This window comes from Marmota flaviventris, chromosome 9 (assembly GCF_047511675.1).
Source record: "Marmota flaviventris isolate mMarFla1 chromosome 9, mMarFla1.hap1, whole genome shotgun sequence".
NCBI lineage: Eukaryota > Metazoa > Chordata > Mammalia > Rodentia > Sciuridae > Marmota > Marmota flaviventris.
Genome location: NC_092506.1, coordinates 102620081 through 102761733, shown reverse-complemented (window position 1 = coordinate 102761733; position 141653 = coordinate 102620081). Strand labels below are relative to the sequence as shown.

At 47.5% G+C, this 141653-nt stretch overlaps 4 protein-coding genes and 1 pseudogene across 4 annotated transcripts in view; 3 read left to right on the top strand and 2 right to left on the bottom strand.

Moving 5' to 3' along the window:
* Scn2b (sodium voltage-gated channel beta subunit 2) overlaps window positions 1–608 on the top strand; it is a 12317-nt gene extending 11709 nt beyond the window's left edge. Inside the window, exon 4 of the mRNA XM_027930459.3 lies at window positions 1–608. This exon is cut by the window's left edge and continues 3089 nt beyond it. The gene's annotated coding sequence lies outside the window, so the exon portion shown is untranslated.
* Window positions 609–10250: 9642 nt separating this feature from the next.
* On the top strand, window positions 10251–23167 carry Scn4b (sodium voltage-gated channel beta subunit 4). The gene is made up of 5 exons (XM_027930474.2): window positions 10251–10433; window positions 17467–17639; window positions 18592–18820; window positions 20754–20883; window positions 22682–23167. The coding sequence occupies exons 1-5, from the start codon at window positions 10373–10375 to the stop codon at window positions 22773–22775; spliced, it is 687 nt and encodes a 228-aa protein (XP_027786275.1). The 5' UTR covers window positions 10251–10372; the 3' UTR covers window positions 22776–23167.
* A 15767-nt stretch (window positions 23168–38934) lies between these two features.
* Window positions 38935–44548, bottom strand: LOC114088999 (cytoskeleton-associated protein 2-like; annotated as a pseudogene).
* Window positions 44549–46399: 1851 nt separating this feature from the next.
* Tmprss4 (transmembrane serine protease 4) lies at window positions 46400–126787 on the bottom strand. Its single transcript, XM_071616994.1, has 13 exons — window positions 126725–126787; window positions 64973–65006; window positions 60970–61083; window positions 58032–58184; window positions 56489–56618; window positions 53496–53597; window positions 52544–52584; window positions 50922–51081; window positions 49770–49936; window positions 48999–49097; window positions 48634–48776; window positions 47382–47531; window positions 46400–46939 (listed from the first exon to the last, which is right to left on the bottom strand). Exons 1-13 carry the CDS (start codon window positions 126785–126787, stop codon window positions 46928–46930), a joined length of 1368 nt encoding a protein of 455 aa, XP_071473095.1. The 3' UTR covers window positions 46400–46927.
* A 1766-nt stretch (window positions 126788–128553) lies between these two features.
* Window positions 128554–134389, top strand: Smim35 (small integral membrane protein 35). Its single transcript, XM_027930761.2, has 5 exons — window positions 128554–128602; window positions 129204–129350; window positions 130280–130313; window positions 130858–130992; window positions 131204–134389. The coding sequence occupies exons 1-4, from the start codon at window positions 128554–128556 to the stop codon at window positions 130955–130957; spliced, it is 330 nt and encodes a 109-aa protein (XP_027786562.1). The 3' UTR covers window positions 130958–130992; window positions 131204–134389.
* The last annotated feature ends 7264 nt before the right edge of the window (window positions 134390–141653 follow it).

The following is a 141653-nucleotide window of genomic DNA, read 5'->3' as shown; positions in this document are numbered from 1 at the left end:
AGGAGTTGGGCTGGTAAATATTGACAAGGTTAGATTAAGCAGATTCATAATTGGAAATACTGGTCAGGTCCAAAAAGATAGTCCCAGGTCATAGGAAATTGGAACGGGTGATGAATCAAGAAATCTTCCTTCCTACTTGTGTCTTAAGGAAAGATAGCCTGTGTCCCTTGTTGTGCCTCTTGCTGATGTCTTCCTTTACTGAAGCTTGCTGATGCATTTGTACATAGCCTCTCTGTATAGGTATAGATATATTATATATACTAATATAAAACATCTCATGACACCCACCCCCAAACTTACATTGCGGGGAGAGGGTGGAATCACTTCTCAATGTTTTGAGTTGATTCACCAAAGGCAAATTATGGAATGTTCTTATTGCTTTTTGTGCACTTGGAGGGGGAAACCTGGCTGCATAAGTAGTACTTTTGCACCTCTAGGGTTTACGTGCTGTGTGCTGCGTGGTGGTTGGGAGGGGAGAGAAGTCTAAACAGTCCTCTGGGACCCAACTGCAGGGATGTTTCTGCTTCTGGGAGCAGACTGAGTTTCTTTGGCAGTTTGACTGATTGCTTGGATCTGTTGGCTACAATAAACACACTGTCTCCCCTGAACATCTCTTGAGTATAGCTTTTTTTCAGGGGTGCAGAGTGGGGTAGGTTGAGCCTTTGCCAGGCGCCTGGCGGGGAACCTGATGGGGAGCCTGGTGTACTTTCCCTGGCCATCTCATTGATGCTGCCAGATCTGCATCTGCGGAACTCAAAGCTTTTGCTTCACAAGGATGTCCATCTATTCCCCAGTTGTCTACAGATGTTTCAGCCCTTTGACTTTCCAGAATCCTGCAGGACTCTGCCCACTCTGCGAACTACCCTGGGATAGGGTGGCTGAGCTGCTACTTCTGGGAGGGCTCTTGATTATTTCTGAGTCAATCCTTCAACGCACAAGGCTAACTGTTCCATGGATGTTGCCTGTTCTTTCCATGGACATTTGGGCCATCCTTTCTGCTCCCTCTTTCTCAACAGTGTCTGACCAGGCAGATGGCTCTTGTGCCTGCTCTGGATTCTGGAAAAATAGATGACAGCTGGTCAGAGTGTGCCCTCATGCAACTTCACCAGGAGGGTGGCTGATGGGAAGTGTCAGGTTGCTCCTGTTCCATCTCCATATGCACAGCTCTACCCTATTTACATAGTGCTGAGTCAGCCTTAAGAAGTTCAGGACCTTTCTCTCTCCTTTACACACACACACACACACACACACACCTTGATAGATAAGAAAAGCTTCAACTTACTAAACAGCAAGGAAATACCTACTTTTCTCTTGTCTTCCATTTCTGTCTGCTCCCTAGTGACCCAGAGACCATGGTAACCCAGTGGTTAGTGGTGAGGAATAACTCCAGTAGGCTCTCAGCACTGGTAGCTGTAACACCTGAAATCACTACAGCTGCTCCCTCAGCAAGATGACGGAAAGGAGGTGGCAGCATCAAACAAAAGTGGCTGGTGCCCAACAGAACCAAAGCACCAGGCTGTGGGAGGATTCTGTTCTCTGGAACCTCAAGTCCTTCCAAGGGTGGGAGGTCAGGGAGGGTGCTTCTCTACCTAACAGATAGGGAAATGGAATCAAGAGACATAAACATAGCAGAGGAGGTGCCAGGGAGGGAGTCTCTGGTTCCTTCTTGGGTAGACACAGGTCCCCAACATTCAGCCAGTCCAACAGCAATTTACACATTGGGCTTTTCTCCAAGAACACTTGGAGAACCTGGGCTGAGCCTGGCTTCTGTGAGTTGGATTTGGCTCAGACACCTCTCCTAAAATTATGTTCTTTGGTCTGCTTGGGGCTGGGTGAGGTGGTTTTGTTTTGGATTTTGTTTTTGTGCAGTGCTAGGGTTCAAACCTAGGGACTCATGAATGCTGGACAAGTGCTCCACCACTGAGCTCCATAATTTTCCTTTTCTTTTTGATACCAGGGACTGAACCATTTAACCATTGAGCACATTCCCAGCTCAATGGTTATTTTTTATTTTTTGAGTCAGGGTCTTATGAAGTTGCGTAGGGCCTCACTTAGTTCTGAGGCTGGCTTTGAACTTGTGATCCTCCTGCCTCAGCTTCCTGAGCCACTGGGATAACTACATAGTTTTCATTGCAGTGTGAGCTGCCTTGTTGGGGAAGGACTAGCTCCCACCCAGGTGCTCAGAGTTGGTCACCTGCTTCCGGTGTCCCTGACTTAAGAAGGAGGTCTAATCCCCACTCCTTCATCATCCCAATGGATAGCCAGAGTGGGATAGGAATCTGGAAGGAAAATAATGCAGAAAGAAAATAGATATTTACAACATCAGAGATGAGAGGACCTCAGGAAATACCCCAGGCACCCCTTGCAATCCTGAAGGGAAAACTGAGAGCCATATTTGTTTAAGGCCACATGCTGCATTCAGCACAAAATTGGGATCTTGCAGCAGGCTCCCAATCTGCTGTTCTTCCACAGCCTACACTTAGGGCTGAGCCTAGCACTTGGCACAACACAGCCACATGAAGTCCAGGGTCCTGCCCAGCTCCTCCCCTGCTGGCCTGATCTAGAAGATGCACTCACTCATGCTTCTCAGAGACACCAGGTGGCTTGTCCTCCACCCTTCCTATAGGCTCTCTCCCTGAAGCCCTGCTGATGTGTAGAGTGCCAATTACCTCTCAGGAGAGGCTCTGGCTACCTAGTGGATTAGAGCCCTGGAAGGTTAGGGGTAAGGACTCCCAGTTGAGACCCATATCCTGGTATCCTAACATGGTCCATAGATCTGGTGGGGAAGTCAATGGGGTCTGGCTTAGGACTCCAATCTCCTTCAGGACTGAGGGGACCTCTGGTTAGAAAATGGGGGGAACTGTTGGGGTGGAGGTGGTGGAGATGAATAGGGAGTGGGAGGATAAATGAACTGGAGGTGAGAGGGTGGGCTGCCTGAGGATGCAGCTTTTCCTTTTCTTTCTTTCTTTTTGGTACCAGAGGTTGAGCCCAGGGGTGCTTTACCACTGAGCCACATCCCCAGTCCTTTTAAAAATTTTATTTAGATACAGAGCCTTGCTAATTTGCTGAAGCTGGCTTTGAACTCATGATCCTCTTGTCTCAGCCTCCCAAGCTGCTGGGATTACCATGCCTGGCCAGCTTTTCCCTTTCTCTGGCAGTAATGACCTTGTAAGTCCAGGAGGCGCTGGCAAAGGGGAGCAAGTGGACACTGGACACTTAGCCTGGCTACTTGGGATTCCATGGGAGGGGCTTTCCCTTAGAGTTCCGGCAAAGTCACCTTTACTCCAACCACAGCTGCCTCTGCTTCTCCACTGGGACGAATTCCCCATTAACAGGTGGCGAAGGGATGAGGAATGTTTGCCACAATAGACTGAGAGCCCTTCCTGTGGGGAAGTGGGTGGAAGGGGGAGGTGGTGTTGGCCAGGAGGGGAGGGTGTAGCAGACAGAGCTGCCAGTGCAGTGGCCTGACTGTGGCCACACATAGGGGATTAGACTTGTCCCATTCTGCCCCAGGGCAAAACACTAGGACTGGCTGCAGAGGCAGGTATTGATCGAATGTAAATCGGAGCTGTGCGGAGTGTTGACTGTCCAAGGTAATGAGATCCCCATCCCGGAAGATATTTAAACATAACTCGGGGGTGTCATTGAGAAGATTCATATATCAGAACATACTTTTAGATGGCCTTCAAAATTACTGACAATGGCCCTCAGCAGCCCTTATTTTAGGACATAGAAGCAAGATTAACTCTTGCTTGTCTGAAAACAAATATGCTTCATGCCTGTCCCTTTACCATCTTACTCAGTCCTGGTCTCCCCCAGGCTACCTCAGTATCCTTGGACTCCTTTACCTAATTCTTCTTTACCCAATCTATCAATGGTGGGGGTGGGACGTGTTGGCAAACCCTTATATATAGTAAGAAATGGACTGGGAGAGGGTAGGAAATTTGAAGCCAGTGCCCTTGGGGAGCCTCTTTCTAAAGATCAGGCCCAGTTTATCTGCCTTCCTTGGCCACCAGTCATGGAAAAGATTCCCCTTGTCTTTCCAGGCAAGACTGGATACAAAAGATAAAAGTCCTTTCTGCCACCTCCTCCCTGAATCCTCTCAGCTGTGCCAGTCTGCCACCGCCCCCCACAGCATGCTCACAGTAGCATGTGTGCCCCGGAACTGACTCTTTTGGAAGAGCCAGAGAGCTGGTACCCCGGCCAGCACAGAGCTGGGTGTTGTATGTCTATTAGCTTACTGAATCCTCGGGGCGACCTCCCAAACACACATTCCTTTCTCAGTTTTGCAGTTGAGGAATCTGAAGTTCTGTTCTTCTGGATTAAGCGTAAGTATAACCAAAGTGACATGGCTAGGCAACTGAACAGCAGGAGTCAAACACAGGGCCATGTGAGGCCAAAGCCCCACAGCACACCATGAGAAAGGTCAGTGGCCTGGCTTCCTGTCCTTCCAGAGACTTGGGGGTGGGTGGGGGAAGGGTGATTGAACCAACCTCAAAATGACCAAGGACTGCGACAAAAGGGTAAGAGAGTCTGGGAGCAGAAGCAAAGCTTTCCCAGTGGGCCTCGGATCGCTCACCCCCACGCAGCCTGGCCCTTCGACCCCGTGGCTCTGTGCAAGCAACAGTGGCCTCTGCTGGTCACCTTCTCTTCTCATGGCTTCTGACTCCTCTCCCTTCTTACTAAAAGCCTGTGAATCCTCTTCTTCACCTCTGGCCAGTTCTTTCCCTGTCCCTACCCCTCCTCCTCAGCCTGAGTCACATTCCAACTTCCTGAAGTTGCCTTTTACCCCAGGAAGACTCCCCACTGCTCTTACATTCCCCCTCCCTCCTTCTCAGGTTCTCCTCTCTCCCTATTCTCCTCCTCCACCTCTCGAAGAACCCCCCAACTTTGTAAGACCCCTTGCTCCCACACTAAAATGTTCACAAGGGACAAATGGACCAGGCAGTCCTGCCTAGTACTCCACACCATTTTGTGCTTCTGTCTCAGGTGCCCATTTCAGGGGCAGGACCAGGTCTAGGGTTCTAGGAGGACAACTGGCTATTCAGCTGACATGGCAGTTCCATGGGCAGCAGGCTGCAATGAATGACAAACATTTCCAATGCTTTCATCCTCCAACCCCCCTGAGCCCCCTCCTCCATTGACAGGGCAGGGGGACATAGTGACCCACACAGCAGAGAGGTAAACACAGCTCTAGGCTGCTGGGTAGAGTGACGGACTGAGACTATGTACCAGGGGCTTCATACCCCACCCCAATGTGGCCCAGAATAAAGAGATGCCCAGGACTCACCCTATGTCTGAGCTGCAGCCAGGGAAGCAGATGCCTGCTCCTGGAAGTGGGCACACACCCCTCTCCAGCTTGGGACTGTCCGGTGAGCATCTCTGTGGTTGGGATAGTTCAGCTCCCTCCTCCCTCTGCTCTCTTCTTTCCAATGAGCTCATCTGTCTGGGGCTCCCCATCCCCCTTTGAAAGGATGCTTGGGCAGAACCTGGCAGAAAACAGAAGAGGAAGGGAGAACGGAGGAGGTGGCTGCCTACCTGTCTGTGCCCAGAGCCCCTAGAAAGTTACTCTAAGTGAGAGGAAAGGAAGGAGCCTCCCTGGGAGGAGGGTTCAGAAAGAGTCTATGTTTACACCAACTTCCTGATGCCAGGGGGGCTCTGGGGAGCCAGGGCGAGGCTGAAGTGGCCATGCAGTGTTCCTTACTAGACTGCTAAGCCACATGCCTGCCGCTTGGTTTGGTGCATGCTCTCCTGTTAACCCCCTCAGCACCTGCCCAACTTCACTAAAACGGAGACTGTGGCTGGGGGTCAGTGGGCCCTCTGAGCTGGAACAGGGGATGGTGAGTAGAGAGGGACAGAGAACAGACCTAGGTGTGCTAGAAGGAGGATCCCCAACATTGGTCCAGGTAGTGTCCGTCCAATCCCGACCTGAGTAGCAGAGGATTTGCAGGCAGTTAATTCAATGCAGAGAATCTGGAGCCTGCGGTTTCACTGTTCTGAGACTGGGGCTCTGTTTACAAGAGGAGGGTAGGTGAGGTGCAGGGGTGACTCTTGGTGTTGATCGGAGGCTGGAGACGAGGTGGGGGTGTGGAAGAGTACTCTGCAGAGCCATTTCCTCTGGCTCCAGGAGCCTAGTCAGCGCCACCAAGCTGCCTGGTTACCTGCAATGCCCTGACAGGAGCGCGAGGGTTTCTGGGGGAGGAGGCGGGAGAGGGAGGCAGCGGGCAAGGGCAAGGGGGGAGTCAGAGGGGGAGGAGGTTCCCTGCCAGGTTCCTGCTACTTAGGAGGAACTCCTCTCAAAATAGCTCTGGAGACCTCATCCAGCTCTCTGCTTCCCTTCCCCCCTGCATGGGGTCTTGGTGGCTTGCTGAGAGCTGACAGGGGAAGGGGCCTTCCATCTTCCTGCCCTGGTCACCTGTAGAAAGTCAGTGCCTTCTGGTGTAACAGCAACTCTGGCAGCTGGAGCTCTGCCCCCATGAAAACCCACCCGACCTCTGACCCTACACTGACTCCCCTCTAAGCTGCCTCCCACTTAGAAAACAGCAATGCCATCTCCTTCGCCTCCCTCCCTCAGCCCTGCCCTCATCTAGCCCCCAAGAGGACAGGGGAGGAAGCAACCAGCTGCTTCTGTTGCCTGGTCTCAGAGAAGACTGTTGTGCTAACTGTGCCCTACCTGAATCCCCAAGGAAACCACCTCCTCCCTCTTAAATCTAGGCTCTGTCTCCACCAGCCTGAGACAGTTCTCTGGTAGATTGTTGGCAAGGGCCCAATCCACCTCTGCATTCCTGAAAACTTGCTCTTTAAGGTATTTCTGAGCCAGGCCACCCAGACTTGAGTGCATTACCCCACCCCCAGGAGTCAGGCCCCAGGAATAGGGGCTACAGCCACAGGACCTGTCCCCACACATCACTCCTGCAAAGTCTAGAAGACTTTTCAGCAGGAGCCAAGGTGCGTCACCCTCTGCCCTATCCAATGACTAGGGGCTCTTGAGCTGGGTGAAGAGAGGCTCAATTCAGGAGTACTCATCAAGGGTTTTCCAAAGGACGAAAGAGGGACTTCTGACCTTTGTCACCCTCTCCCTTGGCATCCTTAGGAGTAGCCTCTTAGCTAGATCAACGAACTAGATTTCTGCTTTTTTGGTACTGGGGATTGAACCTAGGGGAGCTTAACCACAGAGCCACATCCCAGCCCTTATTTATTTATTTGTTTATTTATTTGAGACAGCGGCTCACTAAGTTGCTTAGGGAATCGCTAAATTGCTGAGCTGTCTTTGAACTCACAATCCTCCTATCTCAGCCTCCTGACCGTTGGGATTACAGGCATGTGCCACCGTGCCTGGCTAATGGACTAGGTTTCTGAGAATTTTTGAGGAAAGTGCTCTATAAATTAAGAATCCTCTAGCCGCTAATGCATCTCCCAATCACTTTTCTTTGCCCAGCTGCAGAGCTTTTCTGGTGTTCTTTAGAAGAAAGTTGGGGGTGTGGAGTGGGGAAACCGAATGAATAATGGTGGAGGCGCCAATCCTGGGTTTATCAGGAATTTCCTAGGTGCCCTTAGGCCACATATTCCACCTCTCTGGGCCTATCTCTTCATCTGTGAGGTTTGGGGGTTTCCTAAGTACTCTTCCAGCCCTAAGAACCAGAGAAGGGAGACAGGAGGGAAGGTGGGGAAGAGGGCACTGCAGGAAACTGGCAACTGTTTTCAGCCACCAGGATCTAAAGATATCTCTGGAGCTCTGTTTCTCTACCCCCCTTCTCCGGGCAGGGTCACTTTCCTTCCCCTTGGCTCACCTCTTCTCTTACCTCAGCCTACTGCTCTGAGAAACACGACGCTGTTGTAAAAATAAAGCCAGCAGCGTGGATGCCTGCCGGTCAATGTAGTTTGGGGACCTCCGGGGGAAGCAGAGGGCAGGCCTGCTGACCTGGACATGGCTTCCCCTTTTGGGGCCACAGACCTCTTTGAGTTCAAATGTGCTGTGCACTGTGCCTAACATTCTGCTAAGCTCTTCTCCGACGAGCAGTGACATCACATTAAGTCTTCACAGCCAGGTCCACTTCTGAGGTTTTGGAGGCTTGGGGCAAGAGTTGCAAATGGAAATGTAAATTAGGATAATAAAGTGTTAAAATTTATCTTTTCTTCTTTGTCTTTTCGTTCATGATAGCCTGGAAGATCAGTACTAAAATGAGATTTTCAGACAATTTTGCTCACTCGTTCTTAGGGCTGGAAGAGTCCTTAGGAAACCCTCAAACCTCACAGATGAAGAGATGCGCCTAGAGATGTGGCCCAAGGTTACCTAGAAAGTTCCTAGTAAATTTACCTAGTAAATCCAGGGTTGGAGCTCCCTTCCCCATTGTTTGGTTTCCTATTCCACACACCCCTCTTCCCCAGGTCCTGAAACAACAGGATGTTGTGCATGCTTGGGAAGGCTCCACTTGCAAGCCAGAGTCCTTCCATTCCCCATGACTTGCAAACAGTTGTCCCTTGACCACTTCCTGGGTGTCTGGGTGCATGTATGCCTGGTAGAGTCAGCTTTCAGAGGACAGATGGACCTGGGAAAGAGATCTGCTCAGGGTATTTAAAGAGCAAATTCCAGAGTCCTGGATCCTTGAAACAATCTAGAAGGGGAGGAGCTACATGTCCACCACCCTGTGTTCTCAAGGATTTATTGTTCAATGAGGAGGGGCATAGCCAGAGGAGAGTCAGCATGAGGTCCTCCAAAATCTGGAGTCCAGGGCTGAGGGTCAGATTTCTCTTGACAATCCTACCAGATAAGTATCTTGTGTTCACCACCTTGCAGGTGTGGAGCAAAGTCTTCTCCAGAAGATTGGATGAGTGTACTTCGTAACTGTGAGGCTGTCAGAGTCACTGTACCACCATACTACCGCAACAGTGATGCTGAAGAAGGAAGCAAAACCGCAAAATTCACACAGATATTTATCATTTTGCATACAACCCATGGGTTCCTGATGTCTCTGAAAATTACCAAGGACCCCCCAGGTTGAAAAGGTGGGTGGTCGGTTGAGGATGCTGTGGTGTGCTTGCAGCAAGGGCCAGAACCCGAAAGGTGTGGAGGCTCCAGGTTTTTAAGTCTGCACCTGTCTCCAGATAGCAAAGAGGATACATACTGGAGGTTTGGATGGCTGGGCAGGGGTGCTGAGGAAGACACCCACCACAGAGAGCACTGCTTAATTTTAACTCAGAACTGTACCGGGGAAAATCCCCGCTGGTTCCAAGTGTCACCTTAGCCCTCTGACCTAGTAGTGACCCTGGGGTCCTCCACTCCCACCTCAAGAAGAAGGCAAAATAGACTCTCTGTGGATTGGGTTCAGAAGGAAACTAGGAAGCTTTTGGAGGAAGGTGACTAATGGGGTAGGGATGCTGTGGGTGGGTAAAGGGGTGTGCTGGCCACAGATCAGACGGGGATGGATGGGTAGCATCTGGCCACCTCTATCACCAGGATCTCTCTCACGGTGATTTCCAAGGAGTCTATGAAGAAATGAGGGAGTTGGTGGGCAGTGGGCAGGGGCCCTTTTCCATGGGAAGAAATGGATTTTTGGCGGTCCAAAGCAACTCGAGGAGCGGATGAGCAGCGTGGTTGAAGACAGTGGGCGCGGGTCCTAGGGTTGCACGCGCGCCGCGTCCGTCCAGCAGCCACGGAGGCGCGGCTGCAGTGGGCAAGCCGGCACACGCCCACCGGCTGCTGCAGCGCCCGCTGCGGACAATCTAGTGGTCCCTCGGCAGTCCCGGGAGAGAGAATCTACCATACCTGGACTCCCCAAGCAGAACAAAACAGCCTTCCAACAAACGAAAAGCTCCACCACTACTCCCCCTAAACTATGCTCCTAATTGGCAGATCTACTCATGGGATGATGCGGGAGGCTGCGGACCGGCCCTGCAGTGCCAAGCTGCACAGCCTAGCCCGACTGGAGAGGAAACTGGGTGCTCAGCCTGGTCCTGGGGCTCCAGGACCACGAAACGGGGAGCGCGGGGCAGGGTACGCGGCAGGCGGGGGTGCCCTGGGCTCCGCCGCGGCCACCGCCCCTCCTGCGGCTGGAGCGCTTCCAGAGCAGAGGCGCAGCCTCCCTCGCCGCGGCTCTCGCTCAGTCGTCCTCCCCCTCCTGCTCCGGCTCCTCCTCCTCCTTCGCTTCAGCCCCGGCTCCCGCAGCCCGCTCCAGGAGGCGGGCGAGCGCGCCTCCCTCTTCTTTTCCTTTCCCCTCCTCCGCTCTCTGCCAGCTAACTTTTCCCGAGCCCCGACCCGCGGCGCAGAGCTCCCAGGCAGCTGCGGGGCCGACTGCCGACCTCGGGCAGAGAGCGCGGTGGTGCCCAGTATCCCATCCCTGCGCCCTCGGCGCGCTCCGGAGAGAACAGGACCATGTCCCGGGCTGGAGACCGAGGCAAAGCCCTGGCGAGATGGCTGGGCACTGGGCTTTTGGGTAAGGCAGCCCCAGCTTGGTCTCTTCTCTCGTTTCTTCCTTCCCCCACCCCACCCAGAGGAGGGGACACTGGAGAAGAGGGGTGCCTTGGATAGGGTGGGTGTTGGAGCGCTGCACAGAATGAGTACGGTGGCCACCCTTTTCCCGCCGGTCGCCTGGATTTGAGGCTGTGCTCTCTGGGGACCGTACGTCTCCCCCCACCCCCCGCAACAGCCCATCAGCCCGTCAGCCTCGCGATGAGTTTTTTTTTTTTTTTTTTTTTTTCCTTCCCTGTCTCTGGCGCTTTCAGCTCCAGGCTTTTGGAGCTGAGTATTGAGACTGCAGCGGGGCTCTCCGGAGTTCAGAGGCTCAGGCATGCTACGGGAGGGGGTCTGTGCCTTGGGTGTAGGGGATGCCAGGTGGGTTGTGGGTGTGATTGTTGGGATGGTGCTTTCCACTCCTGCTCAGAGCGGTTTGCGTGTTTCCCAGGCATCAGGCATGCTACGGGGGCCAGGGGGATCTCCTTCCTCCCAGGCCTTTTTTTTTTTTTTCCTCCCCTCAGGTTCCCCCGCTCTGTTCCTGAGCTACTGCTTTCCCCACAGCTCCACACCAGGTGCTGGAAGAGCTTGGAAGGATTTGGAGGACCGTTCAAAAGCCACCTTTTAGGGAGGGCCTTGTCTCTTTTCCTGTTAAGAGATTCTGTAGTGAGGACCTGTTTATCCTGCTCCTGGATCTTCATTTTTGGGTGACTATGAAGATTAAGGGGACATGCCAGAGGACACAGAGGGAATGGAGTATTATAAATATCTATTAATATGCACATGATAGTTTTGAGGGTCAAACTCCAGGAGATTGGGGGATGATATTTATTAGCCGAGTGTAATCTCCTCATAAATCATAGTTGGACTTCAATGTAAGCTGACTCCATCTCTGGCACCTGTACCCCTTCCTGTTTATATTTCTCAGATTTGGCTTTGGGCAGCTCTCCCCTCCCCATTGGGTCAGGCACATGATAGAGGTATTTGTGCTGAAAACTGGGGACAGAAACCTCCAAGGGAAGCTGCTACTGTTTCTGCATCTGTAAACTGCATCCAGCTGTTATGTCAGTACCTCGAGGTGGAGGGAGCCAGAGGATATCTTTACTCAGGAGCCACTGGATAATTGACATCCCTGAAGCTGGATGGAAGCCACTATGGCTTATTTACATCCCTGCAGTTGGACAGAAGACCTTTGGTACAGATGTCATGTGGGTTTCAGAGGGACCCTAATGAAGTGAGCTTCTGGCACCTGAGGCTTCTCTTCATGGGGTGGGCAGAGTGCCACTTCACACAAATTCCTCCTCATCCCCTCTCAGATCAGCCCAGGTTCCCACTGTGGCTATGGCAGGGGTAATGAGACATTGGTCACTGAGACATTGGAACTCTTCCAGTCGCCAAATTACCCCCACATTATGTTGTGAGCTTCTATGCCTCCTGTGCTTGGTTGGTGGTGGGATGCCAGGCCTAGGACTATTAGAATGTTCATAAAACTAGGCTTCGGTGGGCAATCAGGAGACCTGGGAACTGTGTGTTTGCACATGTGTGAGCGAGCGCGTGCGTGGCTGGGAATGGGGGAAATGAGGCTGAATCTTGTATACTTCTCCAGGTGGAAGCCCCACTTCCTCCAAGGACTGTGGAGGCCAGCAGGCCCCACCAACTGTGCCCCCTGCCTCTCTGCTTTGCAGAGGGACTTCAAACAGGGTCTCCCTTTGAGCTTTCCCAAGCAGTTACTGATTGAACCCTCACAGACACATTGCTCTGAGTTTGAGACTGTGGACATCCATGCTGTGGGTCCTGTGGGGGAGATGCTGAGAGGACTGGATAGCCGAGCTGTAGCAATTGCCTGGGTGCATCAGAGCAGGCAGGACCTTTGGAAACCATAGCATGGAACTCTTCTGGGGATGAGGAAGCCGTGGTTCAGAAAGGGTTGGTGATTTGCTCAAGGCTGCATGACCAGTCAATGAATGGTCCAATGGGACAGAATCCAGCCTCTTGGGCTTTGGCCCACCAAGCTGCCTCCCTTTATCAGAATTATGGTGAGGGGGAAGGTCAGTAGGCTTTGGGCTTTGGGCTGAGGAAAAGCGAGGCTCTGGAGCATGGCATAGAAGGATGAAGGTTTGGGGGACCCAGAACTGCTGTTTTCACAGCAGGGGACATTGGGTCCAGAGCGGTCAATTCCTGGGAGTCCTCTTCCCCTTTCCCCATACCAAACTCAGTGCCATAGGCTGAGACTACAGTGAATTTGGACAACCCAGCAAGATGCCCTTTGTTAAAGTAGAAGCAGTTTCCAAGGCCATATCATTGTGGTTGAGGTTTATGTGGGTTCCAGACGTTTCCTAAGCATATAACTGGTAATATATCTGTCCTGCTCACCCCTTCCTTGTTCCCTGATTTGCTTAATTGCTGTGATCTGTGTTTAATTATCACTTGTGAGGGTGCTGTGTTGCACAACCCTCTTTCCCTTGGTATGTATTTATTAAGGGCTTGTTTAATGAGAATGCAATTAAGAAGAGGGTGTTCATTCCCACTCAGAGGAAGAAAATGGCAAGGGGAAGCCAGGGTTCCTGGAGAAGAGGAGAGGCAAGGGGAGCAGTGGAGGAAGAAGATGGGTTTGGATCTGGAAAGGATGGTTGATTCTCTTTCTAAATCTTCTGGAGGCACAGACCTGTGGGGACAAGAGAAGCCTTTCTGATTGGCCACTGCCTGGTGGGATCAGCATCTGGGTAGATTCTGGGCTCAGAGAACCACCTTGCTCTGTGGCTGGTCATTGAGGGGAGGTAGGAGATATCTGCATAAGCCATGGATGGTCTGGGCCAACACACTGGTCTATAAGAGGTGGGACAGGCACACTGTCTGGACTTGTTTGCAAAGCTGGTTTCCGCGGAGCATCCACTGTCGTCTCAGGGGCATGCTTCTATCCTGGCAAAGCTCTTGGGGGTGGGCAGGAAGCAGGCAGGTTGCCTAGGGCAAGGGAGCTGTAATTTTTCCTATGTCTCTGGGCCCAAGGGCTTTGCCTGGCCCAGCCTTGCCTCCACAGCCCCCAGGGCCTCCCCCTCAGGAGGGGTCCTGTCCTGCTGTCCTCGGCCCATTTTCTGCCTCCCAGCTCTCACTCTGAGCCTCTCTGACTCCCCTAGGTTTAGAGTGTCTCAGCTGAATTTCCGCCCGCCATGCCAGCTAAGCCTCAGAGCTAAACTTAGAGTGGGCACCATGTTGTCCTCTTTCTTCCCCCTGACCCGAGAAGGGGGGTGTTACTGATCCCTGGATGTGGGGAAAGGGGGCAGAATATTTCCTGCCTGCCATTTGCTTTGGTCTGTAAGGTTGTTGCCATGAGAGTCCCGCTGGTGTGAATATTTAGTATGCTGAATACTTTTTTACTTTAATAAAACTTGAAAATCCAGACAAAGCAGCTCAGGATCAGAAAGAGGCTCCCACTCCCAAACACACATGTGCACCTTGACATTCTAAAGTATCACATTTAGGATGAAGCAAAGAAAGTCCTTTACTTCAGGGAAACAGCCGCATGGAAATAATCCAAGCTGTGGTACGTGGTGAAGGTGTAGATCAATGTGTGAGTAGCCTGGAGACATTCTTGGCTGACACTGGTCATTAAGGGAAGCTAGGAGTGCCCTGGTTATACCCAAGTCTAAGATGGGGACAACCGTGCCCCCTCTCCACATTCAAACACCGTTCTCTTCTCTCTGTGGGGTGCCTACTCACTCAAACCCTTCTTGTGTTTTAAAATCTCTGTTTTGGCTTCACACCAAGTTCAGGAGGTAGGAAAGTTTATAGGCATCCTTTGCGGTGGAGTTTAGGGATGGGCATGCTGGATGTGGTACTTCTGATTTTCTCAAGGTCAAGAGGGAGAGTGGGCCTGCGTGGTGTCTGCTGACCAGTCCTCCCCTGGCCTGGTCAATCTGCTGGAGCAGCCCTCTGAGAGGCCTCAGGGGAATCATGCACCCTTCTTCTCTCTTATCCCTGCAGCACAGCCTCACAGGTGACACCCTGCTGGGAGAGCTGGATGGTGGATGCCTTAACCTGGGTGGGGCCCTGGACTCAGTGGAAGCCATCTCTGCTTCTTTCCCTCACCCCCACCCCCAGACTAAGGAGGAATGGCAGTGTTTTCCTCCTAGAGTTCTGAGTGTGTTAGACTTAAGTCATCCATATCAGGCAGAAATGCTCACTGTGTTGTGAGCCAGACCTTAAAGCAATAGTGTCTTCTATATTGAACCTTTCTTTTGCTCCATTTTGCTTCCATTTAGAGCAGCCCAAAGCATTTCCCTTTTGATTGCGTCTTTTGTGCTCTTGAATACCTGGCCAGGATTGGGGAGGGGTTTGAGTTCTCACATCTTTTCCATTACCCAGGTTTTCGGGCCTGAGTGCCAATGAACATTGGAGTGGGACCTGCGGCCCCCTTGGAGTCCCAAGGAAACCCTGTAGCTAGCAGGAATCTAGCTGTTTTTCTCCTGAGCCTTGTGGAGGCTGTTGGAGGGGTGAGGAGCAGAGGGGTGTGTGTGTGTGTGTGGGGGGGGGTCTCCGGCTAGAAAGCCATCCTCTGGTGTTGGCCCCAGACAAGAGGGTGGAATCTTGTGTCTGGTTCCTGCCCCGCCCCCACTCACTTCTGGAGGTGGGGGAGTGGGAATAGGGGAGGGTAAAAGGGAGGGAAACCCAGGAGCTCCAAGGAACTCTAAGCCCTGACAACTGCTCTTTTCGAGATGTGAAAAGCAGACATATTTCTGAAAGTTGTTTGTCTACTTCCTGGGTGTGTGGTTTTGGCAAGTTAATCTTTTTGAACCCATTCTTCATTTGTTTATTAGGAATAAAAATAATGACTACCTTATAGTATTATCTTTTTTTTTTTTTTCCTGGTGCTGGGGATTTGAACCCAGGGCCTTGTGCATGTGAGGCAAGCACTCTTATCAATTGAATTATATCTCCAGCCCATGAATACCTTATAGGATTATTAAAGGATTAAATGGGACACTATATAAAAACATCTATCCTGTAGTACAGTAAGTGTTCAGTTCCAGGTTGGCCACTTACCATTTGGCCCCTGGGCAAGTCACTACTCTCTGAGCCTCAATTTTAATTATCTGTAAAATGAGAAAAAAATTATACCTACCTTTTGACATCCTAATAAAAGTTGTGGTTAATACAGTATAAGTCCTCTAGCACAGTGCTTCTCAAAGTGTGGTCCACACCCATGGCATTAGCTGGGATGCTCTGAAGAGATGCCAACTGTGTGGCACCACAGAAGACCTACAGAATCAGTAGCTCCAGGGCCCTGCTGACTTTCTGCCCTCCAGGTGATTCTGATTCCTTTCAATTTGCAAACTACTGTTCTGAAACAATTCCTGGCACACAGGAGCTGACCAAAAAAATGACAGTTAATTGAAATAACATCCCAGCACTAATTGGAGTCCTGGTGGGCAAACCTGGCTATTTTAGGATGCAAGGAGGAATTTTCCTGCTTTGGAACTATGGGATGGTGGCAGTGTCTCTCTCCTTGACCTTAGATAAGTTACCCAACTTTTGGAGTCTCTATTGTTTCATTTTGAATATGGATCTATAATAGTATATACCATTCAAAGGAGAGGAGTGAGGGTGGAAAGTGCCAGGCGCATAATAAATGCTCAATAAATATTAGCTATTACTGCTATTATTGACAGTGGCAGGGGTCGTGATTGGGTTACTGGGCCATGGGTGTAATTTCTGAACTGGTGGGGTACAAGGACTCCACTGTGTTGCCAGAAGCAAAAGGGACACGAAAATGAGTGGACCTTTTGAGATCAGGAGCAGGGCTGCCAGCTCTCCTTGGAGCCCCTTCGCCGTCATTTAGAAAGCATTGTTCAAAAATACCAAGAACATCATACTCTCCTGTGGGCAAAACAAGAGGAAACTGAAGTATGATGCGGCAGGAGTTGTCTAACTTAATTCCTAAAGTCCTCCTGAGAGGGTGGGAGAAAACACTCGTTTCGCCCCTAGGGGCAGGAAGAGTTATGCGTCCAGCTGCGGATCCCCTTTCCCCAACGACCTTGAGAGCGGGGTTTCCTAGAGAAATGTGCAGGGCGGGAGGGGGGCCAGGTGCCCTTACAAGGATTCAGGAGGAGGGATCCCGGCCGCTAGTGGAGTCGCCTCTCAGGGGCGTTTGGACGCACTGCGACTGCGGAGGGATTGTGCAGAACTTTGGGGTCATCGCGGCTGTTCCGGGATGAGGGGCCGAGCGTGGCTGCAGGGTGTGGCGGGGAGGGAGGCCCCGCTTCTCTGGAGGGGGAGGGAACAGCAGGTCACCCGAGGCTACCCCGCTTGCAGGCGTGCATTTCAGTGCCTCGGGAATCTGCCTCCACAGCGTCTCTACCCTCTTACTTTTCTCTCCATCTTTGCTCTACTCGCTCCGCCCTCGCTGCTGCCCATTTCCAAGCTGTGCGCGCCCCGCCATCCCGCTCGGTCCATCATCCTTCTGTTAGGATCTCGTTCGATGGACAGAAAGCGCTGGCCTCAGATGATCAAGCAAGGTCCGGCCCAAAGATGTCTCTCTTAGATCCAGGGCTGGGTGATGAGAGGCTGCAGGACAGTTGCGGGGACAACGGCGACTGCTTTTTCCTTCTTCTCGTTATCCTATCCCGCTCTCCCCCACCCCCAGATTCCGCAAACACAACGAGGTGCACCGTCCTAGGGCAATTCCCAGGCATGCAGTAGGGCGCACCGCCCGCGGTCCCTGGGCACTTTCGGGGACTGCGTCTCTAAGTGAGGGGGCGGGGCGGGGGCGAGGATTCCCCGGCAAAACGGCCGACCCTCCTTTTCTTGGGTTGGGGTGACCCCTGGTGGTCAATTAGAGTGTCACACGAGGTACTAAGGGCCCAGAATTCAGTCCCATCTACGTGAGCCATTTCAATTGGAGTAAAAAGAATCATTCTAGTGAAGCTGACACTGAGGGTGACAGAGGCCTCCCTTCCTGGCTAAGCCACTCTGCCCAGCCTGAGGATCCGCTTCCAATGCAGAGTGTACTCCTTACACAGGTCTCCTCCTGCTCCCCATGTCCCTGTCACTGGAGGTGTCTGTGGGAAAGGCCACTACCATCTATGCTGTCAATGGCACGGAGATCCTGCTGCCCTGCACCTTCTCCAGCTGCTTTGGCTTCGAGAACCTCCGCTTCTGGTGGACCTACAATAGCACTGATATATTCAAGCTTGTAAGTGGTGTAGGGACAGTCAGGACAGTCCAGTCTCTCCTTCCCTTCTCTATCGCTCACTTCCCATCCCAGACTATGGTCGTTCTGGGCTGAGCCCCACTATGATGGTCCCCAGAGCCCAACTTTTGTTACCCCTTTTTCCAGATTTCTTCCAGACAGACTCTGGGCGGGAGGGACGTTTAGATGGTGGGACCAGAATTTTGGGTCTGTTAGAATTCTTGGCTAGAGTTGTCCGTCTGGTTTTATGAAATATCCATAATATGAATTGCTTGTGTAAAAATTGATAGTTTAATTTAAACAATAGGAGACTAAAAGACCATTGGAAGCCTTGGAGAGAGGGAATGAGACGAGAACGAACAAGGAAGGAGGTGGCTGGACTTGGAAGGGAAGGAGCGAGGAAACTGGGGTGGAGCAGGGGCTCTGGAGGAACAGTAATGGTGTGGGGTGAGGGGTGAATCAGCCGGCTGAGTTCTGTGCAGCCTGGCAGGGGACCTGGCCTCAGGCTGACCCAGGGAAGTGACATGTCTTCCTCTGGATGGAATTAAACACTGACCTTAGAGGGTGCTGAAGAACAGAGCTGTGGCCTTGACTTGGGTCTTGATGGAGGAGCAGAATTAAGTGAAGCAAGGGACTCAGTGTCAGAAAGACAGGGTGGGAAGTGCAGAGGGAAATGCATGCGGTATCTGCAGAGTCATTATGTAAAAGCTTTTATGAAGAGAGCAGTAAGAATGTGCTGCATTCCAAGGAGACCTTAATAAAAGGAACTGGGTTTGGCCCGAAACAGGCAGAATTCAGGTTTGACAGGCAGAGCTGTTGACTCTGGCAGAGGAAATTGGGAAGGTGAAACACCTCTCATGGGAGGCTCTTTCTGGACCTGGACAGGGAAGGCCCCCAAGGATGGGGCTGGAGTGATGTCATGACCCTTGATCACTCTGAATTTTTTGTGACCCAGCTCATAGATGGAACTGTGAAGAATGAGAAGTCCGACCCTAGGGTGAAGTTGAAAGGTGATGACCGCATCACTCTGGAGGGCACCACTAAGGAGAAGATGAACAACATTTCCATTCTGCTGAGGAGCCTGGAGTTCAGCGACACGGGCAAATATACCTGTCATGTGAAAAACCCCAAGGAGAATGACCTGCAGCACCAGGCCACCATCTTCCTCCAAGTTGTTGATAAATGTATGTAGTGGGGTTGGGATGAGGGCAGTGGAGTGGGAAGGGCTGGGGGTATCTCAGTGGTACAGTGAAATGGCACGGTGGCCTGCACTGGTGCTTTCTGTGACCTTACACTTTCAGGAGTTACTGGAGCCGCCTGGTGTGGTGGTGCACAGGGACTTGGGGGGCTGAGGCAAGAGCATTGGAAGTTGTAGGTCAGTTTCACTACCTTATTGAGACCCTCAGAAACCCAATGAGACCCTGTCTCAAATAAAAAATAGAAAAAACTGGGGATGTAGCTAAGCGGTAAAGTGACCCTGGATTCAATCCCCAGTACAGGGGGAAAAAAAAAGTTACTGGAATTGTATCTGAGTTACATCCGGGAGTGTAAACACTTCTGCTACTGAGTGGCTTGTGAAATCACTTAGCCTCTTTGAACCTTTTTTTTTCTGGTCTGTAAAATGGGAATATGGCTGCATTCTGCTAGGGTTGTTGTGATGGCTGGAGGAACTATCTAGGAATGGCTAGTTAAGCTCTCTGTGTAAATGCTGATGACTGTTACTATTGTGTATTCTGTTAGCAAATATTGGTTGAATGTCAGGTATTGTATTAAAACATGTTATGGATGATACACAGTATACTTGAGGCATGTACAGTTCAGGGTAGGTCAGAGGACAAGAAAATGAATAACTGGAATGTGGCAGATGACTTATATACATCCATGGCAGCACCTATAATGGAGACAGAAGACATGGTCCCTGCCCTCTGGGAGCTTATCTCCTAGTAGGGAATTGCAGTCTGATGGTGGGTGGGCCAATTAGACAGTAAGGATGGATGTGATAAGGAGCCAGGTGGTCACAGGACCCTAAGGCTGGAGGTGTTTAGAGAATCAGGGAGTGATAAGCAGCAGGGGAGAAGCGAGGCTGGGCCTCACCCTGCGGAAGAGCCCGCAAAACTAGGGAGCCTCAGGAGCTGAGCACAGGGGAAGAGCAGCTACTCCAGGGCTCCAATTCTACTGCCTTTTGTGTGTCCCTGGGGGTCCCCTGCTCTCCTGGAGGACATGGAGTGCCTGGAGAGGGGGGACACCATGGGTTCAATATTGGCGTACCAAGGACACAGCCAGAGGCGATCTGGGGAGCCTTTTCGGAGCCTGGAGTCATCTGAGTGAGGTCTGGTATAGTGTCACCTCTTCCTCTCTGTCTGGGTTTCTGTCACTCTGCTTTGTGCTCAGCCTTTTTGGAGAGAGGAGAGGAGAAGGGGACCAACATTTATGGGGGCTTTCTGGGTGCCAGGCATTGAGTGAGAGCTCTCACTTACCTTCTCTTCTTTGCTCCTCACAAAGTCCCTTAAGGTCTCCCTTTTGAGTCATTCATCCACTCACAGGTGTGTACTGAGCACCCTCCATGTGGCAAATGATGTTGTAGATGCTCAAGGCCCAGCGGGAGAAGATGGGCACGTTCCTGCTCCTTGGGAAATTCCCTTCCCCTCCTGCCAGCGGAGGAGTGACTTAAAAAGAGAGATCCGTGGTGTTGGTGCTGCAGAGAAAGATAAAGCAGCAGGGCGGGTGGGGGGTTTGCAGGGTGGCCGAGGAAGGCCTCGCTGGCCAAAGTCTGAAGGAGGCAAGAGAGGACACCGTGAGGTTATCTTTGCCTAGAAAGAGGCAAGGAAATTCTCACATGACAATTTGGGGGTCAAGTTGTGGCTCAAACCTCAAATTCTGATTCATCCCAAACGTGTGTGTGAGTTTTGGGGAGGGTGTGCATGAGGAGGGTGAGGGGACAGGGTCCTATTGTTCCTTAGTCGGATGGATGTTCCAGCTTCTCCTCTGTCCTGCTGTAGGCCTGGAGAGGGTTGGTGGCCTGTGGGGGGTGGTGCTGGCCCTGGCCCTCCATGGTGCTGGCTCCAGGTGACTCCTCCTCCCCCTCCCCGCCCTCCCCTCTCTGCTCTGGCCACATAGTGGAAGAAGTGGACAACACAGTGACACTCATCATCCTGGCCGTGGTGGGTGGAGTCATTGGACTCCTCATCTTCATCTTGCTGCTAAAGAAGTTCATCACTTTTGTCCTCAAGAAGACCCGGGAGAAAAAGTGAGTTGACCTCCCTGGCAGGCTCTGGGTCCCCAACTCACCCCCCTCCCATCTCCTGCTCCTTTGATTTCGCCTTCATCTGCCCCTGGTAGCCGCAGCCTTCCTTCCGTCTCTTCATTCCACCCTCCCTTCCGAGTCCTACCACCACCTTTGCTAACCCTGCAACTGTCATCCCCCTCTCGGGGCTCTTCCCCATCCTCCCAGTCTGTATTAATGGAACACACTGGATCGTTATGTACATAAATACATGCTAAGTGTTTTCTTGCTAGGACACTGGTACACCAGGAGATTGCTACAGATTATAATTATAATTATAATTCATTCTATCATTCATCAAATGTCTACCACACTTTAAGTGCTCCACCAGGTATTTTATAGAGTACCTATCACTTATTTTTTATAGATGAACAAAAGTGAGGTTCAGAGTAGTTAAGTGACATGACTAAGGCCACACAGCTAGTAAGTGAAAGAGATTTGAACTCTGACACATTTGGCCTCAACCCTAAAATTGTTGCCACCATGTCCTTCTTGCTCATTGAGTATCTCTAGAGTTGATTCATTCATTCTTTCACTTGGTGGCTATTTTTGAGGTACTGTGTGCAAGGCACTGTGCCAGGTGCTGTAAGACATTCTGGAAGGAATGATTCTGTCCTTTGGTGAAAGAGACAAGACGCATGCACAAGTAAATGTAATACCAGGCACAGAGGGGATGGATCCCAGCAAAAATAGGTGTGATAAGGTGTTGTTGCAGAGTTTGGAAGAGGGTGATATTTGGGTATTGTTGTTGGTATAATTTCATCCCTGGGACAGTGAGGGGAAGGTGGCCCAGGTGGAGGAAGCATTGAGAGCAAAGGCAGAGCCGGGCAGTGGGCGTGTGTCTGGGGAGCAAGGCCTTTTCTGTCATAGTGGGGTTTTGGGTAAAGGAAAGGAGAAGAGTCTGTGAAGGGATTGAGGTCAGATCTTGGGGGCCTGGGAGCCCAGCTGCAAGTGGCTTCCCTCTGACGCCACTGGAGAACTGGTGAGGGCTTACAGGCCCCCAAGCCCCACTCCTCAAGATCAAAGGGTCTGGCCATGGGACAGAGGGACTGGGTGGGAGAGGCTGGAGGCCCTGAGTATAGGCCTCAGGGAAGCCTGAGAGGGTCCCTTGAACAGCAAGGAAAGGGACATTACAGTAAAAGTCCAGGAGAAACTTTGCATGAGTTCTTTCCATCCTCCAGGACTCTGCTGTGGACAAGGGGTAAACTGATATCAGAACCCGTCCAGCTCAGGGTGGCCAGGGGTGAGGGTCCGGCCCTCGAGGTGTCTTCCTAGCTGACCACGTCTCCTTTCTCTGCCTTCTATCCTGTCCCACCACCCTCTGCCCGACCTGCCATCCTTGAGGCCACACCCACGGCTGCTATGCCCCTGCCTTTGTTCACAGAGCTCAGGGAGAAGGGCCTGGTGGGACTGAGGGAAAGAGCTCTACGTCCTCAGAATATTCCTTGCTGGCCTGGACCCTCCCCCTGGGGTGGTACAGCCTGAACCTGACCCTCGTGACCCTTGTGGCCATGTTGAGACAAGGAGGTGGTGGCGAGGCCTTGTTGAGTCCATTTCCCCTTTTAGATATGCTTACTCCTCACAGCATCTCATGAAGAAGGTGTCAGGGTTCCATCTATTTTATAGACGAGGAAATCAAGGCATCGAGAGGCAGGTGACTTGGCCTCTGGTTTCCTTAGCTCTTAGAAGGTCAGAGACCGTGGCTCCCTCCCCAGTTCATCCCCTGTTCTGCTCACCTGTGCACCTCTCTCTCCCTCCCCAGGAAGGAGTGTCTTGTGAGTTCCTCCGGGAATGACAACACGGAGAACGGGTTGCCTGGCTCCAAGGCAGAAGAGAAACCACCCACAAAAGTCTGAGGCCCTGCTTCAGGCCAAGCAGCTGCAGGGGGCCTGGCTTTCTGATCCTGACAATGATGCTTGAGCCCGTCCGTCCGTCCGTAGAACCCACGTGCCTGAGACATCTGCTGCTTGGCTCAAACTGTAGTCCTCCCGGGCAGGGAGAAACCAGTGTCCTGCCCAGCCTGCCCCACACCCTCCCCAGCCAGGGCTTCCCAGGGACAAGGACTGGCCGGGGAAGGGGGCCTGTGGAAAGTTCAGGAAAGGGAAAGGCGGGGCTGGTCCCCCGACACCTGGGAAGATGGGGGCTCTTTCTGGCTCCCCCCACTGAGTGAGCAGGACCTTGATTTTCCTTCTGATTTCTCCTCAAGAGGGACTTGGGGGATCAGTGAGCCTGCCCCCAAAACTGGACCTTGGAGCCTTGTGTGGGGAACAAACCCTTTTGGGTGGGAGGGGGCTAAAGGACTCTGGAGAAGGCCTTGGGGTGGGGGTGCTGCTGGAGGGGGGGGCCACAATATGAGGCAAACTTGATTTGGTGGGATAACTGGTCTCTCACAGACCCTGAAATGGGGAGCTCCCCTCCCCCCACCCTGGAGTGCCTGTCTGCCTTGTCCTGCTCCCTGTCCTGTCCCTAGCTCCGAGTTTCTAAGTCCTCTGAGTGAGAGTTGGCCATCTTGGTCTTGAGGGGTCCCAGCCCACCTAGCCTGTCCCTCTGCTCTCTGTGTTGTCATGGAGAGGCCCCTCCAGCCTTTCTGGAGCACTAGAGTGCTAACCTACATTTTTTCTAGCATTTTCCGGGGGGAATTGGGCTGCAGAGGTGGGCAAGCCAATGTCCTAGGCCTCTCGGCCATTGCAACGCCCACTCCAGCCCCACAATGCTGGCAGCCTGTGTCCTTGGCATGGCAGGACCATGGCCACCCTGAGCACTCCTGACCCCAGCTCCTCCCTGCTCCAACCCTTCCCCTGAAACAGCAGGTGATGTCATCTTGCTTGAGGGAATTGTCCCCTTGAACCTCCATCTCATTGGCTTGCTCTTCCTGGCCCCCCATCACACCTTTGTCCCCCGTCCCCAGGATTGCTCATCCCCAGCCTTTGGTTTGCCTTGCCTCAGGGATTCTCTTCTTTGGATGAGAGAGCCCTGGAGTTTTCCAGGTGCTTTTTGCTCAGCTGGGCCACCCCAGTCCCACCCTGGGGCTGGGGAGGAGCAGGGAGAGGGCACCCACACTTTTCCTCTGCTTTTGGTAGAACTGGGTTTGCATACCCCTTGAGGGTGGGCTAGACTGTGCCTTAGCTCCTGGAGTCCCAGCTCCTATGCCCTCCCCTGAACTGTGCATTCTGGTGTGGTCCCCACCCTCTCCTTCCCAGTATCAATGAGGAGGCCATGAAGCTGGAGTTGTGTCATTGATATCAGTGACTGAGTCTTGGAGACGCCTGCCAGATGCTCCCATCCAGGACCCTGATGGCAAGATGTCATGATGGGGCCTCATGATTGTGTGGGGTCCCAGCCCCTCTCTCCCTTTTGGGCTGACACTCTGCTTCTGGGCCCATAGGAGGGGTGGAGAGAAGTAGACCTCGTTTTCCAGAGGACATGGGGGTGGCCTCAGGACTCTCCTGCCCAGAGGCAATCACCAGCGTCCCTGAGGATGGAACTTGGGAGGAATTTGAGGAGCAGCAGTACCTGCAGGATGCCCATGGCTGGGGCTAGTGTCCCTTGCCCAACCTGATGGGTTTGCAGATCCCCACTCTGAACTGCCCCCTCCCCTCCTTTCCTTCTTCAAGGACTGGGGGTCAGATTTCTTGGCTTTGGGGATAGATAGATCAGAGCCCCCAGACACTTAGAAAATTTCTTCCAGCTGCCTTCATGCAAAAACCACTGCTTTCTTCTCCCTTCCCAGTGTCAACATTTGAAGAGAGTGTCTGGGGTGCCTCTTGCTTTCTTGGGAGGAACCTCAGGCATAGAGCAGTGGAAGAGTTAGGGCAACCTCCTCTCCCCTCTTCTGGGTCTTCTGCTGACTTACAGGCAGGCCTCGCAGCTTCTCTGGGCTCAGCTTTTCCATCTATCCAGTGGGTGTAATACTACTTACCTACCTCACAGGACTGTCGTGGGACTTGGCAAGTTTTGTTTTAAAAATCTTTTTAGCTTGGAAAGGGATTTGGGAAGCAGTTTTATAATTGGAGGGATTGTTCCAAGTCTGTCATGTCCTCATCTTTGTGTCCCATCCCTACAACACACACACACACACACTCTTTCCACTCCTCCCCTTTGGAATTCTCTAGTCTTTTTAATGTTAGAAACCTTGACTCTGACTGAGGCCTGAAGCTTCTTGTCCATGGCTCTTGTTTGGTGGTTTCCAATAGAGATGATTGGGACTGTAAGGGGCATATTTCTCGCTATCCCAATGCCTGGGTCACTACTGGTTTTAGTGAGTGGGGTCTGAGAGTATTTAACTTAGTCTCCACATCAAAGAATGTCCTGTTTCAATCACAGCATTATGCCCCTCGAGAAGCATCTGAATGGATTTGCAATAGGGTGCCTATGGGCACAAGTAGATCCTAGCTACATGCAGGTCTCCAATGGTGGGTCAGAGCTGGTGAGGGTGTTCCCAGGGCTTGTGGGCTCGAGAGATCCGTTTGCAAAGTTGCTCTTGAGGACCCTGGGCACTGCCAGTGATGTCCGTGAGACCAAAGACAAAGTTCAGAACTCCTCATCCTTGACCTCAGATTAGGATGTGTGCAGTGGATGCCTTGGGTTTCCCACATGTCAGGATTAAACAGAAGGCAGTCAGAATGAACTTGTGATGCTAGAGACGCCTGGGAGAGGGGCTGATGAGGTACAGCTTTGCACACATCTGGCTGGCCAGCTCTTATGGAGCCCGGGCTTTGAGGGTGTGCTCCTGAGACGGTGCGGGGTGTGGGGGTACTCGTGTGTAGTGATGCACACTCATGCAAACCTGCCTGTGCAGGCAATGCAGGTGCGAAAGTGGGACCTTTAAAGGGGGCAGCTGTGCATGAAAGGGGTGGTGCGTGATGGGGGAGACACTGAAGATTTCAGGAGCCATTTTCCTGGCCAGAGCTGGAGGTTGAGAAAGAATAAGACATGGAGGGAAAGGCCAGCCATGCTCCTGGATCTCATCTCTCTGTGACTCCATCTCTGTTACAGCTGCCATCAGAGGGCTGGGGGGAGGGAGTGCCAAGAGTGGGGACTTCTGGGGAAAATCCTATGGCTTGCTGCACTTTACTTTGTCCCAGGTTGGAGTCCCTACCCTCCCACCTCTCACCTGATATGCAGTGCTTTCGACTATCTTATGCATGGTTTATTCCTCTGGCTTGGATGACAATACCCATAGTCAATTTCCTATATAACTTTATAGATCAAACGATGCAGTGGCGGGCCTTAGGAGCCCCAGGGTCCAAGGGTGCCTCTGGGAGGCACAGATGTGCACACACCCTGCACTGACTCGTGTTCAAGCACAGAATGGACGTGATCAGACTGTCTTGCCTCTACAACATGTTTTGCATTATAGAATTATATTTAGCTTTGCCTTGGATGAAATAAAAATTATATTTAATACTTGGGGTTTGGAGTTTCTATTTTTGACTAATTAAGAATTGGGTTCCTGTTTTCTTTTTCTTTTTTTTGTACTGGGGATTCAACCCAGGGGCTCTTAACCACTGAGCCACATCCCCAGCCCTTTTTAAAATATTTTATTTAGAGACAGGCTCTCTCTGAGTTGCTTAGAGCCTTGCTTAGTTGCTGAGGCTGGCTTTGAACTCACGATCCTCCTGCTTCAGCCTCCTGAGCCACCGGGATTACAGGGGTGTGCCACCACACCTGGCCTGTTTTATTTCTTGCCAGCTGTAATTAGGAAGATCACCTTCTCCGAGCCTCAGTCTGCTTATGTCTAAAACATTACCTGTCTAGGTGAGATAACACATGTAAAAGGCCTAGGGTTTCTGGCGTATTCACAGACATTCAGGTTGTTTTAGTTCTGGCACTTTCTCTGCAGAAGCTGGAAAGTTGTCCTTCTCATATTGGACTTGATGCCAGGGCCCTCCCTGTGTGCTGATGCATCTACTACCACCAAATGCCACAACATCCTCTTTCCCAGGCTCCTCTCCCCTCACCAAGTTTAGCATTTGCCTCCAGGTAGAATCTGCTGCAAATGAACACCTGCCTTCAGAAAGGAATTTCTAGCTGCTGGGCGTAAGTCCAGACTGGGAAGGAGCTAGGGGTGTAGTAAGCTCCCTTATATGCAATGGTTGTGTTCCAAGATCTCCAGTGGATGCCTGGAATTGCAGGTAGTACAGAATTTTATATATGCTGCATTTTTTGCTATACACACATATACACCTATGGTAAAGTTTAGTGTACCAATAAGAGATTAACAAACACAATAATAAAATGAACAATTATAATGATACTGTAATAAATGTTATATAAATGTGAACCAAGAACCAAGACAAATATTAGTTTTGTTTTGTTTTGGCACTGTAGATTGAACTCTGAAGTCTTGAAAACTGAGCTGCATTCCCAGTGCTTTTTACTTTTATTGAACTTTGAGATAGGGTCTCTCTAAATTGCTGAGGCTGGCTTTGAGCTTGCAATCCTCCTGTCTCGGCCTCCAGAGTTGCTGCAATCACAAGCATGCACCATTGTGTTTGGCCCAGATATTAGTATTTTCAGACTGCCGTTGACATTGGTAACTGAAATCATGGCCAATGAAACTGTGGGTGTTGTTTACATTCTTCTCACTATACCTGAACCCTCTTTTCAATGGATTCACCTCACACTGCATTTCAGAGGGTTTTCCATATGCTATATTCTCAAAACTTCTCATTAAAAGACTCTTCTTATGTCAAGGAACCTAGGAAGGCAGAAGGTGCTGAGGTCCTTGATTTCAGCCACTGTCATTGACAAAGCTGCCTTCTCCAGCTCTCAGCTGGAGTAACGGTGCTCTGAGCCCCACCCCACCCCCCACATGGGCTTATCACCAGGATTTCCTGTGCTGCCACTCACCTGTCTGCAGGAGCTCCTTGTTGCCTGGGACCTCCTATCACCTACTTATCAGCAATATACCTGTTTGATATTGAGGGTTCCTGGGCTGAGCCTGAATTCACAACACTCTTGTGATGCTGTGCATTGAATGTGAAGTTACTCCTGTAAGGATCAGTCCCAGGGACTGGTCACACCCCTATTACCACTGTGTCATCCAGTAGTCACAGCAGACAGGTGACCCAATGTCTCTGAACCAAATTAGGAACTGGGAATGGCCTGAGCAAACCTGGACATGGGGTCACTCTGTTTATTAAGCCCCTTGCCAGCTCCATGTAGACTCAACCCGGATTGAAGCACATGTAACTTCAGGGCTGGGGCTGTGGCTCAGGGGTAGAGCGCTCACCTAGCACGTTGCAAGGCCCTGGGTTCAATTCTCAGCACCATATAAAAATAAAGGGGCGCTGGGGTTGTGGCTCAGTGGTAGAATGCTCGCCTAGCACATTGTAGGCCCTGGGACACAGCCACATCATGTTTATAGCAGCACAATTCACAATAGCTAAACTGTGGGAGCCAACCTAGATGCCCTTTAGTGGATGAATGGATAAAAAAATGTGGCATATATACACAATGGAATTTTACTCAGCAATAAAAGAGGATAAAATCCTAGCATTTGCAGGTAGATGGATGGCGTTGGAGAAGATAATGCAAAGTGAAGTCAGCCAATCCCCAAAAAAGAATGTTTTCTCTGATATAAGGAGGCTGACTCATAGTGGGGTAGGGAGGGGGAGCATGGGATGAATAGACGAACTCTAGATATGGCAGAGGGGTGGGAGGACAAGGGACCGGGCAGGGGATTAGCAAGGATGGTGGAATGTGATGGACATCATTATCCAGAGTACATTATGAAGATACGAATTGGTGTCAACATACTTTATGTACAAACAGAGGTATGAAAAATTGTGGTATATGTGTAATAAGAATTGCAATGCAAAAAAAAAAAAAACCCATGAAATACATGTATAAAGACAAAAATAAATAAATAAAAGTAAAGGCAGAGAGTACAACTAAAAATAAATAAATAAATAAACAAATAAATAAATAAATGTATTGTGTCCAACTACAACTAAAAAATAAAACATAAAAAAAATTTTTTAAAAAGTATATATAACTTCAATGTTTTTGGTTTGAGCTGGTAGTGATCACCCAGATCAGATGGATGAAAGTAAAGATGGAAGTTTACCTAAGTGATTAGGGGACCTTTCAGGCAGGCCTTTGTGGAAAAGCTGGAAACTATCCCCACCTACTGCACTGGTAGCCTCCTCGCCTCTCCTCCAGGCCTGTTCTCCCTCTGATGCTCCATGAGAGAGACATGGGCTTTGCTAACCTCCAGGAGCCTGAACCTTTGCTTCTAAGGGATCGAAAGGGTTTCTTTGAAAGACCTTTGGGCCCAGTTTTCCCTCCCATTCCTGTCTTTGGCCAATTCCCTGCATTCAGTAACCCCAGACTGGGTCAAATTGACCCCCAGGGAGTGCAACTGGGTCAAGTTAACTCCCCACTTTTAGCTTTCCAGCAGCTGGGGCATCTGTACAAATATGGGTACCAAACAAAAAACAAACAAACAAACAAACAAACAACAACAACAACAAAACAAACAAAACAAAAACAACAACAAAAAAATAGGCAACGTTACACCATGTCTGCTCCCAAACGGTGGCAGCTGCCAGTAAGAAGTCTGGGTGTTAGGAGGAATGATCTGCTCAGGGCCTGGGGCAGGTGGGCTCATCTGATTGTGGGTGGGGAGAATCCTGGGCTCTGCCATTCCTCGTGTTGGAGGAAGAGGAGGCCAGAAACGGGCTGCTGAGGAAGAGCCCAAGCCCAAGGTAGAGTGATGTTTTGAGACCAAGGTATACAGGGGCATTAAGAACATGGTTAAGAATCAGATCAGACATGACTATGGTCAATGGTGACCCCAGCAAGCCAGCAAAGTGGCTTGGGTTGGCCAGGTCAGGAAGGTGGCAGAAGCTTGATCCCAGTGCTGGGAGTTGGTGGGGGAGGGGAAATGGCACCAGTGATAAGGTTGCAACTTCAAGTATCTGGGCTGTGAAGGGCTTTGGTCCAGGTAGGAAGTAGGGTGGATGGTATTGCTTTAAAGAAGAAGAAATTCACCCAGGTTAAATATGATCGGGAAGAGACAGGGGGAGGGAAAGCTGGGATAGCTGAGAGGGAGGGAAGAGTCGCTGGGTGGACCCCAGGAGGCGGAGCCCAGAAGTCAGGTGGAGTGTCTGGCCTTAGACAGACAGGTGAGGTCACACCTCTGCTATGGAGATGGAGGAAAGGAGGTCCAGGGGAAAAGGAATGCAGGTAACTTTGAAGAGGGGGAGGCCAAGAGATTGAGAGTCCTGTGTTGTAGTCTCTGGCTACATTATCAAGTCATTTGTCGGGTAGACTTAAGGTTCAAGCCAGAAAATTGAAGATCCTTCTGATTCAGGACAGGATGCTCCACTTCCCAGGGGCATGGGCAGCCCCTTCTCTGGCTTCCATCAGTACCTACACTCACGGTGACACTAAAGCACAGGTGGCAGCAGCAGGATGCTCTCTCACAGCTCATTGCTTAGCAAGGGCATGGAGACAAAGGCATGGAGAGGGTTAACAGGTGAGATGTGGGGCCTCTTGCACTGCCTGAAAGCAGATATGGAAAAGAGAAATCTTGAACTTAGACTCCCAGGACTCTGGGTTCATTTACCAGTGAAATGTCCTTGAGCAAACCAGCTCACCTCTCTGAGCTTCAGTTCCCTAACTTGTAAAATGGGAGACAGTTACATCTACTGCATGGTGCTCTTGGGGTCAAGTGAAATAACAGGTGTGAAATACTTTGAAAAGTATATAGTCCTGTGTGGAAAATGGTGATATGGATCCAGGTGTCTGATTGCTTCGTGGTGGTGGTGTGCTTGCGCTGGGATCTCCTTGTGCAAAAGTACAAGTTAACATTGCCCAGTTGCTATGGCAACACCAGCCCTGGTCACTCTGTGCAAAAGCTCAGAGTTATCAGTTTTAACCTTGAAACTCGGACACTGGATCCCAGGGATAGAGGATTCTGAGTATAGCAAGATAACCACAACGTCTTGCAGGGCTGTGATCTTCAAGCTGGCCTGCTTTGCAGAAACTTTCCCATAAATAACCCTTTTTCCCCGTAAGATTTTAAAATTGTAGATAGATAAAATGCCTATATTTATTTATTTTTATGTGGTTCTGAGGAGTGAACCCAGTGCCTCACATGTGCCAAGCAAGCGCTCTACCACTGAGCTACAACCCCAGCCCCACAAATAACCTTTTGATGATAAAACCTATATAATAAATGTGCCGAGTTGCCTCTGGATCATTGCGTTGCTATCTGGTGTAATATCCCACCTGGTCTCAGCTTTCTCTCTATGTGTGTCTGTTTGTCTTTTCTTATCCCCCATCGCCCCTTGCCAGTTTCTGAATTAATGACTGTGCAGGTTGTGGCGGTCCTGGCCATCTATATAAGGAGTGTCTGAGCCAGGTGACAGTTCCACAAGCTCTTGGAAAGTATCCGCTGAAGGCAGGGCCCCTCTGAAGGCAAGTCAATGGGAGGAGAAGCCGGCCCAGATGGGGCACCCAGAGCTGATACCCTCTAGTTTCTGGTAGGGAGGGGCTGCCGGCTGAGTGGGGCAGATCTGGGAGGGGAGTGGTTTGTGATGTCTTGGCAGACATGATTTTGTCAACTAAAACTAAACTCATGAGCTCACCTCATTCTGAGCCCAAATCTGCTCCTTTCCAGTATTCCCCATTCATCCAGCCATTCAGGCTCCACCTTTAGAGTTTACCATGACTCCTATTTTCTTTCACACCTTTTCATGAGCAAATTTCATCAGCTCTATGTTCAAAATATTAAGAACTCAACTACCCTCTTCTTCACCAGCCTGCCGTCCTGGCTGGGAACCATTGGCTCTCATCTGGGCCACTGCAGTAGTTCCCACTGATCTTCCTGCCTTTGGCCTCGGCTATCCTTAGTCTAGTTTCCAGAGGGGTCATTTTGAAACAGAATGAGATGATGTCATCTCTGCTTCTGGCCAAAATAGAGTCATAGGGGACCGTGTACCTTTGCACCTTAAACAACTAAAAAATTGGGAAAAGATATGATACAATGGTTTTAGGACATTGGATGATGGGCAAAGGAGAGAACCGTGATTCCTGAGAGGAGAACAGATGAAGTCAGCCTTACTATTGCTCCTGGGCGCACTTTCTAGGTGTCAGTGGGGGTGGAGGATCCAGGATAAGCCGAGTATTCTCTCTGAGTTGCGAGAGGTGCTGAGAACCTGGGGGAGGTGACGGCAGAGATCTGCAGAGGGTCGCTATCAGGCCTTCAGCTGAGGAAAGGACCCCAGAAAGGAGTCAAGAGAACAATCCCTGGAGCTCACACAGGACGGCCTTTATGTGGGGCTGAGCTTCCTCCATGTTTGAGGCAATATCCTTTGAATACTCTTCCTCAACTCCTATGGAGTATGAAGTTTTGCTATTTTCGTTGTTGGCGACATGAATGAACTTGGTCCAGGTCCTGCTCCTTCTAATCCTCTCCTGTGGTTCCTTCCTCAGCCTCACACACGTCTCAGTCAGTAGCCAAAGTCTTAAGGGGACCCCTTGTGGCCCGTGGGAGCTCTCTCTGTGTGAAGCTCTCTCTTCTTTAGTGCTTTGCTGGGGGATCTCTGTCCACTTAGGCATCCTGGTCTCCTCACTCCATCTCTTTGTTTCATAGAAGTTGAGGGGCTGCCCCCAGCACCCTGGAATCCCCTCCCTTCACTGTAGTGATTGTAGAGCTTCCTTTACTTTCTTCTCCTCTTTCAAGGATCATTGGCCTGTGCTGCCTTAGGTTCTATGTCTGAAAACCATTTCATGTTTTTCTGCAGTGTTTTAGATGGGAAAAGTAAATCCATTTTCTCTTATTCCATCCTTGTCAGAAAAAATTCATGAAAATTTATGTTATGCAAAAACCTGTACAGAGATGTTGATAGAGGTTTTATTTTGTCAAAACCAAGACACAGTCTGAATGTTCTTTGGTAAGCGGATGTATTAGACTATTTTGTGTTGCTGTAACAAAATATCTGAGGCTAAGTATTTTTTTTGCAGAAAAAAAGGTTTATTTAGCTCACAGTTCTGGAGGTCCAAGAGCTTGTCACTGGCATCTGCTGATAAAGGCTTTTTGGTGGATGGCATCATAGTGGCCAGAGTGTGTGCAGAAGAGAGAAGCAGCCTGTATGCAAGAGAGACCCAGGGGAGGTGTCAGCCTTGCTTATAGCAACTGACTCTCAAGGTACTAATCAGGACCTCCCTTGAGATAGCATTACCCGTTTGTTCGTGAGGGTGGTGCCCTCCTGGCGTAATTGCCTCCCCCTCGGCCCAGCATCTTAAAGGTCCCATACATCCCCACACTGCCACACCGGGGACTAATTTTGCAGCACGTGAGCCAGAGTAGTAGATAAACACACTGTCGTACATCCACCCGACGGAGTGCTCCTCAGTGACAAAAAGTTCCATGAACCCACATGGACTAACCCCAGGTGCATGATGCTCGGGGAAAGGATTCAGACTCCAAAAGGTGCCTCGTCACCAGCTGTGACCAGGACGCCACTGTGGAGGTGCTGATAGAGGGGGGCTAGGCCTGTGTGCAGGGGGTTTGGGGACTCACTGTGCCTTCTGTTCCATTTTGCTCTAGACCCAAAACTGCTCTAAAAATAGAGTTTTAAAAAAAGCTATCTACTCTATGGTTCCATTTATATAACATTCTGGGAAAAGCAACCATGGGGACAGAGAGCAGAACAGTGGCTGCCAGGGGCTGTCATTGGGAGAAGGGTTGGCAACCAAGGGCAAGGGAGACTGGGGGGCGATGGACCCTCGGGGTGGCTGCTCACTCGTGTTCATGGGTCAAAACTGGCAGAATTATACACTGAAAAGGGAGGATGTCATGGCATGTAAGTCATACTTAGGATAATTACGATCCGATGATGTCACTCCTTTGCTCAGAACCTTCCAGGTTAATGTGCTCACAGTGGCCCCGAAGGTGCTACTGTCCTGGCCCATCACCTCCTTGATGGCTTCTCTTTCTGACACCGTCCTGTGGACTCATTCCACCTCAGCCTCATTGTTCCCTCATTGTTCCTCCAAATATCAGCCTCCTCCTGTCTCAGGGCCTTTGTATCTGCTGTTGTTCTACTAGGATGCCCTTCCCTCATATAACCACAGGATTCACTGTCCTATTTCAATCAGGTCCCTGCTCAAAGGCCATGTCCTTAGAGAAGATTCCTTTGGTCACTGCTATAGTATGACCCATGTGTTAAAGGCATGGTCCCAGGGTGGTACTTCTGGAAAGTGGTGGAATTTTAAGAGATGGGGCTTACTGCAAGGTCCTTAGGTCATTGGGGACATGTCCTTGAAAGGGATTACGGGGCCCCTGTCCCCTCCTCACTCTCTTGCTTCCTGGTGGCGAAGTGAGCAGTTGTGTTTACCATGTGCTCTGGTTATGATGCACTGCCTCATCACAGGCCAATAGCTCATGAACTGAAACTTCCAAAACCGTGAGGCAAAATAAACCCTCTCTCTTTATGAGTTAATTATTTCAGGTGTTTTGTTACAGTGATGGAAATCTGATCCACAGAGCCACCTGTCTGTAATAACACCATTGAGCCTGCTCACTCACTTTCTCATCTTTATTTTTTTAACACTTATCTCCACCAGACATGTATTTTTTTTTACTTGTTTATTGTATATTGAATATTTCTCTAACTAGGATGTAAACCCCATGGAAGTTTTCCAAGTTAAACTTATATCTTCACACTTTATTGGAGGAAGATTCAATCTCAGGGAAGCAAGGGAGAAAAGACTTGAGGCAGGAAAACAAGAGAGAAAACAAGCACAAGGTGATGTGTTACTGATCTGAACTCAGCTCCATCACAACACACCTGGTTGCTGGAGCATAAGGACTGTCCCTGGGGACCTGTAAGCTTTTTCTCTCTCTGTCTCTCTTCCTCTCTCTCTCTTCCTCTCATTTTATTTATTTGTTTTTGGTACCAGGAATTGAACTCAGGGGTGCTTAACCACTGAGTCACATCCCCGACCCTTTTTATGTTTTATTTAGAGACAGGGTCTTACTAAATTGCTTATGGCCTAGCTAAGTTGCTGAGGCTGGCTTTGAACTCTAAATCCTCCTGCCTTAGCCTCCTGAGTTGCTGGAATTACAGGTGTGCCCCACTGCACCTGGAAGACCTGTGGTTTCTCTGAATAGTTTCATCCTGGGGAAGAAGGATGAGTAATTTATTTTTTGGCTCCTTCCTGTCTCCTATTAGTCAACATTTACTACATAGACATGTTTTATTACTCAGTCTTTCCAGGAAGCCCCGAGGAAGCTAGAGCTCTCTGGGTATGGTCAGCTGGTTCTGGGTGCAGAGTGGCTGTGGTTCACCATGATGTATGTGATAAAGGCCACCAAACCAAAGCCTTGTCCTGTCTACCAGAGTGGTTGAGACTATGGTGGTGTTAGGAGAGGAGGTGATGACAACAACCAGGGCTTTAGAATTGTGGAGATAGGAAGGGCCAGAGCTGTGTGACTAAAACCCAGAGGTGGGAGGATGGAGGATGAAGGCAAAGCTACATGGAAACTGATGAGAAGACAGAACCAGATCTGGTGCCCATATTACTTCTGAAATTTGTTAAGTTCCTTCATGAACTAGTATGAAAGTGTTTAAGAATGTTTATTTGCAAAGAATTGAGTCTTGGTTCTTCATAGGCTTATTAATCAGGTGTGTTAATAGCGTTGTTTGATCTTCTATACTAATATTTTACTTGTTTGTCCTGTCAATACTCAAGAGAAGTGTGCAGAAATCTTCCACTGTGTTGGGAGATGTCTTAGTCTGTTTCGTGTTACTATAACAAAATGCCTGAGGCTGAGAATTTTATAATGTAAATGGGTTTATTTAAAACTGGGAGTGATGGAGTATACCTGTAATTACAGCTACTTGGGAGGCTGGAGGATTTCAAGTTCAAGGCATGACTGGGCAACTTAGACCCTATCTCAAAATAAAAAGGTCTGGAGGAGGGTGTAGCTCAGTGACAGAGAGCTCGCCTAGTGTACACAAGGCCCTGGGTTAGATTTTCTGTACTGCCCAAGCCCATCCTCTCAAAGAGGTTTGTTAACTCATGATTCTGGTGGCTGGAGGGCCCTCACAACATGACACTGCTGGTGTCCTGGCCAGGGCGCACCGGTTGGCTATGCAGCAACAGGGTGGAGAAACAGAAAGGAAACTGGCTGTGCGTAGCAGGGAGTGATCACAGGGTGGTAGCGAGCCAGAGAAGTTCAGGAGCCAGACTTGTTCTTTTCATAAAAACTCCCTCTTGCAGGAACTAAGGATGGCCCCTTAAGACCACATCGTTCCCTCCCAGGGGTGCCACTGTGACCTGACCCCTTTCTACTAGGCCCACCTCCTAAGTTTCCAACACTGCGACACTGGGGACCAAGCACCCCGCACAACAAACCAGATCCAAACCACAGAAAAGATTATCAACTTCTCCTTGTAGTTCTTTACATTTTTGAGGCATTTTGTGTTGTGTTTGCATAAATTAAAAAAAAAATCTATTTGCACCAGATGTCCCAGTGTACACCTATAATCCCAGTGACTTGGGAAGGAGGATCACAAGTTCCAGGCCAGCTTGGGAGCTTAGAGAGACTTTGTCTCAAAATAAAAAAGAAAAATGGCTGGGAATGCAGCTCAGTGGTACAGTGCCCCTGGTTCAGTCCCCAGTGCTGCAAAAAACAAAACAACAATAACAACAACAACAACAAAACCCAGCAACAAAACCACAGCAAGGCTGGGCGTGGTGGCAGAGGCCTGTGATCCCAGCGTCTTGGCTAGGGAGGTGGAGGCAGGAGGATCTTGAGTTCAAAGCCAGCCTCAGCAAAGAGTGAGGTGCTAAGCAACTCAGTGAGACCCTGTCTCTAAATAAAATACAAAATAGGACTGGGGATGTGGCTCAGTGGTCGAGTGCCCCTGAACAAAACAGAACAAAAAACCCAAAATTATTTGCTGAGAAAAATGTCAAATATACAGAAAAATAGAATAGAATAATAAATAATAAAATAATAAATATCTAATGCTTTAGCATTTGTTGGTATTTTCCTTTAACTATTTTTTTGGGTGCATTTTGAAGTAAATCACAACTTGTTATCTTTTTACCCTATTACTTCTGTGTCTATTTTTCAGAATTAAGGACGTTTTTATTATTTAACTATAATACCATTGTCACACGCAATGAAGTGAAAAATTCATTGTTATCAGCCTTTTGCTGAGTCCTCACATGTAGAAGGGCAAACAGACCCATTCATGAGGGTGGAGCCCGCCTGCCACTCACCCTCCCCAGACCCCACCTCTGAACACCCCACCTTCTGGGATAGGACTTCAACCAAGGATCAGACACACTGACCTTCCACAAAAGGACTTTAGCATCCATTGATGATTCTTGCCTGAATCAGTGATTTCATTAGAAGATGAAAAGATTGGCTTTCTATCTCTCATTTGTATGGATTAGCTATACTTCTTAGAAAAAAAAATTATTTAAATTTTTAAATAATTTTTAAAAATTTTAAAAAAATTAGAAAGCTACCCCAGCTTAAATTTGATAAGTACTTGTTTCTGTATTTTTATCTTCATACTTTTAGTTTTAATGGTTCTGTAACCTGATGTTTGGGGCATATATTTTACAAATAGTGCACAGCTGATTTTATTTTTCTTTTCTTTTTTTATTATACAGATACTTTTATTATATACATATCAGGTACACAGTTTAAAAAGAATGAAAATCCTACTCTGTAGAATGTAAGACAATAAATAAAACAAAATGTTCTAAAAGGCATGAACATTAGACCAAGTATGTGATCTTCACACTCATATTACACATGTAGTTCACTATTCTTTTATAGTTCACTTATTTGAAACTGTAGACTGGCATAGGATATATGCCACTTAAGTATTAGTTCAGGGCCTTAGAAAACAAGTTTATTGGTGGTGTTTAGGCATGGGGCAAAGAAAACTGTTCACTGTGTGTAACTATCATGTCACTGTTCATGAATTTCATGTTCCAGTGGAGACAGGGGACATGATTTAAGAGAAGAAAGCAAGTATTAATTATTTCAGAAATGCTACCTACATTGGAATGTCACTTCTTAAATATACATTCCTTCCTGAACTCCATCCTAATGTAATTTATAAACTCTAAAATGAAGCTAAGGAAGTTAAAATTTTAACATAATCCAGCTATAAAAGGAACTCAGACTAGATTTAAAGTGTTTAATGTTCACTACATTTGGCACTTTTTTCTTATACAAAATACCTTCTCTTAGAAATGGAGTATTTAGTTAAATTATCCTTTTTTATGACCTTGGCTACAATGAAAAGACAGAGGCCAACAGACTACATATGCAGGCTTTCTGTCACTGATGAAAAGTAACAGTGAAGAGCCACAGGCAGGCAGTTTAAGGGACACAGCATAGCACAACATTCTACAGTTGGGTAACACACATTTGGTGGAAAAGCAACCTAAATATTACATGTGTTTATATTTGAAGGGAGTTGCTCTGCACATTACAAATTTGGGCTTTTTTTTTTTTCTTTTTTGTGCTAGAAATTGAATTCAGGGGCCTCAGGCATGCTAAGCTCTATTCCCAGTCCCAAAATCTTACTTTCATACTAATTAAATAAAGGCAAAACTATTGTCAGTATTCTATTTCAAGGCAGGGAGGTACGTCATAAAGTTTTAAAACATGTACTTTTATCTAGAACACCTCATTTCCTGATGATGCATCGTTACTGTAATATATTAATATTTAGTAAAGTGAACAAGCTACCATTATGACAAAACCTATTTGTATTTAAGGAACACAATTAACAAACTGACAAAATTTACCTATGTTAGAGAAAAACTCAGTCTGTTGAGATTGACCAGGCAGGATTAGTTTCCTGATGCACAGAAAGACAACTCCTATAACATGAATGTTAGAAAAGAAGCTCACTGCCATGAATACTTAGATACTTAGCCAAATACAAACCTAAAGGAAATAGGAAGCCACACAAAACAAAGGAAACCAAGGAATAATAAAATCCCTCATTCCTCATTGGAGCTTTATTTCTCATTAGTCTCAGAGTACATGGGGGACAGTGCTGCATTAGGGGGGCATAAGAAAGCATCAGTTTTGACTCCCAGCTCTGATAACTGTTCCAGTGAAGACACACAACAGTAATGGTCTTTTAATATGTCTGGTAATTTAGAAGTCTTTTTTAGAAGACGCTGAGCATGTCTCATGGTGTTAGAAACTTCAGCTCCTTAAACGCAGAATTTGATTCATCAAGTTGCATCTTCGTTTTTACACTTTGCAAGTATAGTGTAGTAGATACATTCTATTTAATTAAGCAACTTGCCATAGTTTCTGCATCAGAGGTTTTAACCTTATTGGTTGGATCTTCCATTTTGTCATCTTGCTCTTTTTCATAATCTTTAAAAATCACATTTCTATGGTGTTTATTCTCTATTTCTGGTTTTTCTGGCTCTAGATTAACACCTATGTGTTCAGTGTTGACTTCTTGAATTTGTTCTTTGGATGCATAAATGTTGGGGACCACAAATCAAGTCAAGATGGTGCCTGGCAGTTTGCCAGGAGGAGTGGTTTGTGAGGCAACCCCACTGAGCCATTAAGATGATGGGGATTCCTTATTGGCTGACTGCTGTGTCTAGATGATGCTAATTGAGTCAAGCTGTGTGTAATCAGTTAGGTATAGATACCTCTGCTGTTCCACAATAAGGCGGCTCCTGTTATCTTGGGTGCCCGCTACCTTGAGTTCCCGCTCAGTTCCCGCTGAGTTTCCCCTCAATAAAGCAATTCCCGCTTCAACCTTCAAGTTGCTTGTCACCTCCAGGTTATTTGCCCAGCTGGACTGCGGCACATAAACCTCAATATGTTCTCCCAAATTAACTTTTTCTTGACTCTTCATTGTTAGAATATCCACGGGGCATGTCACATCTCTTCAATAGGCTGAGCTCCTGCCAGAATGGCCTTTTCATAGATTGAGATAATATTTTCAACAGGACTGTGATTGGTTCAATACATATAAGACATATCCAATATTTTACATTTTTGTCATTTGGATTTTTTTTTTATAATTGTAGTTAGACACAATGCCTTTATTTTATTTGTTTATTTTTTATGTGGTATTCAGATTCAAACCCAGTGCCTCACACATGCTAGGCAAGTGCTTTACCACTGAGCCACAACCCCAGCCCTGGAATTTTTTAATTAGGTCATTCTATGTAACCAATATTTCTTCTTTTGGGCATCCCTTATTGACAGTTCAGGCATTCAGAAATGGTCTTGTTTACTTTTTCAATAAATAATCTTTGTTCATCTTCTTTTGCCATGAAAGTCCAAAAGGAGCCAGCTGGTTTTCATTTTGTCCTTCACATGTGGGCTGGGGAACTACTGAGGTCAGAGGCTTTTTTAGTACTTTTCCTTTGCGTTTTCCACTCACTCAGATGAGTTTTTCTCTCTTCTGCAGTTTCTTTGGGCTGAGCTGATCTATCAACCATTGCTTTTTGGTCAATGTTTTTTGACTTTTCTATCAGTTTGGTATTAGAAGATGAAACAGGCCTGGCTACAATTTCAGATGCTATGCTTTTTTTTTCCCTTTTTCTTTTGGTTTTAAATGAATACAATACCTTTATTTTATTTTTATGTGGTGCTGAGGATCGAACCTAGTGCCTCACATACACTAGGCAATTGGTCTACCACTGAGCCACAACCGCAGACCCCAGATGCTATACTTCTTGATAGCACCCTATTTCTTTTTTTTTAAATTTTTTTTCTTTAGTTGTAGATGGACACAATATCTTTATTTTGTTTATTTATGTGGTGCTGAGGATGGAACCCAGTGTTGCACGCATGTGAGGCAAGTGTTCTACCACTGAGCCACAACCTCAGCCCCCACCCTATTTCTTTTTATGCCCTGAGAAGAACTGGTTTTGACACTAGATTGGTTGCGATTATTCTTTTTCTTGAGGCCCTTTTGGATTTTAACACTGGCAGGGGTTTGTCTGATGGCTTGTTTCACGGTGTCCTGGGTGTTATCGTAGTGACTTCTAATAAGAGATTGCACAAGTTGTGTGTTCCGAGATTTAATGTTCACAATTTTAGTACTTTCAAATTTAGTAGTAGCGGTTGTATTGGAGGCTGTATTACTTCTCATGGTTACATTGGTGGTATTTACAGACTCAGGCTTTGTGGCTTTGGAGACAGTAGTTGAAAGTTGCTTTGTTGTTGCAGAACTCTCATTTTTGACTTGTAGAGGCTTTCTAAATGAATTAACCGTAGACTGAACAATTTGGCCATGATAAGATCCAAGCACAGGTTTCTTGGGCATGCTAGCTGCTTGGTTTGGTTTTTCTGCAGGCACTGGTTTCTTTTTAGTATTGTTCTTAATGTTTTTAAGGTGAAATGCCTGGCTTAATGTCGTATTTTGATCTTGGGGATCATCTTTCATTGATAACTGCAGGGCCCGAATGCCATCTTGAAAATCATCTGTCCATTTCTGCAGTTGAACTGGTTAATTCATTAGAAGGCTTTAAAGGAATATAATTTTTTCCCATTGTTGTATTATTTTTGCTTCCTGTAGGTATTTTGATATTTTCTTTATCAGCCATTTTTATTTTTAATTTTAGAATTTTTGTCTCTTGGACTTGGTCCTCAGATGTCATCACTCTTTGGGCTCTACTAGGTATATGGACTGGACCATCTGACTCTGGGGCACTGCAGGTCCCAGGCACAGCCAGGGATGCAACTCTGCCTGGAGCACCTCGGTATTGCTCAAGTTGCCACTGATGCCTTACACTGGTACTTTTCTTCTTTTATACTAGTGTTCTGTTACTGTAGCAAAGTAACCAACATATCAATTTAACAAGGAAAAAGGGTTATTTTGTCTCAAAACTTGCAGTTTTCAGTCCATGGTTGGTTGACTACCTTGCTTTTGGGTCTGTACTGAGACAGTACATCAAGGTGGGAGCACATGACAGAGTTAGTTGCCCACCTGGCAGTGGCCAAGAAGCAGAGAGACAGAGAGGAGGAACCAGGGTCTCAATACCCTCTCGGAGGGCATGCCCCAGTGAACTCACTTCCTTCCACTCGGCCCCACTTCCACAGGGTCCCAGCATCTCCCAGTAGCACTCCAGGCTGGGACCACACTTCAACCCATGAGTCTTTGGGGGAACTTCAAGATCCAGACTTACAGCAATTTTCATCCTATTTGACTACCTCTGTATGTTAATTGGTAAGTTTGCTATTTATTATGATTATTGATGCTTTTAAAAACCATTCTACTTTGTGTATTGTATTTATTTGATTTTCTATGCTTTCTTCCCTTCTTCCTCTTCCTTCTTTTGAAATTGCTTGATTTCTTTGTTTTTCCTTAATCTAGTTCTTTTTGTTGTTTTGGAAGTGAAATATTTTACTTCCATTCTTCTGGTAGTCCACCTTTTGAGTGCTTAGAGCATACATACACATTTTGTGTAACATAACTTTAGTTAATATTTGATCTCCCTTTTTGAACATTTGAAAACTTTAGATTATTTTAACTACAATGATCCCTTCTGAATTAATACCACTGTTATCCCATATTTTAGTTAGCCCTTTAAAAATTAACCCAGAAAAACAACGTTACTGTTTATGTAGACAAAGTTTGTTTGGATTTATGTGCATTTAAAAAATATTTCTTAGTTGTAGGTGGACACAATACCTTTATTTTATTTATTTATGTGGTGTTGAGGATCAGACCTAGTGCCTCATGCATGCCAGGTGAGTGCTCTACCACTGAGCCACAACCCCAGCCCAGATTTATGTGCATTTTTACCAGGTGCCTTACAATTTCTTCTTGCATCTCAGTCCTTCCTTTTAGGACAATTTCCTTCTTCCTAGAGTTTGTGCTATAGATGTTCCTTTAGGGAAGTTTGGTTGGTGGTTGGCTTTCCTGAAAATACCTTTATTCTTTCTTTCTTTTTTGGGGGGGTGGTGGTTCTGGGAATTGGACCCAGGGACATTCTACCCCTGAGCTATATCCCCAGCCCTTTTTATTTTTTATTTTGAGACAGGGTCTGACTAAGTTGTTGAGTCTGGTGTGGAACTTGTGATTCTCCTGTCTCAGTATCTTGAGTTTGAGTTGCTGGGATTAAAGGTGTGTGCCACTACAGTGTGAAAATGCCTTTATTCTTAATTTTTTTTTTTTGGTACTGGGGATTGAACCCAGGGGTGCTTAATCACTGAAATACATCTGCAGTCCTTTTTATTATTTTTAATTTTTAGACCGGATATCACTAAGTTACTTAGGGTCTCACTGAGTTGTTAAGGCTGGCTTTGAACTTGCAATCCTCCTGCCTCAGCCTCCTGACTGGCTGGGATTACAGTGTATGCCATTGCACCTGGCTGAAAATGCCCTTCTTCTTGAAAGATAGGCTTGTGGGGTTCACAACCCTTGATTGACCATTATAATGTCTTGGCAGTTGAAGATTCCATTCCACTGTCTTCCAGCTTCTTTATTGCTACAGAGTCCACAGTCAGTCTAACTATGATAACTTTGTGATACTGTGAGTGGTCTGGGTTTTTTCTCTGGCTGCTTTGCACAATTTATTTTCATCTTTGATGATACACAGTTTCACTATAATGTGCCTGGGTAAGGATATATTCTAATTTTCCACTTTGGTTGTATGGGTGTATGTGGCAGCACATACCTTTATCTGTGGGTTCATGCCTTATTGGTTCCGGAACATTCTCAGCTGTTATGCCTTTGGGTACTGTATCTACTTTATTATCTACTTCCTCTCTCTTTTTCTCCTGATAGGACTCTGGATATGTTAGACCCTTTTTTTTTTTTCATATTTTATTCTCTTATCTCTTCCTTCCTTCCTCCTTTCCTTCCTTCCCTTCCCTTCTCCTTTCTTCCTCCCTCTCTCCCTGCCTCCCTTCCTCCCCCTTCCTTCCTTCCCCTTCCTCCTTCTTCCTTCCTTCCTTTCTTCTTTTCCCTTCCTCCCTCTCTCCTTCCTTCCCTCCCTCCCTTCCTTCCTTGTTTCTTTCTTCCTGGGGATTGACCCAGGGGCACTTAACCACTGAGCCACATCCGCAGCCCTTTTTATTTTTTTATTTTGAGACAGGGTTTCACTAAGTTACTTAGGGTCTCACTAAGTTGCTGCGGCTGGTTTTGAACTTGAGATCCTTCTGTCTCAGCCTCCAAAGTCACTGAGATTACAGGCATGTGCCACTACGCCTGGCTCTCTTATCTGTTTCTACTGTAAACACCAAATTCTGCAATCTACCTTCCAGTTCATTCATTCTCTCTCAATCTGTGTCTTAAGTGCAATTTATCCCATCCATTCAATTTTCCATTCTCATAATTGTAGTTTTTATTTCTGAGAGCTCTATTTGGTTCTTCAAATCTGCCTGTCCTTTTTCTTGATCGTTGAAATATCATGTTTTTAACAAAAAACAAGTGTTGGTGAGGAGGTAGAGAAATCCGAACTCTTGTATGCTAATGTATGTAAAAATCAATGTGAAATGGTGCTAACTATATGGAAAACAAAATGGTGGTTCTTCAAACAATTAAAAGTTGAATTACCAGATGATCCAACAATCCCCACTTCTGGGCATATATCCAAAAGAATCAAAAGCAGGACTTTGAAGAGATACTTACATATTCACGTCCATAACAGCATTATTCACAATAGCCAAACAGTACAAGTAACTCAAATGTCCATTGACAGATGAACAAATAAACAAAATGTGTTTAAAACAATGGAATATTATTCAACCTTATAAAAGAACTTCTGACACCTGCTACATCGTGAAGAGCCTTAGGACATTCTGCTGAGTGAAATAAACCAGGCACAAAATGACAAATACTGTATGTTTGCACTTATAAGAGGTACATAGAATAGTCAAATTTATAGAAAGTAGAATGGTGATTGTCAGGTGCTGTGGGGAGGGAGAGGTGAGGAGTTACTACTTACTGGATACAGAGTTTCAGTTTTGCAAGGTGAAAACAATTCTGTGAATGGATGTTGGTGAGGGTAGCACAATGTAAATGTACTTAGTCCATTGAACTGTGCATGTAAAAATGGTTAAGATGGTAAATTTTAGATTATGTGTATTTTACCACAATCTAAAAAAATTAAATGTTGAAATAGCATTTAATTATTTAAACATTCTGCAAGTTATCATATTGGAATCCCTATAGTATGGTGGTTTACAGCATGCACTTTGTAGTCAAAACATTATGATCAACTTAACTAGTTTGTAACGTCAGGCAAGGTATTTTACCTCATTGTGTCTTCGTCTTTTTTATCCATAACATGAGGATAAGAATAATACTACATTGTAGGTTAGTGTGAGGGTATGCTAGTTTTGCAGTGCTGGGGATCAAACCCAGGGCCTCATGCATTCTAGGCAAGTGCTCCCTCATTGAGCTACACCTCCAGCCCCTGCATCAGTACACTTAGAACAGTGCCTGGCACATGGGAATACTCTATTAATATTATAATTGTTTGATCATCCTGACATCTGAGGTCCTTGGGTTCTAAATTAGCTGTTTATAATGATTCCCACTTATGTCGTGTTTTCTTTTTAAATATCTTTCTGATCTTCAATTGAAAGCTCATATTTGAAGATCTTTGAGAATCCTGAGGCTTTACAAATTGGGGATATTGTCCTTCAGAGGATCCGCCACCTGAGACCCATTTGCCCCCTTCTGTTATATCTGTTACATAGGGGAATCCCGGGTTCAGTTTCCCTGCAGTGGGTCCGGGTTTAGTTCTTATCTAGCTTTGAGAGAGGTCTTTGTCCCTGAGACAACCCAAGATCTTAAGTTTGTTGTTCCCAGATCACCACTTTAGTTTCTGCTCATGGTTCTGATGGCTTTGTTTATTTTTATTTTGTTTATTTGTTTTTTGACTGTTGAGGATTTCCGTCATCTTCTAAGACTCTAGTAAAACATTAACGAGTATATTTTATGAGCCTTCATACTTCTGGAGAAATCCACGGGGCTTCACTCTCCCACATTTTAAGTACAGGCACTTATGAATACTTAGTTTCCAGAACTTAGCTTGGTGACTGCCTCATGCCTGGCAGGTGACACTTTCTTTTTTCCTTCATTTCTTTCTTTTTTAAATAAAAGAACCACATGGAGGGCCTTGTAGGAGGAAGAAATGAGGCCACAGAGGTGTAATATCTCTTTCCAGCCACTTGGGGAGCTCTGCTTGAATGTCACCCTTGAATGCTTAAATTGGCTCTCTCCCAAGTCACAGGGTGTCCTTAGCCCACAGCTGACATCAGGCAGACAGAGAGGGAAGCGGGAGAAGCCTGTGTGGGGAGGAGATGCCCTGGCGTCCCCAGGTGCAGCTCGCTGTTGCCCCCACTTAGCAGATCTGGTCTCCATGTCTCTGTTTCTCGTGCCTCTACTTTGAGAAGTAATTGTCTCCCCAGGACCTTTTCATCCCTAGGCCAAAGAATTAATGCCTGATGGTCCTAGCTCCATTCTTATCAAGCAGCCCAGCAAACGTGTACCAAAGATACCATCATTTAATGACAACGACACTTAGAAGTAACAATAATAACACCTGTAGGTAACAGTAGTCACGCCAAAGGTAGGATGGTGCATTTACATTACACCTGGTTTCTTGTTCCGGTGGGCTTGGGAATGGGTGGAGAAGGGAGAGGGCTGGCCAGACCCTCTTCTCCTCCTCTCCAGCCTGGTTATCTGGGAAGAGCCCTCTTCCATTCAGTAGAGGGGGAAAGTTCCACCTGAGTTAGCAGTGCCTCTGAGACCTCGGTGCATAGCTGGCTCCGTTCAGCGGGCTGCATCTCTCCCTGGGATTCTGGAAGCACTGGGGATGACTGAGCTAGGGCAGCTGCCTTCCTTCTGGGTGTCTCTGGGGTGTGAGGGTCTTGCAGGAACGGAGGCCGTTTGCTGCTCTAGCAAATGCCAAGGCCGTGGGTGGAGAGACAAGCCCCAGTGTGGGACTTCTGGGGGATCCCCAGTGGGTAGGACTGGAGAGAAGCAGCTCTGAACGCTGCAGAGGAACAGCAGCCTTACATCTCAGACTAGAATGAAAGAGCGACAAAGGGAAAGTCAGAGGAGTCGAAACTTGACATCGTGATGACAGGGGCAGAGTTATCTTCCTCTCTGCACTACTATGCTCTCTTTATAGTCTCTAGGGACCAGGAAGTCTCAGAAACCTTTCCACCCTCTTCCTTATCACAATCTTTCCCTGGAAAGGATCTGATAGTCTCCTTCTGTTAGGAAACAGTGATAAAGCTTGATAAAGTGGATGTGTTCCATGCCCTAAGGCACTGGCAGTTAGCAGGAATCTCTGACCTCAGGAATTTCAGCCTTAATGAAGGAATCTCAGGCTATCAGCTTGTTGGGAAGGGAAATTATGTGGGAGGCAAAAGGTTGTCAGGATCACTTAAATCTAAGGATGGTTGGTGCTCTCATGGTAGAGGAAAAGAGGGAAGTCACCCTGGGTGGGACAAATGTGCTCACCTTCCACACACTGTAGATCCAGTCGAGATAGGCTGTGACCTTGGTGTACACTCCTGGGGTACTTGGGCCCCCACAGCCATGTCCCCAGCTCACAATGCCCACCACCTTCCAGTGGTCAGACTGGTACATCAGGGGTCCACCACTGTCACCCTGTGAGAGGCCAGAACAGGGGTTGCTGGGGAGGGTGGCCAGGGGCTGGCTTCCTTCCTCCTGGTCCTGCACTTTCCAGCACTCTCTGCCATTCTGCCCTCAGCCCCCTTGCTCCTGCCTGACCTGCATCCAGAAATGCTCTTCTCTGCTAGAGCAAAAAGGTCTGTTGGTGGTCAAGTAAATCGTGGGCATGCAGTGAGCCTTCTCCAGAGGCCCTAACTTACACCAGCAAACTGAAGGCTGAAAAGGACCCGGGGGAAGGAAGTTGGGTTATCTTTGTGTAATGTGGTAGTTCTAGAGTTTAATTAACCACTTATGGAGTGACTATTTTGTGTCTGGGCAATTGGGATTCTATTAGTTAAAGGAAAGAAGGAAGGAAGGAAGAAAGGAGGGAAGGAAGGAAAGAAAGAAAGAGAGAGAGAGAGAGAGAGAAAGAAAGATCCCTGCTCTTAGGAAGCTTAAGATCAAATGGGATGAGGAGCATCAAAAAGCAAGTAACAAATGACAAGATGTCCCTTCTCTGAACCCAATAACACTACAGCCTGTTTGTGATGTCCCCACCACCACTGTGAACTCCTTGAGGGCAGACACTGACTCTAAAGCCCGCCACGTTGGTGGCACACAAGAGATGACCAAGAGATGCCTCTTGAAGGCAGGATTTAATGACTGGGAATGGGATTGGAGTAGGTTTAGGAGTTTTAATGAAAATGTTCTGAAGACCTCCTGGAGGTGTGGGGTAGTAAAGTTCTAGTAAAGTTCAGCAGTGGAGAGACTGTCGCAGAGAGAAGAGATCTGGGGTCCCTATCTTCATGGACCTGTAGATGATACGCAAGGGTGCGTGGGGAGGATGAGGAATGTCATCTTTGTGTGTGAGATGGACATTTGAAAGCTTGCTATTTATCTGGTCTGTACACCTACCCACCCACATTCTTAAATCTTCATGTTCCTTCCTTCCCTCCCTGTCTCCCTCCTTCCCCTCATCACGCTGAATGCCCACCACATGCGAGATTTCGTATTAAGCCTTCAGCCTCTGGGGGTTCATATTTCTCTAGGATGCACCCCCCCTAACCACAGAACTCCACATGACCCTGGGAGGCCCCACCTGGCAGGTGTCCACGCCACCTCCTGGGACGCCTGCACACAGCATCTTCTCAGTGACTTCTCCCTGGTAGGCATCATCTGCATTGCACCGGGTGTGGTCAATGACCTGGACTGACGCCTGCAGCAGTGTGTCAGACATCTTCCCTGGGAGGTGAAACACACTCACACTCTCATTCTTGCCGTCTACCCCCAACCCAAGTTCATTCTCTGCATCACTAGATCTCTTTGCTTTATACCTGGAACCTTGGTGCTTGGTCCTCCAGGATGGGCTTTTCTGAAGGATGGGCCGCCTTCCCATCACCCCTTGGGAGCTGCTCTCTCATACAAGGTTATCTCTTGCCCTATGTTCCTGAGTCCAGGACTTACCACCATTCTGCTCGGTAAAGCCCCAGCCGACGACCCAGAGTTGGGTGGCTGGAGCAAGCTCCTCATCAAAGAAGGGCAGGCAAATGGGCCTGATTGTACCTGCCAGGAGTGGAGAGGAAGAAGAGATCCCAGCTTCATGACTTTTAAAATTTTTCTGTTTTAGGATGCTTGGGCTGGGGATCTTGCCCATCTCTCTTGTGGGAGAGACTGGATTAGCTCATTCTTAGAGATGCTAAAGCCCTGGCCTGTGGACACACCTTTAATATGAAAACCAACCAATGCCAAGTCTATCCCCCAACCTCCTTTATCTAACTCTCACACACCAAACCAACATTTTCCCCCTCCCTATATCACTCTGGGGCCAGGTACTAGAAACCTAGAGACCAAGCTCCATAGCCCAGACAACTCTTCACACCAGCCAATGCTTGCCCAAACGTGCCTACCCAGCCTCGGACTCTGGCCACGCTTTCCCCTCTCTCCTTCTGCCTCCTGACCCGCCCAGGTCCTTTCCTAAGTGGTCCTGCATGGCGAGGTAGGCCCCATCCTCTCAGAAACTGTTAAGTAATAAAGTCTTTGTTCTGAGGCAGTTGTCTCCAGGTCTGACACCTTACCACTCCTGAATAAAACAAATCTCAGGGACAAACTTTGAAACATGACAAGGGCTTAGGAGAGCCTGGTGACTAAACCTTCTGAAAGGGTTTCTTTGACACTTGTTTAGAATCCCATAGAACAGGGCCACCCTCTGGGCTCTGTCCCCTGGTACTACCTCACCTGAGAATGTCAGTGGGTTCTCTAGCTTCATAAGGGCAATGTCCTTCTCTTTGGGGTACAAGGTGTTGTGCTCAGTGATGAAGATCTTGGCCACAGGTAGGGATGGGAAGCTGCTCAATTTTTCTGAGCCGACCCTCACCTTCCAGTTGGACACATCACGATAGTTCCTGGGGACAGAGAAGGATGGCTTCAAGTTTGAGCCAAGCATGAGAAGGGTTTGCCAGGGGCTGAGTCCCCAGGGCCCTAGAGATTAGAGTGCTGAGTGCTGCTGCCTTAGGAGGTAATCTGATGGTGGAGGCAGGGTGGTGGGGAGGGGCAGTCTGAGGAATCACCTTCCCTATAGGGGATTTGATTGTTTTCCTTGGTGAAACAGGCCCAGGAAAATGTCTGCCTGGAGGGCTGAGCTGTGGGGTCCTGGTGCTCTTTATTCCACTCTTGTTCTTGGCTGTGCTACTCACATGGTGCTTACACTGTGGTCAGCGACTTATGGGCTTGTCTTTCATGATTCCCACACCAGACACAGCTTAGAATGTGGGCTCCCCCCTCCCCCAACCAGGAAATGATTTATACCTCTTGTCAGATTCTCAAAAAGCCTGAGAACCCTGGGGCTAGACTGGGAATGCTTGATGGGGTAGCCTTGGAGTCTCTCTCATGTCCTAGGCACATAATCTGGATCTCCCTTCCTTTAGATACTTATGAAATGTTGAATGAATGAGTGAAAGTGAAGGCGGCCTGGGATGGCCCTTTCCCAGAGGTTTGGCAGGCCTCTCTGCTGGACAGAAAGGGAACCTATGTCTGTTCAAGGACATTTCTGGACATAATGAAGTATGATAGTGATTCTAGACCTTGGGACCACTCCCTGTAAACTGGCAAAGAGGAAATGAATTCTCAGGACTCCATGTAGGTGGGAAGAGCTTTTGTGGAGTGGAAGATTTGGAGGATGAGGTAGGTATCTGATGGCTTTTCTATCCAGAAATGTCAGACTTGGTACCCAGCACCCTCTGCTCAGGCTTAACAATGGGCATCCTGGCCAGTGTCTCACTGAAGGGTCCACATCCTGGCAATGGTCTCCAGGGCATTAGGAAACAAGCCAGGAGATGCAGTCCCTTCATGGCGTTGGTCCCCCCAGCCTCCTTGCGTTCAGGGCCTTACCTGAAGCAGTGGGCTGCCGTGAGGATCCACTGGGGATCCAGGATGCTTCCTCCACAGACGTGTTGCTTGTTGTACTGGAGGCTGACCTGCCAAGGCCAAGAATCCACAGAGGCCTCCTCCCCGCCCACCACCCGAGGAGCCTTCAGGCTCCTCCCACAGGCTGGACTCCACCGGAAGGAGGGAAAAAGGGGAAGTCAGACTCGGGGGATGGGCTGCCTCCTCTGACAGCCTAGTCTACCCTGAGCAGAGCCCTTAGGACTGGCACCAGGAGCCAGGGAGGACCAGGCCAATTCCGAATTGTTCTTAGAGCGACATTGAGTGTTCCAGACCACAGGCTTTCCCTCAGACCTCCCTCTCCTTTTGTTTGACTTTAGGTGTGTTTAGGAGTCTTTATTGTCAACTTGGGTGTGTGCACTGTGCTGGGAATTTATGACCTTCCAACTAAACAGGGATGCAGAGTTATAAAAGTTCCGCCCAGGCGCATGTCCCCAGCTGCTCCTGCTGAGTAACAGTAAATACGCCCACAAGCTACTTTGGCACCCGGAAGTGGGAAGAAATTTCCAGAAACTGGATTTTCGTATCTCCAACTCATCTTTCTTCAAGTTTGGCCCCCCTGCTAAGCAAGGCTCCTGATCAGTCATCCTGTCTTTCCCCTGACCGGACCTGGTTTTCGCATCTGACCTCCAGCCCCCTCCCTGCCTGTCCTATCCCTTGGGCGGCCCCTGCCACGGTGGTGCTTCCAGCAGGGAAAGGCTGCCACCCTGTCCTGCGTGTCTGGCACTGTGCCAGGGGGGCCTTTAGGATACTGTCTGTTTTCAAACCGCTTTTACCTGCCACCTTGCTCACCCACCCAAAGCTCTCTGTTGGCAAGGTTAGAGTTTAAACTCTTTCTTCTGGCAGACTCCTGCTGGATTTATATAAAGTTTCTGTCTAGCCAAATTGATCTGCTTACTGCTCCCTGCTATGATTTGGATTCAGTTTGAATGAGTCCCCTAGAGGTCCGTGTCTGGGAGCTTGGGGTGGTGTTGAGGTGGCGGGAACTCTAAGAATTGCCACCTTATGGCTCTTAGGTTGTTGGAGAGGCTGCCCTCAGAAGGGATCAAGGTTGTTTTCCTGGGATTCCTGAGTGCTTGTGAAAGCCATTTGTTATAAGAGTAAACCTGACTCCTGAATGGCTCTTGGGCTTTTTGTTTTGAAATATGATCTCTTGTTCCTGCAAGTTCTCCTGTCATTAGCCATCATCTGAAGTTAGATCCTCAAAAGAGGCCAAATCAATGGAGCTGCCTGATAGTCAACCTTCAGCTTTCAAAACTGTGAATTAAATAAACTTATTTTCCTTATAAAGTTAGCCTCCTTCAGGTATGTCATTACAGTAATGAAAAACTAATATCCTCAAGTCATGGGCTGTGAGTAGAGGGTAGAAGATAATTCCTAACATCAACCATTTGTAGGAGCACTGAGCTATAAGCTCAAAGGCTAAAGAATAAAGGTTCGGCCTGAACAGAGTGAAGCTTGGAGTCTGGAAGACTCTAAATGATCCAGATTTAGGAATGCAGAGGAAGGTCTTCCTCCTTGGTCATTCCTACCCAGGTCTCAACCCCTCAGAGATGGAGCATACTCACCAAGGCAGTGCAGGGCAACCAGGGAGCCTGAGAGACAAGGTCTGGAAGAGAGACACAGGGCCCTGTGGGTTCTGCTTCTCCCTTGGCTGGAAGGCAGGGACTCTGACCTTCTGGTACTATTGATTTTTCTCCCACTACCTGGGAAATCTGGCTCTTGCATGATGGGGGCTGTATAGAAACTGCATTAACACTCAGTACAACCTGGTTTGATCCAACAGCCCAGAATTGAACCTATACCCTGTGCTGGGTCCTGCCCATTTCAAAGCCCAGCTCAGGCTCCTGGCAGCCTGAGCGAGAAGAGGGCAGAGCAGAGTCCACTGCACTGCGGGCTTTCCAGATGGAAGAAGAATGGGAGTTCAGTGGAATTCTAGGCAAACATCACCCGATTACCAACTCTGTCCTTTTCAAGATTTACTTTGATGAATGAGCAGCCCTCAGTAATTCCCTGGATGCTAAGAAGCCAGCATCCCGTCTGAGCCGCTTTGCTGCAGTGTGGCCGATTGCATTTAGATGGTGTGCTCTAATGCAGGGTGGCAAGGCCAGGGTCATGGAGCACTGCGAACGTGTGGAGGGCCTACTCTGGCCTGGGTGAGTGAGGGTAGGGAGGGATGAAGTGACTTTTGGAATCTTGCCTATTGGGCAATTTATTAGGGCACCAAAGGCAGTAGTAAAAACATTTGACTTTACCATTCAGACTGATAGCAAGGTTACTTTATTCATCCCTCTGCCTTTGGGTAGGAGAGCACGCTTTGTCCAACTATGTATTCGATTAAAAAAAAGTTAACAAAGAAAATCTCTCAGAAAAGTTTTTCTATAGCTCTCAGTGCTGAATGATCTGCTTGGCTGGGAGTTCTTCCTATTGTCTGGCTTACATGCCTTTTGCTGCTGGTCTGTTCAGGGTGAGCTGGCTCGCATGCTAGACTTTGCAGGCCAGAGGTCTCCTCTCACTTACCCACTTGAGTTCCGCACCTGAAGCTCCTGGCTGTCTTCTATCACTTTAACAACATCCAGATCCTGGTCTGGGCCAATCTCCACAGCTTTGAAAGTGGGTTGGCTATGGAAGGGAGAGAGCTGTGAGCTGGGGCAGAGACCAGAACAAGATAGTAGGAGCAGCCCTGCTCTCAGGAGAGAGGGTGGCAGAGAATGCCGTTGTGGAGTAGGGGTGGTTTTGGTAAGTGGGCTGGGGTCTGATTTGCTGTGCAATAGGAGACATTATCATGACATCCCAGGACTCAGTCCTCGGCAAAACACTGGCCTGACTTTTTTTTAGTCCAGAATCTAGAACTCTGGAGAAATGGTAGGGATTTCCCTTTCTAGCTCCAAGCTGTGTGCCTATTTCAAATGGCCCAGTAGTTTCTTCTGGCTCACATCAGGGGAATGAAAGAAGCAAGGGGACCCAGCTAAGCTTCCTCTCACCTTGGAGGGGGTTGGAATGTGGATATCCAGTTTTCCAGGCAGGGCATCTGATCTGACTTTGACACCGGGTGTACATACACAGTCCCTTAGAGGTAGACGGGCCTGGATCTGTCTTGACATGAATCTAGACAACACTCCCCAACTTGAGCTACCCTCCCTCTTTCTGCTAATCCATGTGTGCCCTCTCTCAGACTGTGGGCTAAAGTCTTCCTTCCTCCAGAAAGCCTTCCCTGATCACTCCCATCTCTGTGATTGTTCTTTGGCTGAATCTGCCTCTTCCAAATCTTCCCCTTCCTTCTCCACCCTGTCCTGTTACCATAAACTCTGCAGATAGGGTGGGGGTCAAGTCATGCCCTGACTGAATGATATATGCTTGATCAGGAATGCTGCCATTCCCTGGGTGGACCCAGGTACTGGACCCTGGGAGTACCAAGAGCCTGTTTTAAAAGCCCTCAAGACTGAAGTTCTTATGCTGGTCCTGACACTAGTTTGGTGTGTCACCTTGGGCAGGTCACATTCCTTCTCTTGGCTTCTCTAAGTCTCAGTTTTCTCCTCTGAAAAGTAGTGGCTGGACCAGATGATCCCCAAGGTCATCCCACCTGGACCACCTATGGTTTTGTGAACCTAGGACAAGAAAGGCCTCCAGTCCAGGTGGAGGGAAGAAAGTGGAGAGATCTGAGTAGAGAAATCAATCCCAAAAGGAAGGACAAAGCTGGAAATGGACATTCCCAGGAAAGTTAACCAATTACACCCTCATTAATGAACTTTGATTTTGTATAGCCCAAGAGCCAGGTGGTTTGGCGGGCTCCAGAAGGACAGAGATTCCAGGAACATATCATCGTAAGAACCCCAAGAGACATCCGGGTTTTATAATCAAGCCTCAGCCTGCTGCGCTAGGTACAGCTGACACTGCAGTTGGCTGGACTACAGTGGGGGGGGGGAGGGGCTGGGCTGGGGCAGCTGTAGGAGGAGGGGAGAATAGCAGGTGCCAGGCATGTCCCTGCTCTCCTCAAAACCGAAGGTGGCAGGGGTCCTTTCTAGAGGGCCCTGGGTATTGCACCGCACGGAGGGTAGAGAGCAGCAGAAGCCTGTTAACTAGAGAGCAGCGAGGGCCAGGTGGATTTGTAATGGCTGCCTGGGGCATCTATTAAAAAGGACCTTGAGGCTGCTTTTAGAGTTCTGTGATTGGTTGGCAATATTTTCCTAGTGGTTATAATATCTGCCTGTCTCTGGGTCAAGTTTCTTAGAATCCTGAAGAAGTTTGGCCTTCCAAGGAGAGGCTATCTCATTCTGCAACTGAATACAGGGGCTGTTTTCCATCCTCTTTAGGTAGGCTCTCCGGTGGCCAAATGTCTCACTTCCCCTTCCATTATAGATGAGGCGAGAGAAATGTACAAACGAGAGTCCCCGACAACACTGATGCCCAGGAACAAGGGCTCTTGGGCAGAGATTCTAGCCCTCTACCTCTCAGCTACTACCCAAGCAAGTTACTTTCTCCAAGTCTACTTCTAATTTAGATATAATAATAACCATGTTTTTGGTTTTCTGCCAGGCTCAAATGAATATAAATATATATCATGCTAATTACCCTCTTATAATTATGCACCTTCCATTCACTCCAGACTTGGAACTGTGTTTGGAATTTGCTGAGGGAGCTGGGATTGCTGATGATGGGGCCCCAATGAAATCAGGCTCTTTTAAACTAAATTTTAACCGACAAGACTTTGTGTAAGTAAATCAGGCTTTTAGATTACTGGACAGGGGAGGCTTCTTGCAAAGGACAGAGGAGTGAAGATTGAGGAGTAAAGGGAAAGAGAAGATGCAGGGGAGCTAGAGCTGTGTGAGAGTGTGTGTGAGAAAGTGAGTGTGTTGCAGGACAGTGTGTATGAGTGTGTGCTGGGGGGCAGCTTAGATTCTCTCACTGGCACCCCTCAATCATCCTATGATGTCAGCATTATTTTTCCCAATTAACTCTCTCTCTCTCTTTTTTTTCCACACCAGAGATTAAACCCAAAGATGCTTAACCACTGAGCCACGTCCCCAGGCCCCCCCCCCCCTTTTTTTTAAGAGAGAGGGAGAGGGAGAGGGAGAGGGAGAAAGAGAGAGAGAGAGAATGTATTTATTTTATTTTTTTTAGTTTTTCGGCGGACACAACATCTTTGTTTGTATGTGGTGCTGAGGATCGAACCCGGGCCGCACGCATGCCAGGCGAGCCCCCCTTTTTGTTTTTTGAGACAGTGTCTCACTAAGCCGCTGAGACTGGCTTTGAATCTGTGATCCTCCTACTCAGCCTCCTGAGCTGCTGGGATTACAGGCCTGAGCCACCACACCTCACTCCAATTAACTCTTGAGGAACGGAGGTGTAAGAGCTTTCACTTCGTGTTGCTCATGGGTGAAAGGGCTAGGATTCAAGACCAGTGCCATCTGACTGTACTTTAAGGAAAGAAGGAAGAGGATCCAAGAGGAAGGAGGAAGCAAGGAGAGAGGAGGCTCTGGTGGGTGACACCTCTGATGGCCCAGGTTGGGTACCTGCTGTAGCCCATTTGCCCACAGGCTGTCTTGGCCAGAGTTTCTGTGAAGTTGTCGAAACAGGCAGAGGCCCAGTTCCCTGTGGCCGGGTCCAGCACCTGCAGGGTGGATCGGTCCTTGGAGAGTCGGACTGGGAGGGGAGGAACCTGGATCAGCTGGAGCATGGGACCCCTCTGGCCCAGTCCCCCAGAACTCATGAGACTAGCCCAAGCTCCCCAACCAGAAATGAGGACACTATGGGCACTGATGCTTTTAACATCCTGGGAAGTTCCTCCATTTGACTGTCTGCTTGACCCTCATTTTGACAATGGCCAGGGTTAATGTCCCAGGGTCAATCTTCATCATCATTCTGCCCTGTTTCCCTGACACAATGGTTAATAGCACCCCCTTTTGCTGATATAGGCACCAGTTGTTTTTATTTATTTATTTATTTTTGGTACTGGGGATTGAACCCAGGGGTGTTTTACCACTGAGTCACATCCCCAGCCCTTTTAATTTTTTAATTTTGAGACAGGGTCTCACTAAATTGCTTAGGCCTTGCTAATTTGCTGAGGCTGACCTTGAACTTGTGATCCTCCTGTCTCAGCTCCCTGAGTGGCTGGGATTATTGTGTGTGCCACCATGCCCAGCTTAGGTGCTCAGTTGTGTGGTCACTCTGCCCCTGGTCCACACAGCTTGCCTGGCCTCGGGAAACTTCACAGCCAGGGACCTAAGTACTTCTCCACTTGAGGTCAAAAGGGGAGGTTGAGTGAGAAGTTCTATTAGCAGTAGGGTGACAGTTGCCTGGAGGCATTTGACTTTAATGAAAAAGAGCAAATATAAAGGATGCCACTCAGGGCTGGGGATGTGGCTCAAGAGGTAGCGTGCTTGCCTGGCATGCGCGCGGTGCTGGGTTCGATCCTCAGCACCACATACAAATAAAAAAAAATGTCCACTGAAAACTAAAAATAAATATTAAAAATTCTCTCTCTCTCTCTTAAAAAAAAATTAAAAAAAAAAAAAAAAAAGGATGCCACTCAGTCCTGCCTCTTGAAAGTCCCCATCACCCACATCCTGGGTTTTTTCTCTTCAGACCTCAAGTACCAGATGCATTGAGCTGGGCTAGGCCAGTCAAAGTCATGGGTTTTTGCTTCTTTCAAGGACTGAGATCCTTCCCAATATACAGCATGTTACAATAAACACTAATGACTAGAAGGATCATTAGTAGGTTTATGGTCTGGCAATCTCTTTTCTAATCACCTTGAAATAACAGATTTCACGGAAATCCGGTCAAAACCTAGCAGGTGCAGCAGGAATGCGCAGGCTCAGGGACAATTTTCTGTGTCTTCTGGTCCATGTTTGTCCATTGACCAGCGTCTGAGTGTATGCCAGGTGTGTAGTGCTGGAATCTAAAGGTGGTCATGACATGGTCCTGCTCTCCTAAAGCTTATTTGGCAGGGATAGACATTGACAAGTCAGTGTGTAGACGCTGTACAGTGACCCTGGACACCTGAGCTGGCTCCCTGCTGTGCCCATTCCCTTGCCCCTCAGCCCATGAACTCACCTCCCACCGCAGGCCTCTCAGGGAAGTCCTTGACACAGGGCTCCTCATCTTCTCCTGAGGCACAGTCCGGATGTCCATCACACATCTGTGTCCTCGGGAGGAAGTGCAGGGGGTGGCTGCAGATGAAGTAGTATCTATCCAGAATCACCTTGACTGGAAGGCAAGTGCAGGGAGAGGCCCAGAGGACTGAGGGTCAAGCAGGCTGCCCTGGGCAGGGAGAGGCTGTTTTTTCCTACAAGTAGTTCTGAGCTCAGAGGCCGGCAGATGGGGGTTCCAGGCCCAGGTCTGCCATGCAGTAGCAGATACGCCTGGTTCCTTAGCTATCAAGCAGAGATTATACTGGCCCATGTCTACGTGATGGCCCTGGAGTCCCGTGAGAATGTGTGTGTGTGAAATTGAGAATCTGACTCTGTCAACTGTTACCCCTCAGGTGATGAAGGAGGAGACAGAATGGGGGACTTGGGGTCCCAGGACCTGGTTCTGAGTCCTGGTTCTGCCACTTGCTGTGCGTCTTCTCAGGAACTCCTCCCCCTGCTAGGCCTCACTTTCCTCCTCCACACAACGGGACGGTAACCCCTATCTCACAGGCTGTGGAGAACACGTGGCCAGCTGGTTGTTGTGAAAGTACCTTGTAACTCTCAAGTACAGCTCGAGAGGTGGGTGTTTTTATCGGGGGTTTGAAAGACCCATGAAGAGGTCTGTGCTTGGTTTTGTTTTCTGACTGCTGTCTTAGGATTCTGCCAGCTGCCTTCACCTTCGGTTGGTTGCTCCTTTGCCTTCTTGGGCTGACAGAAATGTGTTTGGTTATTAACCTCTTAGGGAACAGATGTTTTGAGAAGTGTCTCTGGTGATGATTCCCAGCCAAACACCCTGGCCGAGGGGAGCTCTTCTTTTCTAGGTGCGCTGCCTCCAGTCCAGAATCAATCTCAACTCGTTCTGGGAGTGGTGATGGTGATTCTGTGACAGTTCCCACTTATCACTGTACTGGGAGTTTTCCAAACTGTTGATCACAAATCCCAGGAACAACCTTAGGAGGCTGGTACAATTACTGACTCTCATCACTGAGAGGGAAACTGAGGATGGAAGAGTTAGCGTTTCTTCCCAAGCCCATGCCTTGCCTCTATGGTTCAGCCAGCCACTGTCTGCCTCCCAGAAGATGCACAAGGTGTGAGGGGCTGGCCTATTGCCTGCCTGGCTTCCCGCAGATAAATTGGCCTCTTCTCTCCACTGTGGCAGGACATATGCTCAGAGGAAATAAGCCACTTTAATATTTAGACTGAATTAAACAGGCTGGTAAATCTGCTGATACCACTGCAAAACCACCACTTTAAGTTGTATATGAAATGTCCCCCCAAAGGTCCCTATGTTGAAGGCTTGGTCCCAGGGTGGTGCTATTGGGAGGTGGGATCTAGTGGGAGGTCTTTAGGTCATCGAGAGCATGACTCTGAAGGGAATCATGGGAGCCAGGTCCCTTCTTCTTCTTTTGCTCCCTGGATCATGATGTATGTGATGCCAGGTGTTTCCCCCATGATGTGCTACCTCACCACAGGCCCAAAGTGGTAAGGTCAATTGATCATGGACTTGAACCTCTAAAACTGTGAGCCAAAATAGCCCCTTTCTCTTTACGAATTGATGATCTTGGGTGTTTTGTTATAGAGATGGAAAACTGACTATGTAATCATAATCATGTCAGGCCAGCCAACATGATTTCAAGAAGAAATGTTTTGGAGTTTTCTGCCTCTCACACACATTCAGGCTCCCAGTGATCTGGGTGGTGTTTATATTGTGGATCTGCATTTCCAGTGCCACGAGATGGAAGTGGACTTGCTCAGTCAGGGGCCTGGGGTCCTGCTCCAGTTCTTCCCTGATTGTTACACCTCCTCTTGCACCCTCAGTATAGAATGAAGGGTTGGACCAGAGGATCTCGGAGTGTTTTCCAAAGGGGTAGTGACTGCTGCCGCAGCAAAAGCCACCATGGTAACAAGTACAGACTCCCTAAGGGCCAGCCATTCCCAGGCTGTCCAGACAGTCCTGCCCTAGTTAGCAAGCACATGGCCTGCATCCTATCTCTGCATGCTGTGTGGTGACACATGCTTTTGCAAAACTTGGCTTTTATCTAGGTCCTTTGTGCATGTGATCTCGGTGGTGCTCACCATACTGCTTGAAGAAAGGCAGAACATTTTACAGGTAGAGTCGGGATGACTGTCCCAGGTGTCCTGATTCTTACTCTCATCTCTGGTGCCCTACACCCTGCTGTTCACAGCCATGGTCAGTTCCCTGCTGTGACAAGGGGGTTGGTGAAGGCAAGGACTCAGTCTCAAAGTGTGGCCACTAGAAGGGACTGTGGGAATCACTGCTCATTCAGTGATCTTTGTTACCAAGTGGGCTGCTCAAGGTCACACTGGGTCTCAGGCAATGATGAAGACAGGGCTTTAGGGGGGAGGGGCACCTGCTAGGCAGTGTTCCCTCGCCTCCTCCCTTCTTCCCTCCTCACAGGCAGAGATGCTTTCTGTCCTTCCAGCCAGGAGGCTGCTCAGATCAACTCAGCATCAAGCTGCAGGGGCTGGGAAGGAGGGGGCGGGGCAGGATTGCGTGGGTTAGTAACATGGGCCACGTGTGTAGCGGAACTTCTATCTGGGATAGAAGCCATCTGGGAGAGATGGGGGCGAGTTCAATTCCCCTTTCACTCTTGGAAGAAGGCTCTCTTCAAAGCAGGGGCGGATACACGTGGAGGCACCTTTTTTTTTTTTTTTTTAAGGCAAAGCTTTATGCAGATCACCTGCCTGTAACTGTGGGGGTGGGAGGGTGGAGGCTGTGGGTGGGGGCTGTCACTTACTGAGGGATGGGGGCGGTTTGAGGGCTGCCACTTATTGAGGGGGTGAGGGAGGGTACCGTCACCTGCTTAGGGAAAGAAAGTTGGGTCGGGCCTGTCACTTACTGAGGATAACCACAATGACGATAGTCGCCAGGCTCAGCAGTACTGCGATGATGGGGATCCCCACCTTTTTGAAGGTCTCCAGGGGAGTGCGGGGTTTGCGCAGGGTGGTGGCATCTGTAAGGAGGTGTGAGGAGGGCAAGAGTGTGCAGTCAGTGCTTGGAGCCCGCCCCCGCCAAGGCCCAGAGCTCCCACCCTCTGGCCTGTGGCAGGAATGCCTTGGGGACAGTTTTGGTTGATGCTGGGGGCTTGATCAGCACGCGGCCACCCACCTCCTCTGACCTGGGCTCACCCATCTTTCATAAGTGCTCCTGAAATGAGCCCGCAACCCATCTGCCTCCCCCTCGTCTTGCCCTAACCGGTTCTGGGATGTGTCACCCTGTTTGGTCTGAACTGTGCCTGCCTTGGGAGAGGCCAGTCCCCTGGGGCATGTACTTGAGCCCATCCTCATTTATTGTGCTATCGTTTACCCTTTTCCTGACTTGTCTTTCTTTGTATATCTTTTTATTTTTAATTGACACACAGTAATTGTACATATTTATGGGGTATAGCATGGCATTTCAGTACATGTATGCAATATATAAGGATCAGACTGGAGTAATCGACATACCTGTCATCTTAGACATTTACCATTTCTTTGTGCTGGGAACATTCAGGATCCTCTCTGCTAGCTCTTTTGAAATATAATTGTTGTCAACCACAGTCACCGTACTGAGCTATAGAACAGTAGATATGATTTTTCCTATCCAGCCACACCCAACTTATCTTCTGAATAAAATAGAAGCTCCGGGAGGGCAGAGGCCTTCAGCACAGTGAACGCTTAATAGATGCTTAATAAATAAAATCTTGTGCACCCTGACAGCCTCCATCTCCAAGTCAAACCAACAAACAGTGAGTCCCCAGCATGGCCCTTGTCTTTAAGGAGATTGCGATTCAGAGAAGAGAAAAACAGGAAGACAGTGTACGTTACTAGAGACATGGCCAAAAGCAGACTGAGGAGGGCTTCCCGAGCAGGTGGCGCTTAGATATAGGTGGAAAGGAGGACCTGGACCCTGCGCCAGCCCCAGCACAGGCGTGGAGGTGGAGAACCATGAGGGGGTGGGGTCCTGGAATCTGAGGTGTCAAAGCATGTCAGGAGGGAGGATAGTAAAGTCAGTTTGTGGAGACTCTCAAAACCATGCTTAGGCTGGGAGCAGTGGCACATGCCTATCATCCCAGTGGCTTGGGAGGCTGAAGCAGGAGGATCCCAAGTTTGAGGCCAGCCTCAGTCATTTAGTGAGACCCTGTCTCAAACTAAAATAGAAAAAGGGCTGGGGATGTGGCTCAGTGGTTAAGTGTTCCTGATACCAAAAAAAAAAAAAAAAAAAAAAGGTGCTTAGGTGTTTGAGTTTGAATTTTTATCTTGAAAGTGGTGAGTAGCCATGGAAAGTTTTTGAGCAGTGAAGAGACATGATAAAATTAATATTTAGAAAGAGGAATCTTTTGCTGGGGAGTTGATGAATTGGAACAAAAGATCCTGGGATCAGGGAGCAGTTAGGAGTCCTTTACTGCCTAGAACAGGGGTAATAATAACTCCGTGTCCATTTCACATGGCTATACAAGGAGATGGGACTTGGGAACAACTGGGAAATGCTAGATTTTCAGGAAGTAAGAGGTAGCAGAGATAGGTCCTTTTCAGTCCCCTGTCCTTGTGGGCCATAAGCTGAAGGGGTGCAGGGACCTCCTCTCTGGGGAGAGCTGGAACAGGAATTTGGGCACCCTGAGAAACCTGAGAAAGTGATAGGCCTCCCTCCTGCCCTGGACCCCATGTGACTTACTCTCTCATCCTCGTTAAGTCTGCAGTCTTAGTGAGGCCTTTCTTGGTCTCCCTACCTAAAATGAAACCTTCTAGCATTTTCCATCCTCCTTCCATGTTTTCTTTTTTCCAAAAGCGCTTATCCTCTCTAACATACTCTACATTTTGTATGTTTTGTGTATTTTCTGTCTCTTCTACCTGTGCCTGTAATGAAGACTCCAGGAGGTAGGCCCTTGTGTCTGTTGTGTGCACTGATGAGTCCTAGGTCCCCAGAAGGGTGCCTGCCCCGCGGCAGACACTCCACTATTTGTCCAATGAACAAAGGAATTGCTCTCGACTGTTCCTGTAAGCACACCCTTCCATCTTTCTTCCAGGTCTCATTTTATTCTGCCTTAAATGGTAGCTAGTCAGGTGTCTGGCTGTATCCTTCTCCTCAGCTCTTCAAAAGCAAAGAACATTCTGCCAGAGACTGGTGTCCCATAAATGCTGATAGTAATGACTCTGCTGGTAAGGGAAAGCTGAAAATTTATGTTTCCATAAAAAAGTGTATTCACCTTAGCACCAAGTAGCTTATCAATAATGTGAGCTGATATCATCATTTTTCAATGTTCCACAAGCCAAGCTGTTCTCTTTTCTGTGTGCATGGAAATGTTTCACAGAGGCATTCATTCATTCAGCATGATTAGGTCTGAGCCCCTACTTCTGGAGGCAGGAGATGGCTTGTTTTCTAGGAGAGCAAATGACCTATCAGGGGCCATGAGTTCCTGTGTCCAGGGCTCAAGGCCTCTGCCTCCTGGGCATTCTCAGGAAGGTCCTGCTCCCCTCATCAGGAAGGGAAGGGACTTCATACTTAGTTCAGATTCCAGAACCCACGGAGCTAGGAATGGCCTCCCTGCCTGCTGCTGTATTTTCTTTCAGCCTTGCCCGTTGCTGCTGGACAGAGCTTCATAAAAGCTGGCCTTGGGCCTGTTGCTTTCCCCTTGAGAACTTATCACAGATCCTTACAGCTTGCGCATCTGGACCACCCTCCTGTCTGTGCTTTCTAAACCAGGGTGATTTGGCCTTGCTCTCCAGTGGGCTTCTCCAGCTCCAAGCTCTGCCCAGACACGGTTGTTCCTTGGTCCTGGAATGACTGGTATTAATTCTCACCTCTGCCTCTAGGAGCTCGGGCCCTTCCCCCCTCCACTGAGACTCGTCACTCTCTTCTGCCCCTGAGAGGCTACTCATCCTGCAGGGACTGGCCCAGGCACTCTGCCTGACCCCTGGAGCAGCACTGATCTTTCTGGTTTGGTAGTTCTCAGGCTTATTCAGGGGGTGAAGCACTGGGAAGCTTGGTGTTGTGTTCCTGGGGGACACCATGGCCTCTGATACATTAATTCCAAAGTACAAACTAGGTGCTGTTTTTTATTTGCTGAAGATTCCATTGATTGTGAACATTATTAACTTGTGACCCTGAACTGAGAAAAAAGCTAACTAAGCAGGATTGAATATTTTCTTAATGATCTGTCATATTAATCTGTTCCTTGCTCATTTGTTTTGCTGTTCTAGCAGGCTATCAGAAGTAGGTATCAATGGTTTAAGAAGGTGTAAAGGGTTGACTGGGGTTGTGGCTCAGAGGTAGAGTGCTTGCCTCACATGTGTGAGGAACTGAGTTTGATCCTCAGCACCGCATAAAAATAAATGAATAAAATAAAGGTATTGTGTCCATCTACAACTAAAAGTATTTTAAAAAAGAAGATGTAATGGAAGGAAAAAACCCTTATATTTGAGAACATTCTGCTTATTACCTTATCTTTCTCCTAAAATTAGGCATTGCCACTTTCTTTTCTACAGGTGAAAACACTGGTGTCCAGATGGTTTCTTGTTAGCATGGACATGCTGTGAACTCCATGAGGATAAGGACCTTGCTTACTGCTGTAGCCCAGCATCAGCCCAGGGCCTGGCACAAGGAATGAATTGGGGGATCATTGTTCTTGGGACTGTGGTTTGTGGGTTCTATTTCCCCAGACCAGGCCTCCTACTTCTAGAATGAATCCTGAAATTCACTGGTACTTAATGCTTGTTGAATGATGGCTGGATGAGGGATGGATGACACCCACAGCAGTTAGCACTTGGGATAGATGGTGACGGCCACGCAAGGGTGGCTCAGTATCTACTTGGTAACTGAAGCAGAAGCTGAAGGAGACATAGGGAAGCCAGACTTGAGCTTACCGGGGCTGTTCAGGGGTTGGTTACTGCCAGGATCCTGTAAATTAAAGGAAAAACATTGAGTTGAGTCGGGGAACTCCTCAGACCAGGGCTGACAGCTTAGGGGAGAGTCTTGGTTGATTTGTGTCCTCTTCTTCCTGCTAGGTCTAAGTTGGAGTTGCCTGGATTACTTGAGGTAGGTATTACAAGGACTGGGAGGGAAAGCGCCTTCCTTCCTTTCATTCCCAGTGCAAATCTAGCCTGCTAGAGGGACATCTTGCCCGTTGGTGTCACTGGGCCAGGGATGACTGGCTGGAAGACTGGCTGATGTAGCTGGAATCTGCAGGGGCTGAGTAGGAACACAGGCTCTACTTCCTGTTAACTGTGTGCCTCAGAAAGTTTCTGAATCTTTGTGAGCCTCAGATTTACCCTCCAAAAAGTGGGGGGAAAAACATCTACCTCAGAGGGCTCCTGGGAGGATGAAGTGAGTCATGTGGTAGAAAGTGCTAGACACACATGTGCCTCTCCTCCAGTCTCTGTGCTTCTATGCACTGGTACATGTTTTTACCACAGCACATTTCTTTTTTCTTTTTCTTTATGTATATATTTTTTTTGGTTGTGGGGATTGAACCCAGGGCCTTGTGCATGCAAGGCAAGCACTCTACCAACTGAGCTATATCCCCACGCAAAGCACATTTCTTGATGGGTGGTCACTGGTTTTTTTTCTCTCTCTTCTTTATTTGGTTGATTTTCTTTTTTATTTAATTTAATTTAAATCGACAAATAATAATTCTGTTTGTCACTCTTTCCTATTGCCTTTTTAACCTTAGTGTTTGGCATTGGGCTTGTACTTAGTAATGACTCAATAAATGACTTGAACCTAATGGCTGTCTAGACTCTGCACCTTAGCTGGTTCCCAGCTGCCTTTTCTCAGTCATCACCCATGCTGGATGGAGGGGGCAGGTGGGAACATGTTAGGGGTGTTGGAGGAACTGCATAGAGATTGGCATGGTTTACCAGGTGAGATGATGCATGCCTGTAATCCCAGCGATTTAGGAGGCTGAGGTAGGAGGATCACAATTTCAAGGCTAGCCTTAGCAACTTAAAGACACCGTCAGCAACTTAGCAAGATTCTGCCTCAAAATAAAAAAATTAGAAGTGCTGAGGAGTTGCTCAGTAGTAGAGTGCCCTGGGTTCAATCCCCAGGAGAGGGGAGGAGGCAGAGAGAGAGTTTGGCATGGCTGGAGAGGGAGGTGAGGTCAGGAGAGAGGAGGAGGCTAGGGGTAGAAAGACTCCACACATGTTTGAGAGATAAAGACAACGGGCATTGCCAATGCACTGGATGCCCTTGGGTAAGGGTGTCTGCTGAGATGTTGAAGGCCAGAGGGGGACTGGTTGGTAGGATACTAAGAGCATCTGTCTAGTGGGTCCTTCCCTATCATATCTTCTTTTCCACGGAGTCACCTGGGCATACATGCCTGGATTACTTGAGGTAGGTAGTACAAGTATTTTTTTCTTTATTGTTAATTCAGCGAACATCTGCTGTACCCTTTGATGGACCAAAAATTGTGCTAGAAGCTGACACACAGAGGGAACAGAAAGCTTACCATCGGCACCTCCCTGGGCCTTCCCTCTTCACGGAAAGCTCAAGTGACCCAGTCCCCAACAGTGGCTAATGTTTCCAGCTGTTGTCCACTGAAGACATTACTTTCCTGTGTTCATATATCAATACATGTCCACATCATGTACAACCACAAGAACAGGAAACATTCCACATCCATTTGCAAACAATAGAGAAAGAAAAAAAAGTGAAACAAATCCAAACTGTACACTGGAATGACAGGGACTATTAATGTCTTGTTAATCATGACATCCTCAATGTCTCCTGCAAGGCACAGAATATAGTGAGTGTTGACTAAATATTTGTTGAATGAGAAAATTCATGAACCTATCTTAGTTTTATTATTCAGACTCAGACCAGCCTTCAAGAAACCAACTGTGGTATAATTGCACACTAAAATATTATGTGTTAGTCAAAAGAAATGAACAACAGTGACATGAAATAGTATAGATGGCATTAGCAATATAACACTGAGGAGAAAAATAAGCCCCCAAAGATTACAGATAGCCCAGAATCTCTTTCATTAAGAAGCAAGGTATTGATGAAGGTGGGATTTGGGATGAGTGAGTCTAGCAAAATTCCTGCCTTGTATATCAAAGATGTACATTCAAATATACTTTCAAGAAAAGATAGCCTCTTCAACAAATGGTGCTGGGACAACTGGAAATCCATATGTAGAAAATGAAATTTAACCCCTATCTCTCACCCTGCACAAAACCCAACTCAAAGTGGATCAAGGAACAAGGCATTAGACCAGAGACACTGGTCCGGCTCTCCATCATGTCAGCTTAGGAACTGACTTCCTAACAAGACTCTTAAAGTGCAAGAAGTAAAATCAAGAATCAATAAATGGATGGCATCAAACTAAAAAGCTTCTTCACAGCAAAGGAAATAATCAGGAATGTGAAGAGACAGCCTACAGAATGGGAGAAAATTTTTGCCACCTACACCTCAGCTAGAGCATAAATCTCCTAAAGAAATAAAAAAACTTAACACCATAAAAAAAAAAAACCCAATCAATAAATGGGCAAAGGAAACAAATAGGCACTTCAGAGAAGAAGAAATATGAATGGCCCACAAATATATGAAAAAATGTTCAACATCTCTAACAATTAGAGAAATGCAAATTAAAACTACTGAGATTCCATTTCACTCCGGTCAGAATGGCAATTATCAAGATTACAAGTAGCTGTAAATGTTGGTGAGGATGTGAGGGGAAAGGTACACTCAAACATTGCTGGGGGACTGCAAATTGGTGCAACCACTATGGAAAGCAGTATGGAAATTCCTCAGAAAACTTGGATGGAACCACCATTTGATCCAGCTATCTCATTCCTCTGCGTATACCCAAAGGATTTAAAATCAGTGTACTACAGTGACACAGCCACATCAATGTTTATAGCAGCTCAATTCACAAGAACTAAACTATAGAACCAACCTTGAAGCATTTCAACAGATAAATGGATAAAGAAATTGTGGTACATATGCACAATGGAATATTTCTCAACCATAAAAAATAATGACTTTATGACTTTTGCCAGTAAATGGATGGAACCGGAGACTATCATGCTAAGTGAAATAAGCCAATCCTCCCAAACCAAAAAAGCAGAATATTCTCTCTGATATGCGGATGCTAACACATAATAAGGGGGGAGGGAAGAACAGAAATTCATTGGATTAGATAAAGGGGAATGAAGGGAAGGGAGGGAGGATTGGAATAGGAAAGACAGTAGAATGAATTGGACATTATTTTCCTGTGTTCATATATGAATACATGTCCACCTCATGTACAACCACAAGAACGGGATCTTAATTAGAATAAATTATACTTCATTTATGTATAATAATGCCAAAATACACTCTATTGTCATGTATATCTAAAAAATAAAAATGTACATTCAGTATTTATTGAATTAATACACAAGAGAGACCTACTACTACTTCAGGAGGGGATGCATGTACCAAGGAATGGGGAGGAGGGATTCCAGGACCGAATGAAAGTCATTCTCTAAGTCCTGGCCTTTGTTGGGGCTGGTGGGTTTATGGAGGCTAACTACATTGTTAAATCAGCAACAAGCAAGTAGGTTAATAGTGAAAATAGTGCGTGGGTCAGTAGTGAAAAATGTCATGAATTGAAGGTGCTGATCTAGGCAATGCTATGCACCCAAGATTCAAAGGGAAAGTAAAAAGCCACCCCCTGCCTGTGCTGAGTGGTCAGGGGAGGTCAAATGCTTGTCCTCACAGTGCTTTCCCCTGTCTCAAGTGCAGCCTGAATCTTTTCATTTAGTGACTCATTCTTTGGCTTTTCTTGAAGCTCTTGGACAAACATCTCTGATGCAGAGGGATCAGAGATGATGGGAAGGGGAGCTGCTGAAGGCCAAGGGTACCAGGGCTAATCGCCGGGGGGGAGGTAGGAGCATTCAGGCCTGCAAGCGGTGATTGGGGACCATCTATGTTAGAGAATTCTGGAACAGGACAGAAACAGGAACTCACAGCTAGCCCCATTCCTTTTAGCCTAGAATCAATCCTGAGCCTAGGAAAGGAGAGAATGCAGCTGAGACACGTGGGTACCAGATGAGATATGGAAATCCAGTCACCTTCCATCACTCTGGTGGGTCCCTGCCACCATGACAGGGATGCAAAGTTGAAAAGGTCTCTAGAGACCATTCCAGACAACTCCACCTGAGGCCGGACAGGGAAGTGTCTTGCCTAGACCAACTGTGCACCTTTGCTTTGCTGGAAACATCTTAGTTTATCCTTAACTTGAACTCAGCCCCTGCTCACAACTGCCACAGGTCAGCCCCAGCCCAGGCCAGGCAACCTTGGCAGAATTCCCCTTCTGTGTAAGATGCGGTCTGGGCCAGGCCCGTCGGCTGTTGATTCAGTCTACTGCAGGGCCCTGACTCATGGGCCTCCTCTAGCCCGTGTCTAACCTGGGGCTCAGCTGGGAATCCAGCCCCTGCTGTGTGGAGCGCTGTGGAAAGGCAGGAATGCTCAGGCCCTCAGGGCCCAGGAAGACCCAAGCCAGAGAAGGTGGAGGGTGAGGTGGAGATGGGACTAGGCAGGTGTTTGATGGTTGAGAACACCTGCCATCACCCGATGAGCTCAGAATCTTCCTTCTCTGCTTCTTGATTAGTCATTGGCAGCAGAAAGACATTAATCTAGGACCCAAATGTGGAGGCAGAACAATTATCTACTGCAGTTAGGTATTGCTATATAGCTTACAATATCCTTTTTTCCCCCATAAATGCTCTCTGATTTAATCCTTGGAACAACCTAGAGAAATTTTCCCCATTTAACAGAAGAAGAAACTGAGGCTCATGTACCTGAGGTGGCTGCTATGGCTTCAGAGAAAGTGCATGAAAGACCCAGCCTCCTGCTGGGCTTCTGGACCCAGGGGACTGTTTTCATTTCCCTGAGGAACCCATCTGGGCAAGGGTCATCGGCTGGTGCTGGGTTCTCTTGATTCTCTACCGCCCTTCGATGTTGTCTTGCTGAAATCGACATGCAGAGATTGCCCCCCTGCATCTCCCAGCCCTTCCTTAGTTGGAAGGCACGGTGACCTCTGCTTGGTTCCTGGCTTTGCCAAGTCATCTATGAGGGGTTAGGGGAGGACAAGAGATGTCCCTCCAAGAACATATCGACAAAACAGCTTAGAGCAGGTCTGGACACCCAGAAGGGGCTTTATTGATACTAGATCCCCTTCTTCCATCTCCCCTAGGCTTGCACCTTTCATCTCTGCTGCTCCTTCCCCACCCCTATTATGTTTTAGATCTTGGGGAAACTTCCGGGCTTAACTCAGATCCAATGGCAACAGGGTTCTACTTCCCTTCCAACTCAGAAATGATGAACTCAGACATCAGGTAACTCTTTTGTGTGTGTGTGTGTGTGTGTGTGTGTGTGTGTGTGTGTGTGGTGGTGATTAAGTGCTGCAGAGAAGCTACAAAGAACCAGCCTGGAAAATGTGAGTTCTCTTCTCACCCCTTCTTCTGACCTGCTGTGTGGCTTTCTGCACACCTTTCAACCTCTCTGAACCTCAGAGTATGTCAGGTATTTGGGAACTTTCTTCCAGAGGTGACAAGAGAGTGTAGAGAGAGTGTATAACCTCACAGAGAAGCCAGTGTTGCACCAGGGTAATAATGGGGAGGGAGGCCAAAGGAACAGAAAGCGGGGCCAGCTCCTTTGTCTGCCTTCCTTGGCAAGCAGCCTGTCCCCCAGGACCTTATTTCCCTCTTCCTTCTGCAATGCTGACTCTCTGTTGCCTTGCTCTGGAAAGAAGTCAGCAGGGGCAGAGCTGGAATGGCTGAGGTGTGGGTGAAGACAGACTAGCAGGAGCATAGAGAGCTGGACTTTATATACCCCGGGATGGCCTGTGGCAGCTTCAGACTCCCATGGGTGCCAAGGCCCTGGCTTCCATGATTTCAGAGGGAAAACCTGGAGTCAGAGATGCTGCTGTTGCTAGGTGATGGGATAAGTAGATCCTTTGGGGCTCTGGCAGGTGGCAGTGAAGTTGCTGAGGCTAGTAACAAGGTGAGGGGGAGGCCTGAGGGAGGGGTGGGAGCATTGTCTGGGTGTGCCAGGAGACCAGAGGCCGCTCGCAGTCAGCTCCAAGAGCAGGGCTCAGCCAGGCTGGGTCGGGTGCTAGGGGGCTTCAGTGAGGAAGCCTTGCACTGCTCTCTGACCCCCAAACCAGCATCCCCCCAACCTCACTGTGAGCTGCTGTGTCCTCTCCACCTGCAGCTGGGGTGGGCTGTTTGATGCCTTTGCCTGGCTGGAAGCAGGATCCTGTCTCTGGGGGGCCTCAGCTATGACAGGTAAGGCGGTAGGGAGGGCTGTTACTCTGACGAGGGGAGGGGGCTTGCAGGTGCCAGGACAAGCCCAGCTGTGATGCAGCAGCTCAGAGTGCAGGGAAGGCTTCAGAGGTGACACTCATGCTGGCTTCCGAGTGGCCTCAGACCTGTGACCTCAGCTCCAGCAGGTCCCCTACAGCCCAGGCTACCACAGGCTGTCATGAAAAGCAGACAGGGGAAGCAGCCTCACGGACTCTGCCTTGGGTCTAGGCGTGAGAGCAGCACACTCTCCTTCAGGTCTAACCTCAGCCTCAGCTGCTACATTAGAAACCATTTTGCCTTGTTCTAAGCCATATAGGTGCTGACCTGTTGGCAATTTGAGCTGGGCACCTCAGTCCCCATCTCAGCGTATAATGGCTCCAGGGCAGGGCCTGGGGCAGACAAGAGGTGTCAGGTGGCCTGTCATTATCCTGCTGCCAGCCTGCTGTTCAGCTCTGTCATTTAAGAATTAGCCTTTGTGTTCAGGTGCAGCTCTTAACTCCAGATAGGGCCTGGAGAGAGGGGGGCGAGGGAACTATCCCTGTTTCACAAGTGGAGAAACTGAGGCACAGTGGTTATGCTCCCTGCCCACTGTCACATGGCAAGACACTGAGAGGGGGAGGAGTGGGACATTAGTACAGGCCCACTGGGTGGAACTGAATGCAGAATGCTTGGCCCCAGGCAGGTAACCAGTTCGTGCACACTCCTCCCAAGGGAAGCAGTCCGTTTTCTCCTGCCTTTCTGAATTCTCAATTGTTCTACTTTATTGCTTTCCCTTGGTCCCTTGGTGGTGGGTCCATCTGAGTCCACCTTCCCTTCCCAGCATGGTCTGATGGGAAGGGAGGCGGCTCCACCTCGGGACACCTGAAGACAATGCCTGGCCAGCGGTGAAAGGGGACTGAAGACAGCAAACAAGGGTCAGGTCACACTTAGTCTGACAAGGGCTCTTGGGGGCTGCCATTGGGAAAGGCTGATGGATCATGAAGTTTAGAGGGGTTCCTTAAATATTTCTGCCTACCCTGCACCAAGAAGCTCTCATCCATGATGCGGTCTGAAGTTTATAAAAGAATCCCACAGAATTTATGCTGTCTTTGAAAAAATCATACTTCCTTTTAGCTGTCCTGAATTGTCCCTTAAACTTTAAGGAGGTGGAAAGTGGTGGGATGGGACGAGGGAGTTTAGTGGTAGAAGGTTTGACTCCTCTACTGGTGTGCTGAGCAGCCTGGGAAAGGCAAAGTGCTTTCCATCTCCTAGACCCATTTCCCCCTCTTTGCAACACAGAGATACATCCGACTTCATGAGTGTTGGATGATGGGCGAGACTCTAGAAAGTTCTTCCTGCTAGGTACAGTGTGCCTTTTCAAGCCTGTTGGAACCTTATCTGGTCCTCTCCCAATCTCACAGACTTGTCTATGATTCTTCTTGGTTGGCATTTGCGTTTGAAGGTCTTAGTTGCTCTAGTCAGAAGGTGAGGTGTCCCCTGTGCCTGCTCCTCCTGAGTGGACATGCTGGCCTGAATCCAGTCCTGCCCCTTCTCAGTAATATCAGCCTTCTCAGAGCAAGTTGGTGAATTGTTCTGAGTTTCTGGTTTTCCATCCGTAAAGTGGGGAAGATATGATCTAATTCAAGGGGTGATTGGTGAGGATAAATGAAAGGTTGCTGTCTTCTCCTGGGCATCTCCAGGTCTGGTCTTATGGCAGGCCTGGTTTGGTGCTTGAAACAGAGGAGTTTGGTAAGTGGACATTGGTCCCCTCCATTCCAATTACTCTGGAAGCTGGGGAGCAGAACTGCAGCCAATGTCAGGGAGGTTCTGCACTGGGGCTGTACAGGGGCAGGAATGAGCAGTCTCCTTTGTTCTCAGTGCTTCGATGATAACTAAAATCTGACTCCTCGCTCACTTTCCTGGGAACTCTGAACTCATGATCCTATAAATAGTGCTTCAGTGGGGCTTCTGTGACTTCTCTGCATTAATACTTTGCGGTTTCCCAACCTGGTGTTCCTCTCCCACTTTCCTGCCCACTCATGGAACTCTGTGAGCACTTTGTGAAGCTGCTCCTTGCTGGGATGCCATTTGCTAGAATGGCACACAGGCTCTGGAATCCTGCCTCCTGGGCCTGAATCCCACTTCACGGGCCTGAGGCCTTCGGCAAGTTATTTAGCCACTGAGAGCCTCAATTTTATATGTGTATGAGAAAGAGATAGATTCAATAATGAGCCCCAAATATGCACAGCATATAACATTGCCTGGTGCAGAGAATGAGTACAGTAACTACTAGTTACAATAATAGTAGTATTTTATTCATTCAGTGAGACACTTTTGGTGGGGCTAGAGACACAGCAGTGAAAAAGAGGCAAAGTTCTTCTGCCCACGGAGCAGCTATTCTATTATTGTTTTTAATAATTAATAACAATATTGAAATGGAACTTGGTAAGTGCTTGTTATAGTAGATATTCCAAAAGCCTTTCATTATTAATGGGAATGAGCCGAGTAGAGGCCTGACATGTATGTAGCAGGACCTGGACAGATGGTAGCTATTCTGAGGATTTAATAGGCCAAGGGGCTGACAGCAGGAGGGACAGCTATGGACTAAGTGTGTTAGGGAGAGTGATCAGGGCAGTTAGGGGACCTAAAGTGATGTCATGTGACCTCTGTGGACACTCTGAAAAGAGGGCAAAGGGGCAAAGATCAAGGGAAGGACAGGACCAACAGGGTCCCTGAAGATGTGATGACCCTCTCCAGAAAGAGGTGCAAGTGTTTCTGGGGGCGGAATGAGGGGGTTTCAGGAGGCCCTTTGCTTTGGCAAAGGGAAGATTGTTAAAACAACCAGAGCTTTCTAGAAAAGGAAGGCCGGTGGAGAAGCTGGACGGTGAAGGAAGCAGGCTCAGCTCTAGGGCCCTGGGGGATTACTCGGAGCCCCAGGGGGTCCCCCGGGGAGGGAGGCGGGGCCGGAGTGGGCGGGGCCTCTCCTAGGCGTCCTCTCACTGTGTTTTCCATGTGGGGTTCTGCGTTAGAGTGCGTGGCCTCTGAGGCCAGAATCATCACTTACAGGATCTTTAAGATTCTTCCCTGAGGCCTATGACTGGGAAGACCTTGCTGCTAGCCTAACTTCTCTTGTCTCCTCCCCCAGATAAATCTGGTCCTAGGTCTCATTCCCTTCCACTTTTCTCCGTGGTCTCATGGCAACTTGGTGGTTTTTCCGAGCAGCACTTGGTAGGAAACTCTAGTCTGCTTGAAAGTCCAAGTTATTTATGCTCACAGGCTTCCTTTTGCCCATGTGTTTGCTTCCTTCTTTGTGACCTTTTTCTGTCATCGCTGGTAGATTAGTAAGGGATGGAGTAGATGGTAGATTGCTAGGAGGTTAGTGAGGGATGGAGTCTCCTTGCAGAAGCCACCTCTTTCCTCCCTCCCGTTGTCGGCTGTACCGTCTTCTTTTAGGGCACACTCTGCCATAGGCTCTTGTCAGCTTCCAGGCAGGACAGTGGGGCACCTGCGTCTGCCTTCTCCTGGTCAACTCCAGGTGCTGGTCTTATAGGGCCTCATCCTGGGGAAGAAGGAGAGAACTCCCAAGTTTGGAGTCCCAGCTCTGTCTCTTCTGGGCAGAGCGACCCTTTTTCAAGTCACTTGGCCACTTTGTGCCTCCATTTCCTCATCTGTAGAATGAAGATTTCAATGTCCCAGAGAGCTGGTGTCACACTGAAAGGGAGATATTGGATGTAAGGTGCGTCTCCTACCACAAAATGCTGAGCTCGCTGCATTAGGTTGGAGAAGAGCCGCTGCTGCTGTTGCTAGTATTTTCTGTGAGACCACCAGGCGCTCCTACCCCAGGAGCTGGCAGGATCCATCTCCCTGGGGACTGGAGACATGATCATGGTGTCACGGTGGGAGTGGGCTGAAGGTGAGGGCTGACTTCAGCTCCAGTTAATCCTTGTTGTCATCTGTGAGTGAACAAGTGAACTGCTCTGTCTAGGGTTGGGGAAGAAGCAGTTTAACCTGTCCCCGTTCCATCTACAGAGCATCTGAACTGAGGGTCTACGTTTTGCATTCTCATCTCTGAATCTTCCACAGGGTCGTGCCAGTCCCTAGCCCATAGGAAGTGCTCAGGAGGCCCATGCTCAATGAATGAACGAACACATGCATGCATATTTACAGTGGAGGAAATTGAGACCACAGGAAGTGCCCAAATCATCAGTCATCTCAGCCCCACCAGTGGGCCAGACCTAGCTAGACCAATGTGTGGCAGGCTACTTTGAGACCAAAAATACTGCTGTCAGGGGCCATGTCAGTCTCTCACTCTCTTCCTTGAGTGTTCCTTTCATCTGCCACCTGTGAATTTTCGCTGCATGTGAGTTACCCTAGGAAGTGGAAGCTGCTCCAGGAGCTGGGGGTAGGGCTGGGGGTCTTGCAGCTGTGCCTCATTTACCAATTTCTGTGCTGCAATCATGATGGTTAGTCAGAGTGGCAGACTGGCAGGTAGAGTTCGACATGTCTCAGGGGGATTGCTAAATTGGCTCGGTGCAATTCTCCTTCTTCCTTGTCACTGGGGTTTCTAGGCAGGCTCAGGCCTGCCCCTCCATAACCCTCAGCCCTAGTTTTCTGGGATGGAAACTCTTTGGTTTCACCTCTGGTAGGACTGGAAGTGTTTGTGATTGGACTTGGTGAACTTGCTTTCAATATCTTATAGATCAAAAGCTGATTGAGGGGACTCGGTCTTGGGTCATTTGTCATTTATTCGTTCACTCACACATATTTACCAAGTGACTCTTCCAAGCCAGATCTGTGCTGTGTTTGGGACTAAAAGACATAGATCCTGTCTGTAAGAAGCTCATGGTCTGGAGGTAACAGGTTTCTAGAACGTGGCAGGTGAGTGCATGATATGTTGGGGATCACTGTTCAGGGAATCAGTGGGAACTCCGTGTTCCACTGAGGCTGGTTTTCTCTGGGCAAGACAGAAGACCAAGAAGAGAACAGGTGCCTGGGAATCTGAGCCCCATGAAGGTTTTCAGACCTTGTCTCCTGGTTGGCTCTGGGGCTTTGGGAAGCTTGTCCAGAGTTCCAGAGTCCTGTTTGTAGTCCATTTTTCTCATCTCTTCCCAGCATGAAGCTTCCTCTCCCGCCCCTCCTCATTTCCCACATGGCTCCCTTCCCCCTTCCCCAGCTCCTACTCTCAGCCTTCTCTGGTCCCCATGAGGCCACACCCTGGTTTAGTTTCTCAGCTCCTTATCTTGCATCACAGTACACATCTCAGTTGTTGAATAAACATGGGTTGTGTGATTATGTGATTAGTGTCTGTCCCTCCCCACCTGCCACCCCTCTAGACCCTGAGCTCCCTGAGAGCAGGACCCAAGTCTGCTTGTTCTCACCCGCGGGCACATCTCTAGAGCCTGGCGCAAAGATGGGCACATCACTGCCCTTGTGTGCAAGGGGTGAGGAACGCTGGACATCGGTTGTCCTGGCGGGTGGGGAAAACTGCCTGGGCCAAGTTCTGGAGGTGGCTCTGTTTAGCAGCCGCTGGGGTCCTTCCCCTCCAAGCCCTGCTGAGCTCTAGGGCACAGTGGGGATCCTAAACCCAAGTTTGCTGTAGGGGCTCCAGTGCCCACCACATGGGGAGAGGCCCCTCTATTCCCTAGGCACTTTTTCCAGCCACAGCATACTGCCCCTTGTCTCCCCACACTGCCACTTGTGTCTTGCTGGCTGCATGCAGTTCCCTCTGTCTGAAACACCCTTCCTGCTTTGCCTGACTGAAGGGAGCTGGTTCATCTTTAAAGGTACAATGCAAATATTTTGTCTTCTTGAACAAATTCCGGGCCACCCTAGAGGGAATCTGCCTTCTCAGCTACCAGATCACTTCTGGAATATACTTGTCACACTTTTTCTTAGAGGACCTTTAGGGTAGGACCTAGACCTTATCCCCTGCCCCTATTAAGAAGCTGACCAATGGCCAGTGAAATAGTACCAGTCACAGTGACAGTAGGCCCCCCCTCACCTGGGTAGAGAGATGACCAGGACAGCAAGCAGGAGGGAAACCTTTCTCCTCTCTTTCTAGGGCCTTTCATTGTCCACCTCTCAGGGTGCCATCTCAGAGCCCAGGATCACCCACCAAGGCTCTGGGCTCTGCCTTGGTCTGCATGGGCCCTGCACAGGCTCCCTGGACCCCACTGCCAGTAGGTTGGCCTGCCATCTTGCCATATCCCTTGAGTCCCAGCCAAATCCCTTGGGTCTGCACTAGACCGGCAAGGAAAGGAGGCAGTGGGGAGGGTGAGGAGGGCCCCCAGAGCAGCTAGGCCCCAGGTGTTCATACCCTTAGCTGAGGCTCATGGAGTGTCTGGGGTGTCCTGGGCAGTGATGAGTTAAAGCCAGTCATGGGTCCCTGACTTCCTCCTCGTCCTCAGTTGCAGAGTGAAGATGAAGGGACCCATCCCCTTGGGCCAGATACCAAACTCTGACCTCTGCCCAGGGCTGGTCCTCAGCTCCAGCTCTCCGGGCATGCCCATTAAATAGGCCCAAGGCAGTGCTGTTGGTAAGAGGAAACTCCACGCAGGACTCTGACCCTCTATGCCAGGGAGGGGCCTACGGATAAGGGAGGAGGCAGGGAGGGCTGAGCCTGACCCCAAGTTACCCCATCCTCTCCCAGTGCTGGGAGCTGTGATTATCCTGGCTTCATTAGTGGGAAAGAACAGGGTTATTAGGCTCAGGTGGGTTAGTGGGCAGCTCAAGGCCACAAGATCTCTCTACCCTACCCAGGAGAGGCTGGCCATCCTGCTGCCTTGCATTTTGGGCTCCAGTTCTGACCCCAGGAGGGCCCACCTGCCCTCCTTCCCTCATATAGCAACACCCAGCTTCTATCCTGGGTGGCAAAGGGTCAGGGTTAGATATGGCAATCAGCTGTCATTTCCTGGAATAGATGCCTCAGTAGTCACAGGACTTATATTTGTGTAGGGTTCCCTGGTTTGCAGAGCCTATTTCATGTATACGAGCCTATTCAGTCTCTCCACTCGCCCCATGTATGTTTGGGGTGATCATGGATCATATCATTTCCATTTTACAGGGGGAGAACACAAGTCTCAGAAAGGTTAAAGTCTCTAGACAGCACAGCTAATGAGGGAGATGATTCTGCAGTGCTTTCTCCTGTGACCTGCCCCAGAAACTACTCTCTTGTCTGCTCCTCTCTCAAGAGGTACCCCAGGTCTCCTCAGTGCCACCCAGTAGCAGCAGCAGCTGCCACCAGAAGGCAGGACTGCTCCTCTCTCTGATTCCCCGACATGGTGCTTCTGCATTCAGGTTGAGCTTCTGGGCAACCTCCTCAGATGGGACAGCAGGGCTCTGTACCAGCATCGAGCAGACAAGCCCCTCTTTCTGCTAGGAAAGCTAGAAACTAGCTAGGAACTAGCAGTTTGCCAGACTTTTCATTAGCGGGTCATGGAAGTGCTTGGGCAGGGAGTCAGGAGAAGGTCCCTTGAAGGCCCAGCAGGTGACACCCCTCTCCCTTGGACAGCCCCTTCCCTTCCTTTCCCTATTTTGGTTGCTGGGCAATTGCAATTTGGCCAAGGACTGGACCCAGCTACTATCTCTTCCCCTTCCTGGTCCTCATTGTGCTTAAAAAATGGAGTTGATTCTGTCTGCCCCAAGACAGTGAAGATTCTCTAGGTACTCGGAGGAGGAAAGGAGAGGAGAATTTCAAGAGAGAATAAGCAGAAGATCTCCCCAAGCTTCCTAGATTGTTTTGGGGGCATCTCTGCATTCTTTTTTTAAATTTTTTTTAGTTGTATATTAACTCAATGCCTTTATTTGTTTTTATGTGGTGCTAGATCGAACTCAGTGCCTCCCACTTGTGAGGCAAGTGCTCTACCACTGAGCTACAACTCTAGCCTGCATTATTTCCTTTAAAAAGAAAACCCAGAGAGTGGCAGAGGGTCACCGTGGCATCAAAGCATTCCCCAGCCTTGAAAAAAATAATGCTAACCTCTAGCTATCAGCCCAGGAGACACTGTACAAACTGGCAGGCAGGATCTGGGGCGGGATGGCACAACAGCTTCTTTGATGGGTTGATCCAAGGACAGTTGGAAATGGGGGCAGAGGGGTGGGCAGGTGAGTACCAGACATGTAAGGTGCCAGGTTTGGGGGTAATTTGGATGTGACATTTTTTTAAACCTGGAATGTGTTATAAAATTCTTGGCTGATGACCCTTCAAGCTGCCTGAAGGGCCCTTTATGGGGACCGCTGGCCTCCCCCAGTCTCAGGGGCTGAGGGGCTCACACTCACCATGATGGCTCTGTGATCCTCCTGGTTTTCCTGTGGTCTGTGGAGCTGCGATGGGCAGGAGAAGGGCCTTTCCGACCTGTCCTGGCTGGTCAGCAGGTCAGAAGCCCCTGCTCAGCACTGGCTGGAGGAGGCCTCAGTGCAGGGCTGGCCTTGGCCCCTTGTTGCCATCATCCTCTCCCCTCAGTGCGTTGGCCGGCCACCTCCCACTGCCGTACTCCAGGAGTGATTTGGGGACTGTGGGGCTGGTTGATTAAAACAACCCTACGGGTGAAGTTGCCAAACTGGAATGATTATGTATCTTGTAACCTGACACCCGTCTTAGGGGCTGGAACAACACCTGAAGTCATTCAAGGGCCCTTCGGCCTCAGAACAGGTGACACACCTAACATGTTACAAAAGCCTTCCCCCCTGAATGGTTCCACCCAGCAGGTCGGGTGTTGACGAAGATTCTCTCGGTTGTGTGGCTTCTCACTGTGTGGGTGCTTTCGTTTGGGCATGAGGGAAGTTGTTGGAGGAGTCTAGGGTTGGGATGACGGATTTTGCTGCTCCATAGAATGGGACTGTTGCCATGTGTGCAGCGACAGGATTCGAAAGTTCCTTAAAAGGAGGGGGTTTCTTACCTTTTGAAGATGACCCAGAAGTGAAGCTGGCTGGCCCAGGGCTGATGGGCAGCACTTGTCCTTTCCCAGTGCCTCACTGCTTATTAAATTTATTTTTTTTGCAAATCGCTCTTGGTGCTACCCTGCCACATCCTGATGGTCAGGGGATGTGCAAGGTGAAACCTTGGAATCACAAACCACAGAGCCTGAAGGGACTTGGGGGTTTGTCCACTTGTATTCTTCCGTTCTGTGGGTGATAAAACTAAATCCCAGAGAAGTGAAGTCAATTATCTGAAGTCACACAGTAGGTTAATTTGTGATTCGGAACAAATCCAAATCTTCTTCCATTTCTCAGTCTTTTCATCTATCTATCTATCTATCTATCTATCTATCTATCTATCTATAGTACTGGGGATTGAATCCAAGGGTGCTCTACCCCTGAGCTATATCCCCCCGTTCTTTTTAGTTTTCATTTTGAGAAAGGATCTCCCTAAGTTGTTGAGGCTGGCCTTGAACTTGTGATCCTCCTACCTCAGCCTCCTGAATAGCTGAGATTCCAAGTTAGATAAAAATTGTATTGGCCTTTCCAGTGATAAATGTGCTTTTATGTGTCATCTCTTTAATTCTCACAATCACCTCATTAAGAGTTATTTTGTACTATTTGACAGTTGAGGGGACCATGGCTTCTGACAGAGTTGGGGCTGAAGCCTGAGTCCCTTCCCACTGCCAGCCATGTAAATAGACTAAATGTAACGCAAAGGTTAGAAACCCTGAGCATGTGGTCGGGGGTGGTATGGCCCATGGCAGACCCCAGTGATGCCTAGAATCCCACATGGATGGAACTGACTGTGGCCCCATCTTGGCTGATCAGGGCCGTGCCCTTGGGCTTGGGCGTGGGCGGCCTCTTGAGCCCACATGACCCCTTGCCCTTCCCCACCCTAGGGCAGTGGCCTTTAGAGTTGGAAGTTTGGGGCAGAGTTGATAGCCTTTGGTGTCAGAACACCTGACTTCAGGGGACAGGACTGTGAAGCTTTGTGCAGGCCCCTCCCTTTTAAGGAGGACTTCACAGTTGGGCGGGGAGAGGCCCGGCCTCCCTTGCCCGGGCTCCTCTAGGTGACAGGATAAGCACTGAGTGCCGGGCTTTCCATTTCCTCACCTGGTGCTCAGGTGAAGCAGGAAAGAGGGAGCTGCCTGGGCAAGGAGGCTGCTGGGCGGGGCTAGTAGGAGGGGGTATTACTCAGCCCTCCCTCTAGCTCTGGCCCCAACTCTTAGTGGAGTCTGGGAACCCCTGGAGAGGCCAGGGAAAGAAACACGTGGGAAGGGCTGGGCAGGCCACAGCGGGGAGGAGGCTCCAGGGGTTTGTGGGTGGAGGCTCTGGCCTGCAGAGAGCAGAGGCTGCTTCTCTCAGCTGCCAGGAGCAACAGCCAGGCCAGAACCCCTGTTCTTCCAGAGGGGGCTTCCGTCCCTAACCTGTCCCTAACCTGTCGTGCTTTTTTCTGTTTCTTCACTAACCCTTACATTCTCCCCTTTTTCCCCTCCTCCTCTTCTTCCTTTGAGTCCCCTTTTATCTCTTCTTCTCTTTTTCAAAGGATTTTCCTCTTTCTTCTTCTGTTTCCAGCAAGTGTGTCAAGGTCAGGGGCAGAGTTGTCATGCAGCTCAAGCTTCAGAGCCCCTCACTGAAGTCCCCTTCCAAGGCCCTAGGGAAGGTCCCAGCAGTGTTTCATATGGTCATATGTTTTGTAAGTGTTTTTTGGTTTACCTTTTTTTTTTTTTTAATGGCCCCTCAAAATGTGTAAACTTCAGGCCTTCTCAGCCTGGATCAGCTTGGTGAAGAGCATTGATTCTGGTAACCTGGAGTCCTGTGTCCTAATCTCAACCACTAATTATTTATGCCAGTGTGGACGTTTTATTTAATCCTCCTGAGCCCCATCTTCCTCATCTCTAAAGGGATAATAATAGCACTGCCCTCTTAAGGTTTGTTATCAGAACTAAATAAGATAATGTCTGTGACATGTCTGGCACCTAAAAGAGACTTTGTGAATGGAGGTATTATCCCTTTTAATTCCCCAAAATGTGGGTTTATTGAGCTCTGGCTAGAGCCAGTTCTTGTGCTAAACCCTGGGGATTAGGAGAGAAAAGGTGCAGGCCCTGAATACACAGCTCACAGTCTCCTGGTGGAGATTGACACATCCATCAGTCATGCTAAGTTTAAAAAGATGTTCCAGCAGAGATAAAACAAAGAACCTCTTTGGGGGTTTAGAGAAGCTTCTTCATGTTTCTCTGTCCTCTCCTCCCTCTCCCTCCCTCCTTCCCTGCCTTCCTTCCTTCTCTCTGTCTCTGTTTGGTCCCTAGGGTGGTTTTACCTAGGTATAAAATTTATAGGACTGTTATTTCAGATTTTGCATTTGATCTTCATATCAGCAGTCACCTACCTATGCCTGCCCACCTGGCCAGCCATGTCCCCTGTGCCAGTAGATCTGTTCTATGGTGTGATCCATCAGTATGGTTAGATTCTGGTGGAAGAAAGCTTAAAATTTTCCTTTCTTAAAGAGCTCAGTCTGCCTGCCTACAGCGCTTCCTCTATTAAAGCAGGACCTTCCGAGGATAGCAAGTCCTCTAGATCCTTCTGCTCCAGGTGTGTCCTAGGCATGTTGCGTAGGAGAGTATTAGAAATGCGGAATCTCCAGCCTTATCCCCAGCCCATGCAAGATCGATCTCCAGGTGAGGCGTGTGCCCTTAAAGCCTGAGAACACAATTCCAGGTCTCTTCCCATGCTCAGGAGCAGGTTGAAGGTGTCATTTCTATTGTGAGCTGAATTCAGTCAGAGCTTAGCATAGAGAACCCCTGGGGTTCCCTCCAGCCTTCAGAGCCTACAATTCTTCCCTCTGGACTCAAGTGAAGTGAGATCTAGTTCAGCCACAGGCTCTTTTGTTGGAGTCTCTTCCAAGGATTTAGGAGGAGAAAAGCAAGCAGGTGGGCAGGAGCTGGCAGCACCTCCACTACGTCTCCTGTGCCAGGCAGCTGTGGAATGCAGTGTGCAGGCAATGCAGGGTCCCGTGGGGACAGCAGGCTGCCCTGGGTTCACTGTGGAAGTGTGGCCCTTTGTTGATTCCCTGACTTTCTAGAGAGAATTTTCATGCTTGGTGACCCTTCTCCCACGATGTGGTTTAGGTCCAGAGACTTTCAGATGAAGCCTCAAATGTCTGCACCAAAGAAGAAGTGGGGAACAGAGAATGCCAACCCCCGGCTCCCCACAGCCACTTGAGTTGTCTGGGAGCTGACCTTCCTTTTGTGGCCCTGCCAGGTGAGCAGGTGCTCCTCTCCACCTGCGCGTAACTTAAGGCTGTGTGTGTGTGTGTGTGTGTGTGTGTGCGGCGAGAGATAGGTGTGGGTCTGATGGATGACAAGGCAGATTTACCCAGACAAGCCACAAATAGTAAAAAGAGCTAACATCATGCGCGCTCCTGTGGGCCAGGTTCTTAGGGCTGTGTAAAGAAGTCACAGGGAGTCATTCAGTCCTTGCAGCCACTCTGTGATGTGGGTGCTGCTGTACCTCGTTTTACAAAGGAGGAAACGGAGGCTCAGACAGGGTTGGGATCAGGTGGGACGTAATCCAGGACATCCAGGCTTGCTCTGCACAGCGCAGCAGGAACTGTGTGGATTGTGGCCTCTGCAGTCCACCAGGAAACTTTGAGAAGCCACCAAAGCTCCTAGAGCACCAGAGCCCGCAGGGGTGGCCTGGCTCCCAGGGAGCAGATTCCATCTTGCTCCTGTACTTCGATAACAGGCAGCCACAGACCTTTTCATTAGGCCTCACCAGGTGAAGAACGCATTTCAGGTGACTTCTTTTCTTTTCTTTCTTTCTTTTTTTTTTTATTTTAAAGAATCTGGCTAAAAAGTAAATAGTATAGATTTACTCTATTACATTTATTTTCTCACGCTCTAGATAATGAACAACACATGCTCAGAATAATCTTCATATACAGCTTTAATCTTAACTATCATGGCTTGTTGCCTGCTGCGGTCTCACCATGGGTGGGTTACTTAACCTCTCTGGCCTCACTTTCCTCATCTGTAAAATGGGGATTATAATAGGACTTGCCTCCTGGGGCTTTTGTCAACACTAAGTCACTTAACATCTTGTAAAGTGCTTGCAGTGGTACCTGGTACATAGTAAGGAGCCATATAAACATTTCAGTGAGGTGAAAATGATTATTATTTCAGTCACAGGTAAAATGAATCATTCCCATCAAAATGAATTTTTAAATGACTCTATATTACTACCATCGGTTCTATACACATCATTCATTCTTTGTTGTGTCATCAACTTGTTTTTTTATTTGAGTTCCAGCTCCCTTTGCCTGCTGTGGGTAGGGCAGGACCTCTTTCTCTCTCTCTGCTTTCCCCACTTTGGCTTTAGTTGTCTGCAGGGTTGAATAGCGGTACGGTCCACCCCACCACGAGTTGTGCTGTGTTATATGCACACAGGGATGAAGATCAGAAGACAGAAGGCCGCGCTAGGGCTCTGCCCACTGTATGGAGTAGTGGCCATGTAAGGCGCTAGCAGGCAAACCGAGCAATGTGCCCCTCTCTGGTGGGCTGAACTGCCCTCGAGGCTGCATACCTGCCCGGAAGCTCTGTTTGGTCCAGCTGTGAGCTTGGCTAGTTCTGGACGGGATCCAGCCAACCCCCCTCCCCACACTGGTTTCCAGGCATTACTGGCTCTGTCACCTCTCCGAGGATCAGTGTGTAGTTCCATCTCTGCTGGAGGGAGTGTCCTGACACCCTGTGGCTCAGGGATCCAGAGGAAACAATGAAGGACCGCTTCGAGAAGCCCCAGATCATAGGATCATTGAGCTTTGCTAAGAAGCAGAAGCAGAGGTGCTTTGGGAATGTTTGGGTGAGGCCAGGGCAGCCCCCAACCTCATCCAGGAAGTCAGCGTGTGGCTGGTGTGAGACGGCCCCACAGGTCAGGAGGGCATTCTTCCAGGAGCAGTGGGTCTGGAAAGAGGCTGTGAGGGTGTTGGCATCTTATCTGCACTGTGGAGGGAGAGAGTACACCCACGGGTGAAGAAATATCTGGAGGATCTGTACTGTGCTTTACAGTACAAAGTACTTTTCCTCATTTGACTTTTTAAAACCACCCTGTGTAGTCAATGACAGAATGGGGCTCAGAGAGGTTGACCGACTTGTTTTGGATTCCACAGCTACTGAATCATCCCCCTGGAACCAGCCCGGGCTCAAGTCCCTTCTCATGGTTCTTTATTCTGCCTCTAACTGGCAACTTGGTGAATATTCTGCTGGGTCATAGGTGCCTGTACAGGGTTGGATACTGTCTCCCAAGAATTCACGTCAGAATGCGATCTCACTTTGGAAAGAGGGTTGCTACAGCCATAATTAGTTAAGATTACTTGGCTGTAATGGTGCACACCTGTAATCCCAGCTACACGGGGGCCAAGGCAGGAGGATCACAAATTGGAGGCCAGCCTCAGCAACTTAGGGAGACCCTGTCTGGTGGTGGTGGGGACTGTTAGGTGAGGCTGGAGTAGGATGAACTCTTCATCCAATGTGACTGGTTTCCTTATAAGAAGGAGAAGGGGCTCTTGAGAAAGCCTGCATTCTCCCTTGAATGTATATCTACTTCTATCCAAGACTTTGGCACGTGCTGACGAAATTCTTTTTCCTCATGTATGCCAAGAACCCTCCTGGTCCTGCATCAAATTCTCCCTTCTCTCTGGGAATTCTTTGGACTCTTCTTCAGAGACACGTCTTCCCCTGTGACATCTCTTGGTGGACCCTACTGGGATCTTCAGAGGCACTGACTTTGTGTCTAACAAAATAACCTGAGTTCATTTAAGATAATAAACCATCACCTCCAGGAAGGATCCAGCTGGGGTTTGACTACCTGCTAAAAAGCAAGTGTTGGAAACCTAATCTCCAACACAACAGTGCTGGGAGGAGCCGCCATCAGGAGGTGGTCAGCCCAGGAGGGCTCATAGGTGGGTCAATACTGATGTTGTAAGAATGAACAAGGTGTCATGGGAATGTGTTCTGATAAAGGGTAAGTCAGCCTGCCCGCACCCTCGCCCTCTCTCATACTCCTTGCCCTTCTGCTATGTTATGATGCAGCATGGAGGCCTTGCCACATGTGGCACCATGCCCTTGGACTTCCCAGCCTCCAGAACTGTAAGAAAGACATTTCTTTTCTTTCTTTCTTTTTTTTGTATCAGGATTGAACCCAGGGGTATCTAACCACTTAGCCACATCTCCACCTCTTTTTTTTTTTTTTTTTGAGACAGGGTTTTGCTAGGTTGCTTAGGCCTCACTAAGTTGCTGAGGCTAGCTTTGAACTTGTGATCCTCCTGCTACAGCCTCCCAAGTTGCTGGGATTACAGGTGGGCACCTCTCTGTGCCTGTCAGAAATAAATTTCTTTCTTTCTTTTTTTTTCTCAATATTTATTTTTTAGTTGTAGTTGGACACAATACCTTTCTTTTTATTTATTTATTTTTATGTGGTGCTGAGGATCAAACCCAGGGCCTTGCACATGCTAGGCCAGTGCTCTACTGCTGAGCCACAACCCCAGCCCTCTTTTTTTTTTTAAATAAAGAAAACCCAGTGCTAGAGTTTGGGTAAGTGTTCCTTAAAAGCCTATGTGTCAGAGGCTTGATTCTCAGCCTGTGGCATTATTGGGAAGTGGTAGGCCCTATAAGAGGTGGGTCTCGTGGGAAGCCTCTGGTCATGTTGGGGCAAGCCCATGAAGGGGGTCTGGGGACTCTGGCCCATCCCCTTTCTCTCTCTCCAATTCCTGGTCACCACACATGCTGCCTTGTCACAGGCCTAAAAGCAGTGGGGCCTCCAGGAAGGATCCAGCTAGGGTTTGACTGCCTTGTCACAGGCCCCAAAACAGTGGGGCCTACAGACTGTGCCCTGAAACCTCTGAAACCATGAGCCAAAATAAACTTTTCTTCCTTGTAAGTTGACTTCTCTGAGGTATGTCACAGTGATGGAAGAGGACCGACACACCCAGTTTCAGGTTCTGTCATAGCAGTACAAAATGGACTAGGACAGAGTCTCCCCAGAGACTGGAGGAAGTGTGGGCCAAGGACACCTTGATGTCAGACTTCTGGCCTCCAGAACTGCGAGACCACCAGTCTCTGCTGTTTGAGGCCATTCACCCGTGGAACTTTGTTCCTGTAACCCTAGGAAACGAACGTGGGGCACGGCAGGGTCGTGTCTATCTCTTCTTTGTGATCCTGGGTGTTTCCTCCAGAGCTGCTGGTGCTGTCCCCTTCCTTGATAGTTGAACACACGGGGCAGCTGGATCCTGGCAGCCTGTGCCCTGTGCAGACGAGGTTTCGATCCTTGACCTGGATTATATTAATTGCCACAAATTCATCTGTCTAATCTGATTTGCTTTTATTCAGTATAATCTGCTGCCTCAAATGCACGCAGTGTTCGGCCTGCGTGCGTGTGCTGTGAGGGGAAGAGGTGATGCCGGCATCATGCGTGGGCTGCAGGCTTGCAGAACCCACAGAGAATTCCTTGAGCCCATCTTCCTGGGGGTTGGGGCTTTAGGCGGGGACAAGGGGCCATTCTGGATCTTGTTCTTGGTCTTCAAATGCAGACTGGATGAATGCTTCCTGAGGAAGCTGGGCAAGGACCTGAGGCCATGGGGCTTTCTTGGGCAGAGGCGCTGGGCTTTCTGCTGTTTTGGACTGAGGATTGAGCCCAGGGGCACCTTACCACAGAGCTGCATTCCCAGCCTGTTCATTTTTTATTTTGAACTGGTCTCACTATGGTTGCCAAGTACCTCATAAGTTGGTGAGGCTGGCCTCAAACTTGCCATCCTCCTGCCTTGGCTTCCCAAGTCACTGGGATTACGGCTGTGTGCCACCAGACACAAACAAACTTTTGCTTGTTTTTGAGAACATCCTTTGGAGTAAGGGTCTGATCTTACTTAGCCTGCTCCCTGTAGGAGGAGATCAAGGAGGGAAGTAACCCTACCACTCTCCTTCACCATTGAGACTTAGTGAGCCCAATGTTTGCAGATGTCATAAACCTTGCCTGTTTATGGTTTCAGTCACTGTCCCTGAAGAGTCTTTTTATGCTGGGACTGTGCTACTTATCCATGTGCTGAAGGTGGGTGGAGAAAGAGAGGAGAGAGGGACTGAGACTTCGTTTTTTTGTGAAGGTCCCTTTATTATTATTACTATTCCTATTAAGGATATTGCAATACTGGGGTGGAATCCAGGGGTGCTCTACCACTGAGCTACATCCTCAGGCTTCTTTATCTCTGTATCTGTGGCATCAGCACAGTACCTGGCACACAAAAGGTGCTTGAATGTTGGCTGCATAAATTTAGCTTAAAACAAACTCCTGCCACAGAAAAGAGAGTTCAGTGGTATAGGGGAGAGGTGGGGAGACCAGGTAGGAGATAGTTGCCGTTGTTCAGGTGAAAGATGGACAAGGTTGAAGACAAGAACCAGGAAGGGAAATGGTGTTGACTGTGGCCCCGCTCTGTCGTGCCCTGTGCTATTGCTGTATTTTTCAATGTCCAATTTTGTCCTAATAACTTTGCAAACAAAGTCTGAACATTCCATTTTCTAGAAGAGAGGGCTGAAGTCCATTGCACAGCCCTGCAATGCAGGCAGACCCAGAGGGCGAGCTGGGTGCAGGGTGCTGGGCTGCTAGAGTTTAGAGATCTTGCTGATGCAGAATCAAAAGGATGGGCTTTGGCAGGAACTGGGGATGACTCAGGTTTCCATATAGGTGATGGAGCTGGTGGGGGACCATTAGCAGATGAGTTCATTGGGTTGACCCCATTGGAGAAGAAAATGCTTTTAGATTGTCTGTGTCCAGCTCTGGCACATCCTGTGGCCGATAATTTATTGATAATGCTGGTGCCTCTGGCCTGACTGAGTGCTTTTGGCCACAGAATGATGCTCTGGAGAGGCCAGTGGCTCTTGGATGCCACTCGGTCCCTGTGGGGTTGCCAGGAATGCAGACACAGTGCCGCCAGGTGGTGGAAGCTCATTCCCCCACCCCAGGGTCCCAGGTTTTCCAATCAGACTTCCCCCCCTCACCATCACTGAGCAGCAGCGCTGTGTGAGGCTTGATATGCAGAGCCCTCCTGGATGCAGACCCTGTCCTTCCTCTCCCCTCCCCTTCTTCCCTTCCTGTGCATTACCCAGGCCGCATGCAGAACAGTGGATTCTAGGCCAGAATGGGTTCTTGAACCTGAAGTCTTTGGGTCACCTGTCCCTGGACCTTACCCCCAGGGCTCTGGGAGAGCCTCCCATTTATCATGCATGTACTAAGCACCTACAGTATGTTGCACTGAGGACACTAAGATGAATAAGGCCCTTTCCCTGCCTCTGAAGCTCTTTAACAGGGCGGGGAGGAGACTGGACATAGACATCTCCCTGAGATCCCACTGTAAATGCTAAGTTGAGAGCAAACAGAGGCAGAAGGGCCCTGGTGGCCATTTGAACTGAGCTTATGGGGATGAACAGGATTTTGTCAGGTGGGAAACAGGGGGCGCAAGGGAGAGAGGAGCATCCCCATCCCAGAGAGGAGCCTGTGTGTGTTTGGGAAACAGATTAATTCCACAAATACTTGCCTAGCACGCTCTCTAAGCCAGCCTGTGCTGGGGATGGGGAAATGAATAATGTATGACCCAGATGAAGAGAAACTTGCAAAAGATAGCTTCTTTCCAAGGAATTGTACAGCTAAAGAACTGGGCCACTGGCCTTTGACACAGGCCAGAAGTCTCCACAGAAGAGTTCTTGAACCCCAGACTATGAAGGAAAACCTATTGGAATAGGAGAAAAAACACTAAAACTTGTAATCATGTATATTTGTTAACTATGAACAAAGAAAGCATTTACACTTTTACAATGGCCTAGGTGTCTGTGCTTAGTCCCAGGCCAGACTCACTTGTCACATGCAGGGCCCAAGGGAAATGGAGCACAAGATTTCCACAACAAAGGCCAGAGGGGCCTATTGTGACATATTAATATGTGCTCAGTAAAGTGGACGTGCTCAGTAAAGTGGACGAATCTGTGATCTTATGTAGTTTCGACTGGATTAATCCTCACACAGTGGACAGAGCACTTAGTAAATTTTCGGAAAAGATACTGGGGTCAAGAGAAGGCCAGTAAGGCAGGCACGAGCAGAGAGCAAGAAAACAGCAAGGCCACTGCTCTCCTGCTCTGAATGGGCCCTTCAGTGTCTCCCATCTTGAGTTAAAACTTGCAAAAAATGATCACAAGTGATAGAAAATGGCCAAAGAAAATTCCAAGTTGGGGCTAGGACTGTGGCTCAGTGGTAGCTCACTTGCCTTGCATGTGTGAGGCACTGGGTTTGATTCTCAGCACCACGTATAAATAAATAAAATAGAGATCTATCAACAACTAAGAGAAAAATATTTTAAAAAATTCCAAGTTGTCAAAATCATTGGAAATACAGATTCAAATCTGATGTTCGTAATATTCACATCAAAGTTTATTGCGCCTTCAGATATCAGCTCGCAGCGACAGGGCGTGGAAACACAATTTACACATAAACTAACCTATGTATATTGGAGATGTGTACTAAAACTTTTTTTGTCATCGGCAGCAATCAAAGGAGTCTGGAGACCACAGCTATAGGCAATAAGGAGCCAGTAGGGGTTGCATAAGCAGATGTTTCTGTGTTGTTTGTTTGCAAAGAGCACCTGGCACCCTGTGGAGCAAAATGCTGGGGGAGAGGGAGTGGCAGGGATCAGCAAGGAAGTCTAGGTGAGAGAAGAGGAGGTCCCTGACCCAGGTTGGAGGAAATGAGAGAGTAGACAGAAATTCCCACTAGATTTGGTAAACAAGGAAGTGGGGATGTGGGATTATATTCTGTTCTTTGGGTGACCAGGAAAATAGTGGCACCATTTTATTTATCAAGATGGCAAGTGGAGGTGAGGGGTGGGTTTGGGGAAGAAGATGATGGGTTAAATCAGACGTGCCAGGGAGAACACTGGGTGGAACCGTCCTGCCTGTCGGGCTTCTGGAGGTCCTGTGGGTGGTTTGGGGCAGGGCCCTGGTGAGTGGTGGTCACAATGAAGAAATGGGATCTTCTGTCTGGGCCTCCTAAATCTGGCCAGGACACTGGGTACCAGGGCCCTGGGATCATATGCTGACCATTCCTATATTCCATCTCTGGGAAACAGAAAATGTGGGAACCCTGTGTCTTCCTCCTCCTCTGGACCACCATCTTGCATAGAATCAGGCCACTTTATCGGTGCTGCTCCCGGCCCAAGTCATTGGGAAATCCTGATTGGGCTGGGGGAGTCCTTGCTGGAACCATCAGAGCTGAGATAAGCAACTGGTGGAGCAGAGGGGCACGGGTGCTGTGCAGCTGCCAGGCTGGGTGGGGGCAGGTGGCTGGCCAGGGAGAATGGCTCCACCGAGGTCAATTTCAGAACAGAAGCATTCCACTCTGGCCTTACCTGCTCATTCTGAGCTGGGCTATCTGAGCTGCAGGATATGCTCCACCGAGAGACCAGTTGAGGCTTGATTGACATTTGCTATCAGTGACATCTGTGGGGGTGGCACCCAGAACCACCAAGTTGAACCTCTGGCAGGACTTAGAGTTCTCTGTGCATGGGGGTGGGGATGGTGTGTGAAATCCATGAAAGGTTATTGGCTATAAAAATGTTTCTTTGGGAGGGAAAGGAAAATTGAGAACGATAGGCAAAAAGTTTCAAAATTAAGAGAGTAAAGAAGATTTAGAAATAAAGATTGACAGATGGTGATGAGAGAGTTGGAGGAGACAGCAAACAGAAAGGAGAGTAGAAAATGGCCAACTGTAGGAAACATAATGAAAGGTGGCATTAGGACATGGAGAAGACGGGCAGTGAGGGAGATGGACAGAAAAACAGATGCAAACAGACGAAGAGACAGAAACTCAGAAACAAAGAGAGGAGCTAAAAGTAGGGATATGGTGACGGGGAGAAAGAGAGGCCAGCTTGGATGGATGGAGCCCTTGTCCTTCTTCCCCACCTGTGTGCCTGGTCCCCAAATGCAAAATTGAAGGAGTAAGGCCTGAGTGAACTGCCTGTGTCCATTGCTGACAGCAGCCGGGCTGTGGGAAGTGGTGCGGTGGCAGCTGTCCCTTGGCTGGGGCAGGGGAGGGGGCTGGAGAGGAGCCGGCTGTGTGCAGCCAGGGATCCTGAGCTGAGGGGGTGCCTGACTTGCTGTATCCGCCTTTGGGGTCTCCCTTGACTTGCTTTTCCGTTGGAACACAATTGAAAGTCCTTTTGGTGGGCGTTCAAGGACCATTCGATTCAGAGGGAGAGACTGGTTGTAAGAAGCCCGACTGAGGCCGTGGGTGGAGTCACACCCAAGCTCGGTGAGTGGCCTCATTAGCCAGGCTGTGGGCTGCAGCAGTGGGAACCCCCGGAGGACAAGAGGGTTGGTTTTGTGAAGTCAACTCATAATGGGAGGAGATGGGGAGGCTCAGTGGACGGAGCTCCACTCTGCTTAGTGGCATATGTCTAGAAGAGGAATGTGCCATCAAAGGCAGGTGCCGGGGTGCTGAGGAAGGGGCTTCCCGGCCAGTTAGTGTCCAGCACTCCAGGCCAGAGGAGGGGCCATGGTGTAGGCCCACTAGCCAGTTCTGCTCCTGGAGGGTGTCCCCTGATGAGGCCAATGTCATCTGCGGGGCTTCCGGGAGCTCAGGCGAAGCATTCCCCCGCCCCCTCCCACTTCCTTTGATCTGATTGTGTGCTCATCTGGTAACAGTGACAGATTCTGCTTCCCTGGAACAGTGATGCCAAGAAGGAGATAAGCCGAGGTAGGGACTTGCCATACTAGTCCCTGGAATTATTTACTTTTGAAAAGACAATATATTGGCAAGAAATGCCACTATGGAGTGAGCATGTATTAAGCGCTGTATGTGAACATGCCGTGTTGTCCATAGAAACACGGGTTTGAAGCTGGGTCTCTCTGAAGCCAATGCTTTCTCTTCCATCACCTTCCTTCTTGGGGGAGGTGGGGATAATACTGGGTTTTGAGCCCTGGCCTGTCTCTAGTCATCCCCACCTTGGGTGGCACACAGGAGTCCCATCTATGGACTAGCAGGGCTGGGAACAGATGCTGGAACAGGACCTGTTGATGGTGTACCTCTAGGTGGTGGCAGTACCTCTAGGTGGCCCTGCTGGCACTGGGTCTCCCCAGCAAAGCCCCTCCAACCTCAACCAGGACACTGTGATGGGAGGTCACAGGGCTGGAGGAGCAGGAGGGGGCACTTCTTTTTTCTCTTGCTCTTAGATCAATAAGCGAAAGTTCAAAGGGGGCCAGAAAGAGGGCAGTCAAGCAGGTGGGGGGTGATGGTGGGTGGTGCGGTGATGATCTCTGTAGGGAGAAGCCAGGCTGGGACCTGAATTCCAGGAGGCCTGGAGCTGGCAGGGAATTAGAGCAGGAGGAAGGGAAGAGGAACAGAAAGGAGAGAACCCTAGACCCCAGCTCTGTCAAGGAGGCTCCAGATGGCAGTTGTGTTCTCCTTCCCCTACCCCAGGGACCCAGAGGCCCACAGAATGCTAAAGCTGGAAGGGACAGGCAGTCAAGGACAGTCTCCCAGGGGAACCACAGTGCTTCCCAGGGCTGCCTACTCCTGTCTGGCCCTCCACTGCCATCCTGGGAAGAAAAGTGGTTCTAACATTGGCAGAAGCAAAACAGAACAGCAGCAAAACCCTGAATCATGCTTCCCATAACCAGTAGAACGTATTTTGGTATTTTCTAGCTCTTAGCACCAAGAGTTGTTTGCAAGAGGGTTGAGGGGGTGGTGGGAGTGAGTATGGAAAGGGGAGCTGGGACACTTGTTGGTGGCAAGGCCCAGCCTCCCTCCCCAGCCCTGCTCACCAGGGATGTCTGAGATGGAAGTTTTCTGGTCTCTGAAAGGAGGCTCCAGGGCAGGGACCATCTGGAGGCAAAGCATGTTATTGGCCAGGATTTGAGAGAGTCCCCGGAGCATGGGAATTGGGTGGTGGCTGGGGGCCTGGACTCAGACGCAGTCCTGGCTGCAGCCTAGTGCCCCGCTCCACCTAGACCCACACCCAAGCTCCTCTCCGTGTCCCTTACTGGTCGGCTCGCAGGTTTATCTGGCAGGGCCAGCAGCCTCCCAAGCCAAGAGATAAAATGCTAATCAAATGCTCTACCTGCAGGTAGTCAGCACTTAGTCTTCCCCACTGCAGAAGGAGTGGGAGCTCTCTGCTCTCTAGCAGGCCCTGCTGCCTTCATGGAAACTCTGGTTTACCCAGCAGTGCTGAGAACCGCCCCGCCTCCCAGATCAGGGGTTCCTAACAACACCTGGCATTGACTCTGGCTCAGAGGGGGCGGGGCTGAGGGAATCAGGACAGGTTTTCAAGGAGGAGGTAGCCAAGGAATAGGGGTAAAGCCATATTGGAGGGCCCACTGAGACTGAGGTCCTGCCAGGCCCCAGGGCACAGCCTGAGCTCCTGGTTTTAACAGCGGTGGCCAGGTCTGTGCAGTTTGCTGCAGTGGGCAATGTGTTTTTACATGATTTCTTTCTCACCCTTAGGATGCTCTGAGGTGGGATTAAAAGGCTTCTCATAAACCCAGAGGAGAGAGGTGGGCCCCCGGCAAGTGGCAGAGCTGGGCTCCCAGCAGGGAGAGCTCGGCACCCTCTCCCCTTCCCAGACCACAGTCCTGGCTCTTCACATGTGGGACCTCTTCCCTCATTTCTCACATCAGCTGGGTGCAATGGGAAGCTGTCGATTATGGCTGGGAAGGCCCATGCTCCCCTCAGGCTCTAGCTTCCTCATGGAATGATGGGGTGGCCCAGCCTGGCACCTGCAGATCCTCCCACTGGACGGAGTAGTGAATTGGGTTGAGGCTGTGCCCGGACGCACCAGTCTGGGGCAAACACAAGTGTGGAGGGCTGGGAAGTCCCCTCTGCAGCCGAGACTGGCCTGGGAAAGGCCTTGGTGAGCTCTGCCGCGGCCCTGGTATCCTTTCTGTCCCACTTGCCGCTCCCCATCATGCTCTTTATCCACCTCCTTCCTGCTTCCCTGTGTTACCAGCAACACCCTAAAAGCACTGGGCTCGATTTGAGGGCCAGGAAGGGAAAGACTCTGAAAACCCTGTCTCCCCTTCTGCAGAAGGAGCTTCCCCTGTTCTGTCCCATAGGCCCAGAGCAAGGCTCGTGGTCACATCTCAGAGCAGTCTGGTAGCCCTGAAGACGGGGCTGGACTCTGGCGGTGTCCTGCCAGCCACTGCTCCTCGCCTGCTTGCTCTTATTTTAGGAGAAAGTCATCTACCCATAAAGCATCCTCCAATTTTGAGTTTCTCATGTTTTTTCATTAGCACCGTGAGGTTTGCAAGAGGGTTGACGGGGAGGTGGGAGAGCACAGAAAGGAGGCCTGGGACTCTCCCTGCTCCCCAGGGAGGTGGGGAGATGGGGAGCTTGGTTGGTCTTACATGGGTTTCTGCTTTAATCCTTGTTATTTTTTTAGATTTAAAACGTGCCCTAAAGGCCATGGGCTAAAGGCTTGATTGCCAGTCTGTGGCACTACTAGGAGATGGTGGAAATTCTGGGAGGTGGGACCTGGATAGAGGAGAAAGGTCACTGGGATGTGTGTCCTTGAAGGGTATCCTTTGACCTTGGCTCTTTCCTGTGTCTCTTTGCTTACTGGCCACCGGCCACCAGGAGGGGAGCAGCTTTGTTCTATACCGTGATCATCACCATGGTGTTCTGCTTGCCCCAGGCCCACAGTGATGGGGCCAGGTGACTACAGACTGGAACCATGAACCAAAATAAGACTTTCCTCCTTTAAGTTGACTTTCTCAGCTATTTTGTGACAGCAACAGAAAGCTGACACAGTCCTTATTCCATGGCCCTGCCACATGCCTCTCACCAACCAGTTGGGCACCCTCTTCTGAGCTTATACATATGCCTAGGCCTGTAACTTGCTGTCCATGGGTCCATTTCCAGTTCTTACCCCTTTCCCCAAACACCCAGCCCTGGGGGTAGTGACTGAACCTGAGGTTGGGGTAGGAGAAGAGGAACCTCAATGGAGGGAGGGGACCAGGAAGAGGGGATAGTAGATTGCCTGGGGAGGACAGGGAAGTCCCCAGAGGTGATTAGCACCCAACCTTTGCCCAGGAGGCCACTCCCTCTGCTTCAGCATCACAGGGTGTCTGGCCCCCAGGTGCCTTAGACCAATCTTTTAAACAATTATCAAACTTGTTCTAGTTAGGCAAGACAACTAATTAGTTGTCCTAATTGTGTGACCTGATGACAGCTAGGTCATAGGGCCAGTAGAATTTAATCTCTTGCCTGTGGTTACTCTACCCCTGAGGCCAGATGTCAAATTACAGGCTTGGGTGAATTGAAGGTAAATAAAATGGTCTATTTTTAAGCTGCTTGGTGTTTAATTTCACAAAAATTTCCTCCTGGCATCATAGAACTCAGTGTCCAGCTGTTCATTCTTTGGTCACACTCTCCTCCCCTCTGGCCTTCCCACTCCCTTTCCTCACACCTACTCTTCTTCCTGCTGAGGAGTGGAGCTCCTGACTCCTCTAGTTTTTCCAATCCATCAGCCCTTCCTGGCTTTGCTTTCCGCCTTCTCCTGCCCTCTCCCAAGACGAAGCTGCTCGACATCCCATCATCTTGCAGCCCCTCACCCCATTCTCTGCCGCACTGGACAGCATAGCTCCAACCCTGGAGCAAGCACCCACCCTCCCGCACCCCCAGCACCTGGGTACGGAACAATCCTGCAGACACACGGATGTGAGCAGAGCAGTGGCAGGGTCTCCAGTCCCCAGGGGAGCTCTCCCAATGCCACCCCCAAGTCTGGGTTCCTCTCTGTGCTCTCAGAACTTCCATGCTCACCCATTATATTACGTAGAGGGTGTGCCATTATTAAGCAGTATTTTGTAGGTAGACGTGAAATGGGCTGCAAGGACTGCTTAATGTAGGGGGTCTCAGGTTCAGATTCCTTTCAAAGCCAGGGGCGGCTGGGGGACAAGACTAGATGCACATGATGGGTGTTGGGGGGAACCCACAGAAGGCACATTCTGCGAAAAGACCTCACCTGCAAGTGTGAACCTGGCATTGTCCAGGTCCCACAAGGCACAGAGCCTTTCTCCAGTTGGAGGACTTGGAGGAGGCAGGGGTAGGTGGTGAGGGCAGGGGGTACACAGAATGACTAAGGCTGTTGGGATGACTTACAGGTGGGTGCTTAATAAACCAGGAGCACATGTGACTACCACGCTGACTCCCTGCAGGATTGGGTCTGCAGAGCTCATTTTGGCCCTGGCACAAAAGTCCCTGCTTTGAGGCCCTGGGACTTGAGGTACCCACTTGGAGGCAGCCAAACTGGCCTTGGAAGTCACAGGCAGAGATGTCAGAACAGAGACAACACAGTAAGCAGGGATGGTCTTCCCTTTTCTTCTCTGAGGCCCTGTAGGCAGGTATGGAGACCACCATCACTGTTCAGGGAATGGGGCCTATGGTGAGGGTCTTTGGGTCCAAGGATGAGATGAGTCCTCTACCATCCAGGCCAAGAAATTACAGAAACTGTAGCATAAATGCTACATCCAGGTAGATAAGACCCTGGTAAACATGTTGTTCTGCTGGGTCAGGGAGCTCTGCAGATGTTCAAAGACCCCGCCCTGCCTGTGCCTCTGGTTCTTTGGGAATGAACATTTTAGCCACTAGAGGGCGCAGAGGTCCCAGAAATGGTTTGTCAGGATTCTGCTTCTATGAGAGGAATGAGGTATGTTGGGGCGAGGGGAGTGTGTGGGGTAGGGGGCGGGAATGCAGGTGTGATTCTAGGATGGCACTCTGACCTTTTAAAATCATTGTCTCTAGCATAAGAGCATTATTGATCATGTATTTGGGTGGGGCCAGCTCTGAGCTGGTAGGCTTTCTGGGGATATAGATGCATCTGGACCCTTGGGGAGTCACAGCCTCAACAGGGAGGCAGACCCTCAAAACCTCCCAGTTCTAGACAGGGAATTTGGGCTGTGACAGAGGGACATGCTGAATAAGCATTCTGTCTGGGATTCAAGCAAAGACTTTCTGGTGTTATGGGTGGTATTTGCTGTGAGTCTTGAAGGGTTACAAAGATTGCAACTAGCCAGGTGTGGTGACACATGCCTGTAATCCCAGTGGCTCAGGAGGCTGAGGCAGGAGAATTGCAAGTTCAAAGCCAGCCTCAGCAAAAGTGAGGTGCTAAGCAACTCAGTGAGGCCCTGTCTCTAAATAAAATACAAAATAGGTCTGGGGATGTGGCTCAGTGGTCAAGAGCTCCTGAGTTTAATCCTCAGTAGCCTCCCCCCAACACACACACACACACACACACACACACACACACACAAGATTGCAACTAACTGAAAGAGGCAGGCAGGAGAGCATCCTAAGTCTACGCCCAGAGGCAAGAGCCTGTTTGACCTGTCCAAGTTGGCTGGACGGAAGAATGCCCAGCTGGGGTCCTGGGATGAGGCTAGAAGATGGAGCTGTCAGGTTGGGGAAGAACTAGGGGCTTAGAGGACAGAGGAGTCCTTTCTGCAATTCTGGGCAGACCCTGGTTTTGTGGGGCCTGAAGTTCATATGATTTTAGATGCTTTCTTAGAATAAGAATACAAAATTATGAATGCAAAATTAGGTAGAGGGGCTTGGGAGGGTCCATGCAGGCGAAGGCATCTGAAGCCAAACTCATTAGCTTCATGGTGACTCCTTCTCTGTGTGGGAGACACATCTCTTGGAGGACTTGACTTCCTGTTAGGGCTCTGGCTTCAGTAGCTCCCTGCTGGCAGCACGTGCTGCTCTCTTTCCCTTTGTTTCCCTTCATGGGGTCTCCTGGAGCCAGAGCATCTGTGGAAGGCTGGACTCAGGGAGCCAGCTTCTAGGGTTTCATCCAGAGAGAGAGGGGCAGAACTGCACTGTGGGGGTGGTGGAGGTGGGGGGGTGGGAGGTCGGGGGGGTGACCTTTCATATGGAATCTAGGTAGATGTGCCACCAGTTGTTCATGGGGGGAACTTTGAATCTAACTGTGCCCCACTCCCCTTAATGCTTTAAACAACATACAGGTGTGACAGATTTTTCTATCTGCCAAGTATTTTTTTGCGGGGGACTACTGGAGATTGAACTCAGGGGCTCTCCACCACTGAGCCACATCCCCAGCCCTATTTTGTATTTTATTTAGAAACAGGGACTCCCTGAGTTGCTTAAGGCCTCGCTTTTGCTGAGGCTGGCTTTGAACTTGCGTTCCTCCTGTGTCAGCCTCTAGAGCTGCTGGGATTATAGTAGTGTGCCACTGCCAAGTCCTTCTTGTGAATCCCAGTGGGGCAGGCAATACTTTCGTCTGCAGAGGATTCACAATTGGCTGAGCATGTACAGGGGCTGCTAAGCTGCCCCTATCCTCCATCCTGTGCTTGTTGTTCACAGTCGACACAACAGTATTGAAGCCCAGATTGCCTTGCTTGGGCACCTGTATAGGGAAATGTGTCACTCTAGGGGTGAAACCACAGATGACTTGGCTTTGGTATTTTCCCTTCCTGCAGTGTGTTTTGATGGTAAGCACATGCACAGGTAGGGCGGAGCCCTTTCCACCCTGACTGCCTGCACTGCTCTGAGGTAGAGTTCTCTCTCACTTTACCCCTTCCTAGGCTACTGGGTGACCTCTCACTTGGTCAAAACCTCCATGTAAGGCTTTCACTATGCAACGGATCTCTGCGACTCGGTGTTGGTTTGCAAGAGCTTTTAAGTGTCCAGTTGGGGGATTTCAGCCAGGGCTGGGAGAGGAGAGGGTTGTCTGCTAACCCATAAGGAGAACCAAGCCTCCAGTTGTGGTTCCAGGACAGAACCATATCAGGCATAGCCTGGTCCCCAAGGCTCCCTTCAGCAACCATGGATGGAGCCTGTGTGCCAGGGGCTGAGCTGAACCGTGATACATGGAACCAGGAGAGGGACTGAGCAAGAGAAGCCCCTGTGTGTTTCTGGATGGCCTCCTTCCCTCAGAATCCACAGAGAACAGCAGAAGGCATAACATAGCCCTAAAGAGTGGGTAGGATACGTTTTCTGCTTCTCGTGCCACCATCTGGAGTGAACAGATACCTCTAACCTCCACTGATCATTCTGGGCCCTGGACACAGGCTGAGATGAACCCACCTCTAAGTCCATCAGACGTTTTCACAAAAGCCTGGAGCAAACCCTGCTTCCCCAAATGACAGGAAACAAAAATAGAATGGAATGAGTGAACGCATCTGTTCTGTGCCAGAGAAGTCCTCTGGCAGGGACTCAGAGCAAGCAGACTGGGTAGGGATAGGCCAGGGGGGTCAATGGGAGCCTCTGGCTTGGGGTTTAGTGTGTGTCCAGGTGACTGGGGTGACAGGAAAGGAGGGTCATCCAACTATCCAAGTATTTCTAGATGCTTCAAGGCCAGATCCAGAAACCCTAAAACCTCTGAACTTGCAGCCCTATGAAGCAGTCCTGGCTCACTGTTTTCTGTCAAGTGCTTGAGTCAGCCAGAGTTTATGGTGAGGAAGTGAGAGGCGGAGGCCAGGCCGGAGGAGTTGGGTGAAATGGAGGCGGGGCAGTGGGAGGACCTGGGTGCTCCGCAAATGGGTGATGCCTCTGTGTGTATGTCAGCTGTTTCCGCTCCCAACTCCCTCCCCTAGGTCTGGAAGGGACCAACAAGAGGAGTCAGAGAGTGAAAGCATTCTTGCCCTTGAACTTCCTCAGAAGCTCCAGGAATCTAGAGATGGCAGGGGTGACTGATGGCTGGTGTGGGTAGCTGGGAGCCCATGCCTCAGTTCACCGGAGCTAGGTCTGACTTTTGGTCACCTGAGTAGGGTGACCACTGACAAGCCCACTGACAAGCTCTCCTTGCAGGTCATGAAGCCCAGGAGGCCATCTCATGACTGGGAGGCTGCCTGGGTGGAGATGCTTTATGATCCCCGAAATCCCCCCCACCCCTTTCCTCTTCCATTACCTCATGTGAGCCCCACCACATCACCATGAGGCATACTCATTCATTTCACAGAAGATGAACTTGAAGGTCAGGGTGGCTCACCCAACGTCATGCAACTGGTATGTGCTGGGGCTGGAGCTCCAGTGAATGCCCCTTTGAAGGCAGGGCCTGTGCTCCTTTTGGTGTTGCAGTGGACTTTACAGAGCATCTTTAAATCCACTCCTGCAAGGAGCCTGGGCCCCTGGGGACCTTCCAGTCCCAGAAGCCTCATCACAGCATGCGAGTGGTTTGAACTCAGAGGCACAGATTCCTCTAACATCTCCCCTACTGTCTTCCCTCAACATCCGGTGTGGGAGGCTCAGTGGACACAGAGGAAGTGTTGACAGTGATTGAAGGCAGGTGCAGTTAGAGAAGACCACAGACTTGGAGTCCACAGCTTTTCTGACCAAGTCTCCATTCAGAAAATAATTTTGAGCATGAACCCTGATATTTACAGATCTCAAATTTATACTTGTACTCACACACCAAATACACATGACCATTGTAACACACACAAAATACAAATTAAAAATGGTAAGGATGGCACAAACATGCAAGGATTTGAACTTCTCTTTTAGATTACTCCCAGACAGTTCTGTCCGTTCCCCGACAGCGTCTGGGGCTCACTGTTGGGACCAGCCATCTGGGATACCCTTCAGCATTTTCTCTGGCTCAATATGGCTTTGCATCCCTGTGCTGTGGTGCCAAGGTGTGGGAAACCCTGCTGAGCTCAGTAAGGAAACTCACTGCCCCCATGGCTGGCATCCGGGGCCTTTTGGCGGTGGCTCCTATGGCTGCCGGAGCTCATGCCTGCAGCCTCATGGGAAGTTCAGTGAGATAGCATTTCTAGTTTTAAAAATATTTATTTTGGTTGCATAAGTAGCATATTGTGATTATTGACAGGATGGTTGTCATTTTCACTTGTTCTTTTAAAAAACATTTGGGTGTTTTTATTTTTTTCATAGATGTTTAATTAATGTATTGAGATTATACATGATAATCACAGTTATTATGTGATATGTAAAATATTTGTACATGCACATGATATAACAATATAACTCGGTCAATATACTTCTGTAATCTTGGCTTGAGGTTGTGGGTGGAAGGCAATAATGAGGGCAGGTTTCTTCCTTCCCCATCCTGGTTCAGGACCTATGACAGTTTATTCCTTTAGGACATATCCTGCCCAGAGGAGCTCCATCTTTTCTGGGGTAGCCTGGTGTTTGAGTTTCACTCGTCTGTTTAATCTAGGGCTGTGTTTCTTCAATGCTTTATGACTGCATCCTCTGGTCACCTGTACCATTATTTACTTCATACTTATCTTAAGTAGGACTCACTTTCAACACTTCCTTTATTCTTGTCTTAAGCAATAAACCCTACAAAATCCAGACTTGATGTGCTAATTATGTTTCTTCTTTAAACAGGTTGAAATAAATGCATAACCAGTAAAACAGAGAAGGGTCCCCAGGTACCAAGGTAATTACCTCCTGGATGGCCTGGCCCTCTGGGGACCACTGACATGGACGAGTGAGTGGAGGGAGAGTCTTTGGCTGGGCCCCAAGAGGTTACCAACAGACCCCTTGAAACACTCTGGGATGTTTTCTGCACACTTCACAAGACATAGACCTGCCTAGCTAACTGTGGGTACTAAAACTGGTGCCCTGGGTTAGAGATGGAGGGTCATAGTGATCCGAGGCCACAGAAATCATTTGCTTAGGCAGATGTCAAGGGACATTGCCCTTCCTTCAAGGTGAGTGACCACAGCTTACACTGCAACCTGGGACTGGGATCACAGTCTTGTTTGGGCGGCTAACTTCTTTTATTTGATTCTCCTGTCCACGGGGGCCAGACACTTCAAGCAGAAACAACATCTTCTCCAGGTCTCCCAAAGCTTGGTCCCTGGGTAGGACAGTCTAAGGTCTGAGGTCCTCTGGGATGGCAGTGGCTGGCCATGTGTGGATGCAGTACTTGTGCCTGCTCCTGGAAGACATCTCGATGCTGGGGATCCCACCATGACTGTTCAGGGAGAGCCCGGGGAGGAGAGCTGAGCATCAGGATGCCACCTGTCAGGAATGCTCCCGCATGCCAACTCAGCAGTCCTGCTGGGACCTGAGCTCAATCTTTGTGCATTTTCTCATCTCTCTTTTCCTCTGCCATCAGACACCACTGGGCTGTTGCTCCCCAGGTTGCCACGTTAGGAGTGGAGGTTAACTCTCTGCTGGCAATTTATTCATAAAGCTCGCTTGTTAGTAACGAGCCTTATTTCTGATTTTCTTGTTGACCTTATCTTGCTCAGGGGAGTAGTAAAATAAAGTTATTCTTGGGACTGGCATCTACCAAGAACTCAAAAGTGTTTATTTATCTTAAATCCTTTTACTCAAAACAATACATTTCCAAACGTACGTATCTTTCTGTCTGAATTAAGTATACTCAGTATGACTCTCACCTTCTTCCTCCTTAAGGTGATACAATCAGAACTATTTCTTTGGGAAACTCCCTATACTGACTTTCATCTTGATAGACTTTGGTGGACACATTCCTCTGTCCTTCAAACCCAAATGGTGTTAGTGTGGCTACAAATGCGTTGCCTGAACTTAATGAAAACTCTAGATTCCTGGGTGCACCTGGGGAGAGTTTGACTGGTGAGGTGTGGAGTGGGTCCCAGGTAGCTCCATTCCTTGAAAGATCATGGAGAGGGGTGAGGGGGAGTCTCTGAATCATTGGGAACACCTGTGCCACCGCTGCACCGACTTGCTAAATTGTAGGGAGAACTTGCCTCAGACTCAGGATGGGGCCCTTGACACCCAGGTGTGTGTTGAGTGAGGCCCAGGGCGGAGAGGGCAGAGAACCAGCTGACGTTAAGATTGCATTTCTAACACAACCAGGCAGCAGAGTTTCTTGAGGACTCCTCCTGATTCTTCATAAATGCACCTTGTCATCGGTATAAAGGTTGATGCTCATCTTCTGATGTGCTTGCAAGGGAATCACATCTCCATCTAATCTATAAGTGGTATCAGACCATGGTGGCATTGCTTAAAGAGGAAGGGACTTGACACTGAGCCTCGTTTTGTGTCATGGGAGATTGTGATCTGTCAGGTGGCCACTTCTGCCCACCCTCATTCTTGGGTTAGGGACCAAATGCAGATTATTATTATTATTATTTTTTGATAGCAGGGATTGAACTCACAGGCACTTAACCACTGAGCCACATCCTCAATCCTTTTAAAAATTTTATTTAGAGACAGGGTCTCCCTGAGTTGCTGGCTTTGAACTCATGATCCTCCTGCCTTAGCCTCCCAAGCCACTTGGATTACAGACGTGTGCCACTAGGCCCGATCTAGGGACAGACTTTAGGTGGCAGTAGATAGAGATCTGTGTAGGCTCACAGGGCTTGGTGCTTAGCTGGTTTTTGTCTTTGGGGCTTAGAGGCTACTGATAGATTCTGAAAACCTGCCAACGCTTGTAAGCTATTCTAGAAACTTTCACTCCAAGAGAAGGAAAGTAGCTTATTGTATATCTTCCATGTGCCAGCCATCACACACATCTTTACACACACAATCCCACTTAATCTCTGCAATAACCTCATGAAGTTAATATCTTAATCTCCATTTCAACACAGGAGAGGATTTAAACTTGATCTTGTCCAAAATAGCAATGATGGCCAGGGTCACATAACACTAAAGTTAGTATTCTGGTGGCCAAGTGATAGATCTGCCTGCGATATGCTGTCTGCTCCTTTATGACACTGGATTGACGCACTCAGAGCTGCACTGTACACAGCCCAGTTGTGCCAAGGCAGTGGGGTGGGTTTCGGAGAGACCAAAGGAAGTGCCCCGAGACCGAGTGTGTAACTTATGGTTTACTGGGGAAAATTTACAAGAGATTGGTGACAGTTCCAAGAAGAGTTCTGTGGTGGCAGCCAAACATACAGCACCTCTGTTCATCGCAGCACTTTGCCAAGCGCCAACTCCAGGCCCCTACATATTTTGTCCAAGGACAGCTAACTGAAAAAGTGACACGGATCCTTTCCAAGGTACCCCCAGTTCTGCGCCTGTTCCCACTCTGAGAGGGGCTTTATAGGCTAGGCTGCAGGAGCAGTGACATCATCAGCATTAGCTTGCTTCATTTGCTTGGCTGACTCATCCCAAGGAGCAATGGTCCTGTGTACGTGCAAGAAAGTAGCTTTCTACAGATAACACTAACTTATCCTTGTTTCCACTGTGCATGAGAAAGTCAGCGTCCTTCAAGATAATATGTACCTAGACTTTATGGTCCAGGCTGCTCTCATTGTTCTCTTACCTTGACTAGGTATTTTTGGGAACAGGAAGGGGACATTCAGGCACATGGTATTTTACTGTCCCCTCACCCCTTTTTAGGGACCATGCAGAGATACTTGATCTTTTAATGTTATTATGTGATTGTTATTCTTTGGTAATATTTTTAATACACATTTATGTTGCAAAAGATGAAATTCGTATGAAATTGGTGATATTTGTTCTTGATTTTAAAATGGCAATTTTATGTGGTTCAATCTCAAATGAAGGCAAAATTTAAGACTCCTTCTACTCCTGCCTATATCTCCTCCCATATAATGTGGTATGAGTCCCTATAGAGCTCTGTGTGTCTGCACGTCTGTGTATACAACATAAACAGAACTATATGGTATCTATCCTTCTGCAATTTGGGTTAATTTTTTTTTTTAAATGGAGCTGGTTCTCACTTAGGAGTTAATTGGAATTAAAAAAAATAGGGTCTATAGTTCAGAAGGTGTTTGTTAAACAGTCTTTTTTGGTGGGTGGTGGGGAACCTAAGTTTACATCATTGTTCTAATTAACAACAGAAGGAGGATTCTGGATTCCAGCTGGGGCAAAATGTAGGCTCAATAAAACTAGGTATATTGGAGCACTGGGGAAACCAGGAGACAGGTTTCTTTGGTCTAAGCTGGAGCTTGATGAATATCATCTCTCCATTCATCTGATAGCCAAGCCTAGGTCTCCCATGGGGGTTTGTTGTGCTCAGGTTTGAATTTTAGCACTTTTCTCTGATTTTTTTTATGTATTTGCTCTTGTTGTGGGATTGTTTTGTTTTAAAGCTCCTTGGCAGTATGAAGGTCAAAGTAAGAGATATTCATCCATTTGTTAGAAGGTTCATCTAAGTGATCTAACTAGGGTGTTTGTTTGTAGAATAAACTTTTAGATGATGGTTGATGGGGAATCGAGAAAGAAATCATGATCTAGGTGGGTGAGTGGTGGGCTGACCATTTGCAAGATCTGGATTTAGGTCAGTTCATCCCAATGGCTTAGCAAACATTATGCTGCATGATGGTGATGTGTGTATTTTCTCAATCTGGGCAGATTTTCCCATGGCTAAAACCCTTATCCTAGAACATGAGCAGATGAATTGATGAGAGATGCTTACCTTACCTGTAAGGATCTTTTTGCATGGGTTTTAATTATTTTTATTCATTTTGGTATTGAAGATTGAATCCAGGAACGCTTTACCATTGAGGCACATCTCTGACCCTTTTTTATTTTTTATTTTGAGACAGGGTCTTGCTAGGTTGTGTACGGCCTAACTTGCTGAGGTTGGACTCAAACTTGTGATCCTCCTATCTCAGCCTCCCTAGTAGTTGGGATTAGAGGTATAGACCGCGATACGTAGCTTTTTAACTGTTTTTAACAGCTTTATTTAGATGTACTTCACACAACATATAATTCATCCATATATAATTCACTTTATTTCCTTTCCCACATCTTTTTTTTAATATTTATTTTTTTAGTTGTAGTTGGACACAATACCTTTATTCTATTCATTTATTTTTTATGTGGTGCTGAGGATCGAACCCAGGGCCCTGTGCATGCTAGGCGAGCGCTCCACCGCTGAGCCACAATCCCAGCCCCTTCCCACATCTTTTTATTGGTGCATAATAGTTGTGCATAACGATGAGATCTGTTGTCCCATATTTGGACATGCACACAATATAACAATATAATTTGGCCATTATCCTAGCACCGCCCCCGCTTCCTTTCTCACACCCCCTGATCCCTTTCCTTTCTGATCTTCCTTTGATTTTCATGAGATCCCCACCTCCACCACCTTTTTTTTTTCTTTTTTCCTCTCTAGCTTCCACATATGAGAGAAAACATATGGCCTTGACTTTCTGAGTTGGGCTTATTTTGCCTAACGTGATGGTCTCTAGTTCCATCCGTTTTCCTGCAAACGACATAATTTCATTTTTCTTTATGGTTAAATAAAGCTATATTGTGTACATATAGCACATTTTCTTTATCCATTCATCTGTTGGTGGACACATAGGCTGGTCTCATATTTAGCTATTGTGAATTATGCTGCTATAAACATGAATATTCATGTATCACTGTAGTTAAGATGTCTTCAATACTCCAGGGTAAATACCAAGAAGTAGGATAGCTGGATCATATGGTGGCTCCGTTCCTAGGATTTTGAGGAACCTCCATACTGATTTCCATAGTGGTTATACTAATTTACAATCCCACCAACAGTGTAAAAGTGCTCCTTTTCCCCCTACATCCTCTCCAGCATTTATTATTATTTATGTTCTTGGTGACTGCCATTCTGACTGGTGTGAGATGAAATCTCAGTGTAGTTTTGATTTGCATTTCCTTAACTGCTAATGATTTGAACATTTTTTTCATGTATATGTTGGCCATTTGTATGAGTTTCGTTCATTGGCTCATTTATTAATCGGATTATTTGATGGGGGGGTAAGTTTTTTGAGCTTTTATATATTATAGATATTAATCCTTTGTCAGAAGAGTAGCTAGCAAAGATTTTCTCACATTCTGTGGGTTTTCTTTTTGCATTCCTAATTGTTTCCTTTGCTGTGCAGGAGCTTTTAAATTTGATGCCATCCCATTTATTAACTCTTGGCATTATTTCCTGAGCTTTAGGATTCCTATTGAGAAAGTCATTGCTTGTGTCTAAAAGCTGGAGTGTTGACCCTACATTTTCTTCTAGAAGTTGTATAGTCACTGGTCTAATTCTGAGGTCTTTGATCCATTTTGAGTTGATTTGGGGGCAGGGTGATTACTAAGAGTCTGTTGCATTCTTCTACATATGAATAACAAGTTGTCCCAGCACCATTTGTTAAAAAGACTGTCTTTTCTCCAAAGTATGTTTTTGGTACCTTTGTCAAGGATCAGATGACTGTGTCTGTGTGGGTTTTTCTCTGTGTCTTCTATTCTGTACCATTGGTCTATGTGTCTGTTTTCCTGCCAGTATTATTCAGTTTTTGTTACTATGCCTCTGTATTGTAATTGAAGTCAGGTCTTGAAATGCCTTCAGCCTCCTAATATTGCTTTGGCTATTCTGGGTCTTTTATTCTTCCAAATGTTTTTCAGGACTGTTTTTTTTTTTTTAGTTTTGTGAAGAATGCCATTGGCATTTTGATGGGTATTGCATTGAATCTGTATATTGCTTTTGATAATATGTCCATTTTAGCAATATTAATTTTGCCTATCCATAAATATGTGAGGTCTTTCCATCTTCTGAGGTCTCCTTCAATTTCTTTCTTCAATCTTCTATAGTTTTCATTGTAGAGGTCTTTTACCTTCTTGGCTAAATTTATTCCTACATATTTTATTTTATTTTTTGAGGCTATTGTGAATGGAATTTTTTTCCTGATTTCTTTTTCAGCAAATTCATTGTTGATATATAGGAAAGTTATTGAATTTTATATGTTGATTTTGTAATGTGCTACTTCTCCAAATTTGTAATAATGGTTCAACAGTCTTTCCTTGATTTTTTTTTTTATCTTTTAGGTATAGGATAATATCATCTGCAAACAGTGATCATTTGACTTCTTCCTTTTCTAGTTTTGTCATTTTTATTTCTTTTTCTTGCCCAATTGCTCTGATTAGAATTTCTAGCACTATTTAAATAAGAGCAGGAAGAGTGGAAATCCTTGTCCTAGATTTTAAAAGAAATTCTTTCAGTTTTTCCCCATTTGCTATGAGGTTGGCTTTGAGTTTTTCATACATAGCCTTTTTAATGTTGAAGTGGTTTTCTTTTATCCTTAGCTTCTTCAGTGTTTTTTTTTTTAATCATGAATGCATGCTGAATTTTGTCAAAAGTCTTCTCTGCTTCTATTGAGATGACTTAAGTGGTTTTTGTTCTTAATTCTGTTAATGTGATGAATTACATTTATTGATTGGTGTATATTAAACCATCTTTGCATCTCTGGAATAAAATCAACTTGGTCATGATGTACAATCTTCTTAATATGTTGTGAACATGACTTGCTAATATTTTATTAAGTATTTTTCCATCTAAGTTCATCAGGAATATTGGTCTGCAGTTTTCTTTCCTTGATGTGTCCTTATCTGGTGGTTTTGGTATGTGTATGATACTGGTTTCACAGAATGAGTTTGGAACTGTTCCATCCCTTTCTATTTCATAGAATAATTTGAAGAGTATTGGCATTAGCTCTTCTTTGAAGGTTTGGTAGAATTCAGCTGAGAATCCATCTGTTCCTGGGCTTTTCTTTGTTGGAAGGCTTTTTATTACTGCTTATACCTCATTACAAGTTATTGGTCTGTTAAGGTTTTCTATGTCCTCTTAATTCAGAAAATATTTGTCTAGAAATGTATCTATTTCTTCTAGATTTTCCAATTTATTGGAGTATAAGTTTTCAAGATAGTCCCTAATGGTCTCGTGGATTTTGACATGTCTGTAGTAATTTTTACCTGTTCATCTCTACTTTTATTAATTTGGTTTTCCTCCCTTTTTTCTTTTGGTTAAACAAGACTTATCATCTTGTTTATCTCTTCAAGGAACCAACTCTTTGTTTCATCAATCCTTTTTTTTAATCCTCAAATTCATTAATTTCAACTCTGTTCTTAATTATTTTCTTCCTTCTATTGGTTTTGGAGTTAGTTTGTTCTTCTTTTTCAAGGGCCTTGAGATGCATCATTAGGTTGTTTATTTGGGATCTTTCTGATTTTCTTATGTAGGCACTCATAGCTATAAACTTTCCTCTTAGAACTGCCTTCCGAGTGTCCCAAAGGTTCTGGTATGTTGTATCACTATTCTCAATTGAGTCTAAGAATTTTTATATTTCTCCCAATTTCTTCTATCACCCATTCCTCATTCAAAAGAGTATTATTCAATCTCCATATGTTTATGCAGCTTCTGTAGGGTTTGGTCATGTTGATTTCTAATATCATTCCATTATGATCTGATAAGATGCAGGGAATTGTTTTTTTTCTTTCTTTTCCTTTTTTTTTTTTTTTTTGGTATTTGCTAAGAGTTGCTTTGTGACCTAAAATATGGTTTATTTTGGAGAAGGTTTCATGAGCTGCTAAGAAGAAAGTGTATTCAGCTGTTGTTGAATGAAATATTCTATAGATGTCTGTTAGGCCCATTCAATTTATAATATTTTCAAGTCTAAAGAGTCTTTATTGAGTTTATGTCTGGATGACCTATCTAATGGTGAGGGGTGTGTTGAAATCACCCAGTAATATTGTACTAGGGTCTATCCAGGGCTTCAATTTGAGTAGTATCTCTTTTATGAAGTTAGTTGCACCCACCCACATTTGGGGCATAAATTTTTTTTTTAAAATATTTAGTTATATTTTTTTAGTTTTCTGTGGAAACAACATCTTTATTTTTTATTTTTATGTGGTGCTGAGGATCAAACCCAGCACCCCCCACATGACAGGCAAGCGCGCTACTGCTTGAGCCACATCCCCAGCCCCGGGAATAAATATTTATTATTGTTATATCTTTGGTTTGGATTGTTCCCTTTACCTTTGTCTTTTCTGATTAATTTTGATGTGAATCTGCTTTATGAGAGTAGCTACTCCTGCTTCTTCTTTTTTTCTTTTGGGTACTAAGGATTGAACCCAGAGGTGTGCTCAACCACTGAGCCACATGCCCAGCCCTTTTTGTATTTTGTTTAGAGACAGGGTCTCACTGAGTTGCTTAGCACTTAGGCTGGCTTTGAACTTGCAATCCTCCTGCTTCAGCCTCCCAAGCCACTGGGATTCCAGATGTGCACCCCTGCACCTGGCACGTGCTTCTTTTCAGGCTCCATTTGCATGGTACATCAGTTTCCATCTTTTCATTTTCAGCCTGTGGCTGAAATACCCTGTATTTCAAACAGCATATACTTGAGTCTTGTCTTTTAATACATTCTGCCAGTCTATGTCTTTTAATTGGAGAAATGGGACCATTTACATTCAATGTTATTATAGTGAGATGTTCACTAATTCCTTCTGTTTTGACTTATTTGTTGTGTTTAATTTGGTCTTGTTTCTCATTTACTTAGCTACTTTTCAAATGATATCTTTTTTTTGTGAGCTCTGAGGGTTTTTAAAAATTTTTTCTGTGTACAGTATTTCTTTAAGTAAGTTCTGTAGTACCAGTTTAGCAGTTATGAATTCTTTTAGTTCTGCTTAACTTGAAAGGTTTTTATTTGATCTTCAATTTTGAATGATAAAGCAGTCTTTGTTGTTAGTTATTTTCCAAGCCCTCCTGGCTTGTAGAATTTGTGCTGATAAATAGAAGTGATTCTGATTGGCTTGCCTCTAAATGTGACCTGATGTTTTTCTCTTGAGGATTCTAAAATTGTATCCTTGATCTGTATGTTAGGCATTTTAATTATAATATGTCATGGAGAGGTTCTTTTTTCATCTTGCCTATTTGGGTTCTAAATACCTCCTGTATCTGAATTTCCATCTCATTCTGAAGGTTTGAAATTTTTTTCTGTTATCATTTCCTTGAATTTATTCATTCCATTAGCCCACATTTCACAGCCCTCCTTAATTCCAGAGATTCTTAAATTTGGTCTCTTAATGTTGTCCCACATTTCTTGTGTATTCTGATCATGGTTAACTTTTTCTTTAACCCTCTCTGAATGTTCAAGGCTGAACACTTTTTCTTCTGGCTCTGAGATTGTCTTCAGTATAGTCTACTCTGTTAGAGAGACTTTCAACTAAACATTTTATTTGATTTATTGTGTCTTTATTCTGAAGATTTATGTTTGGCTCTTTTTCAATATTTCTACTCCTTATTGAATTTCTTATTCATATTCTGTACTGATTTTCTTAGTTCATTCAGTTGTTTTTCTGTGTTCTCTTGAATTAATTGATCATTCTTATAATATTTTTGGGGTGTCTTATCTGATATTTCATCCACTTCAATATTTTGGGGGTCATTTGCTGGCAAATTATGAACTTTAAGAAGTATTGTGTTAATTTGCTTTTTCATATTTCTTGTATTCATGTATTAGGTATTTTTGGGGTTACTTGGAATTGAACTCAGGGAAACTCAACCACTGAGCCACATCCCCAGCCCTATTTTGTAGTTTATTTAAAGACGGGGTCTCACTGAGTTGCTTAGTGCCTCACTATTGCTGAGGCTGGCTTTGAACTCATGATCCTCCTGTCTCAGCCTCTCTAGCCACTGGGATTATAGGCATGGGCCACTGCACCTGGCCATGTATTGGGTTTTATGCCTCTGTTGTAAGGGATTTCTCTTATTGTGGACCTGTGTAGGGCACATTCTTCATTTGTCAAAGTGCCCTAGAGTGATCTGGGTTGAGACCCCCTTTGTAGGTGTGGTATCCACAGCCTTTTGTTATTTCTCTCTGTTTCTGCTCTACTAATGGATATCCACAGATGGGACCTGGGGGCCCACATCTAGCTGTTTCTACTTGGGGCCTGGTTGTTAGTTTGGGTTTTTATCTCTTCTATTCTTTGTATTAAAGTATAGCTGAAGATTGAATGTCATTAATTTGTGTGTGGAACAAAGTGCACTGTCTTTTGGTTAAGTTATGTTCAGCAGAAGAGTTTTCTGCCCTATAAACTTGTAGTGACCCTGTACATTCCCAGCACCTTATAGAATAGGGGGAAATAAATAATAGCAACAACCAGTGCAAACAATATACACAATTAAACTAAATACTTGCTTCCTACTATGACATCTGCAATGTTAATTGCCAAAAACCCCAGAAATGGTAGGGTCAGCAATTGCTAACAGCAAAATCAATAAGTAACCATGAACTATATCTGGCATTAATGCAAACAACAGGTGTCAACTGTGTCATCCACAGCAGTAATAATTGAAGCAGCAGCATTAATGGTAGGGGAAGGAGTTATATAAACCAATTAGTGTTAAAAGATGATGAGAACACAGTTAATTAAGAGAAAAGAAAATGTAATAGGAAGGTAGAAAAGAGTTTACAATTTCAAAAAGTGAACAAAGAGAATGCAAAAGAGATGTAGCATGTGATGGTTGTAAGGAAGGGGGAGAAAAAAGAAATAACAAAGTAAAGGGAGAGAGAAAGGGAGAACAATAGAATTTGGGTGTTAGCAGAAGAAAAGAGAGAAAGAGAAACAAGAGAAACAGACAAGTGAAAAACAATATGAAACAAAACCAAAATATACTAACCAAAACCTCTAACCCTTGAAAGACAGAAGGAAAAAATAACTACATTTTAAAAATGCTAAAAATGAGAAAAAAGAACAAATATGTGTATGTATTTGTGTCCATGAACCAATCAGCACAGTAAACTCACACACAAACAAAAGACAAAAAGAAAAAAGGAAAAAAGATTCTTAATGAAAAATTAAGCCATTGTTTCCACTGAGGTTGTCAAAATAGTCAACAAGAATAGATGGACACTGTCTATGGCCGACTGTCTGTCTTTCCATTTCTTCTTGGCCTTCCTACCGAGAGTGAGAGCAAAGGCTGGGCTTGTTGAACCCTTCTTTTTTGTGTGTTGCTCACCAAGCTGCCAGATGGAGTTCAAACATCCTCAGCTTCTCTTCTCCATTATGAGGTAGGATGGGATGGGAGGATGGTCAGCTGGAGCTTTGTCTGCACTGACCAGACTGATGTGCTCCCAGGGTGGAGACACTGCAGAGACTGAAAAGTGCAGTTCCAGCAAGTGGAGGTGAGGTCTCATCAGGCCTCAGGGGTGGTTTTGCTGGGTGGTTCCAAAGCTGAACATTTTACATGATATAGTGCAGCAATTCTGGATCCTGGTTTGTTCCCTTCCAAGTCTTGTTACTGTTACTGGGCACAGGAAGCTCTGTGATGGTGTCCGAGAAGTCTGGGGTGGAGTTTCTACTTGGATGAACACAGGGAATGATGGGAGATTCTTGTCTTCCTTACTAAATTTCCATAGATTTTCTTTAATAGATGTTTCTTTGTTTACTGCTTGCCTGTAGGTTTTAAATGGTTATTTTATAAAAAATTAAATTATGTATGAATATGCCATGATAAAACCCCATTACCCTGTATAATTAATAGAAAACAATAAAAATTATGACACAAAAATTAAGTCTCACCTTGTTTCACTGGGAAGCGAGTCCATGAAGCTCCTCACACCGTCATGCCAGAATCTTCTCTCTCTGGCTCATTTACTCTTGAATAATCCTCGAGAGATTGTTATAAAGCTTCTGAGCCAAGACAATAAAATTCTGCTTTGGCCTGATCCACTTTCCTAATTAACTGAACATAAGCCTTAGTGATATCACCCTCCCACCAGAGCTACCTGTTCAGATGTCTGGATGCTCGGTCCTTATTCCGTGTATTCTACAGCAGGGATAATAATCACTGTCTCCTTTTGTCTCCCAACTGGTCTACCTTTCTCTATTTTTTGTTCTGCTCTAAATTATTCTATTTACTTATTTATTTATTTTACCACTAAGCCGTATCCCCAGCCCTTTTTATTTTTCATTTTGAGACATCATCTCACTAGTTTGCTTAGGATCTTGCTAAATTGCTGAGGCTGGCTTTGAACTTGTAATCCTCTTGGCTCAGCCTCCTGAGTCACTGGGATTACAGGCATGTGCCACCATGCCCAGCTCTAAATTATTCTAAATATGGCATCCAGAGTAGTTTTCAGAAAGGACACCTTTAGCTCAAATACTTCAAGGGATTCCCCTTGTTCTTACAATGAAGCTCAAAATTCTTTTTAAAAATTTTTTTTATTTTTATTTTTTATTATTAGTTGTTCAAAACATTACAAAGCTCTTGACATATCATATTTCATACATTTGATTCAAGTGGGTTATGAACTCCCATTTTTTCCCCGTATACAGATTGCAGATTCACATTGGTTACACATCGACATTTTTACATACCGCCATACTTGTGTCTGTTGTATTCTGCTGCGTTTCCTATCCTCTACTATCCCCCCTCCCCTCCCCTCCCCTCCCGTCTTCTCTCTCTACCCCATCTACTGTAATTCATTTCTCTCCCTTGTTTTTTTCCCTTCCCCTCACTTCCTCTTATATGTAATTTTGTATAACGATGAGGAAGCTCAAAATTCTTAACAAGAACTACAAGACCCCATGTATTTCTTCTGCCTTTTCTCATGCCTGCTTCTCTCTGCACCTCACTACCTAGTCCACCCCACTTCTTGATCCACACCAATGTGTTCTCTAGTTTCACACTAATCTTTCAAGTTTTCATTGTCCATACCTTATACTCTCCCCTATTTCAGGCTTTTTGCATGTATTGTTTATTTGGCCTAAAATATTATTCTAAACTTTTTTTTTATTATTCCTAATATCCTTCAGGTCTTGCTTAAAGACTAGTAGAGGTCCCTTGTTCTTCTGACCCCTGCACTTCTTCATCGAATATATGTTTTTGAGCACCTGATTACTAGGGTGGTTATCTATTTAACACCTCCCCATAGAACATGGCTGCCTGAAGGCAGGGTTCCTCTGCCTTGACTACTCTGTGCCCAGTGTAGACTGGGCGCAGGGCCTGGTTCATAGTAAATCTTTTGAGACTGGGAATACATGTTCCTGGAGCATAGAATTCTGGGGCTGGTGTGAGAGGGGATATTCTAGGGGCTTTTCTTAGAGCTGATGTGAACCCAGAGGAAAAGTTCTATACATTTTCAGAAGAAAATTTCTCACCCCCTCTATTCATAATCACAACGGGGCCTTACTGAAGACAGTCTAATGGATACATAGTCCAAGGAAGTTACAGGTCCTTGGGCTAGTGTTGTAATCAGGTGGTTGACTTCTCTTTCCACTTATCATTCTAGTGAAGAGTTTCTCGGTGAATATACAATGTAGCCATTTCCCTCTTACTTTTACCCTTGACATTGTGATTCCTGAACTTATTTTAACGCATAGAGTTGTGAGAAGAGAAATATAGATTGAGACAGTGATAATTTTTAAAAAGCAATAATAACAACTAATATTTATCATTTTCTTTGTAGCTGACATGTGTTATTTCAATGAATCTGTGATAATGCCAGGTGGTAGATACTTTTATCATTTCTATTTAAGATTAAGTATCTTGCTCAAGGTCATATTGTCAGTAAATGGTAAAGCTGAGATTCAAATTCATGTCTGTCTGACACAAGCACCCAAACTCTTAAACTCCTCTGTGTTGCCACAGGATTCTAGCATTCTGCAAGCGATTTCTTGCTGTCTGATGGTCTTTTGAAACTTCTAAACTTTCATCTGGAGTATCTTTTGAAACTTTCATTTTTAGGGGCCTTAAAAGAGGAAGGTATTTCTCTTTTCATCTCTTATCAAGAGATCATTAACCAAAATCCGTTAGACATTCCATGTTTGAGGGGATGTGGGTCTTGCTCTAGACTTTCTTGATTTTACAAGGACATTGTCAGGAACAACCACCACCACTGCCACAACAGAGAGGCCCTTTGACTGGACCAAGAAGGCAGTGTGTGGAAGAAACACCCAGAGGCTCATCAAATCCAAGCCTATTTAAACTTCTTACCTTCAAAAGCTTTAAGCTTGGGAAGTGCTCATCTGATGACTTTGACACAAACTGGAGTGTTGATTTTAAAGTATGTTCCACAAGATGAGGTTTGGGTGAAAAAAGTAGTGGAAACACCTAAATTTGAAACCAAAGTCTTTTCTCAGCTCCTGGTTCTTCAACTGCCTTGAAGTCTAGGTGTTCCATAATTCTTGTTAATTGGTAGCCAAGAACAATCCCTCACATAGATCTTTAAATTAAAAAGCCTTATAAATTAAATAAAATACCAAGCAAAGACTTTCTGTCACAAAGATTGTTCAAAACCTGACTTAACTGATGAGAACTGATTCTTATTAACTTTTTACCATATTAAAGAGAGAAAACTAAAAAGAAATCAGTGTGTATACATCTAAATGTTGAACATTTTTTATTATTTATTAGATTTTGAATGCAAGAGATTAAGAAAAATTAAAATGGCACATAATCCCACTTTCTAGAAAATTCTTGATTTTTTTGGGTACTTTTTGTTTTGTTGTTAGAATAATATGCATGCCTGGTAATACCTTGTAGGAAGATGTAAAATGAAAAATAAAAGCTCTTTCCAACCACAGTCTGATTCCTTTCCAAGGTCATAACATTATTTTTCTTCTACGTGTGTCCAGAAACTTTATATCTTATATATATCTTTAAGATAATTTGTCTATGTTCACTTGTTTTTTATATATGTATTGTCTTAGGGACTTAGCCAGTAAAGAGAGACCAACTGTGTGTTAGTCAGCTTTCCGTTACTGTAGCAAATACCTGAGATAATGCACTTAGAAAGAGAAAAGGTTATTTTGCTCATAGCGTTAAAGGTGTCAGTCCTGACTGACTTGTTGGTGCTGCTGCTTCGAGTCTGTGGTGGCACCTTGTGGTGGGAGCATGAGATAGAGCAAAATCACTTATCTCATGGCTAGGAAATGAAAATAAAAGGAAGAGGAGGGGGCTGGGATGTCACCATCCCCTTCAAGGACACCTCCCCAGTGACCTGAAAATCTGTCACCTCAGAACGTTTCCAGCACAGTGGCACCACAATGGGGACCAAGTCTATCACACAAGGGCCTTCGGGGGACACTTAAAATCCAAACTATAGCAAAATGCATTTAAAAATCAAGGTTTTTCATTTTTAAATAATTGTAAACATACAATTATATAATATTGTAAATATAAAATATATATAAAAGCAAACAGAAAACCACCTCTAATTTTTTTTCCTAAGTGGTCCGAGAGTCAGTTACTCACCCAATGTCCCATCACTTCAGAATACTCTAGAACAAATTTCCCATAAAGACTCATTCCCTACATAACCACGACACAATGATCAAAGTCAGGAAATGAACATCAGTTCACTACTTCCATCTAATCCTCACTACTTCAAGTCTTTTGCCCCAATTAAGGTTTTGTGTAGTAAAAGGATCCAGTTCAGAGTTGATGGAGTGTCCATGTCTTTTCAGTGGGCTTCAGTGAGGAACGTCCCTCCCTCCTCTCTTGACTTTAGTGACCTCTATTCTAGATCACACTCCAGTTATTATTTGCCCCTCTGCTTATTTGAGTTTGTACGATGCTTCTCCTTGATCATATTCAGGCTTACATCTTTGGAGGAATGTCCAAGATGTGATCCGGGTTCTTGCATCCTCCTGGGGACATCATTGTGTGTTATTACTGATGTTGAAGGGGGATTTTGCCCCTCTGTAAAGTTACAGCTTTTTGTCCTCTTTATAATTAATAAATATTTTGTGTGGAATACTTGAAAACTCTGTAAACGTCACAGTATGCGTTATACTTTTAATCAACTGAATGATTAATGTCTGCATGGACTTAAAGCTTCTGTTTTATTCAGTGGATTGTTACTACTGTTATTTATTTTGATGCTCAAATGATAAATGATTTGCCAAATAGCTGGCTTATATATCTTTTGAACACATTTTTATTATTCTCTGTGCCCTTTCTTCTTGTTTTAGTGCAGGAAGAGGAGTCAAGTTTTCCCTGTGCTCTCCCTGCCTGCCCTGAAATCAGCTATTTCTCCAAGGAGCCTTGGTCTCTTTGAGTGTAAAATGGCTTTTGGAAGCCAAAATGTTGGTGGTGGATGTGCTCAGTGATATTGGGACATTTTTGCTCCCAAGCCTCTTGGTGAACTGAGGTACACACACACACATACATACACATCTCCATTTATTTCTATTTTTATAGGTAGAAAGCTTTTATCCATACCAGTGACTTCAGTTCTAATCCAACACCACAGGGTTTATTCTAGGTTTCTCTTTTTGTATTTGTAATTCTTTTTTCCCCAGAGTATGAAATCTGGCTTTCATTATTCTTAATATATTTATTCATTTAATTAATCCCCTGCATGTAATCAATGCCCTGTTTCTGCTGCCATCTCCCCTCCAGCACTGATGCCCATCTCCCTCTGCTCAGATAGTCGCCTCCTACTGGGAAGCCCAGTCATGGCCTCACCCTGTGTGGTCTTTGACTCCACTTTCTGGGCCACCTTCCCCAGCCTTGCCATGGATGTCCTCCTCTTCATCTCATTCAGGTCCTGACTTGCGGGCCAGATTGCTTTTCCAGGGATGCCCTCTTCACCTTGCCTGGGCTATGATGCCCCACAGACTTCCCTTGCTCTCTACATGGATGCCCACTTCTTCTTGCTCAGACTCCCACACCGGTCTGTCCCTCCTCGTGGCCACTGTCCTCCCAACTTGGAATCAGACACCTTGTGTGGAGCAGCGCTTCTCCACGGTCATCCTTCTTACTTGCTAAGAACTGACCTGGTGCTGCCCGCCAACCAGTAGAAGCTGGGTGCAAGGAAAGCATGTACATATTCTATTAAGTTCCTTCATATTTGGGAATATCTGTCTGCTGCTTTTATATTTTAACAACCTCTTGCCTTTGTAAAATCTTTTGGAGTTTCACCTTTTTTTCTCCCCTTAAAACCTTATAGACTCTGCTCCATTATCTCCTAACATTAAGTTTCTGTGAAGAAATCTGAGGCCAACCTAAATTATGCTGCATCCCCCTGCCTGTTTCCCAAGATATTTTCATATTTCTTCCAGACAGTCAGGATCTAGTACGAAAAAAGAAACTGTATTAGTTATTGGAACAGAGATAATTTATTATGGAGAATTATTAACTAGGGAACTGAAAAGGTAGCTAGAGAACACTAAGTATTATGGGTAGCAATCACAGGCAGGAGCTACCAGCTTTAGGTCTGGGGAATAAAGGGAAGAACTTGGGAGTATTAAAACACAGAGCCTGGAGGACACCCTCAGAACTCTGAGAGGAGGAGGCTGAGGCAGACTGGTGCACTATTTCTGGGGCAGAGGTAGGAAGTCATGAAATTGGTTCTATGAATTTGGAAAAATTGCAAAATCGACTGATTCTAGAAGAAATGCTGGAATGTCATCATTAGGGAATGCTGATGGTAGCATGAAATCCACAGGAAGACAACAGGAAGCAAACAGGCAGAAGTAGTCCTGTCTCTGTCACCCGCTATTAGCAGGGCATCAGTCAGCTTACCAGAAGGAATGGCTGCAGGGTCCCAGCAGCAGCGTCAGGCTGAATACAGACAGCGGGTATGGTGTTGAGCAAACCAGCTGAACACCTGGGAAAGCACTTTAATTAGGCTGTGTCTTGAGTGTTCTGAGTCAGATTTTCTTAGAACTTTTTACATTCTTTGTTTACAGGTTCTCTTTCTCCTCTTATTTCAGGGAAATTCTTTTATAGCTTGGAAAACTCTTTCTAATTAATTTTTTGAGTTCTCTATCTCAGGGTTGCCCATATTCCTTAGCCTAGATTATCCGTGTCTTCCATAACTGCTAGCTTTTTCTCTAATTGCTTTGATTTCTTTGTGTTTTTCTTCCCCATCCCTTATGCTTATCTCAAGCTCCTTCTGCTAGTAATTTAGTTTTTAATGATGTCTATTCTACCCTACCCTATTCTTCTCTATTTTAGTCCTTGCTATTTCTATTGAATGTATTATCTCTATACTGACATTATTTTGTTCTTAATTTGTTTCCTTAACATCTCATTTCCTTTGTTTTAATTATGTTTTTGTTAAGTGGATTCTAGAGAAGAAACCATTTTTAGAAAATTCCTCTGTTACTGGAGTGGTGTTTGTTCTTGGCCAGTGTCTTTGTTCCTCTGGTTTTATCTACTTTGTGTTTGCTTGTGTGGTTGCTATGCCATTTGTTGGGGTGACTAAATCTAGACCTTTGATTTGTCTGACAAATTGGTTTGATTGGAGGCAGATCTTGTGGATTTTAGCTTGCCTGAATACTGGGTATTTTTGTTTCCCTATAAATATTCTGGGAAGCAGTTAAGTTTATTTGGAAACAGTTTGACCCCTTTTGTTTTGTGATCTGTTAGGTGAGTCCAGAGCAATGTTTGGCCTAGGACCATCCTGTGGCAAAATATTATTCACTCTCTATCAAATCCCCTGTGAATTGTAAGTCTTTCCAGTCTGGTTTTGGGAACAGGCCTTGTTCCCAAAAGTTTTTAATGATGTCTATTCTAGATACGGTTCTTAACTATTCCTTTCATGTGATTCCTCTCTGGCCTCTGGTAGTTTGAGTACACATGTGCACTGAGCCACTCCTTGAGGGCCCATCTGTACTTTCCCGAGTTTCTTATCTGCACAAATCTCACCTCTGTCCTATGAATTCCAGCTGCTTTGGACCACCTGCTCGTATTTTTCAGAGTGTTGTGTTTTTAATATCATTCAGTTTAAGTATTTCTAATATTCTCTGTGATATTTCTTTTACCTCTGAGGTATTCAGAAATGTGTTGTTTAATTTCTAAATGTTGGGAAATTCTCCTGATATCTTTTTATTGTCTATTTTCAATATAATGCAGTGGTCAAGGAATGTGCTGTGTATGATTTCAGTCTTTTAAAATGTATTGAAACCAGTTTTATGTTTTAACATATGATCTACTTTGATGAATGTTTCATGTGTCCTTGAAAACAATGTATATTCAGCAGGTGTTTGATATAATGGTCTGTAAATGTCTACAAGATTGAGTTGGGTTGTAGTATTGTTTGTATCTTCTATAACCTCACTGATTTCCTGTTCAGTAATTACGGAGAAAAGAGTTGACTTCTCTTATAATTATAATGGACTTCTCTAGCATTTATTTCAATTCTATCAATTTTTCTTCTTGAATTTTAAAGTCATATAATGAAGATGCTTGCACATTTAGGATTGCTATGACCTCTTGAGGAATTGGTTCTTTTATCATAAGACACCCTTCTTTATTCTTGGTAATATTTCTTGCTCTAAAATCGACTTTGATATAAATATGTCACTTTGTATTTTTTTTGATTAGTATTTTACATGGTATACCTTTATTTATTCTTTTCTTTTAACTTACACATGGCTCTGATAAGATAGATACATCAACCCTAGAAACTACCAATAAAAATATAGGAAAGAGGCGTATCAAATAATATGAAATTAAGAGATATGACAGGAAATTGTGAGAAATAATTGAAAATTCTTAAAAAGAATTAAATAGAAATTCTGGAAATGAAAAATATAATAATTGAAATTAAGAACATAAAGGATGGTTTAATAGCAGATTAGATATGACTGGAGAAGAACCAGTCAACTACAAGATAGGTCAGAAATAAATATCTAAGACTAAACCTCAGAGTGCCAAAAGTATGAAAAATGCAAAAAACACTTTAATTATTAATGTTAAATCTTTAATATGAATCTTCAATAACATTTGTAATAATTTCAGATGTTTTACCTTCTACAGAATGAGTTTTCAAAAACTTTATTTTGATTTCACAAATTACATGAAAGCATTGAGCCTTATGAGATTAAATTGTTACTCTCTTTTCTTATGAAGAGTAATAGGCATGACAATATAGTCAACATCTATCTTAATAAACCACCCAAAGATAAACACTTTACTATATCTATTTGGAAACTAAAAAGTCACTGCCAGAGAACTCATGGGTTATAGAGGATATCTAAGAAGATATTCCAAAACATTTAGGTCAGATAAAGGTAAAAATACTACATGTCTTCATTCCTTATGGTATGAAACTAAAGTGATACTTGGGGGGAATTTGGAGCATTAAATACAGATTTTAAAATGCATTCCATTGAAAATTGTAATAAATACAATAAAACAAAAAGTGAATTTAAACATATAATAACATACACTAAGAGACCAAATTACCTTTTATTTGTTGACAGTATAATCTTTGTGTCCAAGACTATCAGAATGAGAGTTCATAACATTGCTACATGTAAGACCAATATATACAAGGCAAGCTCCCATTTATAGTTGCAACAACACTATAAATATATAGAAATACATTTTTTAAAAAGGAAGAACAAACATTTAAAGGAGAAATTACACATTATATTTAAAATGGCCCAAATAAATGAAAAATGTGTTATATTCATAGATTTGAAGATTAAGTATAACAAATATATTAGCTTTACCCAAATGAACCTATATGTCCATTACCATTCTAACCAAAATTCTATACATAGTTTCATTAACCTTGAAAACTAATGTCAAAATTTGCAAGAAAGAACAAAGTAGCGAAATAACTAATATGCTTTTGAGGGAGGATAAGTTGGAGTGTTTAAGTTTACCAGCTATCAAGATATATTATGAGCCCATAGGTAAATAAAACAATGTAGGAATGGTAAATGATAGACACTTATGGCAGCAGAAGATAGTATTAAGTCCAGAAAAAGAAGCGTACATTTCTGTTAAACTTGAATGCAGCAGCAATGAAGAGTATTAGGGAAAAGAAAGAAAATGAATTTTCCATATAAAAATTATGGAATGGATATAATAACAAATGAATGCTGGGTAAAGGATAACTATTAAAAACAAACTTTTAAAACTTGGGTATATATCCAACTAGTGATGAGTTTTTTAAGATTTATAAGAAATATAAATATGGACAAATTGGACCAAAATAAAAGTTAAAAATCTGCTCAAAAAAAAAAAAAAAAAAAAAGTAAAACTAAAAGACAAGCCACAGCCCAAGACTCTGAGGTCCCCTTTGCTGATGGATTTCTGGAAATCATTCTCTCTGTCCAACTCCCTCCTCTCTGGGGTTTTGGCTAACTGCCTTGATTTCCAGATTTTGTCTCCTCAACTTCAGACTGAGCTGGGCTTTCTCTGGGTTCCTCCTCCCTGTACTAGGTTTTGGAAATTCACCTGGACAGTAAACTGGGCAATCTCAGAGGATGGCTCACTTCATTTTCTTCCTTCAGGACCACCGTCCTTTACTACCTTGAACTTGTTTTACATATTTTGCTTGGTTTTCTAGTTATTGAAGATGGGAGTGTAAATTGGGTCCCTATTATTCCACGATGGCTGGAAGCAGAAGTATTTCTACTACCATTTTTATAGGATTTATGGAAAAACTATGAAGCAACAGAATTAAAAATGTGCATAGGAAAGATAAACAAATTTGGGAGACCAGTTACTTAAAGGGAGTGAGAAGAAAGGACTACTCTGAGATTGAGATGCTTTAGAAGAAATAATGGCAAATTTTAGAACCTTTTTAAAATTGGTAATAACTACATGGATGTTAATTATGGTATTCTATGTACTTACATGCATGAAACATTTTATAATAAAAGTGAAAGGGTAGATAAAGGGTGACTAGGAATATTACTTAAGGGAACATCCTCGAAAGGCCAGCTCCTGTAGGCCAAAGGCGCTCCTGGGAGGAGGGGTGGTCAAAGAGCAGCAGCTCCCTTGCCTCTCCTCTGGATGTCAGGAAGGCCCGGGACTCCCCTGCTGGTGCTTTCCTCTGGTACTTTCAACCCCTGGTTGACATTCCTCTGATGAAACCCTTCAAAACCCCAACTTCCACAAACACTACCAGTACTACTATCACACCGTGCTGAGTCACGGGCCCTGCCCACTGGGTCACCACTCCCTAGTTCTTAAAGACCTGAACTTTTAGGTCACTCTCCCTCTCTTGATCACCCACTTAGATGACCTTTCTTTGACCCCGTCTTAGTTCTTGCCCTACTTTCTTGCAAAGATCATTGCTTGCTTGGATGTTTGCAGTTAGCCCCCCTTTTCTGTTTTTCTATAACAGGAAAAAAAATCTGATTCTGCTGCCACTTGATAAAGCCAGAGACTCAAGAGGTGATGGGAAAGGAAAGAACTTTATTCAAATAGTGTCCAAAGAATAAAGAAGCAGGAGCTGTGCTTGCAAATCAACTTCTCAACTCCAAGGAGTTGAAGGGTTACAGATACAGGTCAGGAATAATGAGGGAGAGAGTCTAAGGAAGGGAAGGGATATTCGTGTCTTTTTTGGAAATAGGCTGAGATCTTCTAGGAACTAGGGTTCTACCTCTTTTTGCTTTTTTCATGGTCTGGTGTTTCTGGACATGGCAGATGATAGATGGTTTTTGTCTTGAAGAGGGAAAAAAAGAGACTTGGTAAGTCTAGGTCAACTTAACCCTATATTATAGTTCTGGACAAAACATTTCTCAGCTGATCAGCATTGGAAAGAACATCCCCATGTACATGGAGAGATGAGTAAAATCTGACCCAAAGGTTAAGGCAGCAAAGGCAACAGACACAGTATGAAGGCAGAGGTGACAAGCTTTTCATCCTGCTGCAGCCACCCGCGGGACCTCGGCAGGCCCAAGGGAAGAGTCAGTGTTTCAGCAAAAGTGGCCTTCAGGTCCCTGCACAGTAACCTAGGCAACCGTTCCCATCAAAACCCACATTAGAAGTGCTGCCTACAGCAAAGCCAGTAGGAGACTAATAATGTATCGTCCAGTGGTGTGACCTCCCAAATTAATGATTTTTAAGTTAATTTATAGCAGGTGAAGCTGCAGGGGTTATTCAGTTGCCTCAGTAACACGTCTTCAGTCATCTCTGCCCTGTCTATTCTTGACACACAGTAGCAAGCTGGTGACATCTTTTCAAAACTTCAGGTCATGTCCTTTCTCTAAGTCCTCTAGGACTCCCCATCATGTTCAGAGGAAAAGCCAAGTTCCCCTCATTGCCTTCCAGGAACCCCAGGAGTGGTTCCCATAACCACCTCCTCTACTGCTCTCTGGTTCCCCACTAGGGCTGCCCTGCGCTCCTGGGCCTGCGGGCCCTGCTCCTGTCTCCCTTGTACCTACTGCTTCCGCAGCCTAGCACGTTCCTACCTGGTATCTGCATGGCCTCCCCCGTCTCTCTCTCTTGTTGAGAGCCACAGCCTCTCAACACTCTCTCACCTCCTTTACATCTCTGCTCTTCAGTTGTGCCTTCTCCACAAGGCCTTCCCTGGCCACTTTATTTAAAATGTCCCCTCCACCCTCACAGTACTCTCTCTGCTTCCCCGCCCCTAGCAGGCACCTCCTTCTCGGGTGCCATGTAATTTATTTCTTTGTGCTTTGCCTGTTTCCTCCACTGGTATCCACTCTCCATAAGGACAAGGATTTTTATTGGCTCTACTTATTGCTGTAATTCAGGTGCTTGCAACAGTGCCTGGCGCAGAGAAGATAAGATCAAATACTTCCAGAGGGGCTGGGATTGTGGCTCAGCGGTAGAGTGCTCGCCTAGCACATGCGGGACCCGGGTTCGATCCTCACACCACATAAAAATAAAGGCATTGTGTTGTGTCCATCTACACCTGAAAAATAAATATTAAAAAAAAGAACTGCTTGGCCTTGCAAGGGGCTGCTACATGGTCCACTCCCCTCCCCACCCACCTGCACCTGCCTCCCCTCAGGCACCTTCCAGTTCAACAGGCCACTGCTCTGCTTCTCCTCCATTCGTACTGCTATAACAAAACACCTGAGACTGGGGCTAATTTGTAAAGAATAGAAATTTATTTCTCACACTTCTGGAGGCTGGGAAGTCAAGGTTCTGGCAGGTTTGGTGTCTGGTGAGGGCTGCTATCTGTTTAACAAGGCATCCTGTGACTGTGTCCTTCCAAGTAGGTGGGGGCTCTGTCCTCACATGGCAGATACTATCACATTAGCCATTACATTTAAACATGAATTTTGGAGGATGACTTCAGACCATCGCAGCCGCTTCTAAGCTGTTCTTGGGTTCTGGGTTGGGGCACTGTGGCTGGCTCCTGTGCTGGACTCCAATATTGGCATCGGCTAAGCCTTTCTGTGGGGAGCCATCCATGGGCTTCATGTGGTAAGAGCATCTGTGTCTGGGAATGACCAGTGGACCCTTCCTCTGGTTAACTGCCCTGACACATTGTGAATTCCTATCCCACTCTGCCAAGTCCCACACAGCACCTGAGACAGGTGTGACCTGCCAAGATGCCAATCAACCTGCTGACTACAAGATATCCTGAAGCATGACTCTGCCCCTTAACCTTATCCCTGCCTTTAATGTACCCCCTTAAGTAAACCACTGGAGCCGTCTTTCCTTTGTCTACTTCCAGCTCTCGCGTGGAATGGACCTATCAGGGGGCTCTGCTTTTGTAAACACATTTCTGACTCTTTGTCTTTTGTTCTTCACTAATTATTTCAGACTTTAAGTTCTCAGGTGGCTTACACCCTCCTCCGCAGGAAGAAGAACCCCCCAGTGAGAAACTGGTGGTCGCTCCCTATACCTTTTTTTTCCCTAGACTGTGTCATCTCTTGCTTCCTCTTTTTATCCAGCTCTTGAGCTGCTGAGGATCCCAGGGGAGGAAGTAATATTAGTAATTATATTGGCCAGGTAGGCCAAACTGCAATAACAGTTTGACCAAGAAGGTAAATCTTAGGCTCACTTATTTTTTGTCTATACTGTGAATTCTTTGTGTTTCTCTAAGGGCCTGGACTGAGTGAACTAGCTCTGATTGAGATTTCCAGGGGACAGATCCCTTAAAGACAGAGGAGAGACTCCCTTTTCTCTGCATCTGGTGGTCATGTTCTTTTCACATGGCTGCTTTAACGGCAAGGACCAAGGGGCATGAAAGAAAGGTGTGGGTGGGGAGAACTGTGAAGTATTTAAAAATGTACTTGCAAACTGGGTGCAGTGGCACACACCTGTAATCCCAGCCACTTGGGGGGCTGAGGCAGCAGGATCGAAAGTTCAAAGCCAGCCTCAGCAACTGAGTGAGACCCTATCTCAAAATAAAAAAATTAAAAGGGTTGGTGGATGTGGCTCAATGATAAAGTGCCCCTGGGCATTCAATCCCCACCACCAGAATAAATAAAAAGCAAATAAAAATGTATTTGCATTATTGATAATGTTAATGACAACAACAACAATGATATGACCAGCATCTATTAAGCACTTTGTGTGTGCCAGGACCTCTTCTCAGTGCTCCTTCCTCAACATCTCCCTTCATCATCACAATAACTCTATGTGTACTTATTTTAGTCTCACTTTGCACCACGGCAATTGACTGTTAGCAAGGTGAAGGGAGCGACATGGGCCCTAGAGTTGGCAAGTGACAGAGCTGGATTTCAGATGCTAGCCAGCACCCAGGGTCTGGGCCTGACCAGTGCACCTCTTGACCTCTAGGCAACACCCCTCAAGCCATTAGGTCAAGGAGGCAAATCATCGTGCTCTGCCACAGTCCTGGTGCCTCATGGGGCTGGAGGGGTCTGCTCTCCCCTTCATGAGCACCCTGACCCCAGGTGGGTTGTCCCATGGTGCGCCTACCCTCAGCCTCTCCTCAGAACCTTGTCTCCCTCTGCTTCTGCTTCTCTCGTCTCTGGCCCCACATATTTCCAGTCTGTTTCCTTCTCTTGGTGAAGCTTTACAAACAAAACATAAATTTAGCCAAGTGCTCATACCACAAAAAGGGAACAAGGGGCAAGTACCAGCAGCAGGCAGAGCCCAGGGTTCACCCTGCTGCTGGGCACATGGGCTTTGAAGAGCGGGCAGGGGAAAGCAGTTCCTCGGGTCTGTGCTCTTGGGCGTCTCCAGCCTGCCCCTCCCAGCCACCTCACTCACACCAAGGCTGGATGTCCCGGGCTCGTCCCCCAACAACAGTGACTTTTCCATCAAGCAGAATGCCTGAGGATTCAGGAAGGCCTCCCAGCTCCAAGCTGTTATCAGAGGTCACTTCCTTTGGATTAACTATTGCATGTCTTACTCTAACAATTTAAGTATCTGAGTTTTATGTGGTAGTGTGGTCGGGCTGAGTGAACTAGCTCTGATTGAGACTTCCAGGGGATAGTGACTTTGATGGGCAGTGGCCCATGGTGCAGGTCAGCCAGTGCGAGGGGCTGTGAGAGGACTCGAGGCTGCTGTGTCCCTCTGCAGGGGAGGACTCCATTAGCACCTTGGGCCTGATCCTCAGCGTGGGGCTGTCACTGCTGCTCGTGTCCATCCTCGGCTACAGCCTGGCCAAGTGGTACCAGCGTGGGTACTGCTGGGAGGGTAAGTGAGCACTGGCCCCCGTCACCCCAGCTCTGCCCGGCCCCACCTGTCCTGTAGCGGTTGCCAAGGCAGCGGAACTGCCAGTCTTGAAGCACTGCGCGGGATGCAAAATTCTTTCCTGTGGCAGTTCTGTGGTTGAAGCCTTGACTGGGTAGCTGAGCGCTGAACTGGCTGGGGTGGGGCAATGTGACCTTTATTGAAAGAATGGGGGCTCCTCCCACCCCAGCAAACAGCCAGCTTCCCCTTTCTTCATGGCCCACAGGGGTCTCTCCCAGGGGCCTGTGTGGGCCCTCAAGGCCAAGGGCAAGGGACTGGCAGGCCAAGTTCCAGGTGGTCCTGTCTGGCTCCTGGGAGACCCTGCCCCATCCGTGGGTCCTGGGTCCTCTCCTAAGCGTGCCGACGTTCCAGCTTCCCCGGGAGTCTCCTGGAATTCACTGAGGTGTTTTCAATTCTAGGGACAAATCTGTGCTTTTCATAGGACTCTGGGAAAGTGGGAGGGACATGATGGAATGACGAGAGGTAGTGAAAATTTCTTAGATCTATAGTAAACTTTAACCGGTGTCTACAAATATTTGTTAAGCACCTACAATGTTTTGCCTAATATTATTCTTTTTAAAAAATTCCACAGGAGGACAAAGTTATTATAGCTTCCATTTTTGAAGTAGAGGAGGATGTGAGGCTAAAGTCACAGGGGTGGAAAAGAATGGAGTGGGATTGAAACCGAGGAGGCCTGGTTCTTTTGAACTCTAGGCTGGTACTGCCTCCCTCCCAACAGGGGCAGGGCCCTTAGAAGCCTTGGGCCCTCACAAGGCATCCCAAGGCCTAGTCATCTGCTCCTCCAGACAGGGGTGAGGGAGTACCAGATCATTCTGGAAGGGTCCTGGCAGTTTCCCTGGAGTTACTAACTCTCTTTTTGGTTGTTTTCCCAGGGCCTAATTTTGTCTTCAACTTGTACCAAATCCGGTGAGTAGATACAGAGCTGATCTGGGTGGCGTGTGCACTGGGGGTTAAGTATGATGAAGAAAGACTCAAAGATGGAGCCAGAACTTACTGTTTCCCTTCCCATCTCCTTTCCGTACCCCTACACAAACCAAATAGAATCCATTTGGAAAAGTTCCATGAAAAACTTGAGCATAGAGAGAACCATGTGAGATCCTAATGACAGTGATCCTCTTAGCAGGGATCATTCTCAGGCAGGGAACGTCCATCCCTCTATCCATCCACCCATCCCTCTATCCATCCACCCATCCCTCTAGAAAGAGAAGAGGGGAGCTGGAGTCAGAAGGTCCTCTTGGGCTGAGTCATCTCATCTATTTCCCGCAGTCCTGCTCCTCCTGGCCCTGAGAAATGGGGCTAGTCCTATTCTGGAAGATAGGTCAGTGAGTCAGCTACCTGGAGACGGCCCCCACAGCCAGGAATGTCTTCCTATGTCTAGTCCAGGGATACGCAGCCCCAGGGAGAGGCTGGGTTCTCGGCTCTAGGAGCTTAATAAGATAACCTTTCTCAGGACCCTGAAGGATCTGGAAGTGGGGCCACCCTTCACCATCAGTGGCCATATCAGCAGTCCAGATGGCGGCTACATGAAGTTCTCCAACGGGTTAGTCTGACGGGGGCAGCACCTGGCTTCTAGAGCCTGGGAGAGGTGAGTGAGAAGCTGCAGAACTCCTGAGTGAATCTCAAGTCCAAATAAAGCCCTAAGGGGGTCCAGGCACCCACGCCCAGCACCAAGGACCACTCAAAATTCAGAGATGATTTAGTGCCTTCTTTCTTGCTGGAAGAAGCCTCACTAGGTGACATGGTTTAGAGGAACCTTCTCACACCTCTTCTCTTTCCCCCTTCCTTTTCTTTTCTAGGAACAGACTCCTGGCTTAGCTCCTGACCATCCTGGGCTCTCCTGGGCTGCTCTCCCTCTTCTGGGTCCTCAAGACCTGGCCTGGCCTCTGAAGGTGGAGGATGAGGAGTCTTCTTTGGATACTTCACTAGCCTGTGACCTGAGAGTCCTGGGGACAGTCAGGCCTCTGGGGAGGGACTGGCCAGGTGGCAGCAGCCTTCTCACAGGAACCAGCGAGGAGGCGGCCACCCCAGGGAGAAGGACCGGACTCCAGGAGGCCCTGAGCCTGCAGGAGTTGCTGAGGCGTCCTGAGGAGCCAAGCCACACCCTACAGTGTGGGAGGAGCCCCCAGACTCCAGAGGGAGCGCCTCAGGTGGCGGGTCCCATCACTTCCTCTTATAGGGTTGACACCAGGGGCTGGAAAGACAGTCATATCTTCACTGGGCAAAGTTCTATGGAAATAGAGGTGGGACTCCAGACAGGGTTTTTTACCTTCCCATCAGAGGACAACTTCTCTGAAGACGGAGTTCAGCCTTTACTCTGCCCTGCCTCCCTCTATGCTTGGTTCTGGCACTTTCCATTCTTTCCCTGGAATTGCTGCCCTCTACCCAGCTCTACTCCCTGCCCTGGGCCCGCTCTCCCTCCATGACAGGCCTCAGTGCCTCCCAAATGTGGTTAGCTCTCAATTTTGATTGGTAGTTCTGAGAATAGACTAGAAATGTCCCAGTAGCCTGGGCTCCTGTGCCAGGGTGGGCATGGGGCACAGGGGACAGTATCTCCCAGTGCCCTGGGTTTCCTGAGCCAAGTCGGCCCTGGGAAGCAGAAAGTGGTGGAGTGGTGGAGTGGAGAAAGCAGAAAGAGGAACCCAGGCGAGGCTGAGGGAAGCAGATAAGAACAAGAGAAAGGAAGAAACAGCTGTCACCCGAGGACAGCAGGACAATGTGCCTTGCCAGTCATCACTCCTTCCTGTAGAGGGACCTACGGGGGCCAGAGGCGGAGCTGGCCCTGGGGTGTTGACTTAGTCGGTCCTTGATGATGCTGTTGTTCTATCCAGAGGGGCTGAGTTCCCAGGCAGCTGTGGATGGAGCAGGACGTGAGAGGGGATCAGCAGCGGTGGCTGTTGAAACCTGCTGACACAACTACAGCCCTGGCTTCTCTGCCATTGTCCAGCACCAAGGCCACTACCCAGGCAGCTGACTGGGAGGGGGAGAGGGGTCATGTGATTTATCTTCCTATCTTTCTTTTCCTGAGGCCTTGTTTCTTTCTGGTTTTGGGATCTAGCAGAGCAGAAGGAAGGAGAGTGGCCTTGCCAACCCCTCCCCCCTCACTTCCTGTCAGGGGATTCCTGCGTCGTCCTCCACGTAACCAAGCCTTGACTTTATAAACACAGTCTTTTTGGAAGACTTTACTGGGTCTTCTACCTCTGACTAGGTGGGAGTGGAGAAGAGCCCTTAATGGCTTTGGATTCCCTCTCTTCCTTGAAGGTCTCTTGGGAGAAATGGAGAAAAGGAGACGGATTGACTTTGGCTTCCTTCTTCCTTGGATCTCAGCTCTGAGAACTAGACCCACAGGTTCCCCTACCCACTTTAGTACCAGACATTGAACCCAAGGATGCTTAACCACTTAGCCATGTCCCCAGTTCTTTTTGTATTTTATTTAGAGACAGGGTCTCACTTACTTGCTGAGGCTGGCTTTGAACTTGCAATCCTCCTGCCTCAGCTTCCCAAGCTGCTGGGATCACAGGCATGCGCCACGGCACCTGGCTTAGACCCACAGTTTAACCTATAGGGTGTCCATTCCTAGTGACGCTTTCAATCATGCCCTTCTCAGTGTGAATCCGGGGTCTGCAGTCCCTGCAGGGCTGCTCAAGGGTCCCTGAAAGTGCTCGGGACCCACCAGCTTCAGGGACACTTGAAAGGAGGTTGGGGCTCAACCCAGTGGTCCTGGTCTCAGGTCTGGTGGCTTCAGGAGAGGATGCAGGAACAGCTGCTGAGGACTGGGAGAATGGAGGGTATTTCCCATCCTTGGGAGCGGAACTGAGAGTGGGCTGCTTCCTCTTTTGGGGCCTTCTGACGTGCTCCTTGTCCCCTCTCCTCCCCCATCATTTTCTTTACTTCCGCAGCCCAGCAGAGCTTTCTTGGCCCCCCGTGGCCCCACCCTAGGACTCCACATGTTTCTGTTGAGGACTCTGAAGGGCCAGATTCCCACTTGCTCATAAATAAGAGAGGAGAACTTCCTAGAAATCAAGGCTACAGGTCTGTGGGCTGGGCCCTGGCTGGGCGCCCAGCCCTTGCTGTGCCAGGGCCTCTGCTGCACCGTCTCCCTCCCTCTTCACTCCTTCAGGCCATAGCAGATGAGTCGAGACGCATCCTTGGGAGCCTGCAGTACTGTGGGCTGCCCATTCCCAGGTCCTCTCCTGGTCAGGGCTGTTCCCCAGCCCGGAGTGCCCTCTTATCCCCCACCCGCCCCTGCACAGTGTGGCTCAAGTCCCATTTTTCCTGCAACTCTTCTTAGGACTCGAGACTCAGATGCCACCCCTTTTGATCCTGGTTGTAGAGGGCCGTGTTTGCTCCATTTGTCTTGTTCCCCAACCAAGCTGAGCCCTTTGCAGGCAAGGTTAGGTCCTATAGGTCTCTAGGGGCCCCTAAAACTGAAGCACATAGAGGTGCTCGATAAGTGCTTGTGGAGTAAAGAGGAAACAGCGAATATAACCTTGAAAATCGGCCTTGTCCTAGAAGAGGGAACTTTTTTTCTGACTTGTTATTGCATTTTGGACATTGTGGCAACCCTGTGACACAGGAATTATGATTGGTCCCACTTTACATATGGGAGCTGAGAGGTTCCAAGAGGTAGCATGCTTTGCCTAAAGCTCCACAGCTGCTCACTACTGTCTGCACTGGAGCCTGAGCAGAGTCTGTGGCCTCCTGGATGCAGCCTGGCCTCCGGGCTTAGTGAGGTAAGGATGGAGCTCTGGAGAATAGAGTCTGATTCTGACATTGCCCTGCCATGCTATGTGTCCCTGGGTTAGTCACTCCACCTCTCTGGTCATCTATTTCAGCACCAGGAAATCAAAAGACTGGACTATTTCTTCAAGGATCCTCCTGGCTCTTACCTTGTCTTGCTTTTTAAAAATTCTCTGTATTCATGTTTAGCATAAGTGCTGTCATACAGTGGGTGCTCAATAAACAAAAGATGCAAGCACAAAGTATAGTCCCAATGCTCTCATTTATGAGTTGTAGTAGCTCTAGACCCCAATGGGCCAAGATTCTAACTGCTACTTGGGCATTGTCTGGACTTTGCTGAGATCTGCCCAGGATTGAAGACTAGACCGTTCCCAACCAAGCCACTCTTTCCCTGGAAGGAAAACACCAACCTCTGTGGGGCGGGCACACGTTGGTGCAGGGTGGGGTCTCCGTTCACACATCCGCACTGTAGCCTGCCAACCCCAGGGGTGAGGAAATAGGCTGAGAGCACAGTGAAGTGGTCTGCTCCAGGCCTGGAGAGAATTTACTCTCCTTATAACCCTTTGTTGCCCACCTGTACCCTCAGTCCAAGCCAGCAGTGACCCTGAGGTCCTTGGTCCCCAAGAAACCAGCCCCTGTCTCCAGCAGGTCTCCTTTCTGTGTCCACTGCTACCATGAGCAGGACTCTCAGGCCTCCTGGCCCCATCTCAGCTCTGAGCATCTCACTGGCCACTCCTCGTTCTTCCTTTGGTTATCCATACCCTCCTTGACCCCGAGGCATCACCTTCTGTCCATCCTTCACGCCAGCTCAAATTTTGCTTCTCCAGGGAGCTGCCTCAAAAACCTGCAGCTCTTGTTCTCTTGTGATTTGAATCATAAACACTCTCTGGCTTCCATAACGTGATGATTTCCTTGTGCTCATTCATTCTTGCTCTCTCCTATTTGGGGGCCACTTCTTAGAGACAGAATCAGGCCTGATAGTCCTTCTGAGCTCTCTCTGGAGCCTTGCTTGGTCCTGGCCCTAGGCAGCAACTTCTCAGGAAATCAGGTGGAAAGGCTGCTCAATTTCTTCAGGGCATCTTTTGTGGGGCTTTTTGCCTGGCTCAGTCTTAGGTGTTCTGAAAACCAGCAATTTGATCTCCTCTCCACATCTTCACCCACATCCAACTCTGTGCTCCTGAGCAGATAAACTTCTAGAGAAGGGCACTCACAGATGGTGAGGTCTTCTACCTAAGGAACAACCCAAGAGACGATTAAAACCATGAGGATCCTGGCAGCTGAGGATGGGCTCTTTTACTCTGGGTTCTCCTTCGAGTCTTCATGGCCTTGCCCCATGGACCAGATGATGGGAACCAAGAGGGCAGCATGTATGGTGTCCTCTCTCTGCTCCCAGAGTCTGGGAAACTCAAAGTAGGAGCGCAAGGGAGTGTCAATATTATATTTTTAAAAATTTGCTTAGTGATCAAAAACCATCTAGAATTGGTGATATTTAAGCAGATTTGGTACAAAACAGGAAGCCAGTGGCCTGGTGAATTCTCACACTAGGGGACCAGAAGTGAAAATGTTCTGTGCCCAGAGTATCAGCAGAACAACAAAACAACAGGTGGGGCAGCACCGGAGGCCCACTGGGTGGGCCCTGCAGAGGTGGGGGTCGCTCCTCCCAAAGCTGGGTGAAGTTTCTCATATCCCATCCACGCAAGGAGCCAGTGGGAGAAGGATGGGTGGGAAACTAGGAAGCCTCATCTTCTGTTCTAATCCTAGTTCTTTCTCTTGTAGTGGCTGGGCTCAGGCTCTCTGGGTCCCATATATCTGTTGTGCATACAGCTGCCATTGAACCTGAGGGTCTCAAGCTCCCTTCCAGCTCTGAGGCTATTTCAGAGTATGGATAACCTCAGCTCCACAGTGCTGGGATCTGGGAAGGAGCAAGTGGAGAATGTGTGTGTGTGTGTATGTGTTTGTGTGTATGTATATGTGTGTTTGTGTGTGCTTTTTTGTGTGAGTGTGCATGTTAAAGTGTGTATCTTTGTGAGTGTGTTGTGAATATGTGTGGGTGTGTCTGTGTACATGTGTATGTGGTGTGAGTGTGGATAAATGTGTGAGTGTATGTGGTGTGAGTGTGCATATGTGTATGTGAGTGTATGGGTGTGTGTGTCAGTGAGTGTGTTTGTATGAGTATTGGTGTGTATGTATGTGTGTATGTTTGTGAGTGTATGTGCAAATGTGTGAGTGTGTATGTGTGTGGAAGTGTGTGTGCATGAATTTGTGAGTGCTTGATACAGTGTATATGTGTGTGAATGCATGTGAGGGCGAGGGTATATATGTGTCAGTGTGTACATGTATATGTATGACTATTGCGTATTGTGTATGTGCATGAATGTGTGCATGTGTGTGGGAGTATGTGTGCATGAGTGTACATGTGTGTATGGGTATGTGAGTGTATCTGAATGTGTGTGTGAGACTATGCATATGTGTATGTGTGCTTGGGTGTGTCAGTGTAGATGTGTGTGTTAGTGTGCATGTCTTTGTATGTTTAAGTGTGTATGTGTGTGCCTGTGTGTGTGAGTTTGAGTTTGTGTGTGAGTGTGCATGTGTGCATGAGCATGTATGGGTGTGTGAGTGTTCATGAGTGTGAAAGGGTGTATATATGTGTGAGTGTGTGAATATGTGTATGTGTGTGAATGTATATGTGAGTGTAAGTGTTGTGAGTGCATGTGAGTCTGTATGAGTCTATGGGTGTGCACATATCTGTGTAAGTGTGTGTGCATGTTAATGAGCATGTGAGTGTGTATAAGTGTGTGCATGTGTATGGGTGCATTTATGAGTGCAAGTGTGTGGAATGTGTATTGTGTGTGAGTGTGCATGAGAGTATGTGAGTGTATGAGTATGAAAGGGTTTATTTATATGTGTGAGTTTGTGAGTGTGTATTAGTGTATGTGTGTGTATGTTTCTGTCAGTGTGTATGTGTGCCAGTGTGTGTGAGATTGAGGGTATGCGTATCTGTGTGTGTGAGATTGAGGGTGTCTGTGCATGCGTGTGTGCATATTTGCATGCGTGTGTGTGCTTATGTGTGCGTGTGTGTATAGGTGTGCACAAATGTGTGTGAGTGTGTAAAGTTTGTGTGAGTATGAATGGGTGTATCTATGTGTGGGTGCGTGAGTGTGCATAAGTGAATGTATGACTATTGCGTATTGAGTGTGTATGTGCATGAATGTGTGCATGTGTGTGGGAGTATGTGTGCATGAGTGTACATGTGTGTGAATGTATGACTATTGCGTAATTAGTGAGTGTGCATAAGTGTATGTGTGTAAATGTATGACTATTGTGTAATTACATGTGCAAGTGAGCTACACCCCTAGCCCTTTCTTAAAAGGATACCTTGGTTTTGAGACAGTGTCTTCGTGTGCTGCCCAGGCTGGTCTTGAACTCCTGTGTTCAAGTGTCCCTGCTGCCCCAGCATCCCACGCAGCTGGGGTCACAGGCATGCCACCATCAATCACACCCTACCAAAGTAGATGCACACCTCCCATTCCTGCTCAGTCCTGTGCACTAATGACCACATGCTACGTGTCCTTCCTGAGTTGTTGGAACCTTCCAGAGTCCATCCATTCTTTTAGCACACTTCTATCAAGCACTTGCAGGGCACCTGCAGGGTTGGGGACTGTGAGCAACGCAGCCCAGAGGTCACCTGCCTGCTCCAGGCTTGCTGCAGGTGTGGAGGCTGTCCCTGGGGGAACTTGGTTTAAGAGATGGCAGAGTCCCAGGCAGTGAGCAGGCAGGTGGGGTGTCTGAGGTCAGGCGGCAGGGGATCACGGTGAGCCTGCAGTTGTGCTATGAATGGACCGGAATGCCCCCTTCCCCTGTGGGTAGGTGGGTGGCAGGGGTCAAGGTAAGTCCCACAGACCAGCTGTCCCTCACCCAGCTGGCATCAGGACCTCCCTGGGGGCCAGGGTGGGACCTACCCCGCCCTCACTAATACATGGGCAGTATGTCCCCCAGATGACAAGGGGACCCCAACCTCCATGGCTCTTGGAATCCAGAGCAGACCCTTCTGTGGCCCAGCCCTCCATCCTCTGGCCTTTCTCTCTCCACAGTCCCACTTAGCTGCCCATTCCAGCCACACCAGCCTCCAAAGCCATCTTGCCATAGTCCTTTGTACCTGCCACACCCTCCACCAAGGAGGGGCCCCACTTTGGTCACCCTTCTTCCCATCCCGGGTCACAGCTCCATGGGCTGCTGCTTGTCCTGGCCTGGCTCCCCTGTTGCCCACACTCCTGAGGGACGGGAGCCTTTTGCTAGGGCAGACCCTGGGCCCTTCTTGCTCTTGCTGTGTCCCTGCGCCCAGCACAGAGCCCGACACGCAGCAAAGCATCGGTGCAGGTTGGCCGAGATGAAAACCAGAACCCCAGTGCCAGCGGGGTGGGTAAGGTGGCTTCCTCAGTCTGACACCCGTCCCCACAGGAGAAGGAGGAGGAGGAGGAGGAGGAGAGCCCCCCCTGGAGCAGCTGGAGCGCAAGAAGGAGACACAGCGCCTGCTGGAGGAGGAGGACTCGAAACTCAGGGTGGCAGGGCCCCCAGGAGGCCCCCAATAAGGTCATCTGTGCCCAAATTGAGGACACAGTGCATTGGGATGGTCAGCACAGGGAGGCCCCAGACACAAGTGGGCTGCCTCCCACTCTGGAGTGGCCCTTTTGGCCTTCTGTGGAGGCTCCCCTGGGTCTGCTTCATAGTGAAGGGTGGCTGAGAGGGTCACAGCAGGGCTGATGTGCTCTGAGAGAAACAGGGAAGTCACAAGTGTGTGCATGCACTGATCTGCCAGGAGTGCTCCCCAGGGCATTAGTGGGATGTCCTGAGGCTGAGAAGACCACAGCCCTGTGTTCCTGTGTATGTGTGTGTGGTTTTTGTGTATGTATGCGTGTGTTTGTAATGTGTCTGTATGTGTGTTTGTGTGTGCTTATGTATGTGTTTGTGTGTTTGTATTTGTGTGCATGTGTGTGTTGTGTGTGTCTGTGTATTTGCATGTATGTATGTGTATGAGTAATGTAGAACTGCACCGAGGAGGAAAAACAGCACATCTGGTTGCCCGTTGTATTCCCAGAGGGTGCACCCAGGCTAGATATTCAGTGCCAGTTTGCTCAGAGTGAATGACTGTGTGCCAGATGTTTTCATGATCGTTTGCCTGTCTTCTTGGCCATATCCCCTCACTTCAGGCTTCCTGTTTGGCTGTGGCCCTGAGTTCCTACAGCACTCAGGAGTTGTAGGGTGAGAATAGCAGGGCAGGAAAAAAAATCATATTATCATATGACTAAGCTGAGCAGATGGCAGGCCTGAGTGTGAACTTCAATCAAAGCTAGGTGCTGCCTCCTTTTTAAGGCTCAGTCTAATGTCATCCAAGCATCTGCTTAGCCTCAGTCCACCATTACCACATTGCCCCTCACGTTGGATATTATGCTTCTTCAACTCCTTTCAATGGCTTTCAAATGCCTCTGTTACATGAACAGAAGAAAACTATTCATGCATGCATTCGTTGACTCACCAAAAATTTATTGAGCACCCATTACAGTCTGTTAGGCATTTTCTGGGTGCAAGGGATACAGAGATGAATCAAGAGGACTTCTGCTCTCAAAGACCTCGCAATGAAATGAGTACTGACTGTACTATGTTAATGAGAGTGATAGACCCAGGACATTAATGAATGAAATCAGCTTGAAGAGGACTATCTCCATTTGATAGACAAGAAGACGGAGACCCAGAGTTGAACTGATGGACTTGTCCAGAGAACACACAATGCCTGAGCTGGGCGAGCCTAGAACCCAGACCTTCTGAGGGTCAGTCAGGCATAGCATACTTTCCACTCTAATCCTTGGACCTTCTGCCTCTTCCTTTTTGTCCTTGGGACATCTCTAGCCCAACAACCTCGCCCCTGGGAGTCCTTTAGCCTGAGTGGACTGGCAGCAACCCCACTGGTGTGACTGCCCTGCTCTCTCTACCCTCTGGCATGTGGCTGCATAGTGATTGCTGCATTACATGTGCCTGTTCTCTTAGGCCCAGCCTTTAATCATGAGCTCAGATCTTACAGTACCTGCTGTAGAACTCAATTTCTGCATCTTCACCTCCAAGAAGTGTAATATAATAATTCATGAATTTCACTCCTTTTACTTTGGTGCATCCAGGACTAGGTACTTGGCACTGTTCCAAGCACAGAGGCACTAAGAGGCACATGTCACTCTTACCCTTTTATTCTTGTACACAAGAGACCCTGGAACGCTGCTGTCCAGTGCAGGTTACCTATTAGAAGCACGCACAGGTTCTGAGGGGCCCAGAGAAGCTTTGTAGAGGAGGACACATGAGCTGCCTTGAAAGAATGAAGAGAGAGAAGAGCATTTGGGGATGAGGAACCAGCGTGGACAGAGGTCCGGAGGCGTGGCAAGGTGTGGCATATTGGGGACAGCAGGGGATGTGAGGGCAGGAGGGGAGAAGGAGGGAGGGTGTGGAAGGGAAGGAAAGGGACTGGCGCAGGAGGCAGGGGTGAGATCCAGAAGAACCTTCTCGTTTAGGCTAAGGCTGTGAGTGTTGTCTTGTAGGTGGTGGGAGCCACTGGCAAGTGGAATTAAAAGCTCAAATTTGCATTTGAGATCCCTGAACCCAGTGAGCAGCAGGGAAGGTTATTTGGAGGGAGGGGGGGATGCTAGAGAAAAAGAAACTGCCCAGGACATGGTGTCAAACTGTCCTGATGGGGGATCTGGGCGGGGATGGAGGGGACAGCTGGAGGACTATTGAAGAGGTAAGGCTGACAGGCCACCTCATGGTCACCTTTCCCATTAGGGGAAAAGTGAAGGTGTAGAAGGAAATGCATGATCCCCATGTCCCCATAGCCATGTGGGTGGGAGTGGTGGCATTGGTCAGGATGGGAGACACTAGAGAAAATCCAAATTTGGGGAAAAGGTGGCTCAGGCTTGGACATGTTGAAGGAACATGGAGCCCTTTAATTGCATAACTAGGCTTTGGAGGAGGGAATCTGTGCTGGGGTTATCAACATGAAGGAGTTGGTGGGGACAAAAATATGGTCCTGGTGTCTGAGGAGTGCTGCGAGCAGGGCCTCTAGGCTGCACAACTTCAGGGGGTGCTGTGATAGCCTATAGAATATGAAGTGCGTGGTGTCTCTGGAGTTGTCCATGCAACAGAAGCATTTGGAAGTCGCCAGTGAGTGGCAAGTGCTCTTTCAAAGAGTTGACTGCGTAGGAAGAGAAAGAAGCTGGTGCTGGACAGGAAGTTTTCAGAGCCCTTGGCCTGTACTCTCCAAGCAGCCCTCCAAAACATTCCAGCTGGGCCAAATGCCTCTTCTGCACCTGCTGTAGACCCCCATGCACATGTCCAACACAGCACACACAGCAGATGCCGCTCAGGCCCACATCACCTCCTCTCAGCACCTTCTGATTCCTCACCTGGAAAGTGCAGTTCTGAGAGGGCTGCCTCTGTGCAGACAGAGATGCATCTCCATGCCCACTGCAG

Excerpts from the sequence above, each read along its gene's own strand:
- Scn4b (XM_027930474.2), top strand. The coding sequence starts at position 10,373 with ATGTCCCGGGCTGGAGACCGAGGCAAAGCCCTGGCGAGATGGCTGGGC. Across the intron at positions 10,434-17,466 it reads GCTGGGCACTGGGCTTTTGG|GTCTCCTCCTGCTCCCCATG; the intron begins GTAAGGCAGCCC and ends CTCCTTACACAG. Across the intron at positions 17,640-18,591 it reads GCACTGATATATTCAAGCTT|CTCATAGATGGAACTGTGAA; the intron begins GTAAGTGGTGTA and ends TTTGTGACCCAG.
- Tmprss4 (XM_071616994.1), bottom strand. The coding sequence starts at position 126,787 with ATGGAGGAGAAGCAGAGCAGTGGCCTGTTGAACTGGAAGGTGCCTGAG. Across the intron at positions 58,185-60,969 it reads CGTCATTGTGGTTATCCTCA|TCAAGGTGATTCTGGATAGA; the intron begins GTAAGTGACAGG and ends CTTGCCTTCCAG. Across the intron at positions 47,532-48,633 it reads GTGGCGTGGACACCTGCCAG|GGTGACAGTGGTGGACCCCT; the intron begins GTGGGGCCTCCC and ends GGCCTCTCACAG.
- Smim35 (XM_027930761.2), top strand. The coding sequence starts at position 128,554 with ATGGGGCTGGAGGGGTCTGCTCTCCCCTTCATGAGCACCCTGACCCCA. Across the intron at positions 129,351-130,279 it reads GCGTGGGTACTGCTGGGAGG|GGCCTAATTTTGTCTTCAAC; the intron begins GTAAGTGAGCAC and ends TTGTTTTCCCAG. Across the intron at positions 130,314-130,857 it reads TTCAACTTGTACCAAATCCG|GACCCTGAAGGATCTGGAAG; the intron begins GTGAGTAGATAC and ends AACCTTTCTCAG.